Source organism: Octopus bimaculoides, chromosome 15, assembly GCF_046866305.1.
Source record: "Octopus bimaculoides isolate indiv1 chromosome 15, ASM4686630v1, whole genome shotgun sequence".
In the NCBI taxonomy this organism is placed as follows: Eukaryota; Metazoa; Mollusca; class Cephalopoda; order Octopoda; family Octopodidae; genus Octopus; species Octopus bimaculoides.
The window spans coordinates 51,865,706-52,009,884 of record NC_142942.1 but is presented as its reverse complement, the minus strand read 5'-3'; the positions used below and the strand labels follow the sequence as shown (position 1 = coordinate 52,009,884).

Genomic DNA, 144,179 nt, shown 5'->3' with positions numbered 1-144,179 from the left:
TATACACATACCCGCACACATAGATATATAAGCACTATATATATATATATATATATATATATATATATATATATATATATATATATATATATATATATATATCATCCTTTAACGTCCGTTTTCCATGCAGGCATGGGTTGGATGGTTTGACAAATCAGCAGAAGTTACAAGAGCCGAGAGTTACGTCACTTTTTAACTTCTACTAATTAAATCATCATTAACATCATTTAACATCCGCTTATGGGGTGGGGCAATTTGATAGGATCAGTGAACCGCAACATCTGATTTAGCATCGTTTCTATGACTGGATACCCTTCCTGACGCCAACCACATCACAATGTGTAGCCACAATCTAATAAATTACTATAGCCTCGGGCCGACCAAAACCTTGTGAGTGGATTTGGTATACGGAAACTGAAAGAAGCTCGTCGTATATATGTATATGTATATATATATATATATGTATATATATATATATATATATATATATATATATATATATATATATATGTGTGTGTGTGTGTGTGTGTGTGTTTGTGTATGTGTGTGTGTGTGTATATGTTTGTGTGTCTGTGTTTGTCCCCACAACATAGCTTGACAACCGATGCTGGTGTGTTTACGTCCCCCATTACTTGGTGGTTCGGCAAAAAAGAGACCAATAGAATAAGTACTAGGCTTACAAAGAATAAGTTCTTCGACTAAAGGCGGTGCTCCAGCATGGCCGCAGTCAAATGACTGAAACAACTAAAAGAGTAAAAGCATAAACTGTGCAAAGTAATTGGCATTAGGAAGTGTATCCAACCATAAAAACCAAGCCAAACGCCATATATATATATAAGGGTGTTGACACATTTCTGTGCTTACAAAACTTTAATGTGGAGCTGAATAAACCTTAAACTCCAACTAAATATGTTGAGTACGTCTTTCATTTGTTCACCTATTCTATAACTGCTCGTCTTATGTATCAACTTGCCTGGCTTCATGCATGCCAATGTGTTTGCATGCCTGTTTGTCTGCTTGCTTGTCTACTTGCTGGCCTGCTTCCATACTTCTTTTCAAATATTACCCTTAAACTTTGTACTTTGGTAATGGTAAGTCTTAGCTGACATAGTTTATCTCAATTATCGCCATCAGAATATATATTTAAACTTGACATCAACTTGTTCATATAAAATGATCCAATTTTATACTGAATATCATCATATTTACTGATGAAGTTTATGATCAACTCCCACTCAAAGACAGACTATGAACAATTCACTCCCATTGTGGACTAAATAATCATAATATACACAGGCATGGCTGTATGATTAAGAAGTTTACTTCCGAACCATGTGGTCTTGGGTTCAGTCCTACTGTGTGGCACCTTAGGCAAGTGTCTTCTACTATATCCTCATGCCAACCAAAAGCCTTGTGAGTGGATTTGCTTGATGGAAACTGAGAGAAGCCCATCATACATGTACCCAGTCATCATACATTTTTGCTATCTCAGTGGACTGGAGCAACGTGAAATAAAGTGTCTCGCTCAAGGAGTCAATGCGCTGCCAGGAATTGAACTCGTGGTCTTACGATTGCGAGGTGAATGCCCTAACCACTAAGCCACGTGCCTTCCCTCCAAAGTCAACACTACTACTTACGAAAAAAAAAAAAGCCAATGTTACAGAAGCATCAACGTAAAGCCAGGAATTGAACTCCTGACCTTGCAATCATGACCGCATAACCTAACCATTAGGCCATGTGCCTTCACTAACAATAACAACATCAACAACAGGGGCAGCAGCAACCAATAATGGTGGCACATTGTATGTGAGTGAAAGGAAAGCAATCAGTGTGCCATTATCTCTTGCCTCTTTACTCTCAGTTCAATCACAATTATTTCCCCGTCTTTCAGCCATCTTTTAAACAAAACAACTTTGTTCATTTCTCTCATAATTTATTCAGACTTACCAATTAATGGAAGTCTTAAAACCATTGGGTGAGGCGGTGGGGTTTGAACTGCAATATACTCTCTCCCTCTCTCTCTCTCTCTCTCTCTCTCTCTCTCTCTCTCTCTCTCTCCCTCTCTCTCTCTCTATCTATCTATCTATCTATCTCTTTCTTCTTTCTTTCTTTCTTTCTTTCTCTCTCTCTCTCTTTCTCTCCCTCTCTCTCCCTCTCCCTCTCCCTCTCTCTCTCTCTATCTATCTATATCTTTCTTTCTCACTCACTCTTTCTTTCTCTCTCTCTCTCTCTCTCTCTTTCTTTCTCTCTCTCTCCCTCTCTCTCTCTTTCTCTCCCTCTCTCTCCCTCTCCCTCTCCCTCTCTCTCTCTCTCTATCTATCTATCTCTTTCTTTCTCACTCACTCTTTCTTTCTCTCTCTCTCTCTCTCTCTCTTTCTTTCTCTCACTCTCTCTCCCTCTCTCTCTCTTTCTCTCCCTCTCTCTCTCCCTCTCTCTCTCCCCTAGCTTACGTTTTTTTTTTCATAGTGTAATAGCGATTGCCATCATGAACATCATCATCAGCATCATCATCATCACTGTCACTGTTATCCTCAGCATTGGTACCATTGTTGTCAGCATTGCCATTGTTGTCATCGTCATCATGAGCAAAACACTCCATCTCACATTGCTCTGTAATCACTTCGACACCTGACACATGATACACCTGTGCACCTGTTCAGGTGATGTTGTTTCAATGGACAGAGTGAACTAATGAGCGACAGGAACATTTGATCACCACAAACAAATTATTTGTGCAGATCATTTGACAAAAGCTGAGCACTCATATGTCATCTTCGGCAAAAGAGTCCATCATATATATATATCATCATCATCATCATTATCATCGTCATTTAACGTCTGTTGTCCATGCTGGCATGGGTTGGATAGGTTGACCAAGCTGCACGCTGGAAGGCTGCACCAGGCTCCAGTCTGATTTGGCATGGTTTTCTACAGCAGAATGCCCTTCTTAAAGCCATCCTCTTCAAGGGTGTAATGGGTGCTTCTACGTGCCACCAGCACAGGTGCCATTTGTGTGACACCAGGATGCATTTACATGCCACCAGCATGGGTGCCCATTTGCATGACACCGGTATCTGCCATGACTGTGATTTTGCTTGGCTTGGTGGGTCTTTTTCTCAAGCATGAAATAATTCCAAAGGTCTTGGTTATTGCCTCCGTGAAGCCCAACACTCGAAAGGAACTCAGCCACTTTGCCTCCATCAGGCCCAACGCTCAATTTATATATATATATATATATATATATATAATCTTTTACTGTTTTATTCTTTCATTTGTTTCAGTCATTTGACTGTAGCCCTGCTGGAGCACCACCTTTAGTCGAACAAATCAACCCCAGGACTTATTCTTTGTAAACCTAGAACTTATTCTATTGGTTCTCTTTTGCTGAATCACTGTTGTTAAGCTGTTGGGAAAAAGCTAGTGAATGTATACTGAGACAAAAACAAACAAGACATTATATAAATACAACAGACGAAGAATTATGCATATATAACAGCATGAAGCCCTATGGCTATATACAACAGAAGAAAAAAATAATGGCACAGGATAGACAAAAAATTGAATATCTTACAAGCACTTGTGCCCTTAATGTCACCCTCAGCAGACACAACATGGTTCTGATGTGACAAAACTGGACTTTCAAATTACAAATTACTGAAACAGTCCCAGCAATGAGCTTTCAGAAAGTTACTGTCTATCTAATTTTATTCATAAAGCTTAGGACTAACTGGAATTTGTGATAGAAGACACTGACAAAAATACCATGCTGTTGGATTGAAACTGGGATTTCAGAATTGCAAAGCAAACTTCTCAATCTTTCAGCTATGCCTGCACTTTAGATACACACCAGCTCACAGGTATTACAAACACACCACTTTATAAGTTGAATTGATGTTAAATTTTTAACAAACTATTTCTTTTGGTGCCTAAGTAAATAAATAATTGAATAGATAACTAATTAAAGAGATAAACAAACATATGAATAAAACAAAGCAAATATATATAAATGAGATCATGTGACCTAAATGTCTTTATAAAGTCTGTCTTCACTAACAATGTAAATCATTGTTATGAAATCAAACTGCTTGGTGTAAATGGTATGTGTGAGAATGTGCAGATGTGTGTGTGTGTGTTTATTTTTGTGCTTCTACATGTGTTGTGTCCTTGAGCAAGGCACTTCAACCATTGTTATGGAAGAATATTGCCATAACAAGTCTTGTCCACCCCATGTCATATTATGGAGAAAGTGGGCGTAACGGGGTAGATGATAACGAGCATGACATTGTGGGTGGCGATGTGTGTGTGTGTGCATATATATGAAATTAAATAAGTGACAAAGGAACAGAAAATTAAACAATGAACCTCATTAGCTTACAGCCGTTTCTGCTATAAGATGCAATGCATTCAGACCTGAATACAATTCTAACTGGGCCCCACCTGCAAGGTCTTGAGCTGTTTATTTTGAGATGTGATCACCATGTCGTGTACATATGGTTGTGATGCATGTGCCTGGTGTACCCTTATCAGACGGGCAGTCAAGATGGTTATACGGGGCTTCGTATATATTTTACCCCAGTGTCACTTTGATGGCATGTGCTGCCCTCTAATTAAATAATAATAATAATAATAATAATAATAATCCTTTTACTAAAAGCACAAGGCCTGAAATTTTTGCAAGGAGGGGCCTAGTCAATTACATTGACCCCAATGTTTGGTAAGCAAGCTACTTACCACACAGCCACTCTTGCACCTATGTATGTATGTGTACATGGTGTACATATGTATGTGTACAAGAATGATTATCATTATATGATCGAATCTGTATGTTTTGATTGAAGTATGTGTACATATACATACGTTTGTATGTCATCAATTATTAAATGCTAAACTTCTAGAATGTCTTACATATTTTCACTGTTCTATTAATGACTTGTAATTATAACTTCATAATTTGCCTGTCTCCTTTCTGGTTTTGGGAAACTCAGCTTCCCAAGACACATGCTGAGGCAGTTAGTTATATATCCAATTGCTCTAGCAATCACAGCTATAAGTGTAAAGCTACAGGCCAAGGAGTATATCTACTGATTCCTCATTAGTTCAGCTTTGTTTTCTTTTTCCCCTATCTTCACGTTAACATCTGTTGGGTAACTGATTTCTACTTCTATACACTCTTTCTTCTCTCTGTCCCAAATCATCTTATCTGTTCTCTTATGCTTACATATTACAGATGATTTGGCAGAGACAGTCCTTCAGCATTGTTTCATATTATGAACGATTGTATTATTCATATAATTGTAACTGCTATTGAAGCACTGTGAAATGAAGTGCTGTGCTCAAGGATACAACACATTGCCAGGTCCCAAAAAGTGAACTCACAATCTAACAACTGTGAGCCTTACACCCTGGCAATTAGGCCACACACCTTCACTACTCCTGAGTAAAATATAAAAAGATAACAGGCTTCTGGTGGTCTCCTAACGAGTTTTCAAAAACATACAAATACTTCTAACCAAACCACTTGAGTTAGTTTATCAAAGCTTTTTTTGTTTTAAGTCATTAGCTCACCTACCAGAAATCTCAAAGAGAATGCAATATATATATATATCATATATATATATATATATATATATATATATATATATATATATATATATATATATATATATATATATATATATATATATATATATATATATATATATATAATTGTAAATGCAAAAATATATATATATATATAAGGATTTATTTTTCGTAATGAGATAAAAAACCAAGGCTGTGTATATTTTAGAACATTTATATATATATATATATATATATATTTATATATATATATATATATATATATATATATATATATATATATATATATATATATATATATATATATATATATATATATATATATATGCATGCATACATACATACTTACATACATACCATAGAGACATACATACATACATACATACATACATACATACATACATACATACATACATAATGTGTGTGTAGCATAATTGAGGGAGAATGGCAGATGCTAAAATTTACAGGCCTATCTCTCTTGACTTGACATATCAGCAAGGTCATGGAAGAAATTATCGAAGAGAAACAGATTAGCTTCTTATAAGAGAATGACTTCATGTAGCAATACACCACATGGTTTCCAACCAAGCAGAAGCTGCTTCACATAAATGCTCCAACATTTATTGCTGGGCGTTAAAGCAACTAGTCAACCATTCAAACACAGCATTGACCGATAAGGAACTTGCAAACGGTTTTCTACAAAGCAGAGCATTAGTTAATAAGTTGGACATAACATCTTCGCTCTGTGGAAAAACTAAGCAAGTTAGTGTAGAACATCCTAGATCAGGGGTTTTCAAACTTTTTGACTTGCGGACCCCTTTATATTTCAGGCTTTACCTTAGGGACCCCCTTATAAACGCTTATGAAATTTATACATAAATATTTGCTTAAAATAACATATATTTTTACATTTATTTATTTAACAGTATTTAACAAATAGGTTTATTGTCAATTAAAAGATTTCGATTAAAAAAACATATATAAAATCAAATTGCCCATAAAAAGTATTTGCTGTCCACGGACTCCCTGTCTTGTCCTTGCGGACCCCCTGTGGTCCTATGACCACAGATTGAAAACCCCTGTCCTAGATGACAGGTGCCAAGTTGTGGTAGCCATCAGTAGCGTTTGTAGGTGATCAATAATCCACAGCTGGGTATTTTATTAAACTGTCTTGAGGACATTTATTGTTTGTGAGATGTATGTACAATGTGGTGGGGAGCTGAAAAGTTCCTAGATTTAAGGGCCTCGTGAAACGCTTGGTTGGAAGCACTGGGGTCAACGTAATCGACTAGCCCCCACCCCACTCCTGCTCCCCCCCCAAATTTCAGACCTTATGCCTATAATAGAAAGGATTATTATTAGTAGTAGTATCATTATTATTATTATTAAAGTGTCAAATTGGCAGCAGAATTGTTAACACACCAAATGCAGCATTTCGAGTTCAAATACCACTGAGGGCAACATTGCCTTTCATCATTTCAGGGTCCCCGAAATAAGTACCAGCTCGAGCACTGACATTGATGTAATCAGCTAACACCTCACCACCCCACCACACACCAAAATTGCTGGCCTTGTGCTAAAATTTAAAACCATTATAATTATTGTTGTTGCTGTTGTTGTTTTGAAGGGTTGGGATTTAATTAATTTTCTGTGGTAAGCTGGTTGGCTGGTGGGTTGGTTGGCTGGATGGTTGGCCGGTTGGCCGGTTGGCCGGTTGGCCGGCTGGTTGGTTGCCAGTAAAAACATGAAGTGGTTTCATGAGTGTAAATGATCTATTTATTTGTTTAACGAGACATTAATAAAGGCAAACACAAACAACCATAACACAAATGAAAACACTTCATTTGCCATGGATGTGTGTGTGTGTGTGAATAAAAGCACAAATTTAAAAGACAAACAATATCCATTGTGTTGTATAAATATGTTTAAATTCAAAAGGATTAACTCTGCTGCATGTGATCACTCGACCAGCTAGAAATAGCAGTCAAATCTCCATCAAATCAAACCTTTACTGTCTTTAAAATGAATTCATTGAATAATATAATCTGATGTACATTGTTTTGTAAAAAAAAAAATATGAGTGGATGGTCAAGGCTGGAACTCCTCTGATCATAAGTTTGTTCATCATCATCATCATCTTTCTGGCCTTCTTCCTCCTCCTCCTCATCATCATCATCATCATTATCATCATCATCATCATCATCATCATCATGACAGAGAGAGACAGAGACAGAGAGAGGGAAGTATGAGTTGAGACCAACATTTTGATTGTTTCTTTGAAATAAACAACTAAAACAATAGGATTGATTTATTTTGTTTGTTATGTTTGTTTGTTTACTTCTCTTCTTATCACATATGGTAGTTTTGATCTCCTTCATGTACCCTAAGGGTTAATATCCCATAAGTCCCCTTAAGAACCACCGAGGGCTGTGTGTAACACTGATGTAATGATGTAACATAGAAAAGAGATAAATCTCATCATGGACGTGATGCCTGTCTGTATGTATGTGTATATATATATATATATATATATATATATATATATATATATATGAAGAAGTAATGACATGTGACAGGAGCAGAACATGACCTGACTGAAATGTAAAGCCAATAAGCTGATGTAATGATTCCACTCTCTGACATGATACAACTTTTTTTTATCTCAATGATTTCATTTACATTTCAGTCCATGATTAAGAAATGAATTAATGAGGTCTTAGAGAAGACAAAACAAGCTTTCTTTACACATCCCACGTATATGTCACCTTTCATACAATACAAGACACTCCAATACTGGAGTTGACATAATTTATTTACATCCTCTCCCTAAATCATTAGCCTTGTGCCAAAATTTGAAACCATTATCATCGTCATCATTGTCGTTGTCATCGTCGTTGTCATCATCATCATCATTGTTATTATTATTATTAAGATCAACACAAAGGTCATGTTCTTTAAACAATGTAAATATACTTAAAAATATACAAAATAATAAGTAAAAAGTTTAACAAACAAATTTCTAATTTATTCCATAAACAGAACAAAGTCATTCGCTCAGATTTCCATATTTTATTTTATATTTTTATATCCCGGTTAATCACTGATTTTGCTATATTTCTAACGGCAGCATCATAACAACATTAACCAAACAAACATCTTCAATATTTCATTTCTAAATTGAGTATTTTCTCCATATATATGTGTGTATGTAGGAATAACTTAACCAGCATTCTGTAGGTTAAGGTGGTGAGTGTTCCAGTCGATCCAATCAATGGAACAGCCAATTTGTAAAATTAATGTACAAGTGGCTGAGCACTCCACAGACATGTATGACCTTAGTGTTGCTCTCAGGGAGATTCAGCATAACACAGAATGTGACCTGGCTAGCCCTTTAAAATACAGGCACTATTAATTTTTGCCAGCTTAGTGGACTGGAACAAAATGAAATAAAGTGTCTTGCTCAAGGACACAACATGTTGCCAGATATTGAACTCACAACCTTACGATCATGATCTGAACACCCTTAACCACTGAGCCACATGTCTTCACATGTAAGAATATATACTGTGTAAAATCATCATCATCATCATCATCATCATCATCATCATCATCATCATTTAATGTCCGTTGTCCATACTGGCATGGATGGACAGTTTGACCGAGGCTAATAAGCTGTGAGGCTATGCCAGACTCCAGTCTGATTTGGCATGGTTTCTATAGCTGGATGCCCTTCCTAGTGCCAACCACTCCAAGAGTGTAATGGGTGCTTTTACATTCCACTGGCACAGGTGCCATTTGTGTGACACCAGTATCTGCCATGACTGCAGTTTTTCTTGACTTGAGGGGTCTTCTTTTCAACCACAACATAATGCCAAAGGTCTCAGTCATTGTCTCCATGGGGCCCAATGCGTGAAAGGGAACTCAGCCATTTTGCCTCAACCAACTGCACCCACAGGCGGGGGTTTCCCCAACCCTGATTTAATTTAAGCCTAATTTTCTTGCTTCCTGTTTTATGAATATTATTTTATTGTCTCTGACATGTAATATCTTTGCATTTTATTTATAAAGAATTTCATTTATTACATCCTGTAATTAGTTAGGATTTTTAAATTTTTTTTTATATTTAACCCTTTCGTTACCAACCCGGCTGAAACCAGATCTGGCTCTGAGTACAAATGTCTTGTTTTCATAAGTTCTGAATTAAAATCTTCCACCAAACCTTAGTCACAATTTATGTTCCTAACACAAGCTTAATGATAACTAAGTTATTTTACTAAATTCTTTGTTATATTTAAAACTAATTGAAAGAAACACAGAGCATCTCAAAATAAATACAGCAACGAAAGGGTTAATAAGCTCTTTTTTTGTAGCAGTTTTGCTCTTCCATAATATGTTTGTTTAAACTTATTTAAAAGTCTTTCTAACCTATTTTTCTTTTACTTCATTTGCCGTACTTGCTCTCTATGTTGCTTGTAACCTTATGTCTTGTTAGAAGAAAAAGAGACAGACATTTTTAATAACTTGGCAATACATTAACCTAGATAAAAATAAAATAAGATATGTTTTTCTTTGCCCAATAAAGACAGGGTGAAATTCTAGTTCTTTTACCTTTTAAACACTTGAGATAAGTAAACAACAACGAGAGTAGGCATGGTTTGATAAATTGTGTGTGTATGAGGGTGCTGAGGTTGGCTGGAAGCGAAGAGTCAGTGATGTCCTGCAAACCACAGTGATGTTGGTTCAATCCCACTCAACCACAGTTGCAGATCAAGCAAAGACTTGTGAATGAAACTTGGTAGAAAGGAAACAGTAGAGATGCATGTGTGTGTGTGTGTGTGTGTGTATAAGTATATACATATATACAGACAGAGACACAAACACACACACACGCACATGCACAAATACACTCACGTGTGTGTGTGTGTGTTAGAATAAGGAATGAAGAAACATGCAGGAAGTTAGATAGATTGGCAGTCAAGTAGGTAGATAGGTAAACCTATGAGTAGGTGAGTTGGAAAGCAGGCAGACAGGCAGACAGGCTGACAAGCAGGCAGGAAAGGCAGGCAGGTGGATTCAGGTGTGTGTGTTCAGAAAGCTAGACAGGTGAATTTAAAAAATAACATAGTGACAAAAACAAAAAGAAAAAAAACAATATTATCCAATAACTAGTAGCATTCTTTTCATATTCTTAGGAAGTACCAAAGAAAACTCCCAACATATTTCAGCCTTATTCTGACTTCATCAGTGAAGCATAGACTTCATTATACTTACTGAAGTAGTAATAAAGGAATCACAAAGTATATTTGTTGGTGCTCAGAAATTAAATAATTCAGAGAGTCCATCTGCATGAAAAAGTAACAGTTAAGTGATAGCATGTTTAATTCATGAGACATGATATGGCTAAGTTCATCATCATCATCATTTAACGTCCGTTCTCCATGCTGGTATGGGTTGGACGATTTGACTGGGCTGGCACGCAGGAAGGCTGCACCAGACTCCAGTCTGATTTGGCATAGTTTTCTACAGCAGAATGCCCTTCCTAATGCCAGCCACTCCAAGAGTGTAATGGATGTCTTTATGTGCCACCGGCACGGGTGCCATTTGTGTGACACTGGTGTGCATTTACATGTCACCGGCACAGGTGCCAGTTTGCGTGACATCAGTATCTGCCACGACTGTGATTTCGCTCGGCTTGATGGGTCTTCTCAAGCATGACATAATGCCAAAGGTTTCGGTCATTGCCTCTGTGAGGCCCAACACTCGAGAGGAACTCAGCCACTTTGTTTCCGTCAGGCCCAATGCTCAAAAGGAATTCAGCCACTTTGCCTCTGTCAGGCCCAATGCTCAAAAGGAATTCAGCCACTTTGCCTCTGTCAGGCCCAATGCTTGACAGGAACTCAGCCATTTTGCCTCTGTGAGGCCCAACATTCAAAAGATGTTCTTTACATGCCACCAGCATGGGTGCACTTAGCTTGACGGGTCCTCTCAAGCACAGCACATCGCCAAAGGTCTCAGTCACCAGTCATTGCCTCTGTGAGGCTTAAAGTTCAAAGATCATGCTTCATCACCTCATCCCATGTCTTCCTGGGTCTACCTCTACCACAGATTCCCTCCACAGTTAGAGATCAGCACTTCTTTATACAGCTGTCCTCGTCCATTTGCATCACATGACCATACAAGCACAGTCATCTCTCTTGCACCCCACGTCTGATTCCTGCCTAATTTTTTTAAAGTTATTCATTATATTCAGTATCTAAGCTATTTCTAATTATATAACTGTAATCATGAAGGGCAATCATGCTATGTACTAGAGAATAATGTACATGCATAGATGTGGACAGAGAGATAATTTTAATATTGGGAGTTATTCATGCTTAATGCAAAGAAAACAAATTAAGTATATTTGTTGTACAGGCCTTATCTCAGTTGATGTTGGCATATATACATATATCAGAGGCTGACAGACTAACAATGTGTGAGTATGTTGGTGTGTATATGTTCAAGTGGATGTGTAATACTGCATGAGTATACATATATTTATATACTAGCTGGTGTACCCGGTAATTCCCAGGGGTAAAGATGTTCTATTGAAACACCTTATTACTCTGATATAAGAAAGCAATTTCGTTATAACTGTTTGCTTTCTTCAACAGCCATATTACTAAAAAATTAAGTGTGCAGTGATTTGTGAAAATCATTGCTTGACTGTCAATGAAGTTTCCAAAGGTGTAGGCACCTGTAAAAATTTGTGCTACACAATTTCAAAAGGAAATGCATAGTTGCACCAAAATGTAACAAAAATTATTGTCATGTTTGCTGACAGCTGAACAAAAGGAGAGATTGATTCACAATCAGTCACAAAATGTTTGATCATTTAAATACTGGTGAAATCTTTATGGGAAGAGTTTTGACAAGAGTAATGGAATGTGGGCGTGCAACTACAATATTAAAATAAGCAAGCACTCACTATTTAGTGTGTTGGGTCATCATTGCAACAACCATAAAAAAAAGTATGTCAGGGTTGCCCAATGGGAAGGTGATCGTTCTTTTGTTGTTGTTGTTGCTGTGGCTGTCATTGTTGTATTTATAAGTAATTTGGAAAGGGTAGAAGGTTGAGTTAATAGACATTATATCTAAGAGACATAAGACTTATCAGTCCCCTTCACGGTCCCATTGGACAAAACAGAATAGACATTGCTCTGGAGGGGTTTGCACTTGTGAATATCCATCTCTTCCCTCACAGTAGGAAGTAGGCTTATAGTCAGGGTTTGAGGGGCAAGAACACTGGAGATCTCCACTGCCATAAGCTCAACCACAAATCTGTCAGAGAGCAGTTGATACTTCGTCAATTTGCCCTTCTCGGCTTGACAAGCAGTGAAAACCCAGGCTGGCAGACGAACGCAGAACGCACGGGGTTGATGCTGGAGGTGGCACAGCATGTAGCATCCCACATAAAGGGCTTACCACTGTGAACAGAAAAATTGTCATGCCATCTAGCCTTTTACCATCTCCTCTGTCCACCCCTGATGGCTCAAGCTGAGAGGAGAAGCCTGAGGCCATGTTGAGGTCATGTTTTATAATCGTTTTTATTATTTTTTACTTACGTCAATCATTGGACTGTAGCTATTCTGTGGCGCAGCCGGGCAAGGAATTTGGTCAAACAAACTGACCCCAGTATATATATTCTTATAAATCTTGTACTTATCCTATTGGTTTCTTTCATTGAACCTCTAACTTACAGGGATGTAAACAAACCAACAACAGTTGTCAAGAAATTGTTGGGGTGGAGGAAAACACACATATATATATATATATATGCACACATACACACACACATACATAAAGCATAAACACATACTTAAACACACACACACACACACACACACACACATAAACTATGTGTGTATGTGAATGTATGCATGCATATATGGATGGGCTTTCTATGTATGTATGTGTGTGTGCCTGCATATGCATGTGTGTGTGCATATTTGTGTGTAATGTATATTGCACTTTTATCTTGGCTCCCTAAACCCCACCCACAAAAGATAAACCCCGAACATCCAATTGTTACTTGGAGGTTGGCATTCAATTTGAGCCAGTGACCTTTCCTGAGATGACCTGGTCTGATCTCCTGACCCTGTGTCAGAGTCAAAAGATAATTGCAAATAATTAAAACAGGGAATGGCCAACGTCATTTTATTTGGGAAGAAATTAAAGTTAATTAAATGGTTTGTTAAATTATGAGTTAGACAGTTGGAAGTACATGTAGTGGCGGTGATAGTGGTGGTGGTGGCGATGGTGGTGGTGACGGTGTTGGTGACGGTGGTGATGGTTGTAATAGTGGTGGCCGAAATGGTGATGGTGGAGATGGTGATGGTGGAGACGGCGGTGGTGGTAGTGGTAGTGGGGTGTGTATGTAGGGAGATGAGATGAGAGTGGGTGCATGAGAGAGAAAGGAAAAAAGAAAGAAAAAAGAAAGAAAGAAAGAAAGGAAAAACAGTAAATCACAATGAACTGCAGATGTGTATATAACTGTATACATGTGGTGGTGTATATGTGTGTGCGTATGGTAGTGTATATACACACGTTATACACACACACACACTCATGTATATATAGATTATACATATGGTGGTATATATATATATATATATATATATATATATGTGTGTGTGTGTGTGTTATGTATGTATGTATGTATGTATGTATGTATGCATGTGTGTGTGTGTATGGTAGTGTATACATGTATTTGTTGTGAGTGTTTGTATGTAAGCCTCCATGGCAAGTAGAGAGAAGAGGGCAAGAGCCATAGAGTTGAGAGAGGGGGGAGAGTTGAAGTGGGAGGAAGAACTGAAGAGAGATTAGGCAAGAGGGTGGGGAAGTAGGTGAGTTCTTGCTACTGAAAAAGGAGGGGTGGGATTAAGATAGATGAATAAGGTGGGGAGGGGCAGAGGAGAGCAGGAATATCGCAAAACAAAGGAAAACTTTTTTTTTTAAATTACATCCAGGAGAAAGGTGTTCCAAAATATGTGGGTGAGGTGGATTTAGCAAAAGCAAAAACTTTAAAAAATTTTGTTATTCAAGGAAATAACAGATGCTAGATGAATAACAATCCAAGTGCCAGCCAATATGAGGGAACCTCTATTTTATGTAATCGATCGACTGTTAGAAATAACATCGAAATTCTCCTCAAACAACTCTTGTTACAGTAACATACATACACCCAAGGTTCTAGCATTTAACCTTTCCCACCACACCATCCATATATAAATTAAACAACCACGGAGACATCACACAACCCTGTCTTAGCCCCACCTTCACATCAAACCATTCACTTACTTCACCATCCACCCTAACACACACCCTACTTTCCCTATAAAAACTCCCTAAAACAGCTCTCAACAATCTACCATCAACTCCTTACAACTGCAAAACCTGGTCCTGGGTATGACTATAAACTGCATCTGGTAGTGGGACCCTGGGGCCCTGGTTTCAGGGTTTGATGAGTGTGGAATCACCTCTTAGTCATTATTGTACCCAGGTCTACTCTGGCCTGGAGTGGTAGCACCTGTAAGGGTCCCAGCTATGAGAAAAAGGGTAAAAGGGAGATAAGATGGGAGTGGGGGGATATGCAGAAAGATGTAGAGAAAAGGACAAAGAGGGATGAAGACAGGAGGATGGCAAGAGGAAAAAAGAAGGAAATAAAGAGGGAGAGAGAGAGAGAGAGAGAAAGTTCAAGGCAAAGAAACCAAGAGAGAAACAGAAAACTGAGCAAACGAGAAAAAGAGAGAGGGAGAAAGGGAGAGAGAGAGAGAGAGGGGAAGAAAGGGAGAGAGAGAGAGAGGAAGAAAGGGAGAGAGAGAGAGAGGAAGAAAGGGAGAGAGAGAGAGAGGAAGAAAGGGAGAGAGAGAGAGAGGAAGAAAGGGAGAGAGAGAGAGAGGAAGAAAGGGAGAGAGAGAGAGAGGAAGAAAGGGAGAGAGAGAGAGAGGAAGAAAGGGAGAGAGAGAGAGAGATGCCAAGATTGAGAGGAGGAGAAAGTAGCGAAAATTAATGTGAAAGACGTGGTTATTCTAGTTTAAACTCGTTCAATTAAAATGAATGAATTTCTACTTGAATTCACTCAAAGAAAGAACTTAAAAGTACAAGGGAAAGAAATTGAGATTCATTTTTTTGGAAGCCATAAGGTAATATCATAATTTCTCATATTAATTAGCACAAGGTCATAAAACTATGGGTAGGGAGATAATTGATTATTTTAATAATTAATATATAACTGATATTGTTTTTTTGTTTTTAATTTCATTGTTTATGGCAATATTTAAATTCCAAACAAGCAGGAATCTTAATGAAAGACATCAAAGCATTTCAAATGACACTATTAATTCTGCTATCCACAATGTAGTACTAAAAGGCACTACATCATCATCATCATCATCATCGTTTAACCTCCGCTTTCCATGCTAGCATGGGTTGGACGATTTGACTGAGGACTAGCGAACCAGATGGCGACACCAGGCTCCAGTCCGATCTGGTTAGGCTGCTGGACTCATAATTGTATGATTGTGGTTTCAATTCCTGAACCAGATGATGTGTTATGTTCTTGAGCAAGACACTTTGTTTCATGTTGCTCCAATCCACTCAGCTGGCAAAAATGAATAATCTTCTCATGGATTACTTATTGTCACCATGGAAACCAGGAAACCAGCCCTATGAAACTATATAACTCGGGAAGGATCAAAAAATGTTATTGTTGCTTATCTTGTTCTCATGTCACTCATCTTATCTCATATTTTCCTAACACACACAATGATCTGTTACCGATTGCAAAACTAATTCACACCACTTTTCCATTACTTGATGAAATGTTTATCAAGAAAGAAACTAAACAGCCCATTGCTTAAAGGTATTTTTTGAAACCTCACCTTTTTTCATGGCAAGCACAAATTGTAGTAGTCAGAAAGAGTTAGCAAACAACACCTTGTTATCGACTATCCACAAACAGTAAATCATTTGTACTTTCTTAGACACCTGTCCACTTCTTAATTTTGAAGATCTCGTGTGTTCTATTTCCTGCAATAAATTCTCATGTGAAATGGATCTAAATATGTCACATCAGATTCTACTCAACAGTGACATTAAGAGGCGGTATACAAAATGTATTTCAAGCAGATGCAGGTTTATTTCAGTTTTCAAGGTTACTCTTTGATGTAAGCATTGCCATGGTTTTTCATAGAGTGATGTATTGTATACTTACTGACAATTATTTCAAAATTGTCCCTGCCTGTCTCAACAATCTTATTGCCATTGGCAAAACAACTGCGGAACACAATAGATTTATTTCAGTGGCTAACAAACTCAATATTGCAATGAGCAATGAACATACATCTTTTCCTTCAAACGTTCATTTGTTACTTAGGATACAAAATAGAAAATAGTTCTCAGCAACCTAATCTAGAAAGATTCAAACCTTTTGTTGGTTATCTTTCATGTAACAATACTAAACAACTACAAAGTTTGTAGGTTTGCTTAAAACTAAGTTTTTGTATTTGGCGTGCAAGGTTCTTGGTTGAAACAGATTTTGTTGTATCTTGGAAGGGTCGTTATGCCAATAATAAACACATGCAGTGGTTCTATTTCACTTCTTTGTTATCAGTTAACTAGTTAGTTATTTAACCAACTAACTAATTGATTGCTTACTCCATCACTCAGTTAGAGAGGGAATGTTACTGATGAAGTTGCAAATAGAGGCAAAAGAACTGATGAATTGTTTACAATCATATCATACAACATTTACGAAAAATAAAAAACAAATAAATTCATTTGGCTGTGTGGCAAGAAGCTTGCTTCCCAACCACATAGTTCTGGGTTCAGTCCCACTGCGTGGCACCTTGAGCAAGTGTCTTCTAGTATAGCCTTGGGCTAACCTAAGCCTTGTGAGTGGATTTGATAAATGGAAACTGAAAGAAGCCCATCGTGTGTGTGTGTCTTTGTGCCTGTGTTTGTCCCCTGCTCATACATACACACTGCTTGACAACCAGTGTTGGTGTGTTTACATCCCATAACTTCACAGTTTGGTCAAAGAGACAGATAGAATAAGTACCAGGCTTTAAAAACATTAGTCCAAGGGGTCGATTTATTCGACTAAAACCCTTCAAGGTGGTGCTCCAGCACGGCCACAGTCAAATGACTGAAACAAGTAAAAGAATAAAAGAATATGGCAATTATAATATATTAGAGAGATGTAAGACAAGACTCTTTGTTGGTGCATAGCATAATCACACTATAATTTTAACATCAGACACATACCTGGTAAAGATACCACTGCTACTAACATCCTTGCCAGATGTTCCTCCATAACAATCAAACTGCACCAGACAGGACTTTCTGAATGACACACCAATAAAAAATTACCTTCAGTCTTTTTAGCAACCTACCTGATGATGACCCATGTCTCATATGGCCAGCTTCTCAATAAATGTTCCCCATACCTGCTCTATGACAACTCCACCTGGTATCATAGATTTATGAAAGCTTTTGTGTCACCTTGGAATGGCTCAATTATGGTACAATGTCAATGCTAAAAGCTTAGCATTTTCTTTGGAAGATGTTTAATCTCTTAGCATTCACATTACTCTGTCAAAACCAATGCTTATTTCTCCATTGTTTTGAATTGATCATATACTGTTTTGTAGCTTTGATGAGGTAACTGTTAATTCTTTAGAACAATATTGTAGGGTTGGTGAGTGAGTCCAGATCTGCCCTTTTCTCTCTTCACCTTTCACATCCTAGATCAGGCATGCACAACCTTTCTCAAGAAGTAGGCCACATAAGATACGGCTCATACTCAGGTAGGCCACACTACTAAACAAAAATGAAGTAATTTTTCCATTTCGGCATGCAGAACATCCCATGGGCTGCTGGTTGTCCATGACTGTCCTACATGTTTCATAGCGTCATGGGTGAGAGTACTAATAGACTAATCAAACTTACTACTACTTAGGTACCTCAGGCAATAAGTAACAGTGTTGTATTTATTACCAAGCTGTACTCATTCTTAAGTGATGGCAGGATTGCGGTACTTTAAGTACAACTGTAAAGTACTTTATTTTATCTTTGCAAGGGTCTCCTTCCTTTCTCCTCAACTTGTCCCCTTTACTTTTCCTTTAGTTCTCTTTTCAGTCTATCCTTCTTCCTTCTTGCTTTCATTGTTTTTATTTATTTTCTTTCCTTTTCATTTCTTTCTTTCTTTCTTTCTGATACTTTTATAAGGAACTAACAAAAATAAAAACAAAAAAGCACAAAACAAGAAGTAAAAAAAAACCCACTCATTATCAGAAATTCCAGTGTTCTATTTTCAACAATTTTTTTTTTTTTTTGCCAGTTTGTAAGAGAAGAACCTAAGCATAATTCATGTAATGCTAAACACCCACAGCCCTTTGGGGGCTTTTAAATCACCCCCTGATATTACTGCCTACTATTACTACAACTCCTACTACTACTACTACTACTACTACTACTACTACTACTACTACTGCTGCTGCTGCTGCTGCTGCTGCTGCTACTACATCTACTTCCACACTCTCTTTCTCTCTTTTCTCTCTCTAACATATGATGTATTATGGAAGTTCCTATGTAGTTTTCCTTATATAAATTACTTTGAGCAACAGATTACTTTATTATACACCACAGGAGATTTATCAGCACACATACCACACATATATATATATATATATACACATACACACATACACACGCATGCCCACACAAATATGCATACACATGTGCCATCATAACACAGCAGTGCATATGTATATAATACTTGCTTACATACATTCTGAAATAAAAGAATTTGGTCTCTGGCACTGTAAACTACTAAACTACAGGTTAATTTATAGTTTATTCAGTTCTTCGCAACCAAGTCTTTCTCTCTCACTCTCTCTCACTCACTCACTCACTCTCTCTCTCTCTCTCCTCCGCACTGCCTCTCTCACCAGATCTGGTACTGGGAGTTAAGCCAGGCATGAAATAACCAGTACATTGACTAACTGCCAGAGATGGTACTGCTAAGTATGTATATCTCTGCAGAAGCCAACCCCAACAAGAGAATCTCTAAACAGTTGCTCAGCCTACAAGAAATAGCAGCTGAATTCCTTCAAGTGGCATCAGTCTTCTCAAAAAAGAACACATTGAGAAAATATTCATCATCATCAGGCACAGCAGTGGTTGTGTGGTAAGTAGCTTGCTTAGCAACCACATGGTTACAGGTTCTCATCCCACATGCTCATATGGATATACAGTTGCAACTACTACTACTACTACTACAACAACACTGCTATAACTACTAGAACCAGTGTCTTCTTAAGGCAGGTGCAAGTTGTACTGCAACACGTTGAGTCCCGGTGATTCATGGGTCAATGAATAACAATATTATTAGGAATGGCTATGTGGTTAAGAAACTCACTTTGAAAGCATGTGGGTTCAGGTTCAGTCCCACCTTGGGAGTGAATTTGGTAGGTAAAAAAAAACTGAAAAAAGCCCATTATATATGTTTGTTGTTCTCAGATAAGAACTGATGCCACTTCCAAGCCAATAACACCACATGACCTGAGTTGACCAATCGCAGCTTAACATCTAAAAGCCATCTTGAATTTCACTCATTTCCTGTTACTTGATCTCCAAATGCCTGATGACCTAGATTCATTCTATGAGCCTGGAAAACTTAAAGTTCTTCACTCATTCACTTTATCCACTGTAAGTGGATTAAAGCATCAGTTAACGCAGTGCATTGACCTAGGGGTTCTGAGTTCAATCGCACCAAGGTACTTATGTGAATCACAAGACACCTGAAGAAGGCTGGAGCGTGCAACAGCCAAAATGTAGTGAAAGTAACAATCAAGATGAGGACACCATTCCGACTAATAGAAACAGTGTACAAAATTCCACATCTCAGAAATATAGAATTGTATCATCATCTTCATCATTTAACATCAGCCTTCCATGCTGGCATGGGTTGGACGTTTTGACAGGAGATGGCCAGGCGGGAGCCTGCACCAGACTTCTCTGTCTGTTTTGGCATGGTTTTTACGGCTGGATGCCCTTCCTAACACCGACCACCCAGCAGAGTGGTGTATATATATGTATATGTATATGTATGTGTATGTATGTGTGTGTGTGTGTGTGTGTGTGTGTGTGTGTGTGTGAATGCATATAAATATGTATACATGTATATATATGTATATATGTGTGTGTATGATAGTATGTGCATGTGTGTGTATATATTTATATATATATGTATGCATGTTTGTGTATACATACATACATACATACACACATACACACACATAATGGACAGACAGATAAAGGCTACATTTAGATTTTCAAGAATTAAGACAATTACTCTCTTAAGATTATATTATTTCTTAATGGTTCCATTGAATTAACACAACAAACAGGGACAGACAATAAGAATGACAAAGGTTCCTTCTATTGTCCTTACAGAACAAAAGACTACATTTTACAATTGTAATAATAATAATAATAATAATAATAGCAATAATAATAATAATGATGATAACGATGCATGCTGTATTTCCCAAATGAACTTTCTGGAATACACTAAGTGGACATAGATATTGATTCTTACACGTTAGCATTATACTAATGAAATGCTTTTAGCAATGTTAAGTAGTAATGTCTACAAGGTGCTAAGAATATGCAAACATTTGCACAATTCAATGGTCATGCAGCAAAATTCCATCTGTCAACATTGACATGTATGAATGTGCAATGCAGATTATTCATTTTGTTTGAATTAAGAATTGTAGAAGATTAAAGACATTCTATCAGTGCAATTTGTTTGGCTTATTTGTCTGTGAAAGTTAGTATTAAAAATGACTTTTTGGTATATATATATACATATATATATATATAAACACATTTCTAAAGAATTTGCTTCCTATTCAACCCTACCTAGAAGAATTTATACTTTCGATTACTTCTTAATGTACAAACTCCATTAGCTGCACTTTTTTTTTATCTTTCTTTTATTTATTTTTTTGTGTCTGTTACTAAAAATAGTTTTGATCGGTTGAAGAACAGGTTCAAGATGAAAGCGAAGAATGCTGCTTTTTATAGCTTTTAAGAGATGAATTACTTAAAGAGATAGTTTTGACAACATCCGTCAGTGACTATTGAATGGTCTTAGATAAATATAGATTTTTATGAAGTTTATTGAAATATTTCTAGGTATTCTCTCTCTCTCGCTCACTCTCTCTCTCTCTCTTTTTTTTTTTGCAACTAAAGCAGTTGCTGATGGAGAGGGCAGGAGTAAGGTTGATAGGGGTGGGGGAATGTTTAGATAGTTTTTCTTTCCCCTTTTAATCGATATATACAAAATAGTTCAAGTAATACAAATTTCTTGAATACATAACTCGTCTACAAAGGAATCTATGCACACATTCACATTCCAAAGTATGGAATACCTCTTTTTTCTCCATTTCAGTACCAGGCTAAAACATTCGTAGAAGTAACATTGTATGCCATCATCATCATCATCATCATCATCATCATCATCATCATCATCATCATCATCATCATCATCATCATCAACAACATTATCATCATCATCATCTGTATTTTGTGTCTCCTTTTTCGGCCATCATGGCTTGTATTGGTCAGTATGGTCTAAACCATCCTTCCACGTGTGTGTGTGTGTGTGTGTGTGTGTGTGTGTGTGTGTGTGTGTGTGTGTGTGAGTGTGTGTGCGTGTGTGCATATAAAGTAGAAAAGAAATAACAATGGATGAAGTGCTGAATGATTAACTGTAGGTTATATGCATTCACACACACACACACACATCCATACATCCACATACACACTCACACATGCATATACATACACACGCACACACACATATATATACTGACACATACACACACACATATATATACATATACAGATATATACATATATATGTATATGCATTTATACATACCCATACACACACATATACACACACACACATATATACATTTACATTCACACATCCATGTATATATGTATATTTGTATACGTGTATATGTATATGTATGTATATGTCTGAATATATATTTATGAATGTACATGTGTGTGTGTGTGTGTGTGTGTGTGTGTGTGTGTGTGTGTACATATAGTTCAAACACAGACATGAATTATTTAATAAGTGATAACAGTGGTAGTCTCAGCTAAACAAACAGATTAGTGAAGACAGTGGACCATTAGAACCATTACAGACCGATTAAATAAATATCTCTCTGTTATTTCAGGACAAAGATTAAACAGAATTACTTTGATGCAACATCAGTTTTTGCATTAAACAAGCTGCATTGAAAACCGGCTGCATACAGGAATAAGAAAGGGTTAGATCAGGGGTCAGCACACTTCTCATATAACTGATGACGGCGCTGGTATGGTCATGTGTTGCGAATGGATGAGGACAGCTGTGTGAAAAAGTGTCACACCCTAGCAGTTGAGGGAACCTGTAGAAGAGGTAAACCCAGGAAGACCTGGGATGAGGTGGGAAAGCTTGACCTTTGAACATTGGGCCTCACCAAGGCAATGACTAGTGACCTTTGGAGATATGCTATGCTTGAGAAGACCCGACAAGCCAAGTGAGATCATAAGCCGTGGCCTATAACCAACCCACTTATGAGTACGCTTCATTCATTGAACAATAAGCTTTGCTTGCAAAGACCTGTTGAGGCAAGGGAAATCAAAATCCCAACCTTCCAAGTTCTTTTACAGGGCTTAGAAAAGCTGAAGGACCACTGCAGTAAGTGTGTGAATCTGGGAGGGGAATATATTGAATAAAATCATAATTGACAGATCCCCCTGTATTTTCTTTTACCCAAAGCCAGGAGCTCTTCAGCACCCACTCATGCGTGTGTGTGTGTGTGTGTGTGTGTGTGTGTGTGTGTGTGTGTGTGTGTGTGTGTGTGTATGCTCACTCCCACATGGTCATGTCTATTTGATACTTAGGGAATCCAAATTCAACAAGCACCAGCCCCATGAATCCTTGTGAATTAAAAACACAATATAAAGGTACACGAGAGTCTAATGTCGACACATTATTCTTCCAATAAACAACTTGGGCAACCCAATTAATTAGCTATTTGTAATTAGTAGTTCATAATTACTGGAACAGCCTCCATTTGTAAAGACTAAACCACTCTGTATTTATATTTCTATCTTTCTTCCTCTACACATGATTACATTTTTTTTTTAAGGAAGGTCTCATCATGGTTGCTTGATCTGCTACAAATAGTAGCCATATCACTTTCAAATTCCACCCTGCATTTAAAAAAAAAAGAAAATGAAGAACACATTGAATAACATATTCGTAATTACACTATAATCTATGCAAGATGAGGTGTTCATGGCAGCACCAGCAGCAGCGGTAGTAGTAATAGCATTAGTAGTAGCAGTAGCAGTATGAATGCTTCCTTACAGTTTCTGTCAACTGTGGTCAGCTCAAGGCCTGGTTGGTGACTGTCCCAACATGACCATGCAATGACCTGAAACCTACAACTGTGGGATTGTGAAGTGAAATTCTCAGTTACTCAATACTTAAGGTGGAGGTATTGTTTTCAGTCGCATTTGTTTGTTTGTCTGTGGACAAGATATCTCAAGAACCACTGGATGGATTCTGCTGAAACTTTCAGGGATGTTTGGCCTCATAACTGGCACAAACTGATTAGATTTTGGGATTGATCTGGTACCAGACAAAGATTCTGGATTATTTTTCCTGTTTTTTTACTTAATTTTTGAGAGCGGTCAGGTTCATTTTTAGTTTTCTCATTTCTGAGAGCAGTCGAGTTTATTTCAGATATTCTCATTTTAAAAATCATCTCTGGCTAATCGTTGAGGGGACGTTGGAGTTGCCTTGGCAGAGGTTTGCACTCTCTGAGTGCTCTTGTTATCAGTATGTTATGATAATGGTACTACAATTACATTACTTAAGAAAAAAAAAAAAGAGCCAGTCCCAATGTGGAATTTTCCCAACTTAAAGCTTATAAATTTACTTTGGAAAATACCAGAGGAATTATGATTTAATACTTTATTGCATTGCAAACATGGAAAATGGAATAATATTTAGCAAATTTAATGCATACATTTGTAATTTATTCAATGAGTATAAATGGAAACAGCTGTAGGAAGAAATGATTATCAATTTATTAATAAATAGATATTAACCATTAATTCTCTATTTTCTTCTCTTAATTTGATATATGTGTGTATGTACGTGTGCATGTATTATATATATATATATATATATATATATATGTATGTATATATATATACATATATATTCTTTTACCTGCATCAGTCATTTGACTGTGGCCATGGTGGAGCGTCACCTTGAAGAGTTTTAGTTAAAGAAGACTTATTCTTTGTAAGACTTATTGTGTCAGTCTCTTTTACCGAACACTAAGTTATGGGGATGTAAATGCACCAGCATCGGTTGTAAGTGATGTTGGGGGGACAAACACAGACACACACATACATATATATATTTATATATATATATGACAGGCTTCTTTCAGTTTCCTTCTACCAAATCCACTCACAAGGCTTTGGTCGGCCCTGAAGCTATAGTAAAAGACACTTACCCAAGGTGCCACGCAGTGGGACTGAACACAGAACCATGTGGTTGGTAAGCATGATACTTACCACACAGCCATTCCTGCGCCTACATTTGACAATAATCTGAATACTAAAGGGTGAAAGCAGTAGAGTTGAAAGAAATTTGGCTGCTATTTCTTGCAGTTTGAGCAACTGGATAGAGAGCCTATTCATTCTGGCTGGCGATGTCCATTGCAGAGGTAGACAAGGGGAACATGTTTGGAGTATTACAGTTGCTGTTGTGCTACTCTTATTATTGACGGTATGTATCCCAGCATAACATTTAGTGGGTTTAATGAGGGTAATGAAGCTAATGAGGGTAATGAAGCTAATGAGGTTAATATAACGCTACTGCTGCTATTTTTGAGTAACGGTTTTGTGGGGGGAGAGGGAGTATTTGCCTCGACTGAGTTGGAGAGATAGGTACTTTAGAACACTGTTGCTGTAGCATGTAGTAGTAGTAGTAGTAGTAGTAGTGGCGGTGGTGGTGGTGGTGGTGGAGGGGCCTGAGTGCTTTGGAGGGGCGTGAGTTGTACATGTAGTGAGAAGAACAGAGAGGGCTCAGAGTAAAGATTTTTGCTAAGTTACAGCAACATTCGTCCTAAACCAGGACTGCCATGTTATGTTGGCAAAAATCTTTACTCCAAAGTACTGTTGCTTAATATCTCTCGTAGTGAGATTTAAAAATAGTAATTTTCTAGAGAAGGTTCAATTCTGCTGCCTGTCACCATAACCTATCTCTTGCAGGTTCAGGTGGTTTTTCTATAAGGTCGTCCGGTCTGCTAGAAATAGCAGTCAAATGGGTTTTTTTTTTTCTTTTGTTTGTCTTTGTTTTATTTTTTTGTACCCTTTTAGCTTAAAAAGATATGGTTGTGTTGGATAACCTAGACTTGGATATATTATATGTTGCAAAAAATTATGGGATGATCACAGTTGAAATTCTGGGGGAAGGAAAGAAAATGTTTTGTTGTTGGATCTGCGGTCAGCCCTGAGAGTGTATACGTATGGTCAAAGTGTTCTCGCTATGACCAAACTGTTCTTCTTTCAGACATTATTTATCCAAATTTACATTATCTAATGAATCCCTCTTTTTCCAAAACGTTTAGTTTGAAGACTATTTGGCTGCTACTTCTAGCAGCCCAAAGACCCACATAGAGGCTGTTTAAATAGTTTTTTTTTTTTTTTCATTTTTGTTTGTTGGCGTTCCTTCAGCATTGGTCTACAGAATGTCGGTGTGAGTAGACGACCTCATTCACCCACTTTTTCAGCCAAGCCTCTTTATGTGTCATGAGGGAAGGTTGTATGGGTGAATGATGTCGTGTACCTGCCAACATTCCCTCAGACTCTAGTTTTATCACTTTTTCCTTCTTATGAATCGATCCCCTTTACTTTTATTTTCTAATTAAATTCAACAAAACGCGAAGAAATACATAAAACAGGAACAACATCGATAATGGCTAAGTGAGTTCTAACACATTGGGTTTTTTTCGTGACGAAGGGAAGTCACCACTATTGACCTTACATTGTACTTATTACTTCCCCTGATAAAACCAATCCTCTACTCTTTGTCACATGCTTCTAATGTCATTAACACATGGATTATCTTACTCATTCTCCATCCTTGTGACTTCTACAGAAAAAACAGCTGTTTTTTTTTTTTTAATAATAATGCTGTTTCCACTTAAGATTTAAAAAACAAAAAAGAACTATTTTTTACTTCCGCCCAAATAATCGTTTTAATCATAGACGCAAGACCTGGAATTTGGACAGCACTAATTTGTAAGTGTTTAGTGCCATGTCAGTTCTTAATCGAGTTGAGATATTCAGCCGATGACCATTGCTTTTATTTATTTAGATAGATAGATAGATAGATAGATAGATAGATAGATAGATAGATAGATAGATAGATAGATAGATAGATAGATGTGTGTGTGTGTGTGTGTATGGCAGGTTTCCACCCAATTTCTGTCTTTCAAATTCACTCACAAGCCATTTCTCAGCCTGAGGCATTAGTAGAAGACACTTCTTGCCCAAGATGCCACACAATAGGATTGAACCCAAAACAATACATTTACAAAGTGAGCTTCTCAATCGCCTGGGCAAGCTATTTCTATTTCTTTTTCTTATTAAGTCTAATCACAATATTGTCCGTAATCTTCGTGTCTTGATTGTAAAAACCACACTACAGCTTCAAAATTGTCATCAAAGATTAGTGTGTTAAGATTTAGTTTCTGAATAAGAAATTCATATTCAACATGCTTTTGTTTTTTAATTTGTTTTTGTTTATTCTTGTTTTTCTATTTTACTTCTCTGATGGAGTCCCTTTCCTTCTGTTCTTGAGAGAAAAAAAAATGCAAGAAGATTTCTGCTTACTGAAAAGAACATGTGATTCCTCTGTTAAAGATCACTTATTATCACATGGCCTAGATTACATAATCACATGATTCACTTGAGTCTTACAATGTTTATTGCTACCTGAACTCTTATAGTTCCTCCTTCTCTCTCTCTCTCTCTCTCTCTCTCTCTCTCTCTCTTTCTTTTCCTTCCTTTTGGTTATGAATCTCTTTCTGTCTGTCTATATTTCTCTGATACCCACCACTTTTTCTGATAAACACCTCCTCTCCCACTTTCTTCAATCATCATCATCATCATCATCGTTTAACGTCCGCTTTCCATGCTAGCATGGGTTGGACGAGTTGACTGAGGACTGGTGAAACCGGATGGCAACACCAGGCTCCATTCCATTCTCTAAAATAGATATGGCTGGCAAAAAAAAAAACACAACAAATAATTAATAATAATAATAATAATGATAATGATAATAATGATAATAATAATAATAATGATGATGATGATAATCCTTTCTACTATAGGCACAAGGCCTGAAATTTGGGGAAGTGGGGGTAGTCGATTTCATTGACCCCAGTGTTCAACTGGTACTTAATTTACTGACCCTGAAAGGATCTGGTAGTGAACAGCTGACACTGTAGAACATCTCCAACGTTAGAAGCTGTGCAAAGGCAATAATTTCTATCTAACAAATATCCACCCCATCCTTTTTCTCTTACGCATCTCATCCTCTTTCCATAACACATTCCCCTCTCATCCTCTCTTTCACAGACCATTTTCTCATTCATCTCTCCATGTGAGAACTCACCAGTTAAATGGTAGTCAACATATTTATATAACGAACGTCAGAATTCTTATTTGGAAATTCTAGTAATCCGATAAACACCATTAACTTATATTGTTATATTTCAGGATGATCATCGTTTTTTTTCTTGACAAATAAACACACGCACTATATATTCATTCTGCTTGTTTATTATTCATTCATTCACTTGTTTATTATTGTTCTTAATTTTATCTTATGCCCGTTGTCTGGAAATCATTTGCCACACATCTGTTACCTCTTTGGAACAGGAGACATGTGGGATGGAAGAGTTGCTGAAGAGGTCACCGACATGACAAATGATTTCCAGACAATGGACATAAGATAAAATAATAAATGAGTGAAGACTGAAAATATAATGCATGTATTTAATCTCCAGTCACCATGTTCTGCATGGCATAGTGCAGTGTTTCCTGTCGGATGGGAGCAATGAGTGTTGAAAAAGTAGCAAAGGCTTGTGTTTCATAAAGTTTAGATGGTTTTTAAACTTTTTTAACTTTTCTAACACTAAGGCAAAGAATAATAGAAAAGAAAGAAAAGCTATATGGATGCAAGCTCAATTGAGAACTACAGCCCCAGTGGAAGCAAGTATCATAATCCCTAGTTTAGGAATTAAAGGCTTGGGTTCAAATCCCATCCAGAAATCAAAAAACTCATGGCAATCAGAGACGTAAACTGATTCCAAGGAAGGACCAAACATGATTTATAACTTATTTAGTCATATTCTTTGTAATCTATAACTTCTTAGCCTGTATTAATATTGGTAGTCAAAGTAATAAGTAATTTTTGTCGCAGCTGAAATCTTTTTCTGACACAAACCATTTAATTGTGGAAACAGATAATATACACTCTTCCAGTTCTCAACCCAAAGAAAGTAAATTGAAAGTATGGGGCACTTAGGGCCGATGTCTTGGCTTTCAGCGTTCTAAGCCAACCTTATAATGTACGCCTCTTTCTCCTAATCCTACAATGCCTTCTCCAATTTTGATTGCGGACTTCGTGCCTAAAAAAAAATGTTGTTAATTCAGGAGTTACTTCCCCTGAGATACTGACGGAGTTTTGATAAACAAGGGAGATAATTTAGCGTTAGACTAAGCAGAATATCATCTTATTAGCATTGAGCAGAAAGAATATTGGACAGTGTTTGGTGTATCTCTTCACTTGGGGAGTTGGAATCCGACCGAAGCTTACTGTGGCTTCCATGCATCAGAGAACTATATAATTAATTGTTTCCATTGCTGAAATTATTAGTAAAAATAAAATTTGCTAGGTTTTTTTTCTATACAAACATTTTTAGTTTTATTTCGTTTTTGGATTTGGTTTGCAAGGTTCTTTATGTGAGTTCGTGTGTTGAAGCATATTCTGTTGTGTCTGGGGAGAATCATTCTCTTTTAGTGCCTTATAATTTAACACATTCACCGGTAAAACTTCAACTCATTTCCTTTATTTTTCTAAAATTTTCGTTGAGTCTTGCAACCTTTTCAATAGATGTTAAGAGTCCCCAAACAACAGAATTTTTAGTTTTGATTCCTGGAATCATAGAATCGATGTTTTAGAGTCCATTTTCCACGAAAGCGTGGAGAACTAGACTTTAAAACGATGATGATGAGAAAGACAACATGCCGAAGTGGTAAGGATTTGATTTAATAGATCTGCTGCAAATGATTTGATTTCTGGTTAGGATAGCAAAACTACTCGATTTTCAACTTAATCATCGACCGAAAATAAATATCAGATCTAAAAACATTCTTAGACTTCATGCTTCTTCTTGGAGAAGACACTAGGAAACATTTCTGATGTATATTTCTATACTTTATTCAGAGCAGCTAACACGATGTTCAACAATAATGAGAACTAAAAACTGTGTTTAATAGCGAGTAAAATAAAAATGAAATTATGATTCATTGGACTTTCGGAGGTGTACTTTTCGGGTAAGTGATTTGATCTGAGACCGTGTGTCGAAACTTAAACGAATGTTTAAGTGGGGTTAACAATGTTTGTGTACTTTTGACTGGATAATATGTCTTCATAATCGTTTTATTTATTGAAACAGATCCAAAAATACAAAGGAAATAGCGTTAGGTACACACGACAATGGCTATTTGAGTCAGCAGTTACACTGTTCTGGGTACTTGAGTAAATAGCTGGTCAAATCTGGACATTTTGTTTACTTGGAGTATAAACTATAAAAATTATCTCCCAAAAAGGAGCACCAACTATAATGTTAATAAATCGACTTTTCGACTGCGGAAAATCAGATGTCCGCATAAGTTACCTCCCTTAGATCATCGAACCACATATCTCCAAGAACTGTATTGCAGGAAACAATTTTGCGGAGATTTACAGAATTAACACATTTCCTTGTGATACCGTAAATGAATAAGATAAAAGAAACCAAAAATGAAAACTGCTGCTGCCAAACGCTGGTTATCTGAGCCTCTCTCTCTTTTTTCTCAATGAATACCACTAACCATTTCCCGTTTCAGAAAACATAGCTTTTGATGTTTATTTTTTCCCATCAATTAATCTTTGATTTGGGTTCTGCTTTTCATCTTCTGATAGAAAATTTTTTTTTAAATGAATACTCAATAACAACAAACACAATGATATTTGATATAAAATAATTTTAATATTAATTAGATACAGATAAATTAGTGAGAGATAGATTTACAGGACTATGACCTTTCTGGAAGCTTTTTTCTTCTTCCTCTTCAGAATCATCATCATCATCATCATCATCATCATCAGAATTACTTTGTTCTTCAGACAAATTACTGGAAGTTTTCTCTGTAGCTACAGGTTCTAGTTTTATGTGATGGCCTAGAAAGAGAGAAAGATAAAAAGAGAACTTCCACTTAAAGAAAATGAGAGAGAGAGAGAGAGAGAGAGAGCAAAGGAGAAAGAAAAAGAGAGCAAGAGATTAACAACTCAGCTTATATCCCTGTAGTAGAACATTCTGGAGACAGTTATCCCTCAACAATAATATGCAGAAATGACCAACTTGTTCCTTTGTCCATTCTTCGATTTATACATTGACACCATTTACAGAATGTAAAGAGCTGGAACAAATACCACAAGTTATTTTGTCTCATTTTCTGACAATTCCACGAATTCATTGCACTATACTTGTACTTTATTTTATTGAACCCAGAACAATAAAATGTAAAGTTGCCCTCAGCAAGATTTGAACTCAGAACATAAACATATAGGCGTAGGAGTGGCTGTGTGGTAAGTAGCTTGCTTACAAACCACATGGTTCCAGGTTCAGTCTCACTGCGTGGCACCTTGGGCAAGTGTCTTCTACTATAGCCTCGGGCCGACCAAAGCCTTGTGAGTGGATTTGGTAGACGGAAACTGAAAGAAGCCCGTCGTATATATGTATATATCTATGTGTGTGTGTATGTATACGTTTGTGTGTCTGTGTTTGTCCCCGCCAACACCACTTGACAACTGATGCTCGTGTGTTTACGTCCCTGCAACTTAGTGGTTCAGCAAAAAAGACAGATAGAATGAGTACTAGGCTTACAAAGAATAAGTCCTGGGATTGATTTGTTTGACTAAAGGCAGTGCTCCAGCATGGCCACAGTCAAATGACTGAAAGAAGTTAAAAAAAAAAGAAAGAAAAAAAGAATGCTGCAAGGCATTTCGTATTCCTTTCTTTTTGTCTGACGTTGTTAAAATGGTGGATCATATCTTGATTAAAACATCCATCTTAGGACATGTCCATAATTTCCTTGGTAGGCCACTTGAGAAAAAGTAAAATAAACAAACAACTACTACTACTACTACTACTTGTCTTCCCATGGAATCAAGTGTAACTAAAAATGGTATGAGAAACAAATTCTTAAACAATGTTTTCTACTTCATGTCTGAAGTGATTCAAAAGAAGAGGAGGTGGGGACTGTTTCCAGCATTAAACCCATGACTTAAATAACTGTCTGCGAATCTCTAAATTAGCAGAACAACTCAACCCAACCACAGTTAAAACAAGACAACTAAGTCTAGAATTCAGATCAAAGAATTCTTTGATGGTTGTATTACATTACAGAAAAAAAACGAATGATTTTAAAATTCTATTACCAGATACTTGTGTGGCATTATCACTACATTCCGAACTGCAATCACTGCATCTGTCTGCACATTCACTGTCTGGATTGGTTTCCGCGCTGTAAACATATAAGAAAGAAGAGCCGTGTTGCAGATGATAAGAAATGATGTTAATGACCGATTAATGGAAGAAGAAAAATAACAGCAAAAGAAACAAAAGAAAATAACCAAAAACATAAAAGGAAAGAAACACGAAAGGCAGTGGCTGAGAAGATGCAGTTAACAATTTAACCCTTTGATGTTCCGATTATTCTGTCAAATGTGATGCTTGTTTATTCACGTTGTTTTGAAATAATCCTGCATTATCTCAAAGCGTCAAGATTTCATCGACATGATTGCTTGTTTGCCGAATGACATTGTAGGGTAGGTGTGAGAGGTCAGATCAGTCCAGTATGAGCTGGATAAAGCCAGCTTAAATACTAAAGGGTTAAGGTCGTGCTGAATAGAACAAGAGTTCAATACTACTATAGTTTTGGGCTGACCAAAGCCTTGTGAGGAGATTGCAGATTTGGTAGATGGAAGCTGAAAGAAGCCCGTCGTGTGTATATGTGTGTGTATACATTTGTGTGTCTGTGTTTGTCACCCCATCATTGCTGGACAACCGAAGTTGGTGTCCCCATAACTTAGTGGTTCAGCAAAAGAGGCCAATAGACTAAGTATTAGGCTTACAACAATTAAGTCCGGGGGGGGGGGGGTCGATTTATTTGACTGAAGGCAGTGCTCCAGCATGTCCAGTCAAATGACTGAAACAAATAAAAGAATAAAAGAATATATGAAAGCACTGAGTCCACTTTGTAGACTGGTTGGCATCGGGAAGGGCATCCAGCCATAAAAACCCGGCCAAAGCAGACAGTGGAGTTCAGTAAAGTCCTCTGGATTGCCAGCTCCTGTCAAACCATCCAACCCATGCCAACATGGGACACAAACGTTAAATGATGATGCTGCTACTGCTGATGATGAATGGCAAAAAATACAGAAGGTAAAACAATGCTAAAGTAACGACCCTATTGGATGGTTTAATTACAAAGATGCTTTTGATTCTTAATTCAGACTGTCGTTCATTATTATGATGATTGTGCCATGGAAGCATATCAGAAATTCTTGTGATGCCATTGGAAGATGGATAAATTTTTTGTCAGTCATTGAAATCAGAGCTCAGCAACCATCAACTTCTGCAGGAATACAATAATGTGGGAGCAGGAACATTTTAATATTTGAAGGCTGGATCGAATTAACTGTAATCTAATATGATTGCATTAAAAAAAAAAACAAAGAATTTTAGTACAAATCTGAAAAATGTAATTACATTTACTGTGAAAATGTAATTATGAATAATGAAACAAGAAATAAAAATGTCATTGTCGGCATCGATATTTAACATCCATGTTTTATGCTGGCATGTATTGGGATGGTATGACAAGGTATGAGGGGGCCAAGGAGTGCACCAATCTCTAATGTTAGCAGGGTGGCACCATTTGAAAGCTAAAAGGATGCAAAACGCATTGTGACCAGCAATGTATAACAACATCTGATAGTCTGGTCGATCAAATGATCATGTGATATATGTGTGTGTGTGTATATGTGTATCATCATCATCATCATCATCATCATCGTTTAACGTCCGCTTTCCATGCTAGCATGGGTTGGACGATTTGACTGAGGACTGGTGCAACCGGATGGCTACACCAGGCTCCAATCTAATTTGGCAGAGTTTCTACAGCTGGATGCCCTTCCTAACGCCAACCACTCCGAGAGTGTATATATATATATATATATATATATATATATATATATATATATGATTGTCAATGTATCATGTATCTGAATAAGAAGCACTCTAAATTATAGAGCAATAAAGTATTAAAGCATTCACCAATGCCAGTACTTTTACCCTCTGATGACCCTTTGACCAATTGACTATAACAACTTTCCATCTTTGAAAGATGAAGAGTTAAATTTGTATTTGTAAAGCGTTTGATGAGCTGTCCACAAAGCTGTGGCTTTCATGGATGCGAAACCATTGGTCACTCTACAACCAGACTTAAACTCTCTGAGTGGTTGGCGTTAGGAAGGGCATCCAGCTGTAGAAACTCTGCCAAATTAGATTGGAGCCTGGTGTTGCCATCCGGTTTCACCAGTCCTCAGTCAAATCGTCCAACCCATGCTAGCATGGAAAGCGGACGTTAAACGATGATGATGATGATGATGATGATATATATATATATGTACATACATAACAGGTTCAGGCATGGCTGTGGGCAACTTCTTGTCTCGACCAGTGCAACTCTTCCTCACCGGATGTCCTGACTGGGCAATGCGGCATGAATGTCTAGCTTCAGTTTTAGTCACATGAGTCTTTTAGTTCACACCTCACCTGCAAATGGTAGCAGCTGTATGATTTTCATCTGTTACTGATATATTTTCATGTTATCTAATACCCTACATCTATAAGAGATAGTATCTCAGGACAGATACCACAGTTAATTTGCCTTTCCATGATGTATTTGCATTAAGTAGGATACACAGATTGCCAACTTTATTGTTGCTGTTTAGTCGATCAACTCCAAACAAACTGACCTCAGGTCAAAGACATGCCGACTGTGATGATCCAGTTATTTTACGGTCATGTTGGACCACATTATCCACATTGCTTCATTCAGAGGTCCCAAGTAGTAATGAAACGACCAGAGAATGTCCCGATTCTTTTGACCCACATACGTATAAGCACAACCACACATGCACACAGAGGATCAATCACATATGCAGCCATATTCCAACTGGTTTTTTATTTCTTTTTATTTTGGGATTACATTACAAGGTAACATACAAGGATTTCTTCATATAGAAGTGATTCTGCTCTTTTCTTCAACTGAAAGGAGTCTTCAGGTCTACAAAAGATGGTGGTGGTGGTGGTGGTGGTGGTAAGTGTTTAAGGGAGTGGTAGTGTTCTAAGAGATAGTAGTGGTGATGGTGATGCTGTGCGAATATTTAGAGAGATAGTGGTGTTGATGGTGGTGTGAAGATTAAAAGAGACAGCAGTGTTGTTGTTGTTGCTGTTGGTGGTGGTGGGGTGAGAGTGTGATGGTAGTGTGAGATATAATGGTAGTAGTGATGGTGGTGGGAGTGTTAGTGGTTAATGGTGGTAGTGCAAGTGTTTAAGATGGTGGCACAGAGCACTATTAGAAAGAAGTGACACGTGAACCTGAAACAGGTGGTGGTGGTGGTGGTGGTGGCGGCGGAGGTGGTTGTATGAAGAAAGAGTATTTGTGAAGGTGTGGAGAAGTGTGTAAGGGTCTCAGAGATGTTTTAGTTGGCGAGCTGACATTGACAGACCAAACATGATGATGGTGGTGGTGGTGGTGGTGGTGGTGGTGCAATGTGTTGTAGTATGAGTGGGTGGGGCACATAGTGGGTGGATGGAAGCTGGAAGGAAGATCAATAACAAGAAAACAATAGTACACATCAATCATCCTTTCCCCTGACACACATCAACTGCTACACTACCATCAAAGTGAACCCACACCATAAGGTGATTCATTGGTGAAGTGGAGGAGAGAGAGGGGGGGAGAGAGATAGAGAGAGAGAGAGATGAAAGGCACTAGATGTAGGAAATGGAGAAAGAGAAAAACATAGGAAGAAAGATATGGGACAAAAGAACATGAGAGAGAGAGAGAGAGAGATAAGAGATAACAGACCTATCCACAAGTGATGAATATGTATACACCAAATATAAACTGCAAAAAGAGAATATACACTCACACACGAAATATGCATAAGGATCATACAAACACATGCAAACGTACTGAGGGAAAGGAAGACGATTTGACTGGAGTTGGTAAGCCAGAGAGCTGCACTGAGCCTCAGTCTATATATATGTGTATATATATATATATATATATATGGGGGGGGGGGGTTAAATATATATATACACACACACACGAACAAGAAACTCCATCATGGAACAACTTACATAATTACACACGTGTGTGTATAATAGTACACACTTCAACATATGCACATACAATGATTGAATATTTTATACGCGCATGTGTGTGTGTGTGTGTGTGTGTGTGTGTGTGAACAGCCAAGATTATACAAACGTACTTATGCAACCATCTACATGGGTGGTCACACGCACACACACACACACACACACAGAAACAGACGCACACACTTTGGATTATCAGCAAAACTCAAATCAAAGCACAAAGGACTTTGTTATTTTCTTCCTCTGAGACTGAAAGACAGAAACAGATTCAGAAAAGTTAATCCTGCTTAGTCATGCCATGTCATACAACAAAAACAACAACACAGCCCGCCACCCTGCTGGTGCCAGATTGAAGCAGGGCCCATCCCATGCGTAAGACACAACTCAACCATCCAGCAAGGGTGTATGAAAATAGTGAAGAGCAATCAGTGTTGTTGTTGTTGCTGGTGGTGGCTGTCATGTCGTCATCACCATCATCATCCTAACATCCATTTACCACATGCTTGGTTTCGATTTCCAGACCAGGCGTTGTGTGTGTTTATTGAGCGAAAACACCTAAAGCTCCACGAGGCACCGGCAGTGGGTGGTGGTGACTCCTGTTGTACTCTTTCGCCCCAACTTTCTCTCACTCTTTCTTCCTGTTTCTTGAGTAATGCTGCGATGGACTGGCGTCCCGTCCAGCTGGGGGGAACACATACGCCATAGAAACCGGGAAACCAGGCCCATGAGCCTGGCTAGGCTTGAAAAGGGCGCATAAATAATAAACATATATATATATATATATATATATATATATAAGTGTAACTGCCCAAAATGGTAGTGACTTCTGGAACTTGACTGATGAAAGAAAGCCACGAATGACCTGTCTTTTTTTAGTCTGTCCTTCTAATTGTTGTTTCTCTTGACCGCCTTTGTATCGTCTATCTGGCCAAACATTTTAATGTCCTCTATTGCGTTTTTGTTCTATTTATATATATATATATATATGATAGGCTTCCATACAGTTTCCATCTACCAAATTTGCTTACGAGGCTTTGGCTGGCCTGGAGCTATAGCAGAAGACATTTGTCCAGCATGTGACACAGTGGAACCGAACCCGAGACCACATGATTGGGAAGCAAGCTTCTAAATCACACAGCTGAATCTGCATGTGTTGGACTTAAGAACAATCATGATGATGCTGACGATGGTGGTGGTAGTGGTGGTGATGGCCACTTCATGTAGGGTGGCCATTGTTGATGGTCAAGGGCTCCAGTCCAACCATGATCATTTTTTTTTATATCTAAGACTACTGCTTACATTATCTGACATGACCTTATCTGTTTATTAAGGCAGAGGGTAGGATTCAAGGGCAAATTGGCTTGTTATTTCTAACAGATCATATGACAGTATAGAAACTCCCTTGCAGACAACAACAACAACAACAAACAACAGTCACATGGGTGTGTCAGGGTTGTTTGGCCACAATATTTTCATATGCAGCCACGTAAGCTGTGATTTTTTTTTTATCCTCCTGGGGCTACTTGTACAGCAACAACAAAAACAAGAGCAACATTTCAATTGAATGTCTCGCAAACTGACTCCCTAGGAAAGCTTCAACAACAACAACAATACCCGAACAACATCTGTTACATTGAATGTCTTGGGTGGGGTTAGGGCAAAATATTTCATTTGGTCTCCAGTTCCAATTACAATAACAACAAAAGAAAACCAAAGATACAACCTATTTATGTGATGTAATAAAAATATCAGTTCTATAAAAGAAACAGAAGAAAGAATAGTTGCGGCAATCCTGTATATTTTTCTAAAGGTTATTAAATAACAGGATTTAAGTGATTCTTATTTGCTAGCTAGGACACAGGATTTTGTTTTGCAGCCATAATATACTACCAAGTATGTTAAAAATTTACAAGTCAATACTGTGTCTCACTTTTTGTGTTAGCAGTGTGATGTTCTCATTTTAAAGTTTATCTGTACAGATTTTCTACAGAGTTCAGAGCCAGCACTGTAGGTCATGACATTTCATATACAAATACGTCTATGTAAACAATGCAATCGAAGATCAAAAAGATATGTAACAAGTGTAGAAACATATTTCAAGACTTATTGCTCTTTCATTAGTACCACATCCAACTCATCAACTATCCACAGACGTATAGCTTAAATACTCACTAAGTTCAGTAGTGTAACACTATTGGTTAGACTAATTTACATATTAAACACACTCCTGGCAACTGATATGTAAATATTTTTTATATCTTCAATTGCATTGTTTACATAGGCATATTCGTATACAGAATGTTGTAACTTTTAGGGTTGGCTCTGAACTCTATAGAAAATCTATAGAGATAAACCTAAGTGATTCTGTCCAAGAATTAAATTCACTTGACCTTTATAAGTTTTATTTATTTCAGTCATTGGACTGTGGCCATGCTGGAGCACTGCCTGGAAGAGTTTAGGTTTAGTCAAACAAATTGAACCTGAAACTTATTTTCAAGCCTGGTACTCATCCCATCAGTCTCTTTTGCTGAACCACTAAGTTACAGAGATGTAAATAAACCAATATTGGTTATCAAGGGTGGGGGGACACAGAGAAACCCACACACACACACACAAACATATATATACACACATTGAGCATCTTTTAGTTTCTGTCTACCAAATCCACTCACAAGGTTTTGGTTGTCCTGGGATTATAATAGGAGACACTTGGCCAAGGTGCCATGCAGTGGGACAGAACCCAAAACCGTGTAATCCATAAGTAAACTTCTCACCACACAACAACACCTGTCATAAACACACACACACACACAGAGGCTTACACATACATAACAAATAAAATGAAACAACTTTTTAAAAATAAATTCCCTGCAAGCTGTTGGAATTGGTTAAGGTTGTACACATGAGTATGATAGATTCTAGAATATTTCAGATGTTATTTAATATCTCAGAAAATAACACAATTTTTCGGACTATATGTAGGTTGCTGTAAACACACAGCTACACATATGCACACCTACATGTTGACATACATGCATATATGTGGTCTACATGAATACACACACACACATGCTCACAGACTAAGTTTGAAAATGCCTCACTTGGCAAAAATTAAATCCAAACCATGCTTATCTGCAGAGAAGTGATGGAAATAATTATCAAAAAGATGAAAATGAAAAAAAGAATAAAAAAAAAAGAAAATTTTTCCTTCCATTTATTGTTTTCTAATTACAAAAGTAGAATGAGCTTCTTTCAGGTAAATTTTAACATATCCAGATTCCTAAAAGAATTTTTAATTACCTATTTTTATTTATTTGTATATTTAATTTTTTAAAGGATGCCGTGGGTTTTTTTTTGGGGGGGGGGGTCGCTTTTTGTTGTTGTTTTTTTTTGCTTTTTTTTCTATGGCTGATAATAAACTCACCAAAACATGAAATGGGAATGGAATCTATTTTGTTCAGTGAACCAAACTTAAAGAAACAGAGTTGCATGTTTTGCCCCAAGGGAGTACAAAAGACATGATGGTTGCAGAGAGATTGTGTTTTGGCAGCTGAATTTCCTGCTAACGATTCATTCAGCTGTAAAACAGGAATAAAGGGAACCTGTTTTATTTTATTCAGCCACCCAGAGTGAGACAAAGTCTTAAAGGGGATTGGATGGGAAGAAATTACAATAGCTTCAGTGAGATTTGAACACATAACCCCAGTCATTAGTGATTTCAATTTGTAGATAATTATACATAATGAACCATTTGTTTAGTGTATGTGTGTGTATGTGAGAGAGAGAGAGAGACAGAGAGAGAGACAGACAGACCAGACAGAGAGACAGACAGAGAGACAGACAGACAGACAGACCAGACTGACAGACAGACAGAGGGAGGGAGAGACTCGCATTTCTAAAGTACAAAATATTTCAGTGCACCCACACCAAACTTCTCATCAGTTCCCACTAAAACTGCCCTGACAAAAATCTTGCTGCATTACATAACAAGATGCCAAAAACAAGACAAAAAGGAAAACAAACAAACAAACACAGAACACCAAAAAATATACCAAAAATAAAAAAGTAAAAAAACAAACAAACGCAAACATGGCAATTTATTTCTATAAACAAATATTAAACGGATGAACAAGCAGGCATTTTAGAAAGCAATCTACTTCAGTCCTGGAGTTCAATCCATACACTTTGCACCCCGCACCATCCCTTTTTTTTATGTTTAACTCTATTATTGTTGTTGTTGTTATTATTATTATTATTATTATTATTATTATTATTATTATTATTATTATTATTTAGAATTTAGTTAAAACTTAAAGCTTTATTTCTATTAAGGGCATTACTCAGACTCAATCATGTGCGTGTGTGTGTGTGTGTGTGTGTATGTGTACATGCACACGTTACTATATGTATATATATATAGGAAAATGAAGAATAAGGCAGAATGCTAAACTGGAAGCATATTTTAATAAAGATTTCTAACCGGCTTTCATTGCTAAGCAAATTTTCAAGGAGAATGAAAATGTTTTTTACAAAGAAGTACAAAATGAAGAAAATAATATATAAAAAAAAATAATATATAAAAAAATAAATATACCAATGCATTATATTGTCTTTGAGCTTTTGAAGTTCAATGGTAGTTCATGTAGATAATGGTTGGAAAAATAAGGATGCATGAGAATTGTGAGTTGTGTTAGGTTTAAAAAAAGGGTTAAAAGTTTGTGTTAAGCAGGAAGTGTGGTGTCAAAACAGGAAGTGTGTGTAAGGGGAGACAAATGTTTTTAGTTGGAGTTATGAACTCTTTTTCAACAGGAAGTTTATCTGTTGAAAAAGAGTTCATAACTCCAACTGCAAACAATGAATTAATTTTTTTTAAATTATTTTTTATTTATTTTTCTCTCTTAAATACTACTTGCTATTTTGTATGTATGTGTGTAAATGTGTGTATGCTTATGCTGTATATGTGTGTGCGTGTACAAGTGAGTGTGTGTGTACATATAAATATACATCATCATCATCATCATCGTTTAACGTCCGCTTTCCATGCTAGCATGGGTTGGACGATTTGACTGAGGACTGGTGAAACCGGATGGCAACACCAGGCTCCAGTCTGATTTGGCAGAGTTTCTACAGCTGGATGCCCTTCCTAACGCCTATATAGATATAGATAGATAGATAGGTAGATAGATAGAGACATGCACACACATACATACATACACATGTGTATTTATATACATACATATGTACAAACATACCTATACATATATATATATATGTATATATATGTATATATATATATATATATATATATATATATATATATATATATACACACTCAAATACTTATTTAGTCCTTCATATCTATCAAACTCTATATTTCTATGCTTAAATCAGATATATATATATATATATATATATATATATATATATATATATATATATATATATATACACACACACACACACACATATCTATCTACCTCTCTATATCTTTGTCTATCTCTTCACCTCTCTCTCTGAACCAGCTGTAAAAAATCTACTTCAACAACTTCCATCTAACCCATGCAAGCATGGAAAAGTGGATGTTAAAAGGACAATGATGATGAGTGTGTGTATACATGTGTGTGCGTGCATGTATGTGTGTGCGTGTGTTTATTATGCAAGACAGTTTATTTGCTATTTACAAACAGAAAAGTGCAATGCAAGAGAGGTTTTGAAGTTTCTTTATTGTATTGTATTGTTTGTTTGCATGTTATATATATATATTTTTTTCTGGTTTTGTGTTTGAAGATTATATTTGCTTTCTATAACAAGTAACCTCTTCCACTTCCATTCCACATCACAGCCACCACTTCTGCTGCTCATTCTACACACACAACCTTCTTCTTCTTCTCTCTCTCTCTCTCTCTCTCTCTCGTGACTCAGTGTTAAAATGAGTTCTCAGTCTCCAGTCTCTAAGTCTGTTAATTCAGATATAGCAGTAAAGGCCATTCAAACCACTGTAAATCTATTGCCAATAGGATGGTCCCTTTTTTCTCCTTTGTTTCAATTCAAATGTACATTGCTACAGCAACAACAGCAACAACCACCATATCATCACCACCACCACCACCATCCCCAACACCATCATCATCACCACCACCACCATCATATCATCACCATCACCACCACCACCACCATCATCATCACCACCACCACCACCATCATCACCACCACCACCACCACATCATCACCATCACCACCACCATCATATCATCACCATCCCCAACACCATTATAATCATCGTCACTAGTTTGGTAATCACCAGTACCACCACTACAACCCCCACTATAAAATGTATCTACCACTTCACGTCAGCATAACCATTATTACCATTATATTACCAGAGCAGGGTGTCATACTGCTACCACCACCACCATCCGTGCATCTAACCATGTCCATCTGGTCTATAGTGGCATGGTCCACATGGCTCTGTCAGATTAGAAATATTTCCAGCCAACCCCAATCTCTTAGGGTCCTTTACTTCAACAATAATACTTCTATCACCACCACCACCACCACCACATCTGCCACCATCATCACCAATACATCTACCACCACTACCATTGCCACCACATCTACCACCACCACCACCACCACCACCACATCAGACACCAACATCACCATTGCCACATCTACCACTACCACCACCTCCACCACCATCACATCACCACCACCACCACCACCACTACATCTACCATCACCACCACCATTGCTACTACATCTACCACATCTGACACCACCACCACCATTGCCACTACATCTACCATCACCACCACCACCACCACCATTGCCACTACATCTACTACCACCACCACCGCCAATACATCTACTGCCACCACCACCACCAGCACTACTAATAACATAACTACATCTACCACTTACGCAGGCTCCTTTCCCACTAACACAACCACTGCCTAATAACCACCTGCACCATTACTGTCAAAACTACTAGTTCATGCACCACCACCACCACCACCACCACCACCACCACCAATACTGTTTCCATCACTCCAAAGTGGATTAGATTTCTGTGGAATCCATTTCCTGCAGAGCAAAGATGGCTCAATATTTCTTTGTTCTTATTGGCAAATATTTGTTAAAATAGAAAGAAAATGGAAAAAAAAAGCTTGCAGGAATCTAAAAGTAAAAGATAAATGTAAAACAAAATATTGGAGCATTTTAGCTCTGCTCTTCACAAGTACTATCATTTCCACCCCCATTAACATTCATCATCACCTCTCCCCCACCCTCTACCTTCCCTCTTTCTCTAAATTTCCATACCACTTTCTCCCTACCTCTCTCTCTCTCTCTCTCTCAAAACCCATACGCCACTACCACCACTCTCTTCTCAAAAACTAAAACCACCATCAACATCCTCACCCTCTTTCTTTCTCTCTCCTCTTCTGAAAACCCTCACACCGTGACCACCACCGCTCTCCAAAACCCTCAAACCTACACCACTGTTTCTCTCTCACCCTCCTCACAAATTCTCCAACTACTACTTTCGTTATCCCCCACCACAAATACTACCCCCCATACCAACAAAACAACAGCAACAAGGTCATCACCACCACCACCACCACCACCACCACCACCACCACCATCATCACCATCGTTGTCGTCGTCATGGACAGCAGCATCAGTATAACAACTTGTTCAAGTGCACCTTGTCTATACAGGCAGGGTCCAGATGGCCCTGTCAGGTTCATTAAACATCTCTACTTAATAAACCTATTCTTTTAGGATTCCTTACATCTGTGGAACCCTTGTCTGACGACCACAACATCTGTAGGACCTTAATTCTCATGTGCCCACCATGCCTATAGAACTTGCTTTATTGGGTTGTCATGATATCTGTCGAGCCCTAATTATCACGACACACACACACACACGCACACACACACACACGCACGCACACACACACACACACACACGCACAGAACGCAAATATGCTTTAGAGTAAAGCATTAGGCAAGTACAGACATAAAAAGAAAAGTTAATCATCTCCATTAGCTTACAGCTGTTTCTGCCGTGGGAAGCAACGCACTCAGAGCTAAGTGCATGTGCAACACCTTATAGCTTCGTCACAGTACACAAGCACTCAGCTCTGTGTGCAACGCTTCTCACAGCAGAAGCAGCTGTAAGCGAATAAAAATGATTACATAACTCCCACTCTTACTATTAATTGACATATATATGGAGTGGCTGTGTGGTAAGTAGCTTGCTTACCAACCACATGGCTCCAGGTTCAGTCCCACTGTGTGGTACCTTGGGCAAGTGTCTTCTACTATAGCCTCGGGCCAACCAAAGCTTTGTTATTCTATATTTAAGAGATGAGGAATTATGTACATTATTTACAGGAATATGGCGTAGTGGTTAAGAGTGCAGGCTACTAACCCCAAGACTCCGAGATCGATTCCAGACAGGCAGGAGTGGCTGTGTGGTAAGTAGCTTGCTTACCAACCACATGGTTCCGGGTTCAGTCCCACTGCGTGGCACCTTGGGCAAGTGTCTTCTACTCTAGCCTCGGGCCGACCAAAACCTTGTGAGTAGATTTGGTAGACGGAAACTGAAAGAAGCCCGTTGTATATATATATATATATATATATATATATATATATATATATATATATATATGTATGTATGTTTGTGTCTGTGTTTGTCCCCCCACCATCGCTTGACAACCGATGGTGGTGTGTTTACGTCCCCGTAACTTAACGGTTCGGCAAAAGAGACCGATAGACTAAGTACTAGGCTTACAAAGAATAAGTCCTGGGGTCGATTTGCTTGACTAAAGGTGGTGCTCCAGCATGGCCGAAGTCAAATGACTGAAACAAGTAAAAGAGTAAAAGAGTTACAGTAAATACTGGAACCAACAACAGACCCATTGAAAACCTATAACCAGTGATGCTGTCATTCACAAAACGCAATATAGGATTTGAAAAACGAAAAAGACCCTGAGGTCATGAGACAGATGTAGGGACTTTTTGAGGGACTTTCTTTTGGAAAAATAGAGCTAACAACAACAACAATAACATGGCCAGTGTTTGTTATTAACTTCTGTATTGTGGTCGTTTAGGCGAACACAGGATTACTTGTCAGGAACAACTTTCAATTTTGTGGCTGAGTGAGTCATGATGAGGAAAATACTGAATTGTAAAACCAAACAAAGAAGAAGATGCACACCCTAAAGAACAATTGCTTCACTGGCCAATCCAGCAAGGGTATTTTCACATGGTCACTCAGCCAGCTAGAAACAGCAGCCAGAAGTCTTTCAGTAATTTGGAAGGAAGGTTAAATTAATTCTGACATGTCATAATGACAATAAAACTAGTCAGTTTAACCCTCTTTAAAACTGTTAAAAGCCTTGTTGTTTAAAAGCAAATCTTAGTTTTATACTGAGATTAAATATCACTTTTAATCTTTTTACTTGTTTCAATCATTAGGCTGCGGCCATGCTGGAGCACAAATGAATCAACCCCCAGTACTGTTTATGTTTAAAGTCTGGCACTTTTTCTATCGATCTTTTTGCCAAACTGCAAAGTTACTGTAATGTAAATACACCAACACTGGTTGTTAAGTGGTGGTGAGACACACACACACCTCGGCCTACACTGTTCATGTTTTGAGAAAGAGTTAGCTGTTATTTCTAGCAAATTGAACAACTATGACAACACAGAGATTCCTCCATTGCTGAATCTTCCTCAAGTACTGGAAACAGAGCATGGAAACTCATCTTCACTTACCCACAACCCAAAACAAAAACAAAAAAATCAAATACAAAAAGAAAAAAACAGTGACCCCTATACAAACTCATAACCACAAATGAAGTTACATGTATTCCATGTGAAAATAAGTGTGGAAAAGACAAAAGCATTTTTAAATGAACGACCTATTTCCTCACTAAATATCCTTTCTTTGTTTCTTTTCCATTTTGTTTAACAAGAATAACCAGTTGTCAAGGAATTTTAACAAAATACAAAACTACGAGATTTTTCTTTTTTGTTTGTTTTTGTTCCTAACCGCTAGGCCACGTGCCTCCACATATATATATATATGTATATATATATATACACACATATATATATGTATGTATGTATACAATGGGTTTCTTACAGTTTCCATACACAAAATTAAGTAACAAGGATTTCACCAGCCCAGAGTTATAGCAAGTTACTCAAAGGTGGGTTTGAACCTGAAACCATGTGGTTGGGAAGCAAACTTCTTAACCACACACCATACCTGCAAAACTATCAGACACTTATAAAATATTGAAAATTAAATAGACTGAAGTTTAGAAAGGGGGTTCAAGTGATTCTTATGGGTTAGGTGTCTTGATTTAAAAAAAAAAACACACAGACGAGTTATTTCCCTTATATTTTTAGGGTGGGTGTGCAAAAGAGAGAGAGAGAGAGAGAGAGAAAGAGAAAGAGACAGACCAGTGAGTGCGTGTGAAAGAGAGTGATATAGGCTGATTCGTGTATGTGTACATGAGAGAGGGGGGGAGTAGGGAGATGATATGTGAGAAAGAACAAGACAACAGTTAATGGTTTACAAATCTCTTCAACAGTGTGAGAGAAAGAAACTGATCAAATTTAAGCACAGCCCCCCCTCCACCACCACCACCACCACCACCACCACTAACACTTTTTTTTTAACCCTTTTCAAATTCATAAACAGACACACCCAAGCAAAGAAGCTATCGCTTTACATACTCTCCCAAGAAGTATCCACGCCAACGCAAACGTGTGTATATGCGTGCAGTTATATTTACATCTGTTTAATTTATTTACTTCGAGTCACAATTTACAAACAATGCAATCATTCGTTACAGGTTTCCAATGAATCAATCACTGAACTATTGCATTTATGGCAGTGAGAGTCTAGACTGTTACATGAACATTCCTTCACAGATCAATATAATGGATCATCATTATCGACATCATCATTTAACGTCCGCTTTCCATACTGGCATGGGTCAGACGGTTTGGTAGGAGCTGACCAGACAGAAGACTGTGCCAGACTACTATGTCTGTTTTGGTAGGGGTTTTTTATGGCTGGATGCCCTTCTTAGCACCAACTACTCCATGGAGTGGGCTGCGTGCTTATAATGTGGCACCAGCACAGGTGAGGTCAGTTTTGGCATGGTTTTTACAGTTGGAAGCCCTTCTAAATGCCAACCACTTTACAGTGTGGACTGGATGCTTATAATATATACTAGCTGACCCAGTACCATCAAAAATGATGGCTAATTGTAGTATTTTATATATAAATAAGGTACATAATAATCGCATATACAAACATTTACATACTTCCCTTGTACACGCACACACATACACACATATACTCACACAGTTAAAACGCTGATTTTTTTTTCCACCCCTTCCTTTCTCTATTGCTTTTACTTTCTCTCACTCTCTCTCAGTCAGCGCTATTACTCTCACTACTTCTCCTTCACTGAATTACTATTTTCTCTCCTCTCCCTTCACTTATATTACACATATATACACACAGACAGTGACAAAAAGAGAGAGAGAGAGAGAGAGAGAGAGAGAGAGTACAAATGAGAGAAAGAGAAAGAGAGAGCACAAGTGAGAGTGAGGGGAGAGAGTGCACAAGAGTGAGAGCAAAAGTGAAAAAGAGGGGAAGAGAGAGCAGAAGGGTGAAAGTACAAGTGAGAGAGAGGTGGGGAGAGAGAGCACAAGAGAAAGCAAGAGAGAAAAGGAAGCTAATTTATAGGTTAGCTGCTTGGGAATGATGATAACGAATTTTGTTCTGCAAAATAATTACAAATTAATCATTATACCTCAAGGTATTTCAAGTCCAGATATTTATTCCACTTTAGATGTAAACAAAATCTCTTTGAGATGCTAATAATTAGTAAGCTTAACGAAGCAGATTGGCCTTTCAGAATTTCTTGAGGTAATACAAACATTGCAGATGCACACAAAACTCACCCACACACTGCATTACTGTTCTAATAGCTTCCTTTCCAATTTTTATCTTTTACTGGTTTCAGTCATTAGACTGCGGCCATGCTGGGGCACCACTTTGAAGAATTTTAATCGAATTTGTCAATCTCGGTACTTATTATTTTTTAAAGCCTGGTATTTATTTTATTGGTTTCTTTTGCTGAACCGCTAAGTAATGGGGACATCAACACATCCCTGTGAATGTGTGTCTGTATGTGAGGATAAGTATGTGCATATAGTCAAGCATAGTCGATGCCAGTACCGCCTGACTGGCTCTGGTGCCAGTGGCATGTAAAAAGCACAAATTACACTCTCGGAGTGGTTGGCGTTAGGAAGGGCATCCAGCTGTAGGAACCTTGCCAGATCAGATTGGAACCTGGTACGGCCTTCTGGCTTGCCAGTCCTCAGTCAAGCCGTCCAACCCATGCCAGCATGGAAAGCGGGCATTAAATGAGGATGATGATGATGATATATATATCAGTGAGTGCCATCAACTGTTGAGTATTGAGTAGGATCTCTCACTCCACTACCATAGGGATCTAGCCTTCATGCTAACACTATCAACATAGGGGAGAGAGAGAGAGTGGGGGTCGAAGGTAGAGCAATTGCCGTTAGCTTAATATTGTTGATAAATGTGAAGTGTGAAAATTAGGGAATCACTTCAGTCAAATGTTATCACATTGGCACCTTCTCCCTCACGAACCACAACAGACACAGAACTTTTCCCAGTCAACACCATCACTTACTTACTTCTTCTTCACCTTAGCAGCTCCCCCCCACACCCATCCTCTTTCAGTTACAGAAGTCCCACCACCACCATCTCCTGTCCAACCTCATTTATCTGTCTTATCTATTCTTAGCAGCTCCTCACCGTTAATCCTCATTACTGAAACTAGTTATTCAAGGTACATTTGATAGTTCCAAGGTTTCACTTCTTACTCTATAATCAAAACCCAGCATCATCTCTTGTTTATCTTCACACTGCTAAATGACACCCATTCACCTCTCTATCTATCTATCTGTCTGTCTGTCTGTCTGTCTGTCTGTCTATCTATCTATCTATTTGTCTATCTGTCTATCTATCTATCTATCTCATCATCATCATCATCATCGTCATCATCATTTAATGCCTGCTTTCCATGCTGGCATGGGTTGGACGATTTGACTGGGGACTTTTATATGGACCTCCAGGGATTGTATGGACCCTAGTTGGGAATCACTGATCTATCCGATATTGCCACAGGCGGCAGACATAAAGAATGTGGACCACCCCCACTTTCGTTTTTTTTTTTTACAGAATCCCCCATTTTCGAGTACGGAGAGTCTGATTCTGCAAAAAAAAAAAAAAACGCATTTTAAAATTTTAAAACTCAAAAATGGGGAATTCTGTAAAAAGAAAAAAAACTGAAAGCGGGGTGCAGTCCACATTCTTTATGTCTGCCCCGCAGGCTAAGTTACAGCATTGGCATTGGGCTGGAAAGAATAAAGAAATATGAAGACTCACTTAATTTCTATGATTTCAGAATCCGGTACAAAAAGGACGACAGATAAATTATGTTATATGTTATCAGCCTCACTGTTTAAATGTCTATTGTTTTACATGCTTGCATGGGTTAGATGAAACACACTCAAGCAGATTTTTCTATGTCTAGGTGCCTTTCCTGTCACCAAACTTCACCTGTTTCAAGGCAAAGTAATAGTCCCCACCCACCCACCCCCGCCATTCCAGAAGAATAGAAATGAAGAAAACCAGTTGCATGATGGTGACACAACTATCATGCAACATCAATACAAAGAGACATACACATGATGATGATGATGATGTTGAATGATGATGATGATGTTGAATGATGATGATGATGTTGAATGATGATGATGATGTTGAATGGTGGTGATGATGATGATAATGATAATGGTGATGATGAAGAACAGAGGTAAAGGTGGTTATGATGATGAGATGGATAATGATGATGATGATGATGATGAAGAAGATCGATGGTGATGGTGGTGATGAGGAGGAAAATGATGTACGATGTGATTACAAGGAATTTGGCTGCTATTTCTAGACAGTCCAAAGGCTTCCAGCTCTCGAACATTTCCTACCACCACCACCAACAACAACAACAACAGCAACAACAGCAGCAGCAGCAAAAGAACGATTTCCGCATCAGAGCTGATCATCCAGACAAGTGGAGAAACTTTCTCAACACCAACAAAAAAAAGAACAATAACAAAGATAGCAAAAATAACAACAAACAACAACAAAAACCACTTGGCGGCTGTTAATAGGGAACTGTAAATTAAAACAAAAAAAAGAAAAGAACAAAAACCTTCAAGAAATAAAAACAATAATTCCAAATAAAGCCAAGAGAGACTAAGTCAACAGTGGGAAGTGTAGTGGCTTGATTAGTGTCTTTGGCATCAGATAGATGTATGTGTGTGGTGTGGTGTGGAGGGGTGTGGTGTGGTGTGGTGTGGTGTGGAGTGGGTTTAAAAGACAGTTGATTTGTTGACACAACAAAGAAATGAGTCTCGCTTCTGGAGGTCAGTGATCTTTTCAGTTTCCTTCTCGTGGCATATCAGGTCCGACTGACTGACTGACTGCCTCATCTGCCTTTCTGTTTGTGTTTGTATACAAACACACACACATACACACAATAATTGGATTTACAAGTGACACAGATTTACTACTTGTACAGGTGTGTGTGTGTGTGTGTGAAAGCATCATTTTTAATGTTCGCTCTTAATGTTCTACACATGCATGGATCATGTGTGCATATATATATACGTATACATATAGATAAAACTTACTTGGAAGAGGATGTGTGCCGTTCAATCATATGATAATATATACATATATATATATATATATATATATATATATATATATATATATGTATGTATGTACATATACGTATGTATATATGCATATGTATATGTGTGTGTGTGTGTGTGTGTATATATATATAGATAGATGTAAATAATATATATATATATGTCATCATCATCATCATCATCATCATCATCGTTTAACGTCCGCTTTCCATGCTAGCATGGGTTGGACGATTTGATTGAGGACTGGTGAAACTGGATGGCAACACCAGGCTCCAATCTAATTTGGCAGTGTTTCTACAGCTGGATGCCCTTCCTAACGCCAACACACATACACAATAAATATATATACATGTACAAACATGTATGTACACATGCATATATATATATATATATATATATATATATATATACACACACAAACACATACATATATATACACATGCATATATATTTATACATGCGCATGCATGCACTCACACACACATAACCCTTCCATTGTATACACACACAACCTCACATGTTCACAGATGTTGTTCAGCCTGAGACCAGCTCTGGTCAAGCAAACCCATGATCAAAAGCATTCCAAATATGACCCTCCTAACTTTTTAAGATAATCTAATACATATTTCAATGCTTTATTTCTTTATTCAAAACGGCAGGGTGTGATTTGAGGAAGATTTTTGTTGCTATTTTTAACAGTTCACATATTATATACATCATCTGACACAAGATCTCCTCCTCCAATGCCCCTTCCCCTATCAAAGGATCTTTGTCTTGCAAGTTACTTGGTGACCCTGCCAGTGTTGGTGCTGTGTGTAAAACATCCAGTCCACACTGTAAAGTGGTTGGCATTTGGAAGGGCATCTAGCCATAAAAACCATGCCAAAACTGACCTCGCCTGTGCTTGTGCCATGTAAAAAGCATTCAGTCCACTCTATTAGGTAGTTGGTGTTAGGAAGGGCATCCAGCATTAAAAACCCTGCCAAAACAGACACAGAAGTCTGGTGCAAGCTCCTGCCTGGCCAGCTTCTGTGAAACCAGCCAACCCATGCCAGCATAGAAGGTGAACATTAAACAATGACGATGATGTTTGTGCAATTCAGACTCACACACACACACAAATTTACAGCTGTACATTATATGTGCATGTGCAACAACAAGCACATCTACCCATGCACATACACACACATACATACCTTCACATTTACACCTGCACATTATCTCTACATGGAACGCACACACGCATGTACACCCACATATGCCTTCACATTTACAAATGCACATTATTTCCATGTGCAACACACACACACACACACACATACACCCACACAGATTCTCACATGTTTAAAACTGTAAATGTCAGTTCTAGCAAGTATCCAACACCGCTCTTCCCCATGCCCCATCTCCTGCCCAAGACATTAACTAACCTGTCATAAGATAAGCTAGATTATAGACTTGTCCTCTCACTAATTCATACCTACTTCTTACTAATAAGACAAATTGCTAGAAGACGTTTAAGAAAATTTGTTGGTACAGCCATCCTGCTGGCTTGTCACATACAATTTCAATGTAGATTTCTTAAAACTATTTCCATCGGCATTATAGCTCTGTGGTTAAGAAGCTTGCTTTTCAACCATGTGGTTTCTGGTTCAGTTCCACTGCATGAGATCTTGGCTAAGTGTCTTCTTCTATAGCCCTGAGTCAATCAAAGCCTTGTGAGTGGATTTGGATCAATCAATCTAAACAAGAATTGTGGCTCTTGTATATATTCTTTTACTCTTTTACTCGTTTCAGTCATTTGACTGTGGCCATACTGGAGCACTGCATTCTTTGTAAGATTAGTACTCATTTTATCGGTCTCTTTTGCTGAACCGCTAAGTTACGGGGATGTAAACACACCGGCATTGGTTGTCAAGTGATGCTGGAGGGACAAACACAGACACACAAACATATACACACACAGACATATATATATATATATATATATGACGAGAGGAATTAACTACATCCTGGGATGTTCCAAGGAAGAGAAGGAGGAGGATTAATTCCTGGAAAGTTCCGAGAAAGGGGAGGAGGGGACTAATTCCTGGAATATCTAGAGTATAGGCTGAAATATCGAAAGTATAGGCTAAAATATAAATATAGATTAAAATGGGTAAACTATAGGCTTCAAATATCTAAGGTATAGGCAAAAATAACTAAAACACAGGCTAAAATATGGGGACAATAGACTAAAATATCGGGAGTATAGGCTAGAATATCTAATGCATAGGCTACAATAACTAACCTATAGGCTGAAATGTCGAAAATATAGGCTAAAATAACTAAATTATAGGGTCAAATATCGAAACTATAGGCTAACATATCTAAAGTATTGCTAAATATCTAAACTATTCATTCAGTATCCAAACTATAGGCTCAATATCTGAAATATAGAATAAAATATCTAATCTATAGGCTAAAATATCGAAACTATAGGCTGAAATATCTAAAGTATAGGCTAAAAAACCAAACAATGGACTCAAATATCGAAACTATAGGCTCAAATATTGAAAGTATAGGCTAAAATATCTTAAATGTAGAAATGTAAAAATAATTCTATACTTACGCTTCATCGTTTGTCTCCGTCGCAACATGGTTTTTAGCACATTTTGGACATATTTGTCTGTTTTCAGCACATTGCTGACACAGCAAATGGTAAGCTCTTTTGATAGCCTTTTTAGAACAGCCAGAACTGGGAATTAGAAAAGAAAAAGAAAAAACAATTAAATAAATATAGAATCAAACTAAAGATGCTATAAGAAAAAAAAGTAGACAGCAGCACACCATCTCTTAAGCAGATGAGGGAGCTTGATATGATCGCTTGATCCACTAGAAATAGCAGTCATATGTTTGAGTGTATTTTCTATGCATATTTGATTACATTACTTTAGTAAGAATCCAGCTGAATCGTTAGTGTGCTGGAGAAAATGATTAGCAGGATTGCTTCTGGTTCTTTACTTTCTGAGTTCAATTTCTGCCAAGGTCTACTGTGCCTTTTGTCCTTTTGGTGGTCAGCAAAATAAGTACCAGTTGAGTACTGGGGTCAAGGGTAACACAAATACATACACACATATACACAACAGGCTTCTTCCAGTTTCATCAGCCAAATCCACTTTCGTTAACCTGGAGCTACAGCAGAAGATACTTTCTCAAGTATTTTCTCATGCAGCAAGACTTAACCCAAGTCTATATGGTCCAACAGTAAGCTTAACCACATAGCTATGCCTGCACCTATCTTGTAAAAGGTAAATATTGATTGAATAAAGAAACATTTATTTGTCATTCTGTTTCTATAGTTTTGATTTATTTCCTGTGGCTTAAAATTCACACGATACGATACATATATTCAAAGACACAACTGTCCATGAAATACACACACACACATGCATCTTCGTGCACACATACACACACATGGATGTGTGCGCATACACACATACACGACTTTAGTGAGTCCAAGTCGTCAATGTAATAATGCAAAAATTAATTGTAAACAAAAAAGTCATCAATGAATGAATAACATTAGTTATGTGAAGAACTGCCCTATCTCACCACCTTAAAACGCATGATAGCAATAAGTTACCTCCTCTCTCTCGGCAAAAAAAAAAAATAACTACACAGAGACACATTAGTTGACAATGTTATGATTTTCTACACAGGCAATTTATTATGGAACCAATTTTAATAACGAAATATAAATCAAAACTTTGATGCCATAATAAATCTTGGTACTGTAGCTAAAATTTGGCACTAATGGCCAACATTGGAATTGAGAATTGTCAGGCAGAAGAAAGAGATGTCATATGTTTGTGTGGATCTATGTATGTATATATATATATATATATATATATATATATATATATATATATTCCGTTTACATATTTATTGGCTAAACTGGCAATATGACCATCCCCAAGTACAACAACATATATATATATATATATATATATATATATATTCTCTCCCTGTTTATTTCTGTGTTCCTTTCTGTCGAAGAGCATAGGCTCGAAACGTAAAAGACTTTCTCACTTCCCAAGCGTTAAACTAATACATCTGTTTGTTGTTTACACACCTGTCTTCGTCTTTTGTTTTGTTTGTTTGTTTTTTTTTTTGTAAATTTCAACTGTGTGTGTGTGTGTGTGTATCATCATTGTTTAAAGTCAGTCTTCTATGCATACATGGTTGACAGGAACTGGGCAGGTAGAAAATTACCCCAGACTACTGTGTTTTTTTTTGGCAGGGTTTGCGTACTGGGGCTGGTGTAATCGACTTGACTCCTTCCTTGAAAATTGATGGCCTTATTTCAAAATTTGAAAGCAATTTCTATGTACTTACAGTTTAATCTGTGTTATTAGGTCATTTGGTTAATAATTTTATTTAAGGAGAGAAGAAAAAAAAGAAACATAAAAACAAATACAAAAAATGGCAGGAATCAATAAAAACGTCATTTAAAATCTTCCATAATCATAAATTTAGTTTTTTTTCCTATATAGCCATGTAATAGAGAAGAAATTTAATTAAATAAAAGGACAAAAGAGAATTTTGTTTTTAAGCATTGTTAAAACTCATATTGAATTATTATTCATTCAAGCCCAACATGAACATAACTGCCAATACCACCACCACCACCACCATCGATACATAACATACTTTACTTCACATACATCAGCATGAATGTCACTGTCTCACCATGCCCTCTCCTTATAAATCTGAGCTGTTGGTTTCTATGATTAAAAAAAAAAATTAAATATAAACAAAGAAATCAATAATGGCAATAATGAATTTTTAACATTGGAACATGGCCAAAAACTTTTGAGAGAGATACAAAGGGAGGAGAGCAGGGGATAGTCAAAAATGAATTAACCCCAGGACATGCCTAACGGTTTCTCAACCCTGCCAGGATTTGAAATCAGAATGCAGTCTACATCATCATCATCAATATCCCCAGTTAATATCCATTTTCCATGCTGGCATGGGTTGGACTGCTTGATAGGAACTGACAAGGCCAGGGGCCACACCAGATTCCATAGTCTGTTTTGGCTTGGTTTCTACAGCTGGATGCCCTTCCTAGCACCAACCACTTTACACAGTTTACTGGGTGAGTCTTACGTGGCACCATCACCAGTGCTTTTTATGAGGCACCATAAAAAGCAATGGTGCTGGTGCCACTCTACTACTTCAACTTGTTCACTTCCACTGCATGGCACCTTGGGCAGGTGTCTTCTACTAAAGCCTCAACTCTACCATCATCTTACGAGTGGATTTGGTAGATGGAAACTGAAAGAAGCCCATTGTGTGTGTGTGTATGTTTGTGTTTGCCCCTGCTGTCACTGCTTGACAACCACTGTCGGTGTGTTTTTGTCCGCGCTGTCACTGCTCGACAACCACTGTCGGTGTGTTTATGTCCCCGTAACTTAGCGATTTGGCAAAAGAGACCAATAGAATAATTACCACGCTTACAAAAAACTATAAGTGCTGGGGTTGATTCATTTGATTAAAAATTCTCCAATGTGGTGCCCCAGCATGGCCGCAGTCTAATGCCTGAAACAAAGAGAAGATAAAAGATGCAGCAATTTAGGCACAAGGCTAACAATTTTGAAGGAAGCTGCTTAGCCGATACCACTGGCCACCCCCACCCTCACCCCAGTACTTCACAAGCACTTCATTTCCCCTACCCTGTGCCTAGCGTAGAAAGAATATTATATCGGTGCCAAGGCGGTGAGCTGGCACAAACATTAGCACGTCGGGCGAAATGCGTAGCAACATTTTATTTGTCTTTATGTACTGAGTTCAAATTCCACCAAGGTTGATTTTACTTTTCATCTTTACAGGAGTCAATAAATTAAGTACCAGTTGCGTACTGGGATCGATCTAATCAACTGCTCTCCCCCCCCCCCTTCCCGAAAAATTTCGGGCCTTGTGCCCAGATCAGAATAGAATACTGCTTATTTCAATAACAGCTATTATACCCCCCCCCCCCCCATTCCTTTCCTCGACCACACACAAACACACAAGTACATCATTTTTGACGAGCAACTACATAATTATATGATCAATTAACAGCAAAAACAAAAAAAAAAAAACATCAGCAGCAGAGAAAATACATTTCTATAAAAATGCAATAAAATGCATTTCAAAAAAAATATATATATATAAACATATCCAGAAGAAAAAAAAATTAATATTTAATTGATGATAATAGCATCACAGAACAGAACAGAATAGAATATTACAATACCAAAACATCATAAAAATAATGCATAACAAAAACATGAAAGACCTCGTTATTGTTGTTGTTGAATTAGTCATATGTGAGAAGGAGAGGTGGGCTATGCTGTGGTGGTGGTGGTGGTGGTGGCAGAGAAGAGATAAGCAACAGCTAGAGTTTATGCATTATGTTACATGTTTGTGTGAATAAATATGCGTGGATTGGAACAATGCTAACAAATAGATATGGAAGTGGTGAATCTGTTGCCATTGGTTACCGGTTACCAACAGGCCAATCAGAAGGCTCACTGCATTTCTTTCTAACTAGCCAAAACTGACAAGGGGATTGTCTGTGGAATTCAGAGGGAACAAATATCACACAGGGTGAACTGGGGCATTGTCTTGGAGGAGGTGAACTCCTTTGGTCATGTTTTGATAGCATCCCACAATTTCTGCAGCAGAGAAGCATAATATGCCCCATTAATTGTGGTGTCCTTTGCCAAAAAATCCATCGTCCCTACTCCATTCTAGTCCCAAAAGTTTTTGAGCATCACCTTGCCTGCTGAGGGTTGGACATGAGCCTTCTTTGGAGGTGGTGAGTTATCATGCTTCTATTGCCTCGACTGGACTTTAATCTCAGGATCATAGCAATGGACCCATGTTTCATCCTGTGTGATAATTCTGCCAATAAAGTCCTCCTCGTTTTCTTGGCACACTGCCAAATGAACCTGGGAGCAAGTGACTCATTCCTGCTTCCGAAAAGGTGTGAGCATCTGGGGAATCCATCATGCAGACAACTTCCGCATTTGCAAATGGTCATAAATGATTTTTTCCACGGACCCTACACTTATCTTCACTTCTTGGGCTAGTTGCCGAATAGTTTTGTGGTTATCCTCCAAAATGGCAGCTTCCACTTTATGGATGGCATCCTCATCAATGGTGGAATGTGATCATACGGGAATAGGAACAGTTTCCACCAATGTCCAGCCCCATTTGAACTGGCGATGCCAGTGTTTGATTATATCATATGATGGTGCATTGTCACCACAAACTTCTTTCATCTCATCGAAAGTCTCTTTTGGTGTATGACCTTTCAAGTATAAGAACCTGTTCACTGATCTGCATTCAACTGCCTCCATTATAACAGCTTAGTCCACTTCAGCAGCCATAAAAGACAAACGAATACAGAAGAAAGCTGCAATTTACAAAATGACACGTACGGACATGTGTGATTATACCTGCACAAGTTCTGTTTCCTGCAATAAACCAGTAGTGGGTCAGGGGAAATCTTTAATGAACACCCTTCGAACATGCTGTTCTGGTATTTTTTATCATGGCCTTAGGTCAACCTTAGATGTGTGAGTAAAACTAGGGAGACAGAACCTTATATGGAACCACATTACCTGAGGTATTGTACCTGCCTTTCAATGTGAAAGTAGTCCAGTTGACTGAACAACTGAATATTCAACTATGTGGTCTCAGGTTCAATCCCACTGCACAACAGCTTAGGCAAGTGTCTTCTTCTACAGCCCTAAGCCAATTAAAGCCTTGTGATCGGATTCTGTAGAAAGAAACTGCAACATCCACACACACAAAGATATATGATGAGCTTTTCAGTTTCTATCCACAAAATCTGCTCACAAGGCTTTCGTTAGCCCGGGGCAACAGCAAAAAAAAAACACTTGTCCAAGGTGCCACATGGTGGAACTGAACCCAAAACCACATGGTTGAACTGAACCCAAAACCACATGGTTGAGAAACAAACTTCTTAACCATACAACCAGGCCTGTACCTCATTTATTCTGAAAGTGGTGAACAGCCTTTGTTTAATACAATAAATTACTAAATTTCATTCAAAGACATCTTATGTTGCTGAACCCTCGAATTTATTTTCATTGAACCCACTTTGAAACACTCTGTACTGTATCTAAAACCACAAGACAGGATGGTCATGGCTGGAAAGCCTTTGATCATAAGTTTGCTAAACAAAGACCGATCCAGAGCAGAACTACAATAACAACAATAATTAACTGAGGGTACAGAAAAATAACCTAAACATATCGGCAAATTGTTAAATTGATAAATAAATACATTAATTCTGTGAAAAAGCAAAAAATGTTTTGAAGACATCCAACTTGAAGACGTTACTGGGCTGGGATCAGAAATGGGTTAAAAAGGCAAAAGGGGGCAAAGCGGGCAAAGGGAAAGGAGTTATGTCACTTATGACACCAAGAGTGAGATGATGACAAACATATCAAGGAATGAATCACTGCAAAAGAATGATTGGGGGAGGGACAGGAATGATATATTTCACCTCATCAAATATCTTGTCTCTATTGATTTTATATACAAGAAAGGAGATTTTATGCAGTACGTGCAGTCCACAAGGTAACAACATGAGTAGGTGTCAGGGAAGGGAACCGAGCTAGAACGGAAGTGTCTCTCAGATTCAACTAAATCATTATTAAATAGAATAATCGACTAAGCTACTATTATTTAGTTCCAGGTAAACCCTGGTGTGTGCAGACTATAAACAAAGGCATTACAAGCTATGCCCATCCCAACATTTTTGGGGTAAGGGGTTTTCTTAAGACTACATTATCATGTAATGCGTGTCCTTCCTTTTTTTAAAGATGATTAAGTGCGAGTTGAAGGAGGTTTAACTGCCACTTCTAGTAAGTCAAGAGACCACGTACAAGGCCCCCCATAAATGAGAGTTTTTTTTTATATAAAGTAAACCATAGGAACCTCTATAAATGGTGCTCAACTCAATAGAGACAGCAGTAAAAATTCCACCTGACCGTCTTAAGAAGATCAAATTGGATTGAATGTAGTCCTCTACGCACTTTAATTCGGAAAAAGGGTAAATGGAATGGTCATCAATGGAAGGCATTTGATTGTAATGCATCCCAGGGCTGTCCAAAGAACAAACAATAACAGTTTGTTTTTGAACATGCAACTAAGAGATGTTTTCTATGAGAAGGTCTTGAAAAGAAATTGTATCTTCTATTAAGGAGAAGAATCAAGAAATATGTGAAAAGAATCTTGGAGCAAATTTGGTTCAAGTTCCACAGGCAGCTTCCCGCCTTCTTTTCTATCCAAAGGGTTCTTATAAAGCTATTATTTATAGCTGAATTCACTCCAAGATACATTGTTAACAAAGATTTGTAACTTCTATATTTTGGCATCTGGCTAGATACCTTTTAACAGATGCAGTGTTCGTGTTTAAACACAAAAGCTCTTTAACATACACACGTGTATGTGTGTATGTATGTATGTGTGTGCGTGCGTGTGTGTGTATGAGTGTTTGTATGGGTGAGTAAAGATAAGACTATTACATCATTCCTTTTGTTAATTTTTATTCACAACCTTGCATGTAAATACACTCCTCAAACCTAAATTTGTTTATGACATTTTTACTTCCTGCTCAATGAAAATCGTTTTTATAGCCAACCACCCACAACAGCACTACCTACCCAGGACAAAAGAGTCGTAATTTAAGTTTCAGATTTATGTGAGCACTACTTGATGACCGCCTATACCCGGCTTGCTTCAACCTTCTTCAAAATTCCCCCCCCCCACTCTCCCTCTCTCTCTATATATATATAGAATCATCATCGTCGTTTAACGTCTGCTTTCCATGCTAGCATGGGTTGGACAGTTTGACTGAGGACTGGCAAGGTTTCTACAGCTGGATGCCCTTCCTAATGCCAACCACTCCAAGAGTGTAGTGGGTGCTTTTTAAGTGCCACTGGCATGAGGACCAGTCGGGCGGTACTGACATCGACCATGCTCAAATGGTGCTTTTTACATGCCACCAACATGGGAGCCAGTCAGGCAGCACTGGCAACGACCACACTCGAATGGTGCTTTTTATGTGCCACCAGCACAGGAGCCAGTCAGGCGGCACTGGCATCAACCATGCTTGAATAGTGCTTTTTATGTGTTACTGGCACAGGAGCCAGTCATGCGGTACTGGCATCGGCCACAACAATGACTTCACTTGACTCAACAGGTCTTCTCAAGCATAGTTTATTCAACGGTCATTCAACAATGATTTCATTTGACTCAACAGGTCTTCTTAAGCATAGTTTATTGCCCATTGGGCTGCTCCAGTTCACTCAGCTGGCAAAAATGAGTTGTACCTGTATTTCAAAGGGCCGGCCTTGTCATGCTATGTGTCACGCTGCGTCTCCCTGAGAACTACGTTAAGGGTACACGTGTCTGTGGAGTGCTCAGCCACTTGAATGTTAATTTCATGAGCAAGCTGTTCCGTTGATCGTATCAGCTGGGACCCGCGTCGTCGTAACTGACGGAGTGCTCCTTCACAACAAAACCAATCAAGATGTTCCCCACAATGAAACTAATCAAGATGCTCATCATACCACAACAGTAAGGAAATCTTTTGAAAAACATCACAGCACCACCAACCAAGAGTTTCACAACATCACTAGCCATGAGCCACACAACAGAAGTAACCGAGAGGTTTACAATACAATACAATGACGTAAATCTCTTGAGAAACATCAAAGCATTACAACAGGATGTTTAAGAAAAATCTACACTAAAAGCTTAACGATTTCGCCATTTAAATAAGCATTTCATACTATTACAAATTGTGACAGTAGTGTGTGTGTGTGTGTTTGCATGAGTACATGTATCTATATGCGTCTGTATATATAATACATGTATGCGGATGTATACATATATTTGTGTATGTACATGAATGCCTATATTTACCCGCTGTGTGTAGCGAATGCATCTACATATTCGTCCCCATGTGCTTCCATTTCGAGAAAACAGAACAAAGGGTGGTGCACTGTCAATAGCAGTGGCAGGGGTAGGAGGGGAGGCGTGAGGGTGCCGGTGGGGGTAGGTTGGGTTTGTTTAAATCAAATCTCAACGAACAAGGAAGCAAGCATGATTGAACTGATTAAAAGACAAGTTTCCTGAGCAAGACAAGTAAATTCCACAGATTCCATAATGGCGGACATTGCAAGCAAACCAGTTTGTCTGTTGAAGTAATGATGAGGGTGGTATTGATAGTGTTGGTACTGGTGGTGGTGGTGGTAGTGGGGCGGGGGTAGAAATACAGACGTTAGTCATTAAATAGAATGGTATAAGATATAATTTTTTTTTAAAAGAGAATCCTGGTATTTGCACAGAATCATCCTACATCATCACAACAACAAACATAGCCATCTTCACTGCCAAAGACAGCCACTTGTATAATTGCCATTATTACAACGCCACTACCATTATCAACAACATAAACACCACCAGCACCATCACCAACACCATTACACAACCTTCTCACCACTATCAAGACCATAAACACCATTATTACCGCCAACACCACCAATATCATTACTCTCACCACCACCACATACATGCTTATTACCTAACATCAATATCACTTCCACTATCACAAACTTCATTACTACAACCAACATCATTTATCCCCACCACCCACATTATCATCACCACCACCACCAGAAAATATGTTACCACCATCACTATCTATATTAGTTTAGTATTCTGGCACAGGAGGAGCAACTTCAAAAGAGGAGCTAAATCAATTACATCGACCCCCAGTGTTCAACTGATGCTTATTTTGTTGACCCCCAAAAAGATGAAAGGCTAAGTCAATCTCGGTAGAATTTGAGCTCGGAAAAGTTCTGATCGACACAATTCTACTCAGAAGATATTTGTTAACCTGAGGCTATGACAGAAGGTATTTGTTCAAGGTACCATGCAGTAGAATTGAACTAAGAGCCATGTTACAGACACACATATACATCATATACATACATACATACATACATACATATATATATATATATATATATATATATATATATACTCTCTTTACTCTTTTACTTGTTTGTCATTTGACTGCGGCCATGGTGGAGCACCGCCTTTAGTCGAACAAATCGACCCCAGGACTTATTTTTTGTAAGCCTAGTACTTATTTTATCGGTCTCTTTTGCCGAACCGCTAAGTTCCAGGGACATAAACACACCAGCATCGGTTGTCAAGCGATGTTGGGAGACAAACACAGACACACAAACATATATATATATCATCATTTAATGACCGCCTTCCATGCTAGCATCGGTTGGACGATTTGACTGAGGACTGGCAAACCAGATGGCTACACCAGGCTCCAATCTGATCTGGCAGAGTTTCTACAGCTTGATGACCTTCCTAACGCCAACCACTCCGGGAGTGTAGAGGGTGCTTTTACGTGCCACCGGCACGTAAGCCAGTCAGGTGGTACTGGCAACGGCCACGCTCAAAATGGTTTATTTTACGTGCCACCTGCACAGGAGCCAGTCCTAAAAAGTTCTTAAGCAGAAATTGATTCTTGTGAGCAAAGTTTGCATTGAACCGCATTCATTTTTCATATAAAATAACTTTGTTCAAGGAACTCCAACATTGGTCAGGAGGATCAGGAACTGGAGAACCTCTGGTTTTACATCAGAGAGGCGTTCTAACAAGGACTCGAACTCTATTACTCCTACATTGGTCTTACAATGGGCTTGTTCACCATGTTGCTTTATTTCTATGTCCTCACACACTATTTCTAGATAGCAATTGACCTTATACTGGACTCATCCATTCTTTTAACTCATTTTGTTTCCGTTCTGCTGGGTTTGTAGCAAGCCTCCTTACCACGCTTCCCCATCACACACACACACACACACACACACACATCCTCAACCAAGGAACTGACTGGTACTTTATTTTACCAATTCTTGAAGGAAGAAATAATGCAAGCTGACCTTAGAAATATTTGAACTCAGAATGCAGTGAACCAGAATAAACACTGCAAGACTTTTTGATTGGCACTCTAAGGAGTCTGCAAATCTGACACTAAGAATAAAAATTTTTTTAAAAATTATAAACAACGGATGTGAGGTTAAGTAACTGGATTACTGACAAACACCTGGTAATAAGTTAAAATCTTAATGCAGTTGTTGTGTTGTATACACATTGATAATTCTGCTTGCAACCGTTTGGCTAACCTGGTATAAACAGACCTGACTCTTCTTCATGCAAACACCCCAGTGACGTTAGCTCTGAAGTTTTCAAATATATTCTCACTCTATTCAGTTGTTGGCAAAACAAGATTTTACAGCTCCTCCTCTACTATTACTACTGCTACTACTACTACTACTACTACTACTACTACTAATCATTCAACCTTGAAATAGGAGTGGCAGATCTTTTTGGTCTTTTTTATTTTTATTTCTTTGAAAAGGAATATGAATGAAGCAAACAAATAGATCAACAAGTTGTGCCTTGGAGGGAAACATCAAGGGTTGGTACAGAATTTGAATGCAAAATACAGCAATAAATAAATAAATATTATAGATAAATAAATAAATAAAATGATTGTGTGAGAACTTTGCCTTGGAGAGAAATATCTCCAACAGCTTGGTACAGAATTTGAATTTAAAACAAATATAGCATTAAACAAATAAGATTATGTGAAAACTATAACTGCCAGTTAAGTGAGTGTACACACACACACACACACACGCACTCAGAATGAGCAGGCACACCCACCCTTACCACTGCCTTATGGTAAACAGAAGTGAGGGTGGGGAATATAATCACAGTTAGATTGTGTCAGTGGTGGGGGAGCAGATATTAAGAGAGTTTAATTGCAATGTTTAGCAAAGTATGATTAATTCTGCTGCTATGTTGGGGAAAACCGAAAGCTGAAGACTAGAAGAAAACCACTCACAAAACTTGTGAGGAGGACATTTTCAGTACTGGAGATATCGGAAACTAAATAAACTCAAATATCACAACCATCTATCTCAAAACTGTTTCATCATCAATAGTAGTAGTAGTAGTAGTAGTAGTATTGTTATTATTAGAATCGTTAGCACACCAGGCAAAAAAGAATGATGACATAAGAACACTCACACACATTTTATCTTAGTCATGTCAGTCTCTTGCTACTCTGAGTTTCATCAGTAAATGTAAGGGATTTTCAGGTGAGTTATATGTATGTGTATGTGTATATATGGATGTTAGAATTTATAAAAAAACAAAAGACGAAGGCAGGTGTATTAGTTTAACGCTCAGGAAGGTGAGAAAGTCTATAGTTTATTTGCTGGTATTATGGGTTCCTGTCCAGGCATATACCTTGTTCTCTGATATGAAAATAATGATGTAGTAGAGCATATGAAGACTGGTTGAAGTTCCATTAATGTAGTCATACCATGGCAGAAGAATAACGTTATAGTTATGTCTTCTATTTCATTCTATATTTAAGATTGATTACATCTTTTCATTAAGGTAAAAATTAATAGATAACATCTTCCACGATGGAAATGATAAATGTGTATTAACAAAGAATACAGCTTTCAAAAATGAGATTTTCTAAAGCAACCTATGTGCTCCAATAAACGGATAAAATAAATATTAGATTTATAAATGAGTACAGGAGACAACATAATCAACTAAATACTTAAAGGTAGTGCTCCAGCATGACCATAAGCAAATAACTGAAAGCAGTAAAAGAACAAATAAATCATAATTTAAAATATTTATTCATCACTCAATTTATCTTAGAAATAACATGAATGTTGTGTCTATGATAAATTATGTCAATTACAGTCCACAGTTTTGTCCTTAGTTTTGTTTAACAATTACACATAGACGGTCACAGAATATTATAGATAATAACAATAATGATAATGTATTCATCTTTCAATTAAGTAATTAGATACTAGGTGTGCTGGATTTTGACATTTCTTGACTCAAATATCTATTCAAAGAATTTTTGAGCCAGTTCAAAGGTGGTGGTGTTTCTATAACTACTAAAAGTAGCAACCTGCAGATTGGATTCTTACTAAAGCTGAAATAGAAGAGCTTAGATTGCATCTCTTGGGACAAACAGCTCCTGTTTCTCTTGAAGTTTTTAATAGCTTACAATATTATTGCCAAAATGAAACATTTCCAGTTCTGAAAAACATATTTAGCATCCCAATAACATCAATGCTTGAAAGGAATTCAGCCACCTTGCCTCTGTGAGGCCCAACACTTGAAAGGAACTCAGCCGCTTTGCCTCTGTGAGGCCCAACACTTGAAAGGAACTCAGCCACTTGCCTCTGTGAGGCCCAACACTTGAAAGGAACTCAGCCGCTTTGCCTCCATGAGGCCCAAAGTTTGAAAGGAACTCAGCCGCTTTGCTTTTGTGAGGTCCAGGCCCCTCGCTCAACAGGAACTCAGCCACTTTGTCACCGTGAGGCCTAATGTTCAAGGTTGGTTTTCATATGTGCCACCAGCAGAATAACCCCACCTAAGACAATTACCCCTGAGAACAACAGATGATGATTTAAAACTTCTTGATATACTAGAGAGGGCGTAACTGTCCTAAAGGGTAGTTGTCATTGGGGGGCTATTTGTCGTGATACACCCTCAGACAACACTCATCTACTCTCTGAAAAGGATATTGAAAATGTGAAACAGCACACAGTAATTATGGGAAGAAAAAGAGAAAGGAATAAAAGACAGGTTATTCACAACACTGATCAGAGTCTGTTTGATCTGAGTTGAGTCGGAGTTAACAATACAAAACCTATATAAATACTTCAGCAGCAGTAATAAATCATAAATGAATACCTAAAAGTGCATGGAGTATAGTATAAAAGTTATAAAGCATAGATGCATAACATTTTGGTTATGTTAACAGAACGTTAACCAGAGGTGAAACATACAAGGGTTTGCCTTCTTGCGAGACCACTAATGTAAGATCATCATCATCATTTAACGTCTTTTGTCCATGCTGGCATGGGTTGGACAGTTTGACCGGGCTAGCATGCTGCACCAGACTCCAGTCTGGTTTGGCATGGTTTTCTAAGGTTGGATGCCCTTCCTAGTGCCAACCACTCCAAGAGTGTAATGGGTGCTTTTACATGTCACTAGCACAGGTGCCATTTCCATGACAGTGGGGTGCTTTTATGTGCCACTGGCATGGGTGCCAATTTGTGTGACACCGGTATCTACCATGACTGCTATTTTGCTCAGCTTGATGGGTCTTCTTCTCAAGCACAACATAATGCCAAAGGTGTCGGTCATTGCCTCCATGGGGCCCAACACACAAAAGGAACTCAGCCACTTTGCCCCCGTGAGGCCCAATGGTCAGAACTTAATGACGATCAATCTCCACTGGTCATTCAGTGAAGAATAGCATTTACCCTACCAATGTTCCTACACTCATGAGAAAAATATACACATGTATATATTACTAAATATCAGGAGACACAAGCACTTTCTCACCAACATATACACATAATAGAATTACCACCCAACAAATTCACTCACAAGGCTCTGGCTGCTCCAAGACTATATTCACCCCTCACTGTACCTTGTGGGTATGTCCTGACACATGTCCAACACCATCTATTTCTTTCTCTCTCTCTCTCTCATTTTGTCTATCTTTTGCTCTAACTCTATCTCTTTTCTCCTTTCTTTTCCTACTGGGATAGTCAAGTATCTCCTCTATAATAAGACACCTATCTTTATCTGTCTATTATACTTTAACCTGTCAACCAGCACAAAGCCACCTCCCTCTCCCAACTGAGGGGTCTTTGTCTTACAAGTTACTTGGCAACCCCACTGGTGCTGATGCCATATAAAAAGCACTTAGTACATTCAGTAAAGTGGTTGGCATTAAGAGGGGCATCCAGCCACAGGGCCCATGCCAAAACAGACAGACACTGAAGCCTGGTGCAGTTCTCTGGCTTGCCAGCTTCTGTCAAAGTAGCTAACCCATGCCAACAAAGAAAACGGATGTTAAATAACAATGATGATATATTACTAAATATATAACAAAAAAGTTTTACATGGTATGTAAATGGAGGTGATAGATAAGATATACTTGACTATTAAGATATCTTAACTAGGTCATAACTTATTGTTGGAGAAATAAGTCCATTCTGTTAAGTAAATAGCAACAACTGAAGCAAGAACATGATCACAGACCATAAAAATGTTCACAATGAACAAGTTTATAACTGATAAATAACTTAGTAACGAATATTTTAAATATTTATGAGATTTTATTTAAGGACAGTTATTTGTACATCTCACATAATGAGATGTGTTTTTGTTTTTTGTCTCTCAATAGCTAAAATCTTTTCTAATTTAATAACATCACATTACATAAAAATCTTACCATTCAACAATGTCCATCGACATCAAAGCAGTCTGGATATTACGAGAAACCTATTTTGGATCACTATTCAAAAGAAATAGTCACCACTCTACAAACATAGAGAGACTATCAAACCATGTATAAATAGAACTAACACAAAAGTCTCTAAGCAGCTACTCAACCGGCTAGAAACAGTAGCCAAACTACTCACAAAATCATACTACTGTTTTAACCCTTTAGCATTTAACAGGCCATATCTAGCTCAACTATTTTTCCTGTTTTATGTTGCAACTGGCCAGATCCAAGCTTTCACACCTACTCTATAATTACACCATCAAAACCTCAAAGCTACAAGATAATTCATAATTACTTCAAAATAATGTGAACAAATAAGCATTACATTTGACAGAGTAATTCGAATGCTAAAAGGTTAAGAGATACATTGGAGAGTTCAGTCTTGAAGTCATTATCTTTCTAAGAAAACCACAACAGTCAAGGCTGATGAAAGGCCTGATCTACCAGACTTGACCTGGTGCTAAACAAAAAATACAAGTACAGGTATCTCTCATATTATGAAAGCTTTGTATTTCTGAAAATCTTGCCCTAACACAAAATGCCATAACGTAAAAACATATTTTCCCATTGTGCGCCATGTTTTGTAACATAAAAACTCAATAAGTCAATGAAAAAAAACAGGCATCACACTTTGAACTTCTTTTTTTTAATGCTGTTTTGTAAGCCAAGGGAGGCCTGTACTACTTAGGGTCATGTAAACTTTTTACCTGAGAGTAAGGCTATCTGTTAATTTTTACCTGATAAACCTTTACCAAGAATAGGACATAAAACACTTGATGAAGATCAAAGGTCAAACAAACTAAAACATAGTGTAGATGTAAATATTAAAACAGTTTTCACCTGTATAGATGAGGTAACTACTCCAAATAATTATAATCTTAATTAAAGTACATTGATAATATGTCAAGTACAGGCATAGAAGAAACACACATTAATTCCCAGCTTAAATGCAATTAGCATCCTATCGTCCAGCTTAGTCAAGTAGTTGGCCAGTCACAGTACAAAGTTGACCTCTTACACAGAATTCCATAGCTTTGTTGATAGACTCAGGACTGAACTGTAAAACTGATTAAGAAATTGTAGGCTGATTATCCCTTTCGTTACCAACCCAGCAGAAACCAGCTCTGGCTCTGAAGTACAAATGTAAGTTTTGAATTAAAATCTTCCACCAAACCTTAGTCACAATTTATGTTCCTAACACTAACTTAATGATAACTAAGTTATTTTACTAAATTCTTTGTTATATTTTAAATAACTGAAAGAAACACAGAGCATCTCAAAATAAATACGGTAACGAAAGGGTTAATTGTGATAAACTTTGTTAAAGTAAATTGCTATAGCTGTGAGATGGTTAAACACATACAAGAATACTTCATTTTAATGTCAATAATTGGTTCCAAGAAACGAGATTTAAATAAAAAAATGATGTAATACAGAAAACATTTTTAAAAAATTATTAGTTTATATCTGTTTTGATAAATGGTTTGTACATATTTTTATTTGTATTTTATTTACTTTTTCATTTCAGTGTTGAATTTTAGGTGTCTTCTTTTTTAATTCTTTTTCATAATTTGATGCAAGGAAGGAAGAACTGCATTTTCCAATGTTTGTATCCTTGTTAAAGAAGGCAGGTCCTTATCTGAAGGAGATTTGGCTGCTACTTCTAGCATACAGAAGCTTCTTTATTAAGTTAAGTCTTAGTAGTTCTAATGTCAGTAATACAAGATGATAGTCAACTTAGATGAAAGCAGATTAACCCTCTCACATTCAGATTATCAAATGGAATGCTTATTTATTCACATAGTTTTGAATGGTTTGTGTATTATCTCAAAGCTCCAAGATTTTGATGATGTGATTGGTTATTTGAGAAGGATATTGTAGAGAAGATATGAGAGGCAGATTTCAACATAATACAGGTAGAATACCTGAGCCTGATATGGCTGGTTTAATCCTTTAGCATTCAGATTACTCATTCAAATGTAATGCTTACTAATTCACATTATTTGGAATTAATCATGAATTAATCTTGTAACTTTGAGATTTCAGGGTCGTGATAAAAAACAACAAAAATAATAATAACGGTGATTTCTTTTATTAGCTGCAACAACCCAAAACAATGGGATGGTGCAAAAGCAAAATACAGAGTCAAACAAGTTGAGATGGTCATGACTGGAATGTCTTTGATCATAGGTCTACTCAGTAGACAATAAAACCATACAGGCAATGAGAGTGCCTACATCAAGCATAGGCAATCTTCTTCAAGAAGTGGGCCACGTGAAACATGGCTTGTCATCAGACAGGAGGCCCTATTAAAAGAAATTCAAGGTAATTTTTCACAGGCATACCATTCAGAAAGCCATAGGGGCCACAGTTAATCCATAACTGGTTTTATATCATCACCCTGGCTACTAGAAATGACAACCAACCTCCATCAAGTCATCTTAGGGGGAAAAAAAAAACATTATATTGGACAATGTCACATCTGATAAATAAAATGGTAGGATGGAGATAAGTGGAATACTTGTGATCACAGATCTGTTTCATGTGAATGAGAATCAACCTAAATGATACAACAACGAAAATAACATTCTGCAAACAGGTGTAAACATCAACACTATCAGGATCAACTAATTAGATTACAAGCCAGCAAGAGTCTCTTTGTGTACATTAGAACTAACAGAAATGGCAGCTAAATCGCCTTCAAATCACGTATTATTCTCTTTAAGCAAAAACACATTGGTTAATGTAGTCTAAAAAAGTACAAAAAAAAATTCTTGTTTATGGGTTTGTAGGTTCAGGACAGACCTGGGACTAAACAACAAGCCAGGAGAGTGTCAATGTGATTATACCCTCTTTACTTGTTTCAGTCATTTGACTGCGGCCATGCTGGAGCACCGCTTTTTAGTCAAGCAAATCGACCCCAGGACTTATTCTTTGTAAGCCCAGTACTTATTCTATCGGTCTCTTTTTGCCGAATCGCTAAGTTATGGGGACGTAAACACACCACCATCGGTTGTCAAGCGATGTTGAGGGGGACAAACACATATATATATATATATATATAGACATATATACGACAGGCTTCTTTCAGCTTCCGTCTACCAAATCCACTCACAAGGCTTTGATCGGCCCAAGGCTATAGTAGAAGACACTTGCCCAAGGTGCCAGGCAGTGGGAATGAACCCGAGACTATGTGGTTGGTAAGCAAGCTATTTACCACACAGCCACTCCTGCACCTATTACTCAATTTGTTTGAAATAACAGCCAAATATTCCTCAAATTATACACCATCATCTTTGAAAAAAAACAAAAGGCATGGAAATAGTTGATAATATAAGCCTATATCTGAATTTAAAAAAAACGGTAATATCACAGCTGGAACATCTTCGATCAGGGCCGACTTGTTGCTAAACATTCACCAACTTACTAACTTGGTAGCCATAGAATAAAAAAGAGAAAGAAACAATGAAACTCACAGCAACATTGTGATGCAATTATTTAATCAGACATGTTGGAAACGAAATAAAAGAGTTAGTAATCCTCAATGGAATGAAAAGTCAAACAATCACATGAAGCAAAAATAAATTCATGAAATGAAAACCTGTCCAAAATTGCAGATTCTGAAGGGGGAGGGGGAGAAAAAAACGATTGTGAAGATATGGGAGATAGGTAATTAGCAAAATAAACAGTTCACCTTTGACTCAAAATGAGATCACAAGGATTTTGGTAAAAAAACAAAAACAAAAAAAAACTAAAAACAATTAGAGACATCTAAGAAAGTTTGTCATTTCTGCAGGCGCCTCATCATTTACTCACACCTGGCAGCAGGAAACGGTTGGGAGGAGGGGGAAAATCAACAGCTGTTTAAGGTAAAGAAAGAAAGAAAGAAAAAAAAAACAAGATTTTTCAAAGAGATTTATTTACAGGAATAACAGCAGGAATGACCTAGATTTTATGTATCACAAGTTACACCAGAATAATCTTGGAGGTAAAATAACAAAGCAGTGAAAGATACTGGCAATGCCCTCTCTTCCAAACAACTGCATCTTCTTGATGTTGATAAAACCAAACGTATCGTGACAGCATTTACAAACATTACTATCAAGCACAATATAATATTCATTTCTACTCTAGGCACAAGGCCCGAAATTTTGGGGGAAGGGGCCAGTGGATTAGATCGATCCCGGTACGCAACTGGTACTTAATTTATTGACCCCGAAAGGATGAAAGGCAAAGTTGACCTAGGTGGAATTTGAACTCAGAACATAAAGACAGACGAAATACCACTAAGCATTTTGCCTAGCATGCTAACGTTTCTGCCAGCTCGCTGCCTTAAAGACAATATAATAATGTACAAAGAATATTATCTACATGTACTTCATTGATAAATAGTTTGGGCCAAAACATCAGGACTCTTGTCTCCTCAGTTTTCATACAAACCAATCTAAATTTAACGATGATATATATATATATATATATATGACATGGGCTTCTTTCAGTTTCCATCTGCCAAATCCACTCACAAGGCTTTGGTCAGCCTGAGGCTATAGCAGAAGACACTTGCACATGCGATGCAATGGAATTGAACTTATAACTATACAGTAAAAAAGTAGCTTTTGGGGAAGAAGCTGTACCGATGGCTTTCCACAAGCCCCCATTACCAGCAAAATTGATAACTGATGTGGGAATAGTGTTCCCCCATTTAGTAGTCTCAGTTAAGCATTGTGGAGGATTAGTAGTTATTTTCTGGCCCTAAAGAGAAAGACCAGTCATCAAGGTGCAACCCCTGCTTTGTAAACAATGTGTGTTCACAAGGAGAGGACCTTAGTAATACAGAAGCCTGACATTTGGAGTAACCGCAAGGGCTTTAGTTGCACGCTGCTTATGTGATAGTGAGGCAGGATGAAGTCTTCTTGATATGTAAATGATTGTGTTTTTGATGCTGAAAGAGACAAGACTGGTGCAACTGCACTGGAGGATGAAATATTGGAAGGCCGTTTCCCTCCATTACAAGCACGATGCTGTTGTAATCCTGAACGAAGTACTGGTGTGGCCCTGATCCAATTAGCAATCGATAAAACAAATACTAAAAGAAGGTGAGTGACTTAAAATGGAGCATTCTAACCAAGATCAAATCTTGTGAAAGAATCAATGAAGAAAAAAAGTGAATCACTGCATGCGATTACTTTGCACTGATATAATCATGGTCATAAATAATAAGGACCAGCACTCCAATTAGCATAGTTACAGGTAACATATTATAGACTTCATGATAAATCAATGAAAGAAAGAAACATCCATTCAATTACATAAGCAGGTGAAGCTAAAATCAATCTTTAAAATTTTGTTTTACATTCTGCTAAATCTGTTAATACTATGTGTATCCTGGTTTTTAAGAATCGACATATTGTTATCATTCAATGCATGCTGTAAAGGGTGATTAAAATGGTTGGCGTAGAGAAGGACAGCTGACCATAAAACACTTTTATGGTCAGCTAATTTGCTAGAAATAGCAGCTAAACCCTTCACAAATCACACTACTATCAAAAATAAATAAATAAATAATAGGAAATGGTGTTTGGACAAATCATTGCGGAATATGCAAAAACGACGGGATGCTCGAAGCTGGAACGCCTTTGATAAAACACCTCTTCGAACAGCGCTGACTTGAGCTAAAAATAATGCCAACACCAGTTAACGCTAACAAGGGAACCTCTACGTGTGGTCGCTCGATCTGCTAGAAAGAAGAACCAAATCTACTTGAAACCAAGGCACTATCACGCTATTAGATGTCAGAAGTGAAAGTAGTCGCTGTCTGTCAGCCTGCTTGCCTGTCTGCCTGCATGCCTGCTGCTGGCCTGTCTGCCTGCTTGCCTGCTGCTGGCCTGTCTGCCTGCTTGCGTGCTGAGCTATCTGTCTGTCTGTCTGTCTGTCTGCTGGTTTGAGTTGATACTTTGGCTTACTTACTTACTGATATCTATCTACTATGTATCTATCTATCAATTATTAGAAAACACAAATTTAATATAAAAACATTTTCCTGAAATTGCAAATTATTTAAAATATAAAAATATAATTTTCAACAGAGAATTTATCAAAATAGAAAACAAATGAAGTTTGAAGTTAAGTTTCAAAATAAATGTGATACTTATGCTCCGTAGATACTTATACTCTGTAATGTTTCAAACGCATGGATATAGGTGTCGAATTTGTTCCAATAACTTCTGGAAGATCTCATCCTTGAATTCGTAACGCCACATGAATTCTATTAGATGTGTTTGCAGTAAATTCCGGGTTGTCCCATTTTCTCTTTTGTTCTGGTTCTTGGCATGTTTTCATAGGCATTCGATGTGATTTGTTGTGGCAAATGTAACCGGATCAACAAAATTTATTGAATGGTTCACGGTTAAATGTCTATATCCTAGCGTGTTTAGTGTATTATATGAACGCCAGAGGTCAGAAATTATTGTTGTTCCTGGTAAAATCCGCTCTTGTATAATTTCTAAAAGGGTATCAGATGATCGATCTTCTACCGCAACTAAAAAACATCTTCTCGTATCTCTTTCTAACGCACCAAACACCCACTGCGTTTTAACCCGATGGCCAACATTATATTTTCTTCTAACAAACGCACTTTCATCTATCTCCACTATTCGGTTTGGTCCGCCTAACTTAATATTTTGCGCAATATAATACTCTGCACATACATCACGGCAGTAATTCCTCCAATCTGTTACAGCTACATTTGCTATACGACATTCCTGGCCTAAATTCTTAGCTAAATCTCCCTTAGCCCAATAATATAATATATCTATAATCTGCTCGCTTTTCAGTTTGCTATTATCTAGAAATTTCCCTTTCTAATGGAAATCAGTTTTCTACAAGGCCTTCCACATGACCATATCATGCCATCGGACAAATTGTTTTTGGCCACTTCCCTCATGCTAGCTCCACAAGAGGGACATATTTTTTCAGTATTTAACAATCCGTATGTCTTGAGCCAGTGAATACTAGCTGCTGTTGTTGCGGTGGCGATGGCAATGTCGCGGTGATTAATTCCATTTGCACTGGGATATGTAGAAGTCATCGTGAAAAACCTGCAACTAATTTGTTCTCGTGTAGATTTCAATTTGAATTACGCGCGCTTTTGGGTGTTCGTTGGTGGGTATGATGGGTAATTCTTGTAGAATTCCGTAGAATTTAAACAAGCGAAGGTAAGGTGGACGAGAATTTAAACAAATGAAGTTCAGTTTAAAGTTTATAAATAAATATATTTCATTCCATGTTCAGTTTAAACTTTATGAATAAATGTATTTTTGCATTATTCATTATTGTTTTTAAAAATAAATCACATATACCCATCATACCCACCCAAAAGCGCGCGTAATTCAAATTGAAATCTACACGAGAACAAATTAGTTGCAGGTTTTTCACGATGACTTCTACATATCCCAGTGCAAATGGAATTAATCACCGCGACATTGCCATCGCCACCGCAACAACAGCAGCTAGTATTCACTGGCTCAAGACATACGGATTGTTAAATACTGAAAAAATATGTCCCTCTTGTGGAGCTAGCATGAGGGAAGTGGCCAAAAACAATTTGTCCGATGGCATGATATGGTCATGTGGAAGGCCTTGTAGAAAACTGATTTCCATTAGAAAGGGAAATTTCTAGATAATAGCAAACTGAAAAGCGAGCAGATTATAGATATATTATATTATTGGGCTAAGGGAGATTTAGCTAAGAATTTAGGCCAGGAATGTCGTATAGCAAATGTAGCTGTAACAGATTGGAGGAATTACTGCCGTGATGTATGTGCAGAGTATTATATTGCGCAAAATATTAAGTTAGGCGGACCAAACCGAATAGTGGAGATAGATGAAAGTGCGTTTGTTAGAAGAAAATATAATGTTGGCCATCGGGTTAAAACGCAGTGGGTGTTTAGTGCGTTAGAAAGAGATACGAGAAGATGTTTTTTAGTTGCGGTAGAAGATCGATCATCTGATACCCTTTTAGAAATTATACAAGAGCGGATTTTACCAGGAACAACAATAATTTCTGACCTCTGGCGTTCATATAATACACTAAACACGCTAGGATATAGACATTTAACCGTGAACCATTCAATAAATTTTGTTGATCCGGTTACATTTGCCACAACAAATCACATCGAATGCCTATGGAAACATGCCAAGAACCAGAACAAAAGAGAAAATGGGACAACCCGGAATTTACTGCAAACACATCTAATAGAATTCATGTGGCGTTACGAATTGAAGGACGAGATCTTCCAGAAGTTATTGGAACAAATTCGACACCTATATCCATGCGTTTGAAACATTACAGAGTATAAGTATCTACGGAGCATAAGTATCACATTTATTTTTAAACTTAACTTCAAACTTCATTTGTTTTCTATTTTGATAAATTCTCTCTGTTGAAAATTATATTTTTATATTTTAAATAATTTGCAATTTCAGGAAAATGTTTTTATATTAAATTTGTGTTTTCTAATAATTGATAGATAGATACATAGTAGATAGATATCAGTAAGTAAGTAAGCCAAAGTATCAACTCAAACCAGCAGACAGACAGACAGACAGACAGATAGCTCAGCACGCAAGCAGGCAGACAGGCAAGCAGGCTGACAGACCAGCAACAGGCATGCAGGCAGACAGGCAGACAGACAGCGACTACTTTCACTTCTGACATCTAATAGCGTGATAGTGCCGAAACCAAACCATAAAAGGAGAAAGACACTCTGCATGCACACTCATATTGCCTTTAAAAAATGCATACATTTTTTGCCTTTGATCAGGGCTCTTAGAGGCTTAAAATAACCAGTTGAGACAGTCAAAGCAATATGGTCAGATAGCATTTAATCGATTTTAACATCTCAAAATGTTTCGTCCAGAATATCACTTGAAAACAAACATCAGGTCCAGTGTATTACAAACTTTACGGGAAGCTAAGTAACAGTCCACAGTTTGTACAAAACAATCAATAAACTGCAATGTAATCAAAAAACCACTTTATACATCAAAATACAACTCAATGATTTATGATTTTGGGCAAACGGCCATCAAATTAGAGGAAGAAGGGGATTAGTCGAGGCCATCGACCCCGGAAGGATAAAAGACAAAGCTGACCTCGAAGTCTAAACGTAAAGAGCCAGAACGGAAACTGCAAAAAGGGCTACGGGTGCTGTCTATAGGTTATCTCTTTTTTTTTAAGGTTATTTCTTGTTTCAGTCAAGCCTTGAAGAATTTTAGTCAATCTCTACTGCTGCACCATTAAGTTACAGGGATGTAAACACACCAACACCTGTTGTCAAGCAGTGATGGGAGGACAAACACACACACAATATATATATATATATATATATGATGAGCTTCTTTCAGTTTCCCTCTACCAGATCCAGTTACAAGGCTTTGGTCGGCCCGAGGCAATAGTAGAAGACACTTGCCTAAGGTGCCATACAGAAGGACTTAAATTCTACCAAACAATCACTTTCAACCTAAGTAATAATAAATAATATGCTATGTTCATAAAACGAATGCAGATAATATGTAATATTACACGTGTAGTTGTCACCGGATGTTTACTTCTCTGTATTGTGGCGCTGTTAATATTTATTTTAGCTCCTGGGTTGCCTTTGGTCGAGCTGATCCATGAAAAGTATTCCAACCATGACAAACCTGTCTTCCTTTTTGTTAAGACTTAATGCACACACACCCATAGCCTCCACTATACAACGTATCCTATCTTGTTTGAAACAGTGGTTTGTGATTTGAGGAAGAGTTGACTGCTATTTCTATAAAAGATAGAGCAATCATTTGGAGGTACATGTTATATATATTGTCAGAATGTCGCCTCCTTCTAGACTTGAAAGCATTTATTAAAGGGCTGTTATTTAACCCCAAATGAAGCCTAATCGAGCAGCCCTATGACAAAAGGCATTCTATCCGTGATCACCCAGTCTTTTATAATTATATGGGCGCCCATTATTCCATGTATCTTTCCTTAAGTAATGCGTTGGGGAGCAGTTTGTGAAGAGAGTGTGACTATTTCTAGCAAATCAGAAGATCACCTGTTGGCTCATTATCGAAGAGTCAGTCTTGTCATATTTAGACACAATGTGTTCATTTTTAAGACAGTCGGATATGGAGGTTTGGCTGTTATTTCGGTAAATTTATAGTTTCACACCAAACGTCGTTTTGTTGTTGTTGTTCCTCTGACTGGTCAGAAGCGTGATAAAGCGACATTGTTTCCACTAATTCAAAAATACATCATACCTGGCTCAGTTATCTAGTGATTCTTGGGCGGCTTAGAAAGATATACAAACATTGGGTTATCAACATTACATGATAAACCACGAAGAAAATTTTGTTGACACCACACATGCGGGGGGAAAAAAACGATTTAGTGCCGAAATCGAGTCTGGTGTGAAACTATAAATTTACCGTTATTTCTAATAGATCGATCACGTTGGCTCGTAAACGGTTTGTTAACCCAAGAAGGTGACAAGAGAGATAACAAAGACTACATCAGAATAATCAGAAACAATAATCCAAAATTATGCAGATTTCTAGTTCATATTCGTATTTAGATTTTGGCTGCGAAACTATCGTTAATGTATGCTCTTTCCAATTGTTTGTGTAACTTATTAGGGTAATAACTTTTTTCTATTATAGGCATAAACCCTAGCCTTATGCTTATATATATATAAAATAGGGAAGTGAGATAGTCGGTTACAACAACCCCGTGCTTAAGTGGTAGTTAATTCATCGATCCGATGCTTTATAAAGAATATGGAATGTTTAGTGTACGCCTGTCATTTCTCAGTTTAAATTCCTAGTAGCTATGTCTCTGTCGGAAGAGCTATATTTAGTCGAAAAGGTACGTAAACTAAAATGTCTTACTCAGGGATAATAATATACGATCATTTGAACATATTACAGTATTCTTACTGGTGCTTTTTTGGAAATGAAAGTCGAAGTCGACTATTGCTGCAATTTTCAACAATTTCAAAAGCAGTGAAATATTTTTAGAAATTTGATTGAATTTAATGAAAGAGAGGAGAAATAGATGCAAATTCACATATTTAAATACGAAGAATAAAAGACGTAAAGTTACGAGAATTTTTGCTTACCAAGTTTTAGGATTTGTGAGAGGTTTGTACTTTTTATATTTTATTTTCCATTCAATCACTTTAGTACACGGATCACACAATCCAGTAATTTCCAAAGAATTTATCATTTTCTGTTTGATACTGTTATCGTGTAAATTATTTCTAAAAGCTGTGTTATTTCTGTGACGGGGTGGGCCAGATTTCTTCAGATTACCTTTCTGTGAACTCATCTTAGATTGTTGTTGTTATTTTTGTAAAAAGAATCTGGAGCCAAGCTTTACCATGTGCTTCCCCGAAATGGACACTACATTACGGAAGTGACGTGATGCACAAGCAGCCCGGAAAGATTTTTTTTTTTTTTTTTTTAAAGATTATTTTTAATTTAACGTCACGAATTAGCTTCGATATTTTCATTTTATCTTCCTTTCGTAATATTTCACAAATTATTTATTTCGAAAAAAAAACCTGGTTTTTTTTTTTGTCTTTTCGACTATTAGAAAATACCGGATGTGGATTTTGGTACATCCGCAGTCGAACTCGTTTTCCCGTCGATGGCATGTGACGTCATATTGAATAGTCGTCTTACTTGCTTCCAGTTGAATACGTCTCATGTCTAGGTTATACTTTGTAAATTGAATGTTCTGCATTACGTTGTCGTCTTAAAAGTGGCTGTGTGCCTGCTTAGTCTGTACTCAACAGCCTGGTTTGTTTTTTTTTTTTTCACCATTTGCTTAGGCCCCCAAACCTAAGGTATGAACGGCCTCTCTCTCAGCGAGCTTTGTTGTCTTTTTTGCTGTCCGCCATGTCCCTCCCGTATCGCTGCCAAACTGGCGTTTCTGCCTCCAGAACCGACATATTCTCTCGTATCGGACCAAACAGGCTCACGGTACAGTTTGCATCTCACAGAAAGAGCAGAGTGGCAGTATTCGCAAAAGGAACTGGATTGTATCGAAGTATTCATGACGAGAACTACACGGGGAAACCGAATCTCATGTATGTTTGTTCGCTGTTCACCCAACGCTCGTTTCACTCTGCTTTTCAGCCACGGAAATGCAGTCGATTTAGGACAAATGAGTAGTTTTTATATCGGACTCGGATCTAGAATCAACTGTAATATCTTTAGTTACGATTATTCCGGCTATGGAGCTAGCTCAGGAAAACCTTCGGAGAAAAATCTTTATTCGGATATTGATGCGGCTTTGCAAGCCCTGCGGACTCGTTATGGCATCAGTCCACAAAATGTCATTTTGTACGGACAAAGTATAGGAACGGTTCCTACCGTGGATCTCGCTTCGAGATTTGAAGTTGGAGCTGTTATCCTACATTCGCCTCTTACCTCTGGTGTACGTTTGGCTTTTCCGGATACAAAACGAACTTGGTTTTTTGATGCTTTCCCCAGGTAAGTCAAAGATGATGTTTTCCTGTTTGCTGTTGAAAAATGATTTCTTTGTATTATTAAACCTTACAAGACTACATTTCTTTTCTTTTCTTTACATTTTGTTCTTTTTTCTAAGAATTACAATCGATTAAATCAACCCCCGCTTCAATATCTAACCCCTATTTATTTCATCGATGTAGTCAGAAAGGAATAAAAATTAAAAAAAGATTCTCTCATCCCGGCGGGAATCGAACTCAAACTATGCAGCAACGAACTAATTAGCACCTCTAAACGCTATTTCTTTTCATTTTTTTAACTGTCTTCTCCACCTGCATCGCTCTCAAATAATAATTTGTTTTAATGTTAATTCCATTGCTACGGTTTTGACCCTTTACATTTATTGTCCATCTTATCACATATGTCTATTCGCAAACAGTATACTACCTACTTCCTTCTCTGAATTGCAGGCCAGTAGTTTCGGCATTAAATATATTAACCCCTGGATTATATACACACACACATATATATATACGTGTGTGTGTGTATAACGACTTAAACGTCACGAAACCAACATATATATATATATATATAGAGAGAGAGAGAGAGAGAGAGATATTGTATGTGTGTAACAAGATGGGAGAGGGTTAATTAACTAAGTGTAATAATTTGTTAGTTTATTACACACACACCTACAAATAAAATGCTGCTTCTCTAACATTTTTTTTTTTTTTGACAAAGCGTAAATTAGCATTAGATTGATTTTGTTGATAAATATTTGTTATATAAGTAACACAGAACATGTTAGGATTTTTATTTTCTTAATGCAAATTTTTTATGTTGTTTGATATTGTATATATACTTAAAAAAAAAAAAAAGGAAATTGAATTTTATTTTCATATCGTTTTTTTTTTTCTTTTTTTATCGAAACAGTTTTTATTTTTGTTCTTGTTATCTACATCATATCCGTCGCGCGCGCGCGCTCACACACACACACACACATTCTGACAGTTTAGGGAACTTCTTGAGTATGTAGTCATTTAGGGAGCGACATTTGGCATATAAACAGCGGTGTTGAAACCATATGGCAAACTGATATTAGTTGGTGGGTGCCAACACTAACAACAGACTTGGCTGACTCAGTGCAAATCAACTTTCACACCCACTTGACGACGACAACAGATCAAACAATTCCTTCGATTCGAACCCTCGTCTCCAATGCCTTTTCAAACCAAACACACCACTCTGGATAACTGTGTCTATTAAGAAACTCTTATCTCTTTTTTTCCCCCTCGTGATTCTGCGGGGTTTTTATCTAGAAACGAAGTGTCATATTGCTATTTCAGATTACAAATACGTCCCTCTTGCTGTTTGGCAAAAAGTAATAAGAAAATTTTGAAAATCGTCTAAAGAAGAAAAAAAATTAATATTATTTCCGTGTGAAATGCTACATTGAAATTGTTAAGAGCAAAAGAAATTAGTTTCTAGGTTATTAACACTAAAAATATGCTAAGCTACCACCATATCGCCTCTCTCTCTCTCTCTCCCATAGATTCCATGTGATATAAGATTATTTAATTTAGTGCCGGGTTTTTCTTTATCCTCTTTTAAGTGTCGGATGTGTGTACCATTCCTTTCTCAGCTGTTTGTTAAATAATGAATGATACTGGAAACTCCATACCAATTTCATTGACATTCCTTTTTCACTTTTTTATTGATACATATAAACATATCTACAGAGGGCAAACTTCCACAAGCATAACAATATACAAAGAAATGTTAAATGGTTATGTGATATTTGTTAGGATTTTTTTATTATAAAAGAAGTACAGAAACGTTGAACACTGGGGGTCAGTGTAATCGACTTAACCCCTCCCTTAAAATTACAGACCTTGTGCCAAAATTTGAAACTATTACTATTGTTATTAACCCCAATTCTCCAAAGTAGGTATTGCTTTAGTTTCGAATTCTTATCAACAAAAGCATACGCTTGAGATAAGATAAAAACATTTCTTTTGTATATAGAATGAATTGTCACAGTATGTGTTTATGTCCATTCCGCCTACGACAAATGTCAGACAAATTAGGTAGAAGTAAAAATTAAGCCTTGTACCTAAATTTATGTTCATATTTCTGAAAGGTTCATTGCGAGGCTGTATTCAGTTGTACTAGATTTAATAATAGAATCCTTTCTCGATTTAAATATCTGAAGCAAACAATAAATCTGAAAAATAAGCTGTTATATATATATATATATATATATATAGATCTTTTCCGTCTGAGTCAGAATTTTAAAAAAAACATTATCACTTTATCTCATTTAATAATAAGTAACGATGGTAGATTTCTAAAATAGTTTGTAACTCGGATATTGTGTGAAGCGTGCCAACCAACGTAGTTTTAGCTGTTTAAAATCTCGGATATAAAGATGAATTACTACGAGATATTTATTCTGGAGAATAATTTGAAATATTATTAAACAGTGTAGCAAATTAACTAACAGCATCTGAATTTGAAATATTTTCTCTCAGCCTTTCCCAAAATCTTACATAAATTGCTTCAGTTGTCATTGCAATTTGGGTGTGTTTTCTGAAATGTTACTTCTAAGTAATGTTACATATATATATATATATATATATATATATTAGCTGAACTTTTGACACTGATTTGTTATTAGTATAGATACACACTAATTAAAATGATTTTATGGTGCAGTCTTATTAAATTGATCGTTTTAATATGCGGTATAATTAAATGAATGGTCATTTGAGGTACAACCTTATTTGAAAAGCTACAATTTTATCTCGGTAATAAGCACAAATGATTTGAGCTGAAATTTTCTGAAGTTTCAACTCGCTTTCATTGGAGTAAGTTTATATATGTGTATGTATGTGAGGACCAGTTTTGTGTGCAACTGAAAGTTTACATACGAGAAAAGTTGTCAGTTAAACTTTAAGCGGGTGATAATTATAATTAATTTGTCACAGATTTTTTTTTTTTTATGTCGATACATCATTATCTGTTATTTGTCCCGGATGCATGACCTCTAATTAACGCTAATGCTTAATTAATTATTTAACTCTTAATGCAAGTTTGTTTTATTAGCCTAACTTGTGTCAGTATTTTTTAATAATTCTTCTATCGATTATATGACACACATTGTCGTTGATCTATGCTTGGATTGTTTTCTCGTTGCCAATACCAAAATACGAAGTACATATATGTGTGTGTGTGTGTGTGAAACTAATGGGGTGGGCCGTTACGTGTAATATTATTTTGTAAGGCGAGTAAAATGTTAGATTTGTCCAATATTTTGCATGTTCTCTTCAATGATCTTTGCTGACATACTTCAATAGGGGTTGTTCTTTTTTTTTCACCCTACACTTGTATTCAATCCTCTAGATATCGCAAATATATTTGCATCCCTGAAACATTCATCAAAATCAATCTCAGCCGAGGATCTATTATGAATGGACTAATTAACTAATTTGTGTGTCCATGTGTTTAGACATGGGTCAACCTTGTTCCAGCAGATACGTGATCAAAAAGCATTCCAGTCGTCACCATCCCGCCTTTTTAGGGGTGTGGCTAAAACAAGTCTTAATTGAAAGAGATTTGGCTGTTATTTCTAGCAAGTCGAAGTATCATGTAGAGACTCTCTCTCGGTGTTGCTTTTAATGTATCTGGAATTATTCGAAGCTCATTCGTTTAATTTTGTTTGGTTTGCAGCTGTTTCAATTTGCTCAGTGGGCTTCACTATTTTAAAACAAGACATCTGAATGTGATCAGAGCAATTCCATTGCGATATTTTCTTTCTGAATCTTAGAATTGATTTCCAAAGAAAAATAGTTGTAGTAATTGGATAAACTGCTGTTAAAAAATATTAATCAATTTGCCACATATCTACGGCTTCATTTTGAATTTTTGAATTTTAAAATGATATTGATTGCGCCGCTTCCTTAATAAACTGTTATAGCATTTGGTACAGAATTTGACAGATTTCCGTTTCAAAATTTCCAATTTCCACCCGTTGGCGTTGATCAATCTTCATCATAGATAAATTTGCTACCCACACCCGTCTTTTATTTCATTTTCAAGCGTACATTTTCTCAACGTTGCTAAGTTTTTGAAGAATGTCAATAGTGTGCTCTTTACGTGAGAACAATATCACAAATTCACTACTGCTTCATTCCCAATACACACATACACACACACACACACACACACACACACACACATATATATATATATATATATATATATATATATATATATATATATATATATATATATAGTATATATGTAGTATTTTTGACTAGTTCTCAATTGTTTTCCTGCTTTTGTCTAACAGCTTATGGCTATGTACATTGCTCTTCATCCTTTATCCTTAGTTATCTCCCTTCCTTTTATCTTTTAGGTCAGCTTTCGATCTAACTTTGTCTTATCCGCCTCTATTCCAGTTTAACCCGAACTTGCAATATTCATTCGTTTAGTTCTCATTCATTTATATGACATGTCAGTATCAATACAGTTTCCTCGACTGCAGTAATCAGACATTTCGTCATGTAATTATTTTCAGCGAATTTTATTGAAATCATCGCAGACAAGTCTTACAGCGATAGGTCTTCATTATAATTTATAAGATTTTTAACAACAACACATCCTTTCGGAGTTAATAAAGATAAAATTGCATTCTCTCCTTGCATTCAGTCTATTTTTCTAGCTGTCATCTACACTCCAATGATCCATTGTTGCAGTCCAATACTTGTACTGCTTATACAATGTGTGTTTGTTGAGATGCCTCTGCATCTGTTGTGCACTAATTGGTTTCATTATTTACATAATGCTTTTCCATATACATTGTACAATGCTACCTCTCTGTATTTTGATAGCAACTTCTATTTTCCCAACATCACTTCCACAATTCTACAGCTTACAATCTGCAACATTTCATCTCCCACTCTTGTTCATTATCTTGTGTATTCAAAACTGCAACATATGGTCTATAAAATGTTTGCTAGTTTTCCTTTTTTTTTTTCTTTTCTTCTTTCATTCTTTTCTTTTTACTTCAGTTCTGATTTTTAATCATATATACATTCTTTCTGCTCCATTTCTCAGTATTACATATTGCATTCAGTGTTTTATTTATTTATTTTTTGTTGCTTTTTTTTTTCAAACTATGCATTTGGCATACCCAAACTGAAATTAAGTTTCATTTATATGTTTCTATGTCATATATATATATATATATATACACACACACACACACACATTTTTCCAAATATTTTCACTGCACTGAAATAGCCTAGATTTAATTTCCATTCACTATAAAACCTCCAGTGATAGCAATTTGCTGTTTTTTCTAATTAACATGGTTTGAGGAGGGAGTATCAATCCAACTTCTATAACTCCATTGTTCATCATCATTATAAACTATTTCTTTGTCTCTGAATTGGCTATAGAACTGGTCATATTCGTGCACATTTTCACTGTATTTGAAGAAGTATTTATAATATGTTGCTGGAAATGTTACTGGGGAATCCACATATTGCAATGGTTTTAGATCTTGAATGCTGGTAACTGTAGTGGCTAGTGATAATTTATTAACTACAGTGAGGAGTACTTCATTAACTATAATAATAGTAAGTGTTTCTTAAGCAACTAACTGCATTATTCTCACTGGTCACGGTGGGCCTATGAATGCCATGGGCACAACACCTTCCTCCAGACCAGACCAATGCAAAAAAAAAATAGTGATGAATGCTTTAATGGACTTATGATCACTGATTGTCTTTAATTAACAGCCGATCACTGAGAGAGAGAGAGAGCATTGAGGTTATTTACATTCCACTTATTTTCCAATGTTTCCTCTCCACCTAAGAAATTCAACACACCAACCTGTCATTTTTCATCTGAGTTTATGCAAAATATCTTTTCGGTCAGTTTTGAATGAACATCTAGTAGTTAATTTTTGTATTAACTAATGTTATTTATGACAACTAGACTTAAATTTAAGTGTGAAAGCTATCAAATACCAAAACTGAAAACATCTGTTCAAAATAAAAATCTAATTGCTGAATCTTGAGTACTAAACAATCTTGTATCAGATTTAGCTTGTTTAGTTTCATATATAAATTTAGGCATTTCATAATGCAGTTTGTATATCTCTTTGAATTTCTTTTTTCTGGGCAAGGATAATTGATAGTATTTTGTATATGAATTAAACAAGTCATTACAAGTTTTAGAATTGTCACATAACTGTTCTTTCGAGTACTGTCATCCATACAAAAACCAAACCTGCTAACTTTGTTTGGAAACCACTTAGCCACATAAGTAGCACTGCATAACTAGTTTGTTCCAGCCTACATTTATCATTGAATACCTATTTTCTCATGTTGATGTGGGTTGGACAGGTATGTTCCCATACAGCTTCTCTATACATGTTGCTTTTCTTCATTTGAGACGCACAATAGAAAAAGTCTCCAATGTTTGTTGTTATGATTTTCGGCATGGTTCTTGCAGAGAGATGTCCTTTCTATTGCCAGCCACTTTAAGGCATGGACTGGGTATATTTCATTATGTGGTCAGCACTTTGTTATTCCAACAGAGCCTTGATCTCAGGTGTTTCAAGTTCATCCACTAATAACCACCTACACTTATCAGTGACATCCTAAAAAAAACTGTTTTGAAATGGCCTACTTTTTAGATCTGATTCAGTCAAGCACAAAACCTAAATACATATCACAATAAGGAAACTGAATCCGTATTATATGCTTCAACATAAGACTTCAATAATATAAAAGCAGATGGTAAGCTAGGTGCAACTTCCTTTCCATGCACACAGATAACCACTATTGCATGGCTATACCGAAGTAGAATATATCTGATAGTTAGTTACTCCCGGATCTGAAATACATCTAGCCAAAGATACACATTCAACAATTACTTTCCACTGTTATTGAATACAACAAATTTGCCAAAATTGGTAGGGTATAATTCATATTGGCTGCTATTTCTAAAGATCAAGTGTCTGCATAGAAGGTCACTCATATTCCCGCTCTCTTTCTCTCTCTCTCTCTATCTCTCTCTCTCTCTCTCCTTGGTATGGAGGAAGGGGCTTGATTTAGAGGCCTTTCAAGACCAGTGTATTCAATGTGGTAGATGTTCTTAAACAACTGCTAATTGATAAGAGAAACATATGCAAAGAGAGAATTTTAGAGGGTTGATGTCTTGAAAGGATTTTTAAAAAAAGCGGGGTTAGTGCAGAACTTTGGTTGGGTAGAAAATGTAGGGAGCAGACACAAGTGAGTTGTGTGGAACTAGCAAAACCAACCAGTTTTGAAGTACAAAGGTCACTATAGAATCACTTGAAAAGGCAGTAAGGAAACCGCATATCTTTGGGCCAAAAGTTGGTGAACAACTCCTCACCAGTGAATCTAGTGACATTATTTTAGATGCGGTTTTGGATGTGTGTACAGCAATAGGAGCATTATCTTGGATATAAAAACTGTATTCCATTGCGTCTCATTTGGATTCTGTAGAGATGTAGCAACCATTCAGAGTTGAAGTGCATTCTGACCCTGAAGAGAAAGGCCGGTTTTGGGATTGTTGATTTGTTATATTGTAGGGGTGTGAGTGTCCAGAAAGATTGTCAGTGATTGTGAGGTCTAGCTTTTATAGCATCTATGAAACTTTGAGTTGTATATTGTCCGTATATGTGCAAGTGTTTCTCAATGTGGATGGTGATTGTGGCTGTATGCTGGTAGAGACAAGATCATAATAAAACTGTAGTACCTGGTGGAAATTGATAGAGGATGCGGAAGTAAATATATGTGCAAAAATAACAGGGAAATATGCAAATTATATTTATCACTCCCAAAATACTGTGCTGGTATGATTCACTGCAGAAGTTCATGAAGAACAACATTTCTTGTGTAAACATGAGGCAGATAGTCATTTCATGGTGTAGATTACAGATACTGCAGTAGACTACATGCTAAAGTAGCATCAAAATTTCTTATGGTTGTTGTGATGCCAGGCAAACCATCTGAATTTATGAACATTAAAATATTATGAGACAATGAGGATAGAATGAACTTTTGAATCCAAAAAATAAGCAGATCAACTCCAGCAAGTAAGTGGGGACCTTTTGAAAATTTACTAAGATTTTTATGGTCTTAATGGAAAAAAATATCAAATCAAATGCAAGTTCTGCAGTGTGGCTGCAAATCACCTCAAAAGAACTGTTTGGGTTACAATAATGATGAAGAAATCTCTTATAAATGTTGCAATGCACGGCAAATCATCAAACTTTATGACTACTAAAACATTAGTGAAGCATTAAGCAGAATGAACTTCCAAATACAAAAGACAAACAGAACAACTAAATAGAGACGTTGTTAGAGTAAATTAAGTTGAAATGCTGTTGGATAATTTAGAAAGCTTCAAACTGTTTCATTAAGCATTATGAGACAACAAGAAATAAACAGAACAACTCCAGCTTGTGTCAAATGATTTAGAAGGTGTAAATTTTATAAAGTGGAATAAATTCAACAGCTTCAAATGCTAAAGTGTTACTCAGAAAATAAAGTATATATACAAAAACATGTAGCCTATTATGTATATATTGATGGTAGCTGAAGGCCATTTGTGACAGGAGCTAAAAATGCTGAAAGTACAATTACTCTCTTATACCTTCTGACTTAGCAATAAAAGTTAACCATATCACCATATATCTTCAATTCAAGACTACAGATGAAAAACAGTCTATTCTTGACAAAATTCAACAAAGATTTCATCCAGTTTAGAAATTTGTCAATGATGGAAACCCCAGAGATAACAATGAAACTACTTCACTATTTGACAAACGGCGTTGTTAGGTGGCTGCCCACCTTCGGACCAACCTATGATCAATAAGGAAGAATGGCTACTACAGAAAACGTGCTTTGGCGCAATTGTTCCGGTTTTTGCTCTGTGCTAAATAATTATCCCAGCTGAATTGTAATCACCAGATCGCAATGACAGTTTACATGATGTCCCCACTGAAGAGTTAAAACCTAATCTAAATATTCTGGACCTATGGAACAACCCTAGCAAAATGATATAATGGTTTCAGCTTGGATTGGCATGATTCCATAGGAGAATGCTTTCAAAGTCTCTGTTCATAGATGTTTATATGTTGCATGTAAATGGCATTTGTTTGCAGGAGGCACCAAAAGTTGATAGTGTTAGTCAGTGACAGAGAGAGAGAGAGCTCCATTAACACATGCTGCATGTTTACAGGAAGCTTTTGATCCAAGGCAAGCAGTTAAGTGTAGAAGTTTCACAGCCAGGTATGGTTGAATCCTTGGATTCCTGTTTGTAGCTTTGTTTGTTGTCACTGGCTTCATCATCAAAATCTTGTGCTTGCTTGGCATCAGTCACAGAGGGAACAAGATAGGAGATCATGTTCCAGTCAGTTGGGCAACCTCCCAAGGCTTTACCTACAGCTCAAGGCTTTTGTAATATCTGGTAGTGACGTCTGCTGGAAAACCTTTTCAACTTGTATTCATACAATGCATAAGAAAATGCTGTGGATGGTGACTTGTTGCAAGAATGTGATATCCACTAAATTCAAATCCTTCAAACAGTGAACTCTACTAAAGTCACTTGTGAATCAGGAGATGCTATTAAACTGGGTAGTATGTTGAGCTTACCACACAGGAAGGAAATATAGGTCGGAGCATGGTGTAGCATAATCATCAACCCTGAGAGGTTATATTGTTAGAGACTTAGAGCCCAGTCTACTCGAAAAACTTGGTCTGGTTGATTTGTTGCTTTCACTGTGATGTAACTTAAATAAAAAGACTAAACTGTCAGAATCTTTATCCTCCTATTTTTTCTTCTTTCTATGCTGGAGTTAGTAACTATAATATTAGGTTGCTCGATAGTTGTTCAGAAGTTCCTTGAATTTTAACGAAATCATGTGGTACCTATTCTGTTTGCTCAGTTTGCTCAACTGAGAGTAGTTGCCATCTCCACTTCATAGAAAAGGCTTCCAACTGCAAATCTGTCAGGTTTAAAAGTTGTTCAAATCCAAGTCTTCCAAAACTGTATTGGTGTAGAAAACTTGAAATTCTGTTGAATTAGTTCTTTCCAGTTACATGTATGTTAGAATAAAAGAAACTCATACAAGCATACTTGTACCATATTCATTTCACGTTTTCTTTCTCGCTAACTCCACTTTGTCTGCAGTCATTAACTAAGGCTGTTTTACTCTCATTTGCATCACTGGTATTCATTGCATACATAGAGCATGACAATTTAAAAAAATTTTTTTCTCCTTCATAAGAAATACCAAATTTATCTCAGCTTGTTTAATCTCAAATTCAACAGATAAAATTCATTTTATTTCTGGCTTAACATTTCTTGAACTTCCTCGTCAACCCACCCCCTACCCCATGTATCAAGTTCAGACACAACATCACACGTGTGACAAACTACATTAACTGATTTTTAAAGTGAATCAAACATATGTGTAGTCTGTGTAACATGTAGACAGCAATTTCCCTATATCTCTGAGTGGTTTGATCATTAACCCTACACTGGTTAGTCGCTGTCAGTTTTGTTGTAACCGTAAGTTATTGTAATTTCTGTGTTAATTCCCTGCCACCCTAATTGAAATGTAACTATACCACATGCGCATTCATTGTTCACCTGCCTTACAAAAATGTCCCTACTTATTTTCGAGGATGGTTTTAGTTCTGAGCCACAGTTGATTCTCAACGAAGCACAAATATACCCCAACACTGGAAGGTTGTTCTCATATCTGATTTAGTGCACCATCAGTTATTGGCACCTTAGATTACTTATATCAGAAAACCATATGCTTTTCATGGTTACTGTAAACTTTGTCTTGTACTTATTGTCATGCTGTGTTCTTTTCTGTTGCTACTTAAACACGTTCATTTTCACAACTTGCATTCAAAGCTTCCATTCAAACCTATCATTACATGCACTTCTTTATTTCTTTCTTCTCTTTCTTTGTTTCTCTTTGACAGCCACCACCATATTAAACTTGCTCATTCCCTGTACATTTCTTCATTATGCCATACTCAACCTTTTCAGATTTCACCTTAACTATGTTTTACAAACACCCTAATCTATAACACCTCATACACCCACGCATACAGAATAAACTAACATTAACAATGTTCACCTTCCTAAGACAATAAAAACTAATCCTGCACTTTTTCTTGTTGAGGTGTTGATCATTCAACCACTGACTACCAATTTGCTATCAGCCAGTTCCTTTAATGGATTTTACATTGAGAACACTGGAACCATTGTGTCCAGAAGCTGAAGCAGACCATTTATATTACATTTCAATCAGCTATCTTCCAAAAATGATTGGTTTCTTTCAATAAGAACAGTATAGGAAGCTATTAAGATAGCTTCTTGTAGCTTATGTATTTGAACAAGTGTATGGTATGTTTATATAAGTATGTGTGTATGTATATATGAGAAAGATCTTGTAGTTGTTCATAAGAATATGGCTCAAACACTTGGAATAAAAAGAATCTAAAGTATGCAATCTTGAGTGTCCTCATTTAATATCTGCTTTACATCCTGGCTCGAGATGGCTGGTGTGACCAGTTTCTATGGTTGGATGCCTTTCCTAACACCAACCAGTTTACAATGTGTACTGGGTGCTTTCTTTGTACCACCAACACTGGTAGGGTCACCAACGAACATGCATTTGTTAATCATCTCAGCATTGTTTTGGCTCTTTTTGAATTACTTGCACTGCAACTTGGAGGGTTCATCTCTTTTCTGTTTGTTCCTTATATATTTCAATGTAGATCAAATCATTAGTTTTATATCTATTTTGATTTAAAGATATTTGCTGTGCCCTAGTTCTCCACATGTCCCAACCGTGTCATTTCTTCTGTAAATAATATCTTGTGTTCTCAGTTCTGACCTGGCTACTTATGTTTTCTCAACTCTTCTATTGTCTCCCTCTGTTCAAATGGATTTTATATTGTTTTTCACGACACATTCTGTGAGACTTTGGCCAAGTTTGATGATGTATTGTTATAACTTCTCAAAACTACATAAATGTTTTTCCCCCTCAGTAAGTCGATCAATAATGAAAGGAAGTGTAGGTTCAAAAATGTGACCTTTGACTCAGAACCATTTCAGATTGTTGAAGATTCCAGCCTAAAAAGCAAAGACTCTGATATAGCTAATTCTAGCTGTCAACTTTAGCTAAGTTTCTGGGAAAATTTTACATGGACTGTCTATGCTACCCATATTAAAATAAACTCTCTATAAACAGGTAGACAACTGTATACTTCATCTGAATCCAAAAATAGCAATGTACCTGAATGAAGGGTAGGTGTTAGATTACTGACTTGCTTGGTCAGCATGTGATAGTGTTCGATACCAACTGGGAAAATGTATTCTTTTTTTTTTTTCTCTCTCAAGTTGTATTGTTTACAAAAGTGTTACATAGATGCCTCCCACCCACACCTTGTGTGGGACTGGGTATGCACAGAAGAATAACTTCTTTCTCAGTATCCCTCAGTTAGATACACTTCTTCCCTTGGTACCTTTGTTGATCAGTTCACATGGTTGTACTCTCTCTCCCTATATATATATATATATATATATATATATATATATATATATATATATATATATACATATATATATAATGCATATTGACACTTAGCTACTCTGATATCTCTGGTTTAAAAAAAGGCAAGAAACACATTGCACAACTAGAGGACATTACTTGACTCATTCTATCCCAGTTGTCGCATATTTCACTACATTACTATTCAGCAACGCATTCCTTACTCAGCATATAGTTCGCATTCCGTATGAATACACCGATATACATTATACAGTTGCAGGTCTTTATAGGCTAATTTGTTTCAGTGCATTTACGCACACCATTATATTCTAGAAAAGTATCCATGAAAATCTTTTCACATTTCTTGGTGTTCTTTAAAATAGCGATAATGGGAGAATGTTGAAGTATTTCAAGAAATTTATTCAAAAAACCTAAAGCTTAATACAGGACAGCAATGAAATACTGATTCTTTCCCAATTCGTGCCAACCTCTTTCAGAAGTATTTTCTATTCGTGTTTTTAAGAATTGCTCATTTCACCTTAGTTTGTGGAAGTTCTTTTTATTCAAAATGTATGTGATTTTATTAAATACATGAGTCAGAAGGTCAAAAGTTCAAAACCCCATTGTCTTCAGAGGACAAAAACGAAAACCTGTTCAATACATTGTTCAGAAATGCATGATGAAAATAATTTAGTAGTTGTCCAAAATCACACAGCTTTGGTATCTGATTAGTGCAGCTGGACATAACCGCTAAGAATTGCTAGCATGATGATGGTGGTGGTGGGTGTAACGTTACTGAAAACTAATGCAGGCTTAAGATAAATTAAATATATAAAATTACAAATAAACCCAATCTTATGAATGCATTACTTAAATTTACCAAGTTTCACCAATATTCTTTTCAGGTAGAATATTATGTATATGACCATTTTAACCAGTACTACTGGAACTAATGTATGTTTATATATATATATATATATATATATATATATATATATATATGAAGGTGGTGGATAGCAGAATCAGTAGAGCATCAGAAAAAATACCTTGTGTTATTTGGTTGCATCCCTCTATAGTCTGAGTTAAGATTCCACACTTTGCCTTTGATTCGCCTGAGGTCAATACAGTAAGTACCAGTATACCCATACTGGGACCTGAACAGTCTACTAAGCCTTTGAAGACAAGACAGTGCTCCTGTGTTGCTGCAGTCTAGTATCTAAAAACAGTTAGAGATTATCGATGTCTGAAAACTACATTCAGCTAATCAGGGATGTTAGTTCATGCTTAGAAAATTTAGGAATGAATACATTAAAGATTCTGTAATTCATTTTTAAAAGTTCTATATCACTAAAAATGCTTTCTTTGTAGCTTGGAATTTGAATTCACTTTCCTCCTTCAGAATTGATATAAAATAAGTACAAATCAACACTGGGGTCCACAATCGACTACACGCTTGCAAGCAGTGCCCTTGTATTGTCAGTGCAAGGACAGAAACTAGCAAAAGGAAAGGATGTAAGATAGAACAGATAAGCTTCGCTTTTCTAAATACCTTATCATTGTTTGGAGATCATTCTTAAGATAATGTTGTAAGTGTTGAGAAGTTGTTGAATTGCCTTGGTTTAGATATGTTTACAAAGCGACATAGTATGGAACTTGTTCATTGAATGTTCAACATCAACTCCTGAATCAATATAATGGATAGGTCAGAACCTTATTTGGGTCAGTGCTATACATTGTTCTTCTGTGACCATGGTTATTTACCTAGGATATAGTCTCTGTGTAGACTGCATTCTAGTTTGATGTCCAGACTGTTCAAGTTTGTCTTGCGGATTAAGTGGTGGCCTCTGTGGAAACTTGTGATGGGAGTTACTGCAAAACAATCTGAGTGTTATGTTGGGACTTGGAAATTAATGCTTTTATTATATAACTGATATGTTTAAATGACTATCCCCTATCCTCAAAATTTCAATTTTGTGCCTATAAAGAAAAGGATTGTATTCCCCAATATTTACAGAAATAACTTCTCTCCGATCTTTGCTACCTATTTCTATCTCCAAACACTCTTCTATAGCATTTTCTGTAAAACTGTAAAATCTTCATAATACTGTATAATGAACACCATATCTAACTTCCTTTTACTCTGTTTTGCTTTCAGTTGTTCACCCCATTAATTAATTTTTTTTTTTGTTCCTTTATTGGCCTAAAGATGGCTCAAGGTACTTGTAGCAACCATTATTATTTTAAGTATCACATACCATCATATGCCAGTTTGTCAATATCTGTCTCGGGTTACACATTCCATTTCAAATTTGCTGCTACATGTATATGCACGTGTGTTTGTGTGTATATATAAACCCATGAATAGTTGAGGTGCTATCAATGTTAACAATATAGACATGCCAAAGCTGATTGTTATTCCAAGTTAACATTTTATCTGGACTCAGTGTCTTCAGCATAGCACATAAACACAGACAGGATTTATAACCCTCAGAGAGTAGGTAATTTTAGATTCTCCTAAATATATTAAATCAGGATTTCTGTTTTTTAGCTTTATGTATTTAGATTTGAAACTAGGATTACCAAATGTCTTTAACATACTATTTGAGATTACCATCTAAAGGAATTTGCATAACCCGAATGCTTGTAATCATTTCACATTACCAAAACCAGTGTGCATTTTTATGCAACACAATTTTAAATGTGTGTGCATGTGATATTTTGATTGCTTGAACATTACCCAAGAACTAAATCAGTATTCCTATTCACTTCTTCCTTGACTGAAGTACCACCATGGCTGTAAGATTTTGTAATTGTAACTTATGGTCATTAGTCCACTATCTTAACTTTATAGTCATTGTGCCTCAAAAGTGCTATAAACCCAATAGCAAACTCAATATGTCGCCCATCTGCTGGACAACAATGTTATCATTTATTTGCACACATGTATTGATATGGGCAATTGCTTTTACAGACAAATATTATTAAAAGTGCAACTGTTCCCAACTCCTTCAATATTTCTGGACCTCAGAAGTAGTTCTGAGTGGCATATGTTATCTTTTATTGTTATTTTGGCAGTTGTGAATTAATTACCTTATACATATCTACAAATTTGAAATTTATCATTAATAGTAGTGTTTTTGTTGTTTTTCTTCTTTCTTGCTATCAGGACTTGGCTACCTTTGTTACTAAGATGTGATATTTGTCTAAATTTTGTTATTATTTTAGCTTCAATGACTGATCTTTTAGTGGTGAATTTGATTTAAGATAGCTATGTTGTCAACTATAACCCACTCTGAGTTGGCATTCTAATAAAACATTTCCATGTCTGCTTTGTCCTGTATTATGTTGCAATTTTTGCAACATATTTGTAAATTACATCGGTCATCTGAAGTTTGTTCAGTGGTATATTGCTGGTTCTGTATTGAATTCTCTATAGTTCTAATAGATTAGTTTTAACTTGTCTGTATATGCATCTTTGATTGTTATTCCATTAATTTCTTTCGGTTTTGATGTATATATTGGAGGAGATTGTTGGGGCTTTTCTCAGTTGTGCGTTTCACGACTGATAATGTGTATTTCTGTGAGCATTCACCTTTCTCTGTTGTATGTATGGATATTAAGGTTTTTAGTGTAAACTGATGAAATAATTTTGTTTTTTAGTCACCTGAATTTTTAATCTGGTGACCTGGAGCTATAAGAGAAGACACTTGCCCAAGGTACTATGCAGTGGATCTGAACCCAAGACCATGTGCTTGGGAAGCAAACTTTTTAACCATATAGCCTTGCATATATATATATATACATGTGTGTGTGAGTATATATACACACACACACACATATATATTAAATTCAAATTACGACAAACGTAAATAAACAAACGAAGTTTGCATTTAGAAGCGTTGAGATGTCTTTTAGAAAGTTAAAGAAGTGATTTTAAATTCTCAATCGCAGAATAATGCTAATAATATAGCCTGAACAGGATAAACTACCCCTATTTTGCAGAGAAAAGTGTAGGTGGCTAGCTGTGGACATATATATATATAGTTCATGGATGGAACCTGTGGAAGAGGGAGACCCGGAAGACATGGAATGAGGTGGTGAAGCATGACCTTCAAACATTAGGCCTCACAGAGGCAATGACATGAGACCAAGACCTTTGGAGATATGCTGTGATTGAGAAGACACGGCAAGTAAAGTGAGATCATAGCCATGGCTGATACCAGTGTCGCATAACCAGGCCATTTAAAAGTACCCTTGAATCATCAGGCAATATGCTGTGCTTGAGGAGACCTGTTGAGTCAAGTCAAATTGAATTGTAGCCAATGACCCAGCAAGTAAAGTGCATAATCAGCCCATTTAAAAGTACCCTTGAATTGTCGGGTGATATACTGCGCTTGAGAAGACCTATTGAGTCAAGTAAAATCAATCAAATCAAAATGAAAATTGTAGTTGTAGCTGATGCAGTGCTGCTTGACTGGCTCCCCGTGCCGGTGGCACATATAAAAAAACACCATCTGAACGTGTCCGAAACCAGTCCCTGCCGACTGCCTCCTATGCCGATGGCAAATAAAAAGCACCATGGTCGATGCCAGTACTGTTTGACTGGCTCCTGTGCCAGTAGCACATTAAAGGCACCTACTACACTCTCAGAGTAGTTGGCATTAGGAAGTGCATCCTGCAGTAGAAACCTTGCCGGATTAGACTGGAGCCTGGTGCAGCCTACTGACTTGCCAGTCCCCATTCAAACCATCCAACCCATGCCTGCATGGAAAACAGACACTAAACAATGATGATGATTATATATATATATATATATATATATATATATATATATATATATGACTGGATGCCATCAAATCAAGCCATAAGGCTTTGGTCAGCCCAAGGTGTCATATAGTGGGACTGAAACCAAAACCATGTGGTTGTGAAGCAAACTACTTACCACACAACCAGCAACGTCTGCACCTGCCATTTTTCATATTTGATTTCATTGATACATGTTCTTGTTTTGGCTATCATTGACCAAGGTCAAGACACTAAAAGCGGTGCTAGTGCATGACTTTCAATGGGATATCATGATGCAAAAATATTGTTGAAAAGGGATATTCTGAATATAGCTGCATTGCAGGTCTTCAAGATATAGCATTGCCATTTCACATAATTTCTTCAGACATATTTATATTATATATATGTATCTGAAATCCATTCAAAATTGTTTTCTTGTTTGATTTTATTGCCTATTCTAAATGTTTTTGCTTATGGCAATGAATCTGATTATATTTTGTGTTTGAGTATCTGGGAACAAGAAAATCAATTGTCTTTCTCATTCTCTATTCATATTTAATCCTTCTGCACATTCTGCATATTTATATATTATAAATCTATTATACATGTGTGCTTCCAGGTTTGTGCCTGTCAGTCTGGAAATTTGTCTATTTAACATTTGTGAGCCAGCTACTGTTGAAAGATGGAGAGAAAAAAAAGGACAGAAGATATTTTGTTGATCTCTTTGGTCTTCTCTTTGTGACTTAAGTCTGTTGATATTACTTTTATGATATAGTTGTGATTTTACTTACGATGTGGAGAAGCCATAGTTATCTCTACTCAGAACAGATTTCATTAAGCAAACACATTATAACTGTCTTATCAGAAAACAAAATATTATTTAATCATTTTCAACAGGATTGTATTACAATTGTGGGACAATCACCTAGCCAATAAAGCACATGCACTTTTTCCCATTATTAGTCAACTATTTAACCAGTTAACAAATTGATTAACCAGTTGCTCAATCAGTCAGTTTGTTTGTCAGAATCCTTTCATTGCCAAATTTTTTAATCAAGCAGTCAGTTCATTGGTTAATTAGTTTATCTGATTTTAGCTGAATTAAAGTAAACAATGGAATAGAGCCAGTGCATGTGGCTTTATTTGCAAAATGACCTTCCCAAGACACAACATCTGTTTCAGCACATGATTTCATGACAATCCATGCCTCTAATATGTAAATAACAAGTTTACTATATTTCTTTCTACCAAACAACAGTCTTCAGAATAACTCCTGTGATAGCCATTTTTTAGTTAGAGACTTTGTTTTTCATCTCAGTTTCACCAAGATTTTATTTTGCACTCTGATAGTTTCATTTTGAAATCAGAAAGTTCAGTAAACTCATTTTTTAATTATTATTTTCTAAAAAGAAAACAAAAATTCACATTCTCTGATAATCTTATAAAATATTCTGTATGATTGAGTCAACTGGTTTCACATAAATGTGCTTTGTCACCTCGCCATGTTTTCAAAATGATTTTAAAAACTTACCTTTCTGTTAATCATGTCTTTCATCATCATCATTTAACATCCGTTTTCCATGCTGGCATGGGTTGGATGGTTTGACTGAGGTCTGGAAAGCCACTGGCTGCACCAGGTTCCAATCTGATCTGGCAATGTTTCTACAGCTGGATGCCCTTTCTAATGCCAACCACTCCAAGAGTTTAGTGCATGCTTTTTACATGCCACTGGCACAGGAGCCAGTCAGGCGGCCCTGGCATCGGTGACATTCGGATAGTGCTTTTTACATGCCACTGGCATGGGAGCCAGTCAGGCAACACTGACATCGACCATGTTCAGATGGTGCTTTTTACATGCCACTGGCAAGGGAGCCAGTCAGGGAGCACTGGCCACAGCTACAATTTTGGTTTTACTTGACTCAACAGGTTTTCTCAAGCATATCATATCGCCCGATGCATCAAGGGTACTTTTAGGCTGGACATGCAACACTGGCATCAGCCATGGCTGCGATCTCACTTTACTTGCTGGGTCTTCTCAATCAGAGCATATCTCCAAAGGTCTTGGTCTCTTGTCATTGCCCCTGTGAGGCCCAACGTTCAAAGGTCATACTTCACCACCTCATCCCATGTCTTCCTGGGTTTACCTCTTCCACAGGTTCCTTCCACTGTTAGGGTATAGCACTTCCTCACTCAGCTGTCCTCATCCAGACATAACACATGACCATATTTTACATCATTGAATTTATGGCTTTCTAAAAATTGAAACACCGCAATTATATTTACGTTTCTGTAGTATAGAGGTAGACAGTTTAAGAAACCTCATTGATTTTTGTGGCATGATCTCGTTAAATCAAATTTTGTTTAATTGTTTTCAATAATTTTTTCTTTAAAATATATATCATATAAAGTTTTTTTTTTTTTTTTCTTTTTAGTTCTTCAGTAACTTAGCTCAACTACTTGTCTACAGTAGTCTGGAAATACTGTAGACTGGAAATATAAGTTCAAATTTATTTGGTACTATCATATATCTCTAGTGATTCATTAGTGCTATTTTTCCATTAATGATTTCAGACTGACACTAATCGCAGACATTTGTTAGAAATAACTGCATCATTACTCGATATGTTCATAATTTGTTATCTCCTTTTAGCAATAATTAAAGCAAATCTCTGAATGTTATTAATAATTATTGATAGAACTGGATGGCAAATTTTAAATAAGTAAATTCATAACAAAGTGAAGCCATTTGAGAAATGAATGAGTATGACAAATTTGTTTCCTTTCTTCAAATGTTAGGCTTTGTTCTTAAGTAATCAGTATGACTTAAATTTGGGCTTGATTAAAACGAGTTTTAATTTTGCTTCTGTTTCTTCTCTGAGAAGCACAATATAAATTAGCTTCTTTCATTTCTATCACTAAGATTAATTTAGGCTGGGACAAAATAAGTAAAAACATTTAAAGAATAGTCACCGAGATTAATTTTTGATAAGTATAAAGTCTTGCTTGTTTTATAAACGTAACTAATGCTGCCTTATTTTAATGCAATATGAATTTTAACATGCATTTAAGATCAGTCAGATCCGTAGATCATAAGAAGCACTTCAAGTATCTTAACTAATTCGTATCAGCATGAAGAAAGTAAACCATAAACTCAAGAACAGTATGTGTTCTATTTTTAGTATTCTGTATTTGATTTCTGAGAAAATTTCAGATTTGGGGAGATTCACTTGAAATGTGAAACAAGTTTTTGCAGACAGATAACCTACTTAATGCAAACCATTGAAGCATACATGGTCTTTATTTTCAGTGAGAATAAAATGAACAGGGCTAATATACGTTGAGCAAATGCAAAGCTGTGGCAGTAAAACTGAACCAAATTCAAAACTCTTACCTGAAAACTGATACTTGAAACTTTAATTTGAAAGTGATAGCTATGTGTTTGGGGTATTGGACTACTTGACCAAAGGTCTTAAATTTCTAATACTAAATAACATTGCATTCCCGAAACTGTGACCTAGTAACTATTAATCATTTTTACAGAATGACCAGTTCTGAGGTAGAGATAAGGTTACAATCTACTGACCAGTTCTGAGGTAGAGATAAGGTTACAATCCACTGACCAGTTCTGTGGTAGAGATAAGGTCACAATCCACTGACCAGTTCTGTGGTAGAGGTAAGGTCACAATCCACTGACCAGTTCTGAGGTAGAGATAAGGTCACAATCCACTGACCAGTTCTGAGATAGAGATAAGGTTACAACCAGGCAGTGACACAGTTGAGTAAATCAAACTATGAGATAAGGATTGTAAAGAGGAGTGAGGAGGTTAAGTAACATTATTAAAAGTAATATTAATCTCCATGAGTATTTTCACATCATTCAGTTGTTTGTAATTTGTACCAATTAAGTTATTGTTTTCAGCCTTGATCAAGTCAAACCTACAATGAAAACATTCAAGCTTCTCTCTGTCTCTCTTAAACAGTGTATCTGTGTGTCTGGACTACATTATTCAATGTACCATTTTTTAAAGTTGGTAGACAGGGTTTGTGAAAAGTTTGGCTGCTATTTCTGGCAGCTCATGCAGCAGTTTTCTGCTTGGCTCATGCTCACCAAGTAGTTTAATACTATGAACTGCTTAAGTCATAAATTGTAATCCTGTAATAAACGTAGAGCAAAAAGCATATTACTTTACATGTCTCTCATACCTATGAAAAGAAAACAAGGCTATTTCGCATGGCTCTTCTTTCATTATGTGGATAAACAGTGTATTTAGGACATTACTTGAATTAAGGGCGCAGTGTTCATATGCATCATGTCCAATATAATGCATCTCTAATCTTCTGTCTCCTTCATAAAAGACATTACCTTTCCAGCATTTTTTCACTTTTATAGTCTTTGAATTGTTTCCTCTTGTACAACTCAAGAGCTGAGTTGATAACCAGTCTAATTAACAACAGCCTTGAGACAGCTACACGTAATATTTAACATTCAATGATAAAATTTGTAAAAACTATTCAATATAGGAGTGACTCTCACTACCACATCACATGCAGCTTCCTGTTTCATTTTGAGAGCATAGCAAAAAGTAAACTGAGACTCCAAATATTTTACTTTTGGGTGCCCACTTACACTTTGCAGGATCCAAAAACACTGCATTCTATATTTGCATTTCAGTTATACTTCTTTAGCAAGAAAACCAAGCTAGATTTAAGTTTTCTTATTCACAATTGAGTTATGAACTATTAATTAGTAAATAGCATTTTTTCTTCCATTCTTAGTATTCCAAGAGCACAAGTGACCAGTATGGTATGGTCAGCAATAACATTAAGACATAACATTTTGAGTTGTTCTATATTGTACAACATAAACTTAATATATATATAGACGTAAAGTGGTGGGATTTCAAATGGTGTCCTAATTACACTGTTTTAACTACATTCTAGAAAAAGCTTAATGAGAAATAACTTTGGTTTCTTTTCCTTCCTTTTTTTTTTTCTTGTGATTCTTTTATTAATTTGATGAACTGAGTCCATATCAGCCCACAGTTAAAATCTGAGATAAACTAATTGTTATATTGTCGGAGGCATATTTGTCAATTATTTAACACCATGAATAGATTTTTTTTAAATTGTAAACTCTAGCATATATCCTCCCAAAAGCCATACAATTATCTATGGTAAATGATCCTGCTTAAATTGAGTTCAGTCAACAGTCCTCCCATGCACCAGGATTACATCACTCTAGCAGCATTTCTCACGCCAAATCTTCCTGTCTAGCTATGGTTGTTGAACCCTAAGAAAGGAATCAATTGCATTCTCTTATCATCATCATTATTTAGCATCCATAACTCCATGTGGAGCATTGGGCAACATTAAGAGACCTCGTTCTACTTCGAGTTTTGGCAATGGATTGCAGCTGTCCCAGGTGTAGTTGCCTGGTCTACTATACTTCTTTCTTCTTTGGGGTTGTCTATTGGTAGTTTTAATGTTGGAAACCGGTTTCCATAAGGTGTGTCCCAGCCAACCCCATTTTCTCCTCTTGATCTGGCTTTTGATAGGTTGCTAGTTCTAATGCTCCCACAAGACTTTGTGAGTCTATCTTGCCATCTCACCCAAAGGTTGTTCCAGACACATTTGTTTACAAATGTTGGAGTTTATTGTTAGAGAACTTTGTGATTTATCATGTTTCACATGCATATAGCAGAACCATTTTCACATTTGTGTTAAAGATCCTGACTTCTGTATTTGTTGACAGGGTCTGATCTCCAGGTGGGTCTGAGCATTCTGGGGTCAGTTGTACAAGATGAAAATTAATCTCCTCAGTCCTGGAAAACTTGAAAGGGCCATGAGCATTGCCTCCCTTCTTCCTCTGATTACCTTATCTAAAAAATGGTTTGGGATATTTCCTGTATTTTATGAAAATTTAACTGTAGTTTTCATTAGACGGCTTGTAAATTAATAAAAAAAAAGTTATGACTCAAAGGTCACTAACCAGCAACTAGTTTTTCATCACCATGTTATTGTTGTATCAAGCTAAACATGAAACTAAGCAGGGGATGTGTTGGTAATTAGTTTTTGCTGTCTTAAGACTCTCTGGCCATTTTAATCAGCTTCAATTCTTATTATGGTGGGTGAGGGGTTCTTGTATAAATATGATTTTATTATTTCACCAGAATGTTATTGTAACTGTCATTTGTCTTCCTCAATCTATGACCTTATATGGAATATATAGTATCTTTATTTATTTATTTATTAGATAGGGGAGAAAGGTCAGCACTCTTGACCTTTGGACACTGTCTGTCTTTATAGGACCCTGGGTATTTGTGTGTGCCAATTCCACCATTGCATAGATGTTAACCTCAGGTCAATTTTAACTAAACAAATATCTGATGAAAGCCATTCCAGCTGTGATCATCCCATATTCTATTTCAGACAAAGTGGAACCATGTAATATGCATTTTTTAAGACAGTCTGATTTGAGAGAGATTTGCGGTGTTATTTTTAGCAGATTGGGTTACCGTTTAGAGGCTCTTTTACTGTAAATTATTGTGTTACATTTGAGCTTCTAGAAAGTTAGTAATTTGTCAGAGCTGAAGTCTTTTCTGATCTTTTGTTAAGTGGTTAGCGACGTCAGTCCAAATGAAGAAACGACCATGGCAGATCATCGGATGTTGTGAAGAGGGTTTGCACTTGTAGTGATTGTATGGGTTTTAGTTGTGTTGTTGTATAGCAAGTGTATGATAACAGACTTTCCTTCAGAGACAATAGGAACCCAGTGTGCTTTGTTGTGAGCAACTCCTTGGGGGTCTGCAAAGAGCTACTTGTCCCTGTCACTCCTGTCTACCTTCTGGTCTTGTCAAAGTTCTTCTCATAGAAGATCATTGCAGGTTTCTCAAAGGGCTTCAACTTCTTCAACAAGTACTTTGACCAGACTTACTGGTTGCCCCAGCTAGGTTTTGCTGGACCTGAACTGGCCCTTCTTTTGATTGTTGACTCTGTCACTTTGATCTGCTCAGTGATGGTCATCATGATCCCACTGGAGTTGTTATTGCTGATATCCTGAACCTACTTGACAAACTCAGTTCTAACAACACCTCACCATTGAGACTGTTTCTTTCTCTGGGTCACAGAACTCATGTAGGCACATTGAAACTGGTGATCTCCAAATCACTGTGGCTGGGTAACTAGAGCCACAGGTACAGTGTGCTTTTCATTTCTTGTGACAGATTGCAATTTGCCATGTTGATGCTGTCAATATATTTGAAAGAGGAAAGTTAAAACATGACACAAGTCAGCTAAAATTATGTTCACATACACCTCACCTACTCTACAAATATTTGGTTATTTAAAAAACTGGAGAAAACTTTTATTAACATATTTTAAAATGTTGTAAAATATGTGTGTGTGTAGCTCCTATATCAGGATCCAACAAGTCTTCTGGCTTATTGGATCCTGTCTAACCATTTTCAACTCATGGCCAGCATGGATGACGAACTTTAAATAATGATGGTGATGATATTTATCTTAAAATGTACCACTGTATATATTTGTTTTTATGTATTGAAATGTTCTCTAATTTTCAAAGTATTCCATTGTTTTAATCCTCTTTTTCTTTTCTTTTCTTTTTTTCTTTCCAGCATCGACAAAGTTCCAAAGATCTCATCTCCAGTTTTAGTCATCCATGGCACCGATGATGAGGTGATTGATTTCTCACATGGCCTTGCTATATATGAACGCTGTCCGAGAGCAGTGGAACCCTTGTGGGTAGAAGGTGCAGGCCATAACGATGTTGAACTTTATGGACAGTATCTCGAGAGACTGAAACAGTTCATTCATACAGAGCTAGATTATCTATATTAGTGCTGTCTATTAAAAAATCAATGCTAATCTAAATTCTTTTTTTTTTTTTTTTCCTTTTGTTATCAGACAGTTCGTCCTTTGACAAACTGCCTGATTACTAAATATCACTAAATGCAGAATGACAAACAGAAAAAAAAAGAAAAAAAATACTTACTCACCTAAATCTTACAACTTGAGTTGTGAAACTTTTATACACACTGAGAATAAATGTTATGTATGAGTGCTGTATGCTTTCTTCTTTCAGTATACTAAAAAATTGTTATATGAAATTATATGAAGGGAACTTTTTCTTTTGTTGATATATATATATATATATATATATATAGCACACATATATATATATATATATATATATATATATATATATACATACACACATACATGCACACACATATGCATACATATATATTTGTGTGTGATGTGTGTGTATAAATATATGTATATATTTATACACACACACACACAGATATATATTTGTGTGTGTGATTATGTATGTATGATTTTTCTTCAGGATTTAAGTTCTTTGCAGAATTCAGGCTGGTCACTAACGAAGTGACAAGGGCTTTTCTTTTTCATTTCTTTAGTCAAGAGTCCCAGGGATTTGTGCACATGAGAGAGAGAGAGAGAGAGAGAGAGTTAGTGTGTGTATGTATATGTGTATGCATGGATATACTTCTACTCATGAAATGTGTGTGTGATTAATCTGTGTGTGTGTGTGTGTGTGTGTGTGTGTGTGGTGCTCTCATGATTGTGTGCATATGTTCATTCCGGGAACCTCAAATAGAGAATATTTTGGATTTTTTTTACAAAAATCTTCACCGTACCATTATTCAATCGGAGTTGGCGAACACAAGTCAGTATGCTTTGTTCTTTCTTGGAAATGCCAATCTGTTGTTGCATATCTCCATGCACCTTCGATAATAGGTACAAAGAAGAATCTATATTCAGGATACGTAAGGCTGAAAGTTCTGCATTAGTTTCACTGTAGAGGTTTTCTATTCCATAACTTCAGGTGAGGTGCATGCATGCATGCATGCATGTGTGTATAAACGTATTTTTTTGAGAGTGAAATTCTTTACTGAATTCAAACCATTCGTGAACAAAATGACAGGGTTTTTTTTAATCAATCAGACCAGAGGTTTGTGATTACGCGAGAGTGTGCATATATATATATATATATATATATATATATATATATATATATATATATGTGTGTGTGTGTGTGTGTGTGTGTGTGTGTGTGTGTGTGTGGAAATATTTGTAGTCATGTAACTAGTGTATGTCACAGTGTGTATGTTTGTCATATGCACTTATGTAATTGTGTTTTTGTTGATTCCAAGAAACTCAAATGGATAATCTTTGGAATTTTCTACAAATTTTCACTGTACCAATATTCAGTCTGTGTGTATGAGTGTTTTTTTTTTTGAGATTTCAGTTTTTCTTCGTATAATTTAAAGCAACTTGCTCACGAAGTGACATGGCATCTTCGTTTTGAGGCAAGACAGTTACAGGGATTTTGTGAATATGCAAGTGTGTTAATATGTGTGTATATATGTGGATGTATGCATGGATATACTTTCTCACACGTAATGGGTGTACATGTTCTTTTAGTGCACATGTATGTCTGATATGTATGTATATTCATGTGTGTGTGTATGTATGTATATTTAGTTTTCATGATAAACAAGATGTTTTGTTTCCATTTTTTCCTCCATATTTGATTGTGGCATTTGTTTTTCAATTTCTAACTGATCAGCATCTTCAAATTATCCATAATTATTTTTTTTTTCCTTCTCTCCTTTTGTCATTGTTTACACAAACAAAAACAAACATTTCATAAACGCCAATTTAGTGGGAAGGGGAAAAAAGCAAGAATGAAAAAGTGTATATGTTTGTTTGTGTGCCCAGTGTATGCATTACATAATTAATAAATAAATATATATATATATATATATATGAGCACATCTGTATACACATGTGTGAGTATATGTATCTATGTCTATCAGCTCTTCTTTGGTATTAGTACTAACAATTGATGAAATATAAAAATACCTTACTCTAAAAGAAAAGAAGGAACCATCGTCATGGTCGCATTTCATATTTAGATGAATTTTTTTTTTTTTTTCTCCTGCAAAATAATCATTATTTTAGTTGAGATTCATGGGTTTATTTATTCAGAAATAGTTGTTTTGTTTTATTTTTTATTTTTCGTTTGTTTTTCTTTTTGATATGTTTTATAAAATCTTTTTCTCTATACCTTCATTTGAGATTGAAATTACCAATTATATAAAAAAAAATTTGTCTAACTTCTGCCATTCATTGTAAATCAAGTCCTTTTTTTTTTTTTTTTTTTCTGGACCTCTTTAAATCAATTGAAGTCTTCTAAAGCTCTTCTGAAATGAAACCTTTTTTTTTTTTTTTTGCTTTTGTTTTGTTTTTTTTTTACTGTATAGAAAGTTTTACATGAAAACTTTTGTTTACTTTGACTCACTACAGCCAAAATATATTCACATTTTCAAGGCTTTCTTAGCTTTATTGATATCTTCATAATTTCTGATGTATAAATTAGTAGCGCTACACATACTATCAAAAAATATATAAAATTTTGTTAAATAAAGGGGGAAAACATTTAATATATTTAGTTGTTCCTTGTTTGTTTGTTTCGTTTTTTGGGGGGTTATTTTCCAATTACTAACTTATTTTTAAACATTAAAATTCCCTTTAATCTTTTTCTTTTTCTTCTGCAGTAAAAAAAAAGTTAAGGTTTTTAATCTTTTCCATTGAACTAATTTGGTTGGAAAGAGAGCTCCAAAATACTTGAGGGAGAGTTTGAGCAGATAATTTTGGCAGCAACAGATTTTTTTTTTCTTTCTTTTTTGTGCCATTTGCATTTTTCAAACTATAATTTAGCAAAAATAATATGAGTACTGCTTAAATTTATTCCAGCAAGGATAATAATTTTGAGGAATGTACTCCATGCTTGTGTGTTTCTTGGACTAACAAGGCACTATATTAGTTTGATCTGATCTGGGGCAAGAAACAATACAAACCAAACAAATGTTTATTATTTCATGTAACATATCATTACTATGACAACACCCAGTTCAGATATCTTCTGGTGAGCTTATTTTTGGAAAGGTATCTTCATATGAAAAATATATATATATAGCGCTAACAAATGTGTTTCTATTATATTTCAGTGACCTTTTCAAATTTTGGGATTCAGCATAAGCAAGGCTTTAAATTTATATGAAAAAGTTTTATATATCATTCACAAACTTGAGATTACATTTGGTCAGAGTAATGTATGTGATTTAAATGATTAACATATATATATATACGTGTATATAATATATATTTAAATAAATTATATGTATAATATTAATTATATGTATATGCATGTATATTAAATGAATTATATGTATATATTTAAATAAATTATGTGTAAGTATATATATATATATGTATGAATATATATGCATAGTATATATTTAAATGAATTATATAATACATTTACATGAATTATATGTATAATATATATTTGTGTATAATATGTATTTAAATAATGTAAATACATATAATACATATGTTTGTGTAACACATATATAAATATATATAATATACACATTTAATTAAATTTATATATGTATAATATATATAAATTTTTTTACTGGAAACTACTGATTGGTGAAAAAATATGAACTCTCTCAGTTTTACCATTCCCCTTCAGCCTGTTGTTTGAATTATAGTTTCAAGAATGTTTTTACAAGCAGTTCAACTTACAAACAAGAAATATTCTTTAAGCTACAAGCTATGTTCCTGCCAATTGTACTTCAGCTCTCTTTCATGGTCATTGTTTTCTGCTCCCAAAGTTTGCTTCTATCTGTGCTAGTGTTGCACAATTCTTCCCACTGCTACTATGAGATACTTTATTCCAACTAAACTCTTTCTTTTCAATTGAATTTTTTTTTTCTTAGTCGTAAATGCTGTCTCCTATACAGTATTTGCATTTTGTAATGTTGCATATACACATAGAAATATGTGTCTGTTTGTGGAAGCGTGTGCAATTTATTCCTTTTCAGTAAAGTAGTGTTTGGTATTTGTAGCAGAACTTGTATTTATTGACAAATTTGGAAGTTTAAGTTTCAGTATAGTTTGCAATAAACAGTAAATTTCAAAGTAATCATTACAATTTATACTCTCTCCCCATTGCTAAGTTCTCATAATGCTGAAAAACAAAATCTTCCCATCATTCAGTATGTAAGTTAAGAGTGGCTTTCTTTGGGTTTTTTTATTAAGCTTTATTGAATTTTTTTCTTGATCCCTTTATTTATTACATAATGTTTTGAAATTGTGGGGAGGAAGAAGGAAAAAACTAACAAACCTCTCAATTTTCATCAACATTTGATTGCCATTTCATTTAACTGAAGTTAAAACTTATTCATCTAAATGGAATCCAGTTTTGAATGTTATTTATCCAACATAACTGGAATATTCTATCTTTTTCTCCTCCCCCCCCCCCCACTCTGTCTCAAAATGCTCATTTTCATTGAAAAAATAAAAAATTATTTCCTGAGGATAATAGTTCCTAGAATCATGGCAGTGAGGGAGTCAAGTTGATACAGCTTTGTTGTATTATCAGCTTGCATTGTTGTTATTATTATATTTCTAATTACATACCGTTACATGAAATTAAACTGTTCGGTTTGTAATTAACATTTTATCAAAATTTAGTTACATTTAATAGCGAGAACTGAAATTAGCATATTTTGTAAATTTGTCAATTCACTTGAATTTCTGTCTATTGCTGTTTCCACCACTCAAATAGAAAGTTAAACACATGCCTCTCTCTCTCTCTCTCTCTCTCTCTCTCTCTCTCTCTCTCTCTCTCTCTCTCTCTCTCTCTCTCTCTTCTCTCTCTCTCTCTCTCTCTCTTTCTCTCTCTCTCTCTCTCTCTTTCTCTCTCTCTCTTTTTTTTTTTTTTTTTTGTCTTCAATGACTTCTGAAATAATAAAAAAAAAAAAATATTTGGTTCAGCTGGAACTTTCAAAACTGAACTTGGCAATGACAGCAGAACAGACATCTTGTTACTGACTCTTTTGTAATTTTTAGCTTCATTATAGTTACCAAATCTTTTATTTTAATACATTTATTGAAATTTTAACTTCGATATCATTTCTTGAATTTTTACCATTCTTCTTTCATCTGCTATCTGTCTATCTTTTATAAAATCTTGGAATATCTTTCAGAAAATTAGCTGAAATTTTTCTACTGCTTCTGTATCCCTTTATGCTCCTCTCTAATTCTTCTTAGAACTTTTCTAATTCTTTTGTTACTTACTTGATCATACCAGGTTTTGGTTTTATTATTTTCATATTTGTAATCAGCACTACTGCGTTATATTACATATTGAAATAGGACTAGGAAGACTTATCTATTTTAACATTTTAAATTTAGCTATATAGTTAGGCCTTTCTCTACAGTAGTCAAAGAATTTTGTTTAATCCAATGATTCCTTTATTTATTCTAAATCTATTTACATAAGAGGGGGAAAAAATATATATATTATTCTTTTTGTTTGTTTCTTCCTTGTAATTTAACAGGCTTAATGTAGTATTAGATTGGATTGGATTGCTAATGTTCAATCCACTGCAGGACGAAGGCCTCAGCATGTTCTCTCCACCAACCAATGATCCGATGTGGAGGCCATGAATTTGAGCTTGAGATCATACTGTAGTATATGAAATGTAATCTTTCCAGTAATACGAAGGCATCAATGAAACTATATTGGCTGTAGAGAAGTGGCTTCAACTGAACTTCCCATTAACTTTCACTTAAATGGAGTTAAACTTTCAACTGTTTATACAGTTAAAAATCTCTATCCTCTCAGACCAAAGCCTTACTATCATGCCCTGTAATAAACTTAACCACTCTTGGAAAATGTCTTGGCATTTCATGTTTATAGCTAAATTGGAAATATATTTTATCTCCATTCCAAAGCTGATGAGTAGGCATCCTTAGAATATAACAGACCATTTTGTACAGACCCTTAAATGGTTCCATCTTCTGTGATAACCACTGTGGCCACCTCTTAGAAATGCTTAGTACCATTTCTGATGCCTTATCAATGATTTACAATGTTATTCTGTAATAAAACTGTGAAGGGTCATTTCTTCCCAGCGTCTTTCATCTTGCTGGTTTGTAATGCATCTGTAGCTACCGAAGCGTGACTCATCTATTTCTGTGTCAACTTCTGCAGCAAGCTGGTTTACTTTTCAAGACTTTCTGGTGCACTGAATAAATGAACACACACATACACACTCCCACATTTAAGTTAACTAGCTAACCATTTGTATCTAATGTAAAATGCCTACTATGCAAATATAAATGGATCATGTTAAATAACATTTATAAATTTTGTGTTCAGAAAGGAAACCTTTTTTTTTTTTTTTCTTTTTTTGTTTATCAGTAAAAAAACTTAAACCTTTTTCTTGTTTTTGTTTATAATTTAATTCAATGACTTACAGGTTTTATTAAAATCTTATTAAATTTTACTTTGGAATTTTCTTTTATAAAATTTTCCTCAGGGATATATTGTCATCATTTACATCCAAATAGAATTTTTAACAACTCAGTAAATAATTGCAGAGTATTCCTATAAAAAGACAAATTGGAAATGCAGTTTGTCAAAAATATCTTTAAAGATACTTTTTCTCTTTTTTTAGTTAGAACTGTCTTTCAAAATCATCCTTACATCATCCTAAAATTGAAAGCCTTTTTTTTTTTCATATTTGTTTTTCTAGTTTGTTAAATGTAATGCTATACATCAGCTTATATTATTATCTAAGAGATATGAGAAATAGATTTAAAAGTATTAAAATTTTACCATTTCAGAGAATTTTTTTTTTTATTCACTCCCCCCTCCCTCCCTCCTTAAAATAATTCCTTGTTTGCATTATGTGTGATTCTTAAAAGGATATGGTTCTCATGTTGTTGGTTCTTAAGTTTAAATCATGGATATCTTTTTTTTTTTAGTATATAGCAAAGTACTATCTTTGCTGGGGGTTTTTTTGTTTTTTTTCATTCAGATTGTGAACGACACAAATTTCGGAATGAATGAAGCTTTATAGATTTAGTTTACATTTCTAAACAGCATTACCCACCTGATGCCTTCCCTACTTAAGTTCCTTCATTTCTAGATCTCATTAACTTGCAAACCATGTAAGCAATCATTCGTTAGTTATCAAATCCAATTGGAAAGAGTGCTTTCTGTTTGCTTAATTCTCCTCTTCCAGTGTATCTCCATCAGGATCTAGTGAAGTCGTAGTGACTTGAAGTTTTCAATGACCTCTCTTTCCCCGTTCTTTGATTCTTTGACTGAAAAAAAAAAAAAACAAGCAAAAATAAGTCTTAGAATTTTCTCTAAAGAGAGGTGATAATCAAAAGAAAAATGATACATTCAAAAATATCTTTTGTCTTTGGATTTCACAAATTTTTCTTGGAATCCCATACGTATTCTTTAATCCTTCAAGTTCAGATCACGGAATATCTGACAAAACGAGTGTGAAATGTCAGTGTTTAATTTTTTTTTTTTTAATGAGATGCTATTTCTGGAGCTAAATGTACTAATTAAACAGTCCTTTTTTTTTTTTTTTTTTCACCTCCCTTCCTTGTTCAACCATTTTTTTATCCCAATGATGCTATTGTTCATAATGACTGGTTTAATGGGAAAATCTGAGGTTTTAGTTCTTCAAGACTTCAGTGCCTATTTAAACAGTTTATGGTATTAAAACACCAAACATGATGCATGAATCTTAGAACATATAGACTATGAAATTGTTTTCTTTTCTTCCTCTTTTTTTTTTTTTTCATTTTAACTCTACATTTTTTTTTTTTTTTTTTTTTTTTTACCTTCTTTCAGTCTTTTTACTTCCTCTTCTCATAGTTTTAAAATTGTGATTGTGAAAGCAGATAATTATCATCTTCATGATCAACTGAATTTTCATAATAAAAAAGAACTAAAAGTAAAACTTTCTGTTGTTTACTCTTTTGTTTCAATCATTGGACTGTGGCCATGCTACAGCACCACCTTGCCTTTGGTCCCTTGAGTGATGTTTTTTTTTCTTTATATGATTTAGGAGAAAGTCTAACAATCATTTTATATGTTCAAGATGTATTAATCATTGTTAATTTTTTTTTATTTATTTTAATGTTTACAGGAGGTCACAAATCAAATTCATATTAAATATTCATTTAAAACGTTTATAACTGCCAAGGTCAACTGTACCTGTCATCTTTCTGGGATCAGAATAAAGCACCAGTCTTGTACTAGGCTGGTTGAATTTGACTAACCCTCATCTTCTTGGCTTTCTGCCTAAATAGTTAATCCACATGACTCCATAAGAAGCATTGGGCCGGTTTCCTGATTTCTCTGATGTAGATATTCCCCTTTTGATGAGAATCTGGTCTATCGCAGAATTACTCATTTTTGCCAGCTGAGTGGACTGGAGCAATGTGAAATGAAGTGTTTTGCTCAAGAACACAACACATCACCTGGTCAAGGAATCAAAACAATCTTACAATCATGTGTTCAATACCCTATGCACTAAACTACGTGTCTCCACATCTGCCTAAATAAAAAACGGTATTTGTGTTGGTTCTTTATATTCTAAGTTCAAATTCTACCTTAGGCAACTTTACCGTTCATTCTTTTGGGGTCTATAAAATAAAGTACCAGTCTAGCACTGGGGTGGATATAATTTACTAACCCCCATTCCTTCAAAATTGTTGGCCTTGTGTCTAAATAAACTGTTTATGTTACTCTTTTACTTGTTTCAGTCAGACTGCGGCCATGCTGGTGCAACCACCTTTAGTTAAGCAAATCGACATGTTGAATATGTTCCAGTTACAGATTGTAATGACTGATTAAACAACAGATAGTTATGCCTATGTGGTCAAGAAATTTGCTTTGCAGCTACCTAGTTCTGGGTTGAATTACAGAGTGCAGCATCTTGGCCAAGTCTCTTTTATCATAAACTCATGTTGATGAATGTCATGTGAGTGAAATGTAGTCAGAAACTGCAAGAGCACATGTGCACACACACACGAATACGTAAGGGAGCGAGAAAAGTTTCAATCAATGTTATAAACAGAGAAAGGAAACCTGCCATTTATTTGTCTTCTTACGATATGACCAGATGTCATTATTCTCATCTCAGATAAGACTAGTAAATGCAGAGAAGAATGATGTGTATATACTCTTAATCCAGGTGGGGTGAAGAGCTTTATATTCGCCTTAGTTCCACCCCTATTCTTGAATTTACAGTATATATATATATACATATATATTGATATATAGAAAGAGAGAGAGAGAAACAGAAAGAGATAGATAGGCTTGTGAACATGTTATAAGAAGACAAACTTATGTCATCATCATCATTTTTTAATATCCACTTTTCCATGCCTAGATGAAAGTTTGTAGAAAGATTTTTCTACAGCTGGTTGTTCTTCCTGTCACCAACACTCACCTGTTTCCAAACAAGGTAATGTTTCCCGTAGTCTATCAAACAATGAACGGCCCAAATATATTTTTGCAATGACACTCAGCATGAACTGTGACTTTCGTTTACAACCAACACGTTTATGTCAACATGACACAGATACATACTCACGCAGACACGTGCACATATATACATATACATGGGTGTGTGTGTGTGAGAGAGAGAGAGACTGATTTTTCCAGTTTCTATTTAAATTTCACTCAGGGCATTGGTCAATTCTTAACTATCATAGAAGACACCAACCAGAAGTGTCCACACAATAGGAACTGACCCTCAACCACAGTAAACTTCTTGACCATACAGCCATGCCTGTACCTGTATGTATATATATATATACAGTTTTTATTGGTTTTGACTTCTATATTCTTTTGAGGCCATGATATATAGAAGGCACGTAGTTGACTGGCTAGGGTATTTGGTTTACGATCATAAAGTCATGAGTTCAATCCTCAATGGCACATTGTGTCCTTGAGCAAGAGACTTTGTTTCTTGTTGCTCCAGTCCACTCTGTTGACAAAAATGAGTTGTACCTGTCACTCAAAGGGCTGGCCTTGCCACACTCTGTGTGACTCTGAATCTTCCTGAAACCTACATTAGGGGTACACATGTCTGTGGAGTGCTCAGCCATTTACACATTAATTTTCACGAGCAGGCTCTTTGGTTGACTGCATCAACTGGAAAACTTGTTGAAACCAGCAGAGAGCCAGCCATTTTTATATACAACACTACATGCGGCAAACCACCACACAGGAAATTTTGAGAGGATAATCAACAATGTCTGTGTATACAATATTTTTAAGTGAATTTAACTTATTCATTCTGGGATTCCTATACAAATCAGAAAGAAAGATAAGGTTGACGTTGGCAGAATTTGAACTCAGAACTAAAAAAAAAAAAAGGGGGGAGTGGGGCATAACTAATATCATGAAGTATTTTGTCTGATACTCTAACGATTCTGCCAAATCTAGAAAAAAATCAATTCGAAAACATGATTCTAATATACAAAAAGACTGTTTCCAAGTATGTCAGCTGCATTTCTTAATGCAAAAACTGTTTCATTGAACTCAATCAATAATCTAAATCAATCAATAATTAAAACCAGGACGTGGCTTACACCCACCAGAAATGTACTTGCATTGCAGGACATTCCCTGACTATCATAATCAATTAGTATAACTGTAAAAGTTATTGTTAAACTACTTAACTGAATCAAATTCATAGCTTCTGGCAAGGCAAAGTAACGGCAACTAGTTATAGTCGAACTGTTATGTTAATGTAATAATCTATTTAGCATTTTTAAAAAATACTTCCTGTATTAAAAACATTTTCATCTTTTATCTTCTACTTGCTGCAGTCATTAGACTGGCCATGCTTGGGTACTAGGTTTAGTCAAACAGATTGATACCAGTACTTACTTTTTAAGTGTCATACTTGTTCTATCAGTTTCTTTTGCTGAATCACTAAGCTACAGGGATGTAAACAAACAAACACCAAACTAACAACAAGCATGACAAAGGACTGCCAGTAGATAAATGCTAAACAAATATCTCAAGGAAATTCATCACCCTCAAATCATGCCATACTATCTTACAGAATATATATAAATAATAATAATAATAATAATAATAATAATAATAACAATAATCCTTTCTGGTGGAGACACAAGACCTGAAATTTTGGGGGAGGGGGAAAGTCAATTACATTGACCTCAGTACTTGACTGGTACTTAATTTATCGACCCTGAAAGGATGAAAGGCAAAGTCAACCTCAGCAGAATTTGAACTCAGAACATAGCGACAGACAAAATACTGTTAAGCATTTTGCCCGGCGTGCTAATGATTCTACCTGCTCACCGCCTTCTTCTTCTTCTTCTTCTTATTATTATTATTATTATTAATGATAATAATAATAATAATAATAAAAAATAAATAAATAAATAAGATATAATATAATATATTGGATAATGTAATCCTGTATATATTTTGTCTGCAAAAAAAGACAAGATGGTCACAGCTGGAATGCTTATTGATTATAGATTTATTTGAAAGAAGGCTGCCTTGAGTTTAAACAACAACAACAACTATAACTATATCGTCTGGTGTCAAACATTTGAAATTTGGTGAGAGAGACATTTAACCCTTTTGCTACACATTTCTGTTGAAATACACTCTTTTTGATTTAATTAATTTTGAAAATAATTAAGAATTTAGTAATATGATTTTGTCCTTGTTCACCCTTTTCCTGTGAAATTAAATTTCATGGCTATTCCACTAATGAAGTTAAATACTCCTCCTCCTCCTCCTCATCATCATCATCATCATCATTTTAACATACTCCTTTCTATGCTGGCATGAGTTAGACCATTTGACAAGAACAAATGAGCCAGAGAATTTAAACTGTGTGTGTGTGTGGTGCCTTGCTGTACTCAAGAAGACCCATCCACCACAGCAGATGTGATATCAGTGCCAAACCCACGTAAAAAGCATCCAATACATCCAGTACACTCTGTAAAGGGGTTGGCATTAGGAAGGGCATCCAGCCATAGAAACCATGCCAAAACAGACAAATGGAGCCTGGTGTGGCCCCTCTATAAGCACATATATACTTGCAGTGAATTTGAACACTTGGTACCTACCAACTTTGATTCAATGTCCTACCACACCACCATCGCTCTCACCAGCAATACCCCCATCACCATCATCATCACCACCACCACCACTGCCACCACCACTACCAACTATTTAACTAAATTTCCCCCCCTTTCTATATTTCTTCTTTTCATTTCCTCCTCTAGTTTCACAGCAGAAACATAAAAGTTACTTTACAAACACACAGAAACAAATCAAAACAAAGATCAAGGCAGGAAAACGAAATGACACATTTGGAATAATTTCTCCTGGACCTGTTGTATATAATTTGACGTCACACCAGAATTTGGTAGACTAGTTTCAAATAATGGTAAAAAACTAGGACAAAAGAATTAACTGAAGCTAATTGATAGCCATTTAGTCATGCTTTTCATATATTGTTCTTACTGCACTCTCTCTTTCTCTCTTCTCTCTCTCTCTCTCTCTCTCTCTCTCTCCCTCTAGTATTTCTCTCTTTCTGACACTCCTTTTCTCTTTCTTTGTTCTCCCTTGTTTTACTCTTTTATTTTCCATTCCTGCTCTCATTATTACACATATGTATATATGTTTGTCTGTCTGTCTGTCTATCTGTATGTATGTATGTGTATGTAGGTATATATATATATATATATATATATATATATATATATATATATATAATACACATACACACACATAAATATACTACATATACATGCCGCTATATGTTTTATATATAAAAATACAAAGACGGGACAAGAACACAAAACATCCAGATAGACGATACAAAGAAAACAAGGACAGGGCATTCAGAGTTTTCTTTCCTCAGTCGAGCTCCAGCAAGGCCACAGTCAAGTGACTGAAACAAATAAAAGAATAGATGAAATACCTCAGAGCATTTTGTCCAATGTGGTAACAACACCAGCTCACAATCTTAAAAATGAAATAATAAATATCATTTATATAACAAATATAAAAAGAGCACTCAGAGAGTGCAAACCTCTGCCAAGGCAACACCAACATCTCGACGATTAGCCGGAGATGATTTTTAAAATGAGAATATCTGAAATAAGCTCAACTGCTCTCAAAAACGAGAATACTAAAAATGAACCTGACCGCTCTCATAAATTAAGTAAAAAAACAGGAAAAATAATCCAGAATCCAGTACCAGATCGATCTCAAAATCTAATCAGTTTGTGCCAGTCATGAGGCCAAACATCCCTGAAAGTTTCAGTGGAATCCATCCAGTGGTTCTTGAGATATTTTGTCCACAGACAAACAAACACGACTGAAAACAAGACCTCTGCTTTCTCCAAGATGGAGGTAATAAATGCTTCTGACATGGGTAAAAGAACTGAAATATGGGGGAGGAAAGGATGTTAGCCGATATCATTGACCCCAATATTTGACTGGCATTTTGTTTTTATCAGGCAAAGTTGACCTCAACAGGATTTGATAAAAGCAAGTACAAATATCAGAAGCCATTTCGTGCAGCACTGTTTGGATTCTGTCAATCCCTGAAACAATGGTATTCCAAAACAAATATATAAAATGTGCAGACGAAGAGAGTTCACATAATTTTGAAGAAAAGGTGTGAGATGTAGTGGTGGTGGGAATAGTGCTTGTGGTTTGGCACGGGGGGGGGGGGGGGTGATGCTGCTTTGCTGGTGGTGATGGTAGTGGTGGTGCTGCTGCTGATACTGCTTTTGTTTTTGTTGTTGCTTTTGATCTTCCCAGGGACACTTTGAGGAATGCATCTGCCAGATTCTGGAACTGTCTTGAGGCCATGGTGGTAGCTGAGAGCAGCTACTCAGAGTAATCTAGTTGACATTTTTTTGATTTTTTAAAATACTTTTTACGTTTGGATGGGACATTCTGTTTGTTTTTCCTATTATGAAAACAGTCAAATTTAACCCCAACGCCCAGAAAACTCTATTAATTAAAGTCATTATGCTCACCACAGTACTAAATATGTCTGCTAGTTTGTAGGCCATCTTAGTTAATTTCTAATGCCAGCTAAATTTATTATACGTTAACATTATAAGCACCAATTTGTGACAGATAAAGCAATGGGCCAGCTAATGGCATATGCTATCTAAAATTGGCTCATTTAATGTTAATATCAATCAACTTAGATGAAATTTCTGCCTTCTATTTCCAATTTTGGCGTGAAACTGATTCACTCCAAACTTGGTTGAAGTTTAATGCTGTATTAATATAGATAGTGCCAAAAAATGTACAGGTCTAAATGGAAATTTCACAAAATGTTATTTTAGGAGCCAAATTTCCCAACCTGCACACTGCCACAGGCAATCACAGATGCATGTGTAGCTCTTTGGTTAAGAAGTCTGCTTTGCAAACACATGGTTTGGGGTTTGATTTTACTGCGTGACACCTTAGTCTTGTGTTTATATATATATATATATATATATATACATTGTTATTATTACCTCTGCCTTAGTGAAGGTGGAGGTATTGTTTTCAGTGGTGTTTGTTTGTCCATGGGCAAGATATCTCAAGAACTGCTGATTGGTTTCAGATGAAATTTTCAGGGATGTTTGGCTTCATGACTGGCACAAACTGATTACATACATACATACATACATACATACACACATACACATACATGTATACATACACACATACATACACACATACATACACACACATACATACATTCATACATGCATATATACATACACACATACCTACATACACACATACATACATACACTCACACATACATACATGGATACATACATACATACATACATACATACATACATATATATATATATATATATATATATATATATACGACAGGAAATAATTTTTGCCTCTTTTTATGGAGACAAAAGGGTTAATAAGATTGCTCAAATGAAATTGAGACAGAGATAAAAAAAAACATTGATTAGAGAACAAACATCAAATTCGAGTCAACTTTATATAACACCAAGCTTCCATATATTTAATCAGATATAAATATTACCATGGCCTTAAACATATAAAGAATACATATATAAAAAACACAGAAGGTAAAAATGCAAATAAAAATACCAATATATAGAACAGCTTATCAAGAAGGTATATAAAATCGATTAAAAAGCGTGTCATGTGACTAAAAATCTAAATAAAATATATATATTCTTTTCTTTTTTTTCTTTTATTTGTTTTAGTCATTTGACTGTGGCCATGCTGGAGCACCGCCTATAGTTGAGCAAATCGACTCCAGGATTTATTCTTTGTAAGCCTAGTACTTAATCTATCAGTTACTTTTGCTGAACCGCTAAGTTACAGGGATGTGAACACACCAGCATTGGTTGTCAAGCGATGTTGGAGAGTCAAACACAGACACACGAACATATACACACACTTACATATACACACACTTACATATACACATACATACATACATGCATACACATATATATATATATATATATACACACACACACACACACACACACACATACAACGGGTTTCTTTCAGTTTCCATCTACCAAATCCACTCGCAAGGCTTTGGTCGGCCCAAGGCTATAGTAGAAGACACTTGCTCAAGGTCCCACTCAGTGGGACTGAACCTGGAACCATGTGGTTAGGAAGCAAGCTTCTTACCACATAGCCATACTTCCACCCATATATTATATATTATATATATATATATATATATATATATATATATATATATATATATATATATATATATATATATATATATATATAATACAAAGAATATATATACATGTATACACACATATATGTACATACTTACATCTACATGTGTATATACATGCATATCAGGGTACAGGACGTTAGAACAATAAACTACAGACAACGGAACGAACACATAGGAAAACGGAAAGCCACTTGGAATATCCCTTCATCAGCTGTCTCTATTCTATCTAGACGTTTCGAAGACATATATATATATATATATATATGTGCATATGTGTGAGTGTATGTGTGTGTATGTATGAGTCTATATGTATATGTATGTATATATATATATATATATCAACAGCTGTTACGATATTAGCAGAAAAGACAGTTGCAAAAATTAACACCACCACCACCACCATCAACGACAACAGCAACAATGGTTGCCAGCAAAATAAAATATAATAAATAACAATATCAATTATCTCACTTGCAATTGATTGAAAAGATACCAGTCTTTGACCACCATGACCACCGAGAATGAAGACACACAGACACAGACACACACACACACAGACATTCAGGAATGACTGTCAATATCAAACGTAAGTTTAAAAAGAAACTGGTCAAACTAGCTTTTGTTGACCAATGCACATACACACATGCATATCTGTGTATGCGTCTGTGTGTATATGTGTGTGTGTGTATGTATGTATGTGTATATATATGTACGTACATATAATGTGTGTATGTGTGTATGTGTGTATGTATGTATATATATTATATCTGTATGTATACATTACATATATATATGTGTGTGTCTGTGTATGTAACGCATGTGTATGTGTGTGTGTGTGTGTAGATAGATAGATAGAGATATATATATACACAGAGATAAACAGACAGACCAACAGACAGACTGCCAGACAGATAGATATTATATATATAGATACACATATATATAAATACATACATATATATATATATATATATATATATATATATATATATATATATATATATATATATATACATATATACATACATATGTATATGTACACGTGTGCATGCGTGGGAGTATGTGTCTGTGTGTGTGTATGTGTATGTGTGTGTATCCTTGACTGACAACATTAACTGTCTAGTTGGACTTCAAAGGTGGGAAAAGAACTAATAAAAGAAACAAAACAAATGAAAGTCAATAACACAAGACTGTGCTGTGTGTGGGGGGGGGGTGTATCTTCGAATCTTTGTATTGGTTTAAGCAGCTTGAATCTAGATATAAGCACATTGATTCATACATAAATACACACATACACACTTATCGAAGTGCGCTCGTGGTTGTGTGGTAAGCAAGTTTACTTAGCAAACACAAGGTTTTGGGTTCGGTCCCACTGTAGGGATCCTTGGATAGATGCCTTTGCCTCTAGCGTCGGGTTGACCGGTTCCTTGAGAGTGAAATTTAGTAGATGGAGACTGTGTGGATGTCCATTGCTTATAAATATATACAGTTCTTTCTTCTCCTCTCGTTTAACATCCACCGTCCATGCTGGCATGGGTTGGACAGTTTGTCAGGAGCCGGCCAGGCAGGAGCTGGACAGGCGGAGCCGGCCAGGCAGGAGCCATCCAGGCAGGAGCCTGCACCAGACCTCTATGTCTGTTTTGGCAGGGCTTTTACAGCTGGATGCCCTTCCTCATATCAACTGCCCAAAAGAGTGGACTGAGTGCTTTTTACGTGGCACAAGCATAGGCGAGGTCAGTTTTGGTATGGTTTTTACAGCTGGATGCCCTTCAATAAACACACACAACGCTTAGTCTGGGAATCGAAACCGCGATCCTCCGACTGCAAGTCTGCTGCCCTAACCACTCGCCTCCATGATTTGCATATTATTTATCTTTAATATGTTCCGGCAGATTCAAACGCAAATATGTTTGTCACTGTTGTTTATTTCACAGGAGGACAACTTCTCCCTTTTACAACGACAATGTATTTGTAACACACTCAGCTCATTGATACAAAGGAAACAACTAGTTTTGAATCACCAGCATCCCAGAATCCTTTGCACAACAGTGACCAGCATATTTGTGTTCAAATCTGGTAGAACATATCAAGAATAAATACGCAATTCATCAGTCTATTAAAAACCATCGACAAATGCAGCCACAACAGCACAATGGAGTTGTCTGCTATGGAAGATAAAAAAAAATGGAAAAATAAATGATGCACTTGATAGAGGTTAGCTTTCCAGAGAATATCAGCATTTCATAGAAAATCTGAGAGATCTCTTATGGACAACTGTTTGGAAACCAACAACTTATTTACCCTAATTATAAACTCACGTTCGTGCCAACAATCGTGTGTGCACTTGGTTACATATATATATATATATACATACACACACACATATATATGTGTATGTGTGTATATATATATATATATATATATATATATATATATATATATATATATATATATATATATATATATATATACAAATACACACACACTTAGATACATACATATAAATATATACATATGAAGTCTTATTTTAGAGTTTCAGTCTTGGATGCATCCCAAGAACTATATATATGTATGTATATATATATATATATATATATATATATATATATATATATATAGTTCTTGGGTTGCACCACACACACACACACACATAATGAATGCATATTATATCTCCATTATCCTCTCTCTCTTTCTCTTATTCTCCCCATATTAGTGGTTGCTCCAAGGAAGGGCATCCAACCGTAAAACTTCATTGTTCTGATACTCATAATGTTTATCACACTACTGTTGCTATAGCAACTGTGCTATAGCCATTTCCATCAAACCCATTGAAGCATGAAAGAGAAAACAAATGACAGTTATTTAATGATGCTGTTGATGAAGCCACCAATGTTGATGGTGTTAGTAGTAAGTCTTATTATTGATGGAGTGGATGAGATGATGATCATAGCGACAACAGTGATGATGGTGGTGGTGATGATGATTGTGCTGATGTGTTAAAAAAAATGGTGATGGCAGTGCTGGGGGCGGGTAGCGGCAGCGGCGGCGGTGGTAGCGGCAGCGGCGGTAGCGGCAGCGGCATTAGTAGTGGTCGTGATGATGGTGGTGGTGACGATGATGATGAGGAGGAGGCAGAAGAAGAGGAGGAGGAAGAGGAGGAAGAGGAAGAAGAGGAGGAGGCGGATTGACTTAAGATCATTTTCAAAAATAGCTTGTCTTCTTTTTCAGTAAATCGTAAATGAATTTATGAATTTAAACAAAAACAAAAAGAAAAAACTTATCCGTACAAAAAACAAACAAACTTAGAAATAAGATAAAAAAACTAATTTGGAAAAGAAACCAATTTGTTTGTCAATAACTTTAATAAACAGTGTATGTATTATGTATAATGAGTCTGGAAATGATTTGTTCAAGTTCAGCAATGAAGCAATGAAGTCTCACTGTAAAGTAATCAACCAAGCACAGCTAAAGTTGTTCATGGTTCTTCACCTCCAGAAACCTCCAGAGTGCTCTGAAGACTCAAGACCCTCCCCACAACTTTATTCAACTAGTAACCATGTTAATTAATACTAATCATGTGATCATTGAGTGGAGTCACATGACCCAGAAAATATGTACAGCATTGCAACACTGCAGCCACATGAATATTGTATGCTTCTTAGACTGCTTTGGTATCTTTTCCATTCAAGCTTTTATTGATTGGGTACAGATTAGTCTTTACAAGCTCATCTCGAGATGTTGAAGCCAGCTGTATGTCTTGTAGAAGCCAACAAATCTTGTCGACAAATGTGACTGATTTCCTAAACAAAGTACAGAAAGCATCTGACTCAAATGCAGTTGGCTTCTGTAGCAAGTACAACCTGTTTCTACATCTCTAGATACATATGAAAACCAATCCCTGCTCAATGACAAGTCTGAAAACATGGATATGTTGATAAAAGCATGCAGTTGTTTACATTAATGAGGGAGTTGTTTAGTTGCACTTACATTTTGTCCTCAGTGCCAGTTACTAACGTCTTACCATTTGTAGAGTCATCAGAGCTGACAAGAAGCAGCAGAATAGATGAAGAATTAGGGTAACTAGTCGGCCACATTCTTACAAAACTGATATCACAGTCAGTATTTTCATTCTTACTGTTGCACGCATGGCAATTGGCATTCGGTCCTGCACAGTCGACTTTGCCTTTCATCCTTTCAGGGTTGATAAAATAAGTACCAGTGGAAGGTTGATGTAATCAAGTCATCCCCACTTACCCCAAGCTGCACTTGTGACAAAAATTATTATTATTATTATTATTGCTTTGCACAGCTTCTAACGCTGGAGATGTACGATGGAATCAGCTGTTCACTACCAGTGAACTAAGGTAACACCTCTTATTTTTCGAGCACCTTCCGGAGTATTCCAGCGGTTCCAAGCAGTGCTGTTTTCTGCAAGTGCTTCACCCTTATTGTAGCCCCTATTTGTTCCATGTACTTCTCAAGATTTTTGCTCACTGTTCCCGGGGCTTCGACAATTATAAGTACTACTGCTACCTTTTTCATTGACCACAACTGCTCAACTTCCCAAGCTAGCCTGTCATATCTCTCGACTTTTCTTTCTTCCTTATTGCATACCTTGTTGTCAGCTGGGTATGCTATATCTATGATTATTATTATTATTATTATTATTACTACTAGGGCAGCGCGATGGCAGAAACATTAGCATGCAGGGCAAAATACTTGGCAGCATTTCGTCTGTCTTTATGTTCTGAGTTCAATTTCTGCCATGGTTGACTTTGCCTTCCATCCTTTTGGGGTCAATAAAATAAGTTCCAGTCGAGCCCTAGAATCAATGTAATTGATTTACCCCTCCCATGAATTTGCTGGCTTTGTGCCAAAATTTAAAACCATTATTATTATTATTGTTGTTGTCATCACCGTCATCGTTGTTGTTGTCATCGTCGCTGTTGTTATATCTTTGAAAGACAGGAATCGGTGCAATCAGTAGAACTGTTAAAAAAAAAAGACAAAAATGGAAAAAGAAGCTGAAATTGCAGATTTTTCTACTGCAACTCTTGGATCTATGTCACGACAATCATTTCGTAATGAGTAAATAATGTTTTCATTCTCTTTTGTTGTGAGTTTTTTTTTCCCCCTTCATTTCTTTTAGTCTTCATTTTTATCAGAAACCAAGCCAAAAGCCATTTAGTGTATTGAGAAGAAAAACTATAAAAATCTATGTAGAGTTGTAAAGCTTTTGTGGAAATTGCTTGATATATCAATAACTAATTCTAAATATAACACTGGATTTTTAGTTTATTACAACTGTTGTTGTTGTAGTAGCTTGTTATTGTTGTTGATGTTGTTGTTGTTGTTGTTCATAATTGTATATTTATACATATGTGAGTCTATATTTGCATGTGTATGTATGTGCATATGTGTGTGCATGTATAAAGATGCGTGAGTGTAGGTGTATGCATATATATATATATATATATATATATATATATATATATATATATATACAATATACATATTTATAAACATATTCATGTGCGTGTGTGTATGTAATGTATGTATATGTATGTTTATGTGTGCATGCATTTTTGTATGCATGTTTATATGTGCATGTGTATACATACATACATATATATATATATATATATATATATATATATGTAAGTATGTACATATATGTGTGTATACATGCATATATAATCTTTGTATTATATATATATATATATATATATATATATTATTTATGAATGAATGGTTGATTATTGTCACCATCATCATTTTGCATCTTTTTTCAATATTAGCATGGGTTGGACTTTTTCACTGTACGTACACGTGCACACACACCACACAATCACATAGATATTAATGAATAGTGTGGAGAAAGAGATAGACAGAGAAGAATTGTTCAACACCAGTCTATTCTATATAATTAACAGCATAACAACTTAATGAAATATTAATTAGTCTCCAGACTGATAGATTCGTAGCACTTGATAAAACACAACTACTAAATCTTTTCTCATTTAAATCTATATATGTGTGTCACTTTTCAAAGGTATTGATAATTTATTAATATATTTATAGGTTTGCTCTATATGTATACACTGCTTATAGAAAATTCATTAGGACTTCATGCTGATCTTTGTATATACATGTCTCCTTTTCTCTCTCTCTCTCTCTCTCTTTCTCTCTCTCTCTCTATATATATATGTATACATATATACATACTCATATATATATATATATATATATATATATATATATATATACATACTCATATATATATATATATATTAAATGATTGAAAAGCACCATCTGAACATGGCCGATGCCAGTGCCCGCTGACTGGCTCCTGTGCTGGTGGCATGTAAAAAGCACCCACTACACTCTCAGAGTGGTTGGTGTTAGGAAGGGCATCCAGCTGTAGAAACATTGCTAGATCAAATTGGAGCCTGGTGCAGCCTCCCGGCTTTCCAGACCTCAGTCAAACCATCCAACCCATGCCAGCATAGAAAACAGACGTTAAACGATGATGATGATGATTGATTGGGAAGATGGATTGCACTGTAAGCTTTATTTAGCATGATGATCATTTCAGCTTAAAGCTGCATTGTTCCCTAGGGGGCAGGATGCATGATATAATGGAATCAAATGCACCCTACAGTGCAGAAGAAACCTGATCAGGTTACATAATATGTTACAGTGTTATAATATGCACATTTCACTACTGCATATGAGAGGATAGTGTCAGTATGATGCATGCATTTATAGCAGTTCAAAAATCCATTAATGGACTAAAAGACTAAAAGGTCCTGCTTATTCAGCAGCCATTTTGCCGAGTGCCCTAGGTGAATTTATAGTGGCAATAGCACTAATGGAGTTGCCTTGTATCCCGTAGGATTAAAGAGTCCCCAATGCTCAACAATCCAAATAGAAAGTGAGTAGAAGGGACAATGATGGCAGAAAAAATGGGATGGATTGGAGAGGAGAGGATGAGTGTAAAAGTCACACACAGCATTCTGTATGATACTATTATAGTGGCATTAGTCAAAAATTTTGGTATCTCAGGCAGTCATCTTATAAACAAATACGAGGTTGTCTCGAAGTCTCCACGACAGGATAATCATCCAACACAGTGGCGATCGATAACAAAACCTAGGGGAAGCGTTTGTTAACTGACATCACTCAAAGATGGGTTAATTTCTATGAAGTTAAACCCATTAGATTTCAACTGGACTATTTATTATTGCTGCCAGGAGCTGGCACACCAATTGTTGTAAAGTCAATCGGTCATAAGTTGGATAGGTCATAAGTCAATGACGACCTGTATACACACATATATAGGCACATGCATGTGCACATGCATACACGCCACCACACACACACACACAAACAAAAGGATGTGAATCCAAGTTTTTTATTTCATTTTAAAAAGTCAATGAAAGAGAATGAGACTGGTATCTGGTTTCTACTCAGAAAACAAGTCTTTCTTATTGAATTTATTAACTCTCTCACCATCTGTTTCATTATACAATCCTATGTTAATCAGAATGCTAATTTTAGAAATAATTTCTGTGAAGAAATTTTTTTTTTTTTTTTTTTTTTTAACAGAAAACCTTTAAAATATTTCTAATTAACTTTTGAATATTTTAGTTATGAAATTAATACTCGAGTTTAGAATGGTTTTATTTTGAGTAGCAAATCTAATCAATTTGTTGGGTAATCCTATTTGTTTATTTTATTTCATGAAACTGAAGTAGCGTTTCCTTAAGCAAATCATTTAATACTGTTTCCTATTTATCATTCTAAAAACATTTGCACACATTCTGAACTGGTTTAAATTCCAAATGAGCTGTCATCGTTATCGTCATCATCACCATTGTCGTCGTTGTCATTGGTGTCAAACTTATTATCATCGTTGCTGTCGTTAGCATCATCAACGTCAGCACCATTATCATTGTCATCATTATCATTATCATCATGTCCAACCCATCGTTTGACGACCATCTTCCATGCTGGCATGCATTGGCTGGTTTGGCAGGATCTGATGTGTCCAAGTACAGCATCAAAAGTTTAACAGAAGAAGTGATATGTGGTTATGTGCAGATCCTTCTGAAGTACCCAGAGTGATGCACATGATATTTCCAGCAACTCTGATGGTTTCAGGAGTGGTGAGTAACGAAGGTCGTGTGGTGCCTCCCCACTTTTTCCACAGAGTTTTAGAGATGGAGAGAGGGAGAGAGAGAGGGGAGAGAGAGAGGGGAGAGAGAGAGGGGAGAGAGAGGGGAGAGAGAGAGGGGAGAGAGAGAGGGGAGAGAGAGAGGGGAGAGAGAGAGGGGAGAGAGAGAGGGGAGAGAGAGAGGGGAGAGAGAGAGGGGAGAGAGAGAGGGGAGAGAGAGAGGGGAGAGAGGGAGAGAGGAGGAGCATACAGACAGAGAGGTGGAGGGAGAGGGGAGAGAGAGACAAAGAGAGAGAGAGATGGAGAGAGGGAGGCGGAGAGAGGGAGAGAGAGGGGGTAGATAGAGAGAGAGGGAGAGAGGGAGAGAGAGGGAGAGAGAGAGGGAGAGGAGAGAGATGGAGAGGAGAGAGAGGAAGAGAGAGGGGAGAGAGAGGGAGGGGAGAGAGAGGGAGGGGAGAGAGAGGGAGGGGAGAGAGAGGGAGGGGAAAGAGAGAGGGGCATACAGAAAGGTGGGGGAGAGAGAGGGGAGAGAGAGAGATGGAGAGAGAGCGAAGTTTAGTCCCATTGTGTGGCATCTTAGGCAAGTGTTTTTTTACTTTAACCCTGGGTTGACTACAGCCTCGTGTGTGGATTTGATTGCTGGAAATGGAAAAAGCATCTCTTTTAGACATATAGTGTTAAAAGACACATATTTCACCTGCTGCTATATTTCTGTGTTTTTTTTAGCATTATATGTCTATAAGAGACGCTTCTTATGATAAATACCAGTTTGGAAGGCTTTTAACAGTATATAGTGTATGGCATACAGATCATTAATACAAATAATAACAAATAAAATAGAATATTCAACCAGCACTGAACCTTCAGTTAAAACCAATTATGGTTTTAATTGAAGATTAATACAGATGAATGATGAGAGGAAAAAAAAAAAGCCCCACATCCTTTTAGTAAATTCAATATAAAATTTTAATTGGATTTGAACTTTCACAGTAAGCTTAATTACTTCTGTTCCAGAAATAAAAAGAATGAATAATTCTGTTTAAAAAGTAGAAAAGGAAAGATGTTGTCATGTGAATGATACAAAATATTAAATAAATGTCATAATACGGTTACTGTTGTTGGTTCATTCATTCATTTAAACCTGATATCGCTATTATTTCAGTGTTGTTAAAAAGATACATTTGACTTGTGATTGAAATGACAGAAGGATGAGGAGGGGAAACGGGGGGGGGGGGTAAGATAGAGAAAAAATCAGAGTGTGAAAACAGTGATTTTGTTTAACATATTATAATGGTTAACAATACAAGAGATATAGAATGTAATAAGAGAGCCATTCAAGTGATATACATGGCAATCATTTTAGATAATTGTATCATGTTCTTTGTCATTTTGTTTTCTGATTAAAAGACAGACAATTAGTTAATCTTCATGAGTGAATTGTAAAATCTAATTATTTATATATATTTACAAAATACAATATTAAAGAGGCATGTACTGAAGGTGTCATTGTATATCTATTGAAGAATTATGAACTAAAGAAAGCAACGCAAACACTCGTGTGCATGTATGTGTGTGTAAGTGTATACATACACACACATGCATACATGCATACAAACATACATACATGCATGCATGCATACATACATATACATATATAGGAAAGTTCAGGTAAGTACAACTTACCCTTAGAATGAAGGGCAGATTGTATGATGCTTTTGTCAGAACTGCAATGCTGCATGATAGTGAAGCATGGATCTTGAATGCAGAGGAGTTGAGAAGTGAGCATGCACTGTTGCACGTGCAATGTAACTGTGTAAAGAAGACATAGTACAAGTGTACTAAAAACTGAACATAAGAGGAATCAGATGTACATTATTTACATTTGACAGATATTTGTCCTCATCTTATTTGTTGTTAACACGTTTCGGCTGATACACCCTCCAGCCTTCATCAGGTGTCTTGGGAAAATTTCGAACCTGGGTCCTAAGGTATTTTTCGATGATGTTATTATTATTATTATTATTCAGATCACTGCCTGGAATCGAACTCGGAATCTTGGGGTTAGTAGCCCATGCTCTTAACCACTACACCATATGCCCGTGGGCAATTATGGAGTGAATTTTAGGGTTTATAAAAAAATACCTTAGGAATGAGAACCCAGGTTCGAAATTTCCCCAAGACACCTGATGAAGGCTGGAGGGTATATGAGCTGAAACATTGTGTTAACAACAAACAAGATGAGGACAAATATCCATCAAATGTAAATAATTCCTCATCTCTTAAATATAGAACTGAATCAGATGTAGTATGCAGGAAAGAAGACTGCGCTGGTATGGACATGCAATGTGCATGAATAAGAACAGCCACACAAAGTGCAGATCACTAAATGTGGACAGAACTCACACAAGATGGAGACCTAAGAAGACACTGTTGTTAACACATTTCAGCTGATATGATTGAAAGAAGTAAAAGAAAGATAAAAGATTGTTCTGGTTTGACTGAGTAACTGATTGCCATGTGCTGACGGTAGGAGACATCCATTGTCTAAGAGAAGATGAAGAAAGATACATGAATAGATCAGGGCTGGATTAAGATCCATAGACCCTAAGCAATTAAAAGATTTTAGTGGCCCCATACAATTATAATTCAAAGTAAAACAAAATTAGTTGTAAGATAGAAAATAATGCTTATTTTTGTATACTTCCACTTTAATTAAATTCTAAAAGTTTTCTTCTACTGTTTTTTTTTTAATCACAAAGTTTTTGATTAAATCCTCAGAATTAATCTTACATAACACATCTGTTTCTATACTTAGTAGAGATAAAACATCCTGAATATTATTTGGGATAGTTTAAAGTGATTTCTTTAGTGCCATAAGCCATTTACCATTTCTTTAGTGCCTCGCTTCCCTTGATGGCCTAAACATGTGCTTATCTTGCTTAATTGTTAATCCAGCACTGGAATAGGTGGCAATCAGATCAGATGCATGTTTGATACATTATTAAGGAAAATAAATAAATGAAATATTTACGATATAAATATCATAAGGACAAGTAAATATAAAAAATAAAAGAAAATAAATAAAACCAAACATAAATAAAGACTTGTGTTTATTTTAGCCCAGAGCAGAGATTTTATTTTAAGGTGCTCAAATTATTTATCTTCAGCCCTTCAGCTCAGTTAATCCCCTAACAACAATGAATTCTATAAAATAATCGTGTTTAGTAATCCCTACAGATCCCCTTATTTTCTAAAACAAGATAAAGATATGCAAAATCAACAACAACAACAAAGACTTTCAATGATGTTATTAACAATTTAGTTACATTTTTATATACTTTTACAGGTCTTGTTTTTTGAGGGTTTTTTTATTTACTGCTAATAATTTAAGGAGATAACAAAATTAATTTACACACACACACACAACACATTACACTCGAGATTGGGAAACCCAACAGTGAGCAATGTTCTAAATAGCTTACTAGGATTAAAATGGCCAGTCTTCTGGATAACCATTTTGTGTGACTGACAATTGCTGAATGAAATTGTGAATATATATATATATATATATATATGATGATGATGTATGTATAAACACACATACATACATACATACATACACGTATATTCTTGATGGTTCTCTGAAATGAGATGAAACTGCTAAATAAATACTTATCCGAAATTCTTACAATCTCCTTTTTATATAAATATATATACATATATATATTGTTGTGTCTGGGGAGAGTCATTTTCTTATTGTGCCTTAAAATTTCCACTTATTTCTTATTTTTATTTTCCTAAAATTTTCGTTGCGTCTTGCAACCTTTTCAATAGTCTTGACTCTCATATATACATATATGTGTGTATATATATATATTGTTTGTTTGTGTGTGTGTGTGTGTGTGTGTGCGTGCGTGTGTGAGTGAATGTATCTTTGGATAGACAAGCAAGAAAAACAAGTACTTGATATTAGTGGTAGACGCCTTTATCAATTTATTTAAATCTGACACTTCACTTCATTGCAACTCAAGAGTTTCTTGTTGCTATCATATTCCTGAAGATGGTTTATGAGGACATGATAGCAACAGAAAACTCAGAGCAGTAATGGCATAAAGATTTCGCTTGGAAAAAATGTGTGCATATGTACGTGTGTGTGTGTGTGTAATATGAAGAGGTGGGGAGTGTAAAGAGAGATAAAGAGAGCTTTAACATTAGACATGGAAGATAGGTGCACCTACTAGGCCCGATGAGAGTGAGGGAGCATAACTCCTCTTTGGTACCCCACCACATATTTTTCTGAAAAAAACCCCCCACTTTTTTCTTCCCTTTTCTTAAATGAAATTTTGCAAAGATGGAGTTGAATGCAATTATGTTGATAAAATTTAGAAAAATAATAACATATATTTATTGCAAATATACAAATGAGAAATTTGTCTCATTTATTTTTATTTTAAGATAATATTTTTGTTTTGAAAATTAGTATTCAGCATTTTGTATACGCACTATGAAATTTAATAAAAATTAAACTATAATTACTATATGTATGCCGTATTTCCTGATATTAGCCATTGTGACAAAAATATACTCCCAAAGTTGCTTGTTATACAATGGGCAACACTCTCGTATATCACATAAATACTGAGGCGATGAGCTGGCAGAAATGTTAGCATGCCGAGCGAAATGCTGAGCGGTATTTCATAAGTCTTTATATTCTGAGTTTAAATTCCGCTGAGGTTGACTTTGCCTTTCATCCTTTTGGGGTCAATAAATTAAGTACCAGTTGCGTACTGGGTTTGATCTATTCGACTGGACCCCTCCCCCCAAATTTTGATCACATAAATATTACATTTGATAGCATAAAAGACGCACAGTGACATAAGATACACTCCAAATTCAGCAATGCGTACTCAGGGAAAATAAGTTTTCAGTGCTTTAAAACTTTTGGGAGACCCAATTTCACATATAGGACCTGGGGAAATTTTTTAAAAACTTTTTATTGTCATCATTGTGTCTACCCCTCAAGATCAAGAATGGTGGAAGACAACAATAAAATGTCTAAAAATTTTTCCAAATGAGACAGGTGGTTCCAGATGAAGGATCTCTTCTAGGCTGTTCCCTTCTATCTTTTCTGTGCCTCCTCTTGTTCAGCAATCCGACTGGTCTCAAAAGTTGTTAGTTCCTCTTTGATGATGGATCTCTGCACTCCTAGTTTTCAGTGTTTCTTTCTTGAAACAAAGATGCCTGTGTGTGATGTTGTTTAATGTGTACTTGCTGCCACACTCCAGGATTCATGCAGACCTTCACAAATCTGCCAACTGGACCCAAATGGCAAGGAAACCAGTACAATTGAAGTGGTCAAATCTGTTGCAGCCTTCATCTGCCGAGTTATGTAACTTCATCCACCTGATCTGCCATTGGGGTATCCAGAGTGGAATACATCATCTGGGATTTGAACACAGAGATGTGGAAGAGCCACTGAGATATAATTCTGGAAGACATTTAGCCCATTCTCTGTCACAAGCAGTCAAAAGTTGAAACTATATTTTATCCCAGAGTATTAAAGAAAAAAATGTATGATTTTTAGGGAAAGAGCAAAGGCAACTGAATCAATTCCAGGACATGTTTAATGATGATAATAATAATAATAATAATAATAATAATAATAATAATGTCATTCGACCGTTAATCAGTGCTGACTGAACAGAACTTTAGTCAAAGGAGTCTCAGCTGTCATTATCCAGTCGTGTTGTATAAATGGGATTACATTATTCTTTTACTTCTTTCAGTCATTGGACTGTGGCCATGCTGGGACACCACCTTGATTGGTTTAACCAATCAAACTGACCCCCAGGACTTATTTTTTTAAATCGGGTGCATAGTATATCAGCCTCTTAAGACGAATTGCAAAGTTATGTGGGTATAAACAAACCAATATCAGTTGTCCATAAGTGAAGGGACAAACACAGATATGCACATGCACAAATATATATGTGTATGTAAATATATGACAGGCTTTTACAAAGTTTCCATCAACCAAATTCACTCACAAGGCATATGTCAGCCTGGGGCTATAGTAGCAGACACTTGCTTGAGGTACTGTTTAGTGGGACTGAACCTGAAACCACATGGTTGTGAAGTGAACTGCTTAACCACAAAACTATACCTGTACCAATGCCCAATGTATCCTTTTTTAAGATTTGGGTGTTACTTTAATCGGACAGAGCAACCACAGGAGGTTCTCTAGTTGGTACGTACCTAATATTTATTTTATTGGTCAGTCAATATTGATTTCAGTGTGATTTGAACTCAGAACATAGAGGGATGAAATTAAATACTGCCAGGTGTTTAATCTGGTACTCTCTCATTTCTTCTACTCCATTGTCTTGAAAATAATAAATTAAATAATTTATTTTCATCTATTTCTTCTCTCCTCATTTCTATAACCCCTGTCTCTGTATTTAGACTCTAAACTCTCTCTCCCTCTTTCTCTACTTCTGTAGTTCCTCTCAGAATTCCCACCTCTGTCTCCTCTATCTCTAAATTCTCTGCTATCACTCCGAGAATAATTCCCTCCCCTTTCAGAGCCAAACCTGCCATCTTTGTGTTGAAAATCCCTATTCTTTTGGTGGGAGCTGTCTTTGTAGTCCCATTTTTTATATCCACTGTTACTATCTGAATTGACAATAATTGGCTTCTTAAACGGCCGGTCCCTACCGCCAAAACGCAATTGCCCTGATTCTTTATTTCCACCAAAGCCTCCCCCAAGTCTACGAGGAACCCAGTTTTTCAAAATTCGTTCCCGTTCAAAGTCAACGAATATTTCAGAGCCATCCAGCAGAGATTTATTCGCTTGAACGAAGGCCTTTCGTGCGGAATACTCCTCTTCATACTCTATAAAACCATAACCTCGTGTAAATCCTGTAACAATATCTCGGATAAGACGTAACTGCTTAATTTGGCCGTATTCGCTGAAACATCTACGGAGGCTGTTCTCATCAGTTTTCGGGTTCAGTCTGGAAGCAAAAATTGTCCTGCTAGGATCTCCAGCAACCTGTTTGTTAGGTTTATATTTACAACTGAGAGCTCGCACTATGCCATGGTCATGGGCAACATCGTCTGTTCCATCGATACTCCCTGCCATAAGGGGGTCATACACGTGAGCTATAGGGGACCAAAGATCCTCTGCCATTTTTCTAAAATAAAAACAAAAGAAAGTATAAAAGCAAAGGAGTGAAACCAACCCAACATAATGAATGACAAAATTTTCTAAATTTTTAAGGCCATTGACTCAAATTTTACTAACAATAGGTCTCTATGCAGTCACTCGAACTGTTAAAAAGAGCAACTAAATCTCCTTCAAATATCACCCTAGCAAAGAGAAGGGTTATGCACTGAGAATAAGAGGTGGAATTTCACAGAGATTTTGAGAAAAAATAACATATAGTTTCGTTTATTTCACTTTCAAAATAGATTCTAATGCTTCAGTTAAGTTATTTTCTTTTCATGAAGTGCATCACTGAAAACTCTTAAATTAGGGTTTTGAACATATCAATAAATATTTTAAAACAGACAGATTTGTATAAAGGAACCACAGGTAGTCTCAGATGTGTTGCTATCAAAAGGCTTAATATCAATTCAGAGCATAGAGCTGGTGTTTATATTGTGAAATGTACGATATTTTCATTTCATCAGTTAAATCCACAAAGTTTTTCCAATTTTGCACTCAAGTTAATGGTGAACTGATTCTGAGACCCAAGTTTAACTTCCATTTTTAAGTCATTTCACTTTATTTACGTCCTTAACACTTTCCAAAAAACATTAATGATATCAAATTTACTGTCTAAAAATTTGAAGCATTGTGCCAAAATTATTTAGTGAGAAGGTATGGATGTCTTTTCAACTAGTCATTGCACATTAAACTGCCATGCTATAAAATATATTGTTTTGGTGGGACATAAACAAACATTACTGATGCCAAAGCAGCCTCAGTGTGAAAACAAATGGAAAGTCACAGAAGGACATGTGTATGTGTGAGAGCGAGGGAGGCTTCTGTATAGTTTCTGTCTATCAACTTTCACCCACAAAGCATTTGTTAATTTGCCATGCAGTTTGATCAAACTAAGAACCATGGGGTTGTGAAACAAACTTCTTAACAACACAGCCATACCTCATCCATCATCAACATTTAACATTTGTTTTCCATACCGGCATGGGTTAGATGGGTGGACAGGAACTGGCAAGGCCAGGAGCCACACCAGATTCCATAGCCTGTTTTGGCTTGCTTTCTACAGCTCATGCCCTTCCTAACACCAGCCACTTTGCAGAGTGTACTGGGTGCTTTTTACATGACACCAGCACCCACACCAATGCTTTTTGTGTGACACCTTGGTTTTAGGATCTCTAAACAGTAAAATTTTCAAGAAAACTAGATGCTAAATTCTTAGCTTACCAACTGGTTTTGTATTTTTCTTTGTTGCTAGATTTTTCAATCCAATTGACACAAATAGAAATGTGTGAATGTCTTTGTCTAAAAAAAAGAAAAGAAAAATGAAATGAAATCACTACATGTGTGTACACAGGACTGTCTCCTCTCTCTGCCTTTTCTACCACTACTGTAGTGGCCTCTGCTCTTTTGAGATGGCTGGTCTTGTGCCACCTCTGCCCAAGTAATCTCAACACATGCAACCCTCTTCCTCTTGCCACCTGTATTGTGCTTCCATCAGCCTAACCCCTTACTCAACTACTATACCCAGTCCTTCCTCCTCAGGACATTGGCTCTCTACAAAAACCATGAGCACAGCCTCTTCCTACACACCAAACCAATAAATGATAGCACATTAACTATATGTTGTGGAAGGATTCCAACCACCCACCAGGTGACTGAAGGTGAACTGACTCAGTGTTATAAAGTAAAGAATTGTGAGTTATTGGCAATTCAGGTTGGTAAGCAGTTCAATGCAAGCTGCTGATATAGAACATTGAGTCTCGTGTAATATTATTTGCAGCGCGACATGTTGTTGTTGTTTATAGTTTCAGCTTTGAGCTGCGGCCATGCTGATGCACCGCCGTGTATATACTTTCTTTCTCAATGCTTTGTTAAATTCTATATCCAACATACAAGGATATAAAAGTGGTAACGAGGATGAGATACAAACTCTCACAGGAAATTCCCATGGAAGTATTGTACAACATGTTTGAGGTACCAACACCCAAACAATTTGGAACTACGCGTTTTAGCACCAGAAAACGGAAAAGAGAGGAAACACTGGAATTGATCCCTAAGCATAAGAGATATTAAAACTTGGAGCAGAGTTCAATTCTCAAAAGAGGAGAAGACAGGAGAGACTGATTCTAAAAAGGGGAGCTGTTGTGGAAGGATTCTGACCCTGCTCTCCAAGTGACTGAAGGTGGACTGACTCATTGTTATAAAATAAAGAACTGTGAGTGATTGGCAGTTCAGGTTGGTAAACAGTCCACTGTGAGCTGTTGATATAGAGTATTGAGTCTCATTTAATATTAATAGTAGTGCAACGTGTATATATTTTCTCCCCAACAGCTTTGTTAAATTATATATCCAACATACAAGGATATAAAACTATACTTAAAAACAGAACGGGATAAGAGAAATAGATACAAGTAGTGTTGAAAGGGTGTTAGTGACGTACCCTGAATATATTACTTTGAAACCATGTATTTATCAGCATTAGAAATCAAAGGAAGAGGAAAAGAAAAAAATACTTCAAAAGATAATCATTACATTTTCAACTAGAAAATTCTGTTTTGTTGAACTGAATTGACTTTGGCATTAACTAGTGAGGCAGATAAAATATAACCAGATTCAGAGGTCAATTACAAAACACAAAAGATATTTATTGATAGCCACTGCAATTGTGGCTGTCAATAAAGATCTTTTTTAGTTCATCTAACCACTCCTAAGACAAATTAATCAGGGAAAATTATATATATGTACACACACACACACACACACACACACACAACTTTCTATTTGTTTTAATCATTTGACTAGGGCCATGCTAGAGCACTACCTTGAAGGCTTTCAGTCAAACAAATCAACTTAGTACTTAATTTTTCTACTTCATTTTTTAAAAATCTGGCACTTACTCTATCAGTCACTTTTTCTGAACCACTAAGTTATGGAGGGCATAAACAAAGATAAAGACGTTGGTAATGCAGTCCAGTCATTTAGAGGTTCTGAGTTCAATCCCAGGCAAAACACCTGAAGAAGGCTGGAGCGTACATAATCAAAATGTAGAGAAAGCAATAATCAAAATGAAGACATCATTTTGACTACTGTAACATAACCTGTGACTATCATATTTTACCAAACCCAAAAGGACAAAAAGCAAAGACAGGTTCAATCTCAGCATGTCATCATGGAGAAATGAATGGTAAAGTTGAAACCTGTACAATTTGAACTCAGAATGTAGAAGGCCAAAATGAAATACTATAAGACAGTTAAAAATTAGGGACCAAGAAACCAGGTGAAGGTATGCATTGGTAAAATTATACTGTGAAGAGAGAAGAGGAATTTGTTGTTTCAGAGTTATCTAATTATTTGGGAGAGAGAGAGAGAGAGAGAGAGAGAGAGAGAGAGAGAGAGAGAGAGAGAGAGAGAGAGAGATGACAAATTTCCCTTTTTCTTAGAATAAACATCCCCAAAGCATTAGATTCCTCTGCTACTCACAACATAGAAATTCATCCAAACACATGAATTTCACTGTAAGACATAGCTGAACACCACTGATTCTTCAACTACAAAGGCCTCTGCTGGTCAGGTTTGCCGTGTATTTGCATCCATTTACACAGGCTTGGGTAAAGGATTTCCCCTTCACACACCACTGATGCTGTGGCCCCAAAGAGAAAAGCAAGGCTGATACAGCTGGGCATCAGTGTTGTCATGGAAACTGCTGATAGAAACCAAAGATCCAGAACAAATACCACAAGGCATAACCTGTTCTGCCAGTCCACTGCGCTGAATTGAGATCATTTCCACTTTTCTTTTATCAACCTCCAAAATGATGTAAAACAAAGTTGACCTCAACGAGATTTGAACTCAGAACGCTGAGAAGTACTCTGTAAAGCAGCCCATCCAATGCTCTAACAATTTTAAAATAACAGAAATAACAATATTGATGAAGATTTCTTTTCCTGAGGCAAAGCAGTTATTTAAGAGGAAGATGGAGGGGGGGGTGACGATAGAAGGAGGAGGTAATAAAGTACAATGAAAGATAGGTTTGACTTCCTGGGGTGGAGTATAGAATGGCTTGAAGTCTATAAATCAAGTAGAGAGAAGGGAAAGAAATATGAGTTACTGACCATCTTGATAGCTGAATAAATGTGTTGGGGAAAGGGCGTTGTTCTCATTTCAGCAGAAGCACACATTTATCATATCTATTCTGTCCAGTGGCAAACAAATAGAACACACAGAAACAGCATCAGATCAATGATGTTAGCTCGAACTGCACAGAGTGTGCACGCTTGTATGTATCAGTGTTCATATCATTAAACCAAAAACGATCAAGTTTAAAGGAAGGAAGGAAGGAAGAAAAACTCACATGCTGAACCACAGCATCAAATTCCAGAATATGTAAGACATGTATATATTTTGCCTTACCTACACATTAACTGAAAAATCGTAATCGTTTCATACATGGTCTCAAAGCTATAAATGTTGAGAGGTCAATTAAATCGACCCTTGTACTTCACTGGTACTTGGTTTATTAATTCTAGTGCCAAGTGAAACTCCAGAGAGAAACTCGACTTGGTAGAAATAACAGCCAGATCTTATCCAAATCCCTGCTATCTTAAAAAAAAGGAAGAACACACTGAATAATGTAGTCCTAGAAACACCTGGACTACATCTTATTTTCAGGCATTTCTATGTCTGAAAATACGATGGGAGGGTCATGGCTGAAACACCTTTAACCAAAGGTCTGCTAGATCGTAGGTGAGCTGGGTTTAAAACAACAATCTTGGATAGGTATAAGGCAACATCACGATGTTAGTGTCATTTGATTGAACAAAGAATATTTTATATTTTATCATTTCATCACTATACATACGTACAACTGTACTTTCGATTCACTGGTCTTTAAGCAACATCTTTGCTGTTTGCGTAGCTAAAATTACAAGTTTATTGGGTCAAGTTAGATTTATTGATTCTCTGAATAACTTAACCTATTGATTTTTTTTTTTTTTTTTTTAATGTAAAAGTATATATGTAATATGCAGAATGCTCGGAAAGCCACCGTGCAGTTGTATGCATATATATATATATATATATATATATATATATATATATATATATATATATATATATCAATACACAACACACACACATACATACATACACATACACATACACGGGTTCTGTGGCTACAGTAGATAAGCGTGAAGTAAACATTGTGGAGATTAATTACATGTAGATGACAGGCAGAAACGAAAGTGGAAAAAGAGGAATTGTTTTGGTGAAAAGCGAAACAGTTACATGTGGTACGAAATTAAGATAGCGTTCGCAGGCCTACCATGCTGTCTGGTTAAAAATTTCACTATTTGTGCCTTGGGTACTTTTCGCAGGATTTACTATTTCGCAAGTATTCAAACTAAACGCTTCCTGGTTCCCCTTTCCGCGTCCTTCCTTCAAACATTGGCCGGCAGGTATTCGAGCTGGGCATCCCAACAGTTTGGCAGGGTTTGATCTTTTCTTCATGTGACCAAACTTATTAAAATAAAAATCAATCGCGGTGATAATTGGAATATTAGAAATATTTAATCCAGAAGAAAACTTCATAAAGTAATTCTTAAATTATTGACTAATGCTATAAACCAACAAACAAGTATTTGAACAACATCCTACCGAAATCGGTAAGATTATGATGGAATATTCAATTTATAATAGTACAAAGCAGTAATATCAGTAAAAGACTGGGCGATCTTTCGGTACCTGTTTTTGCAAGCAAAGTAAATATTTAAAAATTAATTATAATCTTAGATACAGGACTTCGTCAAGTATTGTTGATAAAGTAAAATATTGACTTACTTCATTCAATGTGTTTGCGCCGTTGTTGAAGCTAAACAACCGGTCTCTTGTCACAAAATGTCCTTATTGAAATTTTATTCCTACTGAGTTTTAATCTTGTAAAATTAACTATATTCTCCTCATAGAAATATGAACTTTACCAATCCATTAATCAATTAAGATATTTAACTTTACAAACAAGGTAAGTGTAATAGAAATCAAGAATTATCCTCTAGCATTTCTGAATGATATAGATTCACAATCTGAAAGAATATTCCGGAATGTTATTCTTCGAATTGAGTGTTACTTACTTCGTAATCAAGACAATCTTACTTAAATGACGTTGATTAATAGTATTTAATGGTCCATTTTAATGCTTTTTTTGAAATTTCTGTATTAAATACAAATCTAGTAAGTAATCTGAAAATCTTATATCATCCAAAGCTCTATTTGGTTAAGCGAGGGCAACTGTTTCACCCTTTCACCGTTTTGCACTAATGTATAT

General features: G+C 36.3%; 4 protein-coding genes and 1 long non-coding RNA gene across 16 annotated transcripts in view; 2 read left to right on the top strand and 3 right to left on the bottom strand.

Moving 5' to 3' along the window:
• Window positions 1–31,020: 31,020 nt before the first annotated feature.
• Window positions 31,021–80,325, bottom strand: LOC106870820 (uncharacterized protein C9orf85 homolog). Its single transcript, XM_014917042.3, has 4 exons — window positions 80,006–80,325; window positions 53,961–54,086; window positions 32,492–32,577; window positions 31,021–31,231 (listed from the first exon to the last, which is right to left on the bottom strand). The coding sequence occupies exons 1-4, from the start codon at window positions 80,212–80,214 to the stop codon at window positions 31,044–31,046; spliced, it is 609 nt and encodes a 202-aa protein (XP_014772528.1). The 5' UTR covers window positions 80,215–80,325; the 3' UTR covers window positions 31,021–31,043.
• A 222-nt stretch (window positions 80,326–80,547) lies between these two features.
• LOC106870786 (alpha/beta hydrolase domain-containing protein 17B) lies at window positions 80,548–106,841 on the top strand. Its single transcript, XM_014916983.3, has 2 exons — window positions 80,548–81,383; window positions 106,395–106,841. Exons 1-2 carry the CDS (start codon window positions 80,737–80,739, stop codon window positions 106,615–106,617), a joined length of 870 nt encoding a protein of 289 aa, XP_014772469.1. The 5' UTR covers window positions 80,548–80,736; the 3' UTR covers window positions 106,618–106,841.
• Window positions 106,842–111,944: 5,103 nt separating this feature from the next.
• Window positions 111,945–132,444, bottom strand: LOC149132530 (uncharacterized). Its single transcript, XR_016244505.1, has 2 exons — window positions 132,319–132,444; window positions 111,945–113,994 (listed from the first exon to the last, which is right to left on the bottom strand). It is a non-coding gene; the product is annotated as an uncharacterized LOC149132530 (long non-coding RNA).
• A 1,284-nt stretch (window positions 132,445–133,728) lies between these two features.
• Window positions 133,729–144,179, bottom strand: part of LOC106870800 (U11/U12 small nuclear ribonucleoprotein 35 kDa protein) — an 11,802-nt gene continuing 1,351 nt past the window's right edge. Inside the window, exons 1-3 of one of the 4 annotated variants that reach the window (XM_014917016.3) lie at window positions 143,696–143,831; window positions 139,085–139,162; window positions 133,729–137,828 (exon numbers count right to left, since the gene is read on the bottom strand). In XM_014917016.3, the coding sequence (XP_014772502.1) occupies window positions 137,048–137,824 (777 nt within the window). In that variant the 5' untranslated portion in view covers window positions 137,825–137,828; window positions 139,085–139,162; window positions 143,696–143,831 and the 3' untranslated portion in view covers window positions 133,729–137,047. Of the gene's footprint in view, window positions 137,829–139,084; window positions 139,163–143,180; window positions 143,318–143,695; window positions 143,832–144,179 lie in introns of those variants that run through there. The other 3 variants (XM_014917015.3, XM_014917017.3, XM_089363974.1) reach the window with 3 other exon arrangements.
• The window catches only part of LOC106870798 (peptidyl-prolyl cis-trans isomerase FKBP8), a 25,047-nt gene continuing 22,880 nt past the window's right edge, over window positions 142,013–144,179 (top strand). For 3 of the 9 annotated variants that reach the window (XM_089363959.1, XM_089363956.1, XM_014917009.3), the window contains exon 1: window positions 143,739–143,876. The gene's annotated coding sequence lies outside the window, so the exon portion shown is untranslated. Of the gene's footprint in view, window positions 142,244–143,369; window positions 143,521–143,738; window positions 143,877–144,149 lie in introns of those variants that run through there. The other 6 variants (XM_014917013.3, XM_014917012.3, XM_014917008.3 and 3 more) reach the window with 4 other exon arrangements.

Bases quoted from the DNA above. Each gene is read 5' to 3' on its own strand.
- LOC106870786 (XM_014916983.3), top strand. From the start codon at position 80,737: ATGAACGGCCTCTCTCTCAGCGAGCTTTGTTGTCTTTTTTGCTGTCCG. The intron at 81,384-106,394 runs GTAAGTCAAAGA...TTTTCTTTCCAG, and splicing joins TTTTTTGATGCTTTCCCCAG to CATCGACAAAGTTCCAAAGA.
- LOC106870820 (XM_014917042.3), bottom strand. From the start codon at position 80,214: ATGAGTTCACAGAAAGGTAATCTGAAGAAATCTGGCCCACCCCGTCAC. The intron at 32,578-53,960 runs GTAAGTATAGAA...ATATGTTTACAG, and splicing joins ACGGAGACAAACGATGAAGC to CGCGGAAACCAATCCAGACA. The intron at 31,232-32,491 runs GTAATAGAATTT...CTCTCTTTCTAG, and splicing joins TAATGCCACACAAGTATCTG to GCCATCACATAAAACTAGAA.